At 40.6% G+C, this 144,179-nt stretch overlaps 3 protein-coding genes across 3 annotated transcripts; 2 read left to right on the forward strand and 1 right to left on the reverse strand.

Moving 5' to 3' along the window:
- Positions 1-2,318: 2,318 nt before the first annotated feature.
- Positions 2,319-6,754, forward strand: KCNK18 (potassium two pore domain channel subfamily K member 18). The gene is made up of 3 exons (XM_009087156.1): positions 2,319-2,535; positions 3,555-3,710; positions 5,949-6,754. The coding sequence occupies exons 1-3, from the start codon at positions 2,319-2,321 to the stop codon at positions 6,752-6,754; spliced, it is 1,179 nt and encodes a 392-aa protein (XP_009085404.1).
- Positions 6,755-34,728: 27,974 nt separating this feature from the next.
- On the forward strand, positions 34,729-64,357 carry SLC18A2 (solute carrier family 18 member A2). Its single transcript, XM_009087153.4, has 15 exons — positions 34,729-35,001; positions 36,748-37,099; positions 44,471-44,529; positions 46,676-46,759; positions 49,135-49,227; positions 49,626-49,715; positions 49,820-49,863; positions 49,938-49,998; positions 53,301-53,396; positions 56,289-56,367; positions 56,620-56,671; positions 57,085-57,148; positions 58,156-58,275; positions 58,831-58,964; positions 60,793-64,357. The coding sequence occupies exons 1-15, from the start codon at positions 34,881-34,883 to the stop codon at positions 60,901-60,903; spliced, it is 1,560 nt and encodes a 519-aa protein (XP_009085401.1). The 5' UTR covers positions 34,729-34,880; the 3' UTR covers positions 60,904-64,357.
- PDZD8 (PDZ domain containing 8) lies at positions 63,412-116,053 on the reverse strand. Its single transcript, XM_009087152.4, has 5 exons — positions 115,033-116,053; positions 98,790-98,912; positions 94,674-94,776; positions 69,036-69,198; positions 63,412-67,994 (listed from the first exon to the last, which is right to left on the reverse strand). Exons 1-5 carry the CDS (start codon positions 115,920-115,922, stop codon positions 65,803-65,805), a joined length of 3,471 nt encoding a protein of 1,156 aa, XP_009085400.3. The 5' UTR covers positions 115,923-116,053; the 3' UTR covers positions 63,412-65,802.
- Positions 116,054-144,179: the final 28,126 nt, after the last annotated feature.

The raw sequence follows: 144,179 nt of genomic DNA on the forward strand, positions 1-144,179 counted from the left end.
GAATAACTTGTGGTTAGTGGGATTTGCTTTTAAGCAACTAAGTTCAAATATGTAATACAGCAATAGTGGGAAATGGTTTAGATTAAGCAAATAATGTAAAAATCATTTCTGGTTTTATTTTTATTAAATTTTCTTGTTGTCACAAGCTCAGAGTCTGATGCTGCAAATGGCTGAGAAGCTCCTGGGAATAGCTAAATACTTTGCAGTACCATGTGTAGGAGGAGGCTGAGAAGATTTCAAAGCACTTTGTGGAAGATATGTTTATATCTGAGTTGCAGATGAAAAACTGTGCAGGACAAACTGTATCAGAACTACCATACTGGTCAGTGAAAACCTTTTTTATAACATCAGTGTGAATATGTTGCCTCAGACAGGGGCTCATTGCACAGCACCCTGTCTTATTTTTACAGCTGCAAACTATTTTCAGTTCAGGTGGGTTATTGAGCCCTGTGTGGTTTGAAGTCAGCACTAGTGACTGTTCTTTTAAACATCTCTCCATTCTCTTTCATGTATGGAAACACCACAACCTTTGGCAAAGACCTTTCTAGCTATGTGAGAAACAATCCTTTTTGTTTTGAAGCAGATTTCCACTTGCTCCTTTTGATGGTTTGCTCAATTCTGCTTCCAGAAGAGGAGAGAGCTGATCCCTCTCCAGAACACCTGGCAGAACTGAAGATAGTTCCTCAGTCACAATTTTTTCCCCCTGGCCAATGACTGCTCAGTCATTCTTAGTCTGAAAGCTGTCCACACCTCCAGCCATCCTCGTTGCTTTTGAAATTTTCTCAGTTTTTAGCTGTGCTGCCTGAGAGCAGGGTAGCAGAACCATGTTGACTCCTGCAGGTGTGGGCAGCCCATGCATTTGGACAGTAATAAAGAGCTTTCCAATGTTTCAGTCCCTATTGTGGCAATTCCCAGCATAAAGGACACCAGACCTATGTACATTATCTCCAAGTACGACCTCTCAGGAAGTTCTCTTGCTTTTGACTAATTATGAACATTAGCAGTTTTTAACCCTGTGTTTCAGGGTCAATGGGGGAAAAAATAAAACAGATATTGACTGCAATTAGAGGATTTATAAATTTGTTGCCAAAAAGCAAGACTGTGCCAACAAGGCAGATAACAAGAAAAATATCAAGCACACAGGCTTATTTTTGTCTTAGCCCTAAGGTCTCCTTTTTTTAATAGTGGAGACTTGCATATTGGTGAACATAAAGTATTTTCTGATAAAATTTACTGAGAGTTTGACCTAGAATAAGTCACTGTAAGAATGTAGGATTTCTGTGTGGATGTGTGGACTTGTTCCATACATACAGCTCAGTAGGTCTTGGCTGCACAAGACTGTTTCAATTTTTAATGAAAGATGCCTGGAGATGAAATATTTAACACCTCTTTTTGTGAAGTCCAACTCCCCTTACTACCACTACAAAAATTGCAAAGGGCAGTGATACTGCTTGTTGCTCCAACAAGTGTTTTAGAGCAAAGGATGTTGTTGCTCCTTTGTGTTTTAGAGCAAAGGATGAAAAGAAAGGCTTTATTTTTAAAGTTGGATATAGTTTGCAAAAATCACTAACCTAGAACTGAGTCTTGCAGTTCTGACTTACTAAGGTCAGTGGGAATTTCATAATTGAAACTTCTATTTTTAAAGGAAGATTTTATTCAAATGAGAACTAGGAGAAACCTTCTTGACTATTTTTTTTATTTTATTTTTTCTCGGGAGAAAAAGAATTTAAAATTCAAAAGACCCTCTCTACAAAGACTGTGTGGTATAGAGAGATTCTGTAAGCTCTCTGAAAGGGAAATTAATTGTTTTACCCAGGTCTGCCTAGGGGTTACAATTAGAGCCATTCCCTTCTTTTGATTAATTTTAAATTTTCTTGTTTGTTTCTGGGAGAAACCTTTAAAGAACTCCATCCCTTACAGTGCACATTTTCCCTTCTGGGAGCTGGAAGTGTTTCTGCTCTATCAATGGGAAGCTATTTTTCAGGAGAAGGAACTTTAAGCATGAGTTGGCTCCAGTGGAAGCTGATAGGAGCTGGTAGTCCATGTGCATTACAGTGCTGGCTGATCAATAATAATTCAGGGATAGAGTGGCGTGGCATCAACTGAGAAGTATTTCAGGGCTTGATCCGTGGGGATTGTAGTGCAATCTTCACTTATAAAGACATGTGATCTGAAAGCCTGAGGCAGAACAATCCTTGTTTTCACAGGAGGAGCTTTTCTTGGCTGCAAAAGCTTTTACATCCTCATCTTTATTTCTAAAAGCTGTGTCTTCTCCACAAAATTTTATATTAAAAAAAAAAAAAAGGGACAAGCCTAGGATGGCAACAACATCACAGCCTCTGCGAGGTAAAACAGCATGTAAAAAAATATTTTGGGCAGTGTTTCCTCATGCCTGCTTCATTGTGTCTCTTGTCATCTATGCTTTTCTTGGGGCTCTCATGTTTTCCCACATTGAAAGTACCCGGAAGGTCACAGTAAGTGAAGAATACAGAAAATTTCTGCAGAGGCTGATGTACCTCGCCAGAAAGTTACCAGGTATGTACTGGAATTTCAAAATGACTTAACTGCACAGGGAGCTATTCATTCTCTTGCTTTTTGAATGAGTTTTTCTGCTTTTTAAGACATTCTTCAAAATATTAGCAGCTCACCCTGCAAACAGGATTTTCCCTCTGCCTAGCTAATGACTGCTGTTTTCTTCCTTAGCTGTGATTTTTGACTGCAAGCTTCCCAGTCCTTGTGTTCCTGCCTGGACAGACTTTTCCTGAGATGCCTGTGTTCTCCCTTTTGCCCATGTTACCTTTTACCTTAAGGAACAGCTGAGATTCCTGTGGTATTTCCTTCAGTTTGCTGGGGGCTGAATCCTCTCTCTCAGAAAGTTTCTCCAGCTGCCTCTTCCCTGCTCTGAGCTTCCCTGCCAGCCCTCTGGTGATGGGATGCTCAGAGGGAGACAGGTGCAGTTCTGCACCCCAGACCCAGTGATGCTGATTGGAGGGGGTAGAGGAGAAAAGAAGGGTTAGAAATCCTCCTGAGTTTCACTCAGGTGGCTGTGCTGACCCAAGGATCAGTTTTGGGCAATTAAATAATGTAAATAATGTCCTTTCCAGCAAAGCTCAGCCACGGGGAGGAGGAAGAAGGGTTGCAGGATTCACAGCAGGGCACTGGGCAGTAATATCCAGGTGGTTCATGTTGGTTCCCTACTGTTGACCCCACATTTCTTGGTGTCTTTGGGTAAAAAGAAGACTAATCTCCTGGGAAGTCCAAAATGAAACAGGACATTCAGGCTGGAAGTTGGTTACTCAGTCATCTTGTCCTTCTTCTTTATGTTTATTTGTTCCCTGTACTTTTATTCACCAAAGCCACTGAACCCACCTGATTTTTTCAGAGGTGGGAGTGAGGGGCTTGAAAGGGGAGGGTGAGAAGGTGAATATTTTTATCTTTTAAGAGAATATGAGCAAATCCTCAGCTGCAGCATATTTCACTGGAGTAGCAGGCAGTCTGCTCCCTGAGTAGTGGTCTGCAAACACTCACTGTGCCTCCTGCTGTGACTGTGACAGATAATGGGACGCATAACATGACAGAAAATGAGAAGTTTAACCAGGAAATCCGTGACCTTTTCAACACAGCTGACCCAGTCTGGTTTATCAATCCAAGAGAAAGATGGAATTTCTTTGGGTCTCTCTTTTTTTGCTGCACAGTATTCACAACTGTGGGTAAGTACAGAGGTAAAGTAACACCCTTCAGAATAAATTCCTGTTGCTGCTTTCTCTAATGCATTTCTTCCAGATAATTAAAACCACCCTAAACAAACAAACAAACAAAAAACAAACAAACAAACAAACCCACCCTTCCAAATCCAAAGCCCAAATCCCCTTGAATTTTTCCCCTGAGTATTGCTGATGAGTCTGCAGGCAGTTCTGCAAACACAGACTGCAGAGACATAGCTGAGTTACAGAAACAAGTCACAATTTAGTAATTAGTGATGGTACACACTAATTAACTGCATCATTACATATATACTATAATATGTATTCATATATGATGTTCACAGAGCTATTGAACTAAAACCATTTTTCAGTCAAACCTTATCCTGCCCACTGTTGTGTGACCTCTTGGGTATTGTTTTCTTCTCTGGAAAAGGTAGTTCATAATGCATATAATGCATATATTGTTTTTCAACTGCTTCTCAGTTACTTATGTCTAATTCAGCTTTGGTAATCTGTGGTTCTGTAATTAACCACTGTGTTCACGTTTCTCTGTGTTAACAGCACGTGATAGTGTTTAAGTCACACCTTTGAAATCTTTCAGTCTGACTTCATATTTCAAAGGAGGACCTAGATCAAATAGAAACATCTGCTCTGATTTTGGCTCCCTCTGCATTGCTACATAGAGTTCCTCATGCTCCTTCCCAAAGCTACTTTTATCCCTTTGTTAATCTTTCTCAAATGCTGGCAAGTACAGGCACTGTCTATCCAAATTTGTCATAATCAAAGCTGGATGGGAAATATTTCCACAGCATTGTATCAAATTGCAAAGACATTTCTCCCCTGCAGTAGGATGTGCTCAAGATCCCAGCATGGGGATGCATCCTACTGTAAGAGAAAAACTGAACCTTAAAATGGGCTCATCCTACACAAGGAACAGTGTGAAAGCTGTTGTACTCACCCAGAGCCCTTGTGTGCCGTGTCACAGCTCAAACCTCACACTCTCACCTCTTGGGTGACTGCTCAAACTCAGCTTCTTGCAGCTAAAGACAGAAGTCTGCATAGTCAGACACACACTGGGGATGAGACAAAAATCCTCAGCCCTGTGAATATTTTCTGGAACAAACTCAGCAGCCAGGAACTTTTGAAAGGGGATGTTTTATCAGAAAGCTTTGACTTCAGCAAGCTGATGAAAAGGCCTATTGTGGGATATGTCTTCCCTGGGCATATTTACCCACCTCCTTTAACATGGGACTTGACAAATGTCCCCATACACACTGACCCAACTTACTTATTTCTAAACTGCCAGTACTTTTTGCCTTCATAGCACTGAGTATTAATGCACCTTCCTCAGTTTTGACCTGAATTTTGGGATCAGTAGAAAGCCTGGAATATTTGCTGCTAATAGATGGAATAGATGGCTATTTCCATTGCAGTGGGTTTGCTATTTGCAGTATAAGGCACTGATAAATTACCTTGGGATAGGATCAAATTATCTGCCTTGAATGTTCTGGGAGAATTGAGGCATCTAGCCTGCAGTTTGATGGTCTGAACTGCCATCTCTTCACTGCCTGGGGAGGCTGCCTAGTGGCTCAGCTAGGATAGATTTCTGGATAGCTAAATTTAAGATCAGGATAACTTTTAAGCCTGGAAAATGCAGAAGGTATTTTTAGTACACAGGAAACAATTTAAAAAATAATAAATAAGATCACTCTGTGCAATAATGACAATAATCTTTCCCAAGTGCTTTGAGAGTAAAGATTAGCATTGCCAGTTAGCCTGTGGGGAAGAGAGTGACCAAGATAAATGGTATTTCAGTGCCTCACAGCAAAGCAGGGACTGAGGCTGGGTTCAGACCAAAGGCTGTGGCAGCCACAAGTGAAAACATGCATGGATGAAGAAAATGAGGGAAACCATTCCTCAGCATATGAGCTGATAATCTGACAGGCTAAGTACTTGGCCTAGAAGCTCAAATAGGAAAGAGCAAGGTTTTTGAAGGGAGAGAAGGAATAGTTTATGTCTTCTGAAGGATGAAGAGAAAAATGGTTGTTAAAATTTAATACAGTTACAATAATACCAAATTTTCTCCCACTATAATGGAAAAGCACTGGTTTACAACTTGAGTTTCATATCCAGTGTTAGAGAAAGGAAATATAAATACCCAAATTGGATTTAGGGAAAAAACATATCTTCTGCTACCATTTTATGTATCACATCTCTCTCTTCCCCCTCTTGTTCTTGTTCAAGGTTATGGTAATACCTATCCTGTGACACGGAGTGGGAAGTATCTCTGTATGTTGTATGCTTTATTTGGGATCCCCCTGATGTTCTTGGTCCTGACAGACATGGGAGACATCCTTGCAACTGTCTTATCCAAGTCCTACAACGAGTTCAGGAAACTACAGTCAAAAATTCTTGCCTCTAAACTTTGTTCTGGATCCACATGTAGCAAAAGGAATGAACTGAAATGCAGGGCACAGTCTAACATAGTCATCAATGAGCCCCTGACCATTATGGAAGTGCTGAGAAGTCACTCAGGTGTGAAACAGATCAAGTACCGTAATGTGGAACTTTTTGAGATGTTAATTGCCAGGGAGAATGAAAACACACAACCAGCAAGAAATAAAAGCATGGAGAGATGGAGTTCATGTCCTGAACTAGCCAGGGAAAAGACGGTGTCCAAAGTAATCAAGAATTTTGACAAAATAGGAAAAGAGTTAGAAAAATTAGATGTGCCCATCGTGTTGATGGTGCTTGTTATCTTTGTGTACATCTCCTGTGCTGCTGCTATTCTCCCAAACTGGGAAAAAAATATGGATTTTCAGGAAGCCTTTTATTTCTGCTTTATCACTTTGACCACTATTGGATTTGGAGATACAAAGCTAGAACATCCCAAGTTTTTCTTGTTTTTTTCCCTCTACATTATAATTGGCATGGAAATTGTCTTCATTGCTTTTAAGCTGGGTCAAGACCGCTTAATTGTTCTGTATAAAAAGGTGATTTCATTTTGTGCAGAGAAAAATATTCCATCAAAGAAGATATATCCAAAATAAGAGCAGTCATTTCTCCTGCACTTGTCAGCACTGGCCACTGCAATGAGATGAAATTGTTTCTGTGCATTTCTGCCTTGGGCTGGCAGGTGCCATATTTTAATCTGATTTCCTCTGAGAAATGACTGTGAAATGGCTGAACACTTCTGAAGGCACTTGGTGAAGGCATCTCCAGGGAGTACTTTCCAAAGGGGTCCCTTCTCCTAAATAATCACAGATGCTGCCTGATGAAGAAGCTGAAGGCTCTCCCTGACAGTTCTCCCTGACATATTTTGCAAAGCTCTGACTTTCTTCAGCCTTTCTGTCCCTTATCCCACTGCAAGCAAATTCAGGAATTTTGTTTTCAGTACTTGTCCAAGCAAAGCCCAGATCTCCTGGAAGGTCCCATCCTGCCACCTTCTCTGCAGCCAGCTTGGCTGTGTCTGTCTGTCCTGAGCTGTGACACCCTGCTTGACATCAGAGAGAGCGGTGGAGGAGAGGTGTGGACCCAGCTGCTGTGTGTGGCAAACATCACACCTGGCACAGCTCAGGGAAATGTTCCATGGAAAGGAAGGACACCACATTTCCCCATCTCTGTCACCTGTCCAGAAACCAGTCAGAGAATTTCTCATCTGTTCAGGGCTGGAAGCACTCCTGCTCCATCATGGCAGGGTGTCTGTGCTCAGCCTGGAGTCAATGTGTGTCTCACAGTGCCCAGCTCCCGAGGTGCTCAGGGCAAGTTCTGGTCCCTGGTGGTGTCTGGGGAAGGCACACAGCAGTCCTGGGGTGGCTGCAGCCCTGGAGTGATGCTTCATGTTGTTGCTGTCACAGGAGCATATGCTGAACATTGACCCCAGAGATCCCCACTCCTCACCCTCATTTCCCTCTACACAGACTGTGTCATTGACATGTTTTATGAAAAAAATCTTTTCTTTAGGATTTTTCCTCTTGAGAAGCTGAGAGGTCTCAAGGACAAAATGTAAACAATGATTATTTGCTGCTGTGGAATGCAACAGGTGGATCTGTGATTGGTCTCATCTGGTTGTTTCTAATTAATGGCCAGTCACAGTCCAGCTGTCTCGGACTGTTTTAGTCAGTCTGTGCTTCTGTTATTCATTCTTTTTCTATTCTTGGCTAGTTTTCTGATGAAATTTTTTCTTCTATTCTTTTAGTGTAGTTTTAATATAATATATATCATAAAATAACAAATCAAGCCTTCTGAACATGGAGTCAACTTTCTCATCTCTTCCCTCATCCTGGCACCCCTAAGAACATCGTGACAGCTGCTGTCACAGGAGCATGTGCTGAACACCAACCCCAGAGATCCCCACTCCTCACCCCCATTTCACTCTGCACAGACTGCTCCACTTCTGGGAGCTCCCTGACCCACCTGCAGAAGGAAAAGCCCACCTGCTTCACTGGGATGTGGGCAGGATCCTCTAATTAGAGAATTGTGGAGCACATTAAGATGAAAATATCATTGTTTCTTCAAGGTTTTGCTTATATTATTAATAATTTGAATGGTCAATATTAGCTTCTCATTAAAACCAATAATTTAGAATAAAAATATATGATTCATATAAAAGAAATCACTAACTTTAATTAACCACATTTGACTTATGATGATATGCATGCCCACTAAGTGTGAACATCTCTAGATGATAAAAAATGCTTGATTATTTACAGAATGTAAAATATTCTCCATTAGCAAATTTACCAGTTGGAGCTGAGATTTTCAGAATATTTACATGCCATCTCTTGTCTGTTGCACTCCATGTTTGTGGTAATATGTATTCAATCCTTGTTAATAATTAGATGCAGTTAAGCATTGATGATATGCAAGTTGTAGAATGATTTATAGTAAATAGAAACGTGTTTTATAAAAATAAAAATAAAAACTACAGAAGCTGGAAGAAACTTCATTTAACTCTGTCATATTTGCTGTGATTTTGGCCTTATGTAGAAAGTCCCTCCATGCACATCACTCTTATTACTTAATTTTGTGTCTTCAGATTAAAATCAGTGTAGAGCTTTGGTATCATCAGAGTTCTTAGAAATCAATGGAAGGACTTGCATGGATCAGATAACTGCATTTCCTGCCCCTCAAGGTTTTCCTTGTGATATTCTAAACCTGTCAACATTTTTAATAACTGGTCTGTATGTAATTTAATTTGTTTCTTTCATATCAGTGGGATCTCATTTATGGAGAGCAGTTAATCCTGAATTTATGCCCTATATATTTTTCATTGGCATGGTACCTTAATACCTTCCCATTTACTTTATGAATTTAGGGAATTTTGGCTGGATTTACAATAGAGATTCTGCACCAAATCATTCTAGTTATGGCCAAGGGATGGCAGTAAACAGCTTTCTTTCCTACAGAACCTGTCAGTTAAGAGGGATAAAAATTGATTTTGTAGAAGGAGAGGGAACAAATCACATAACCATTGCCCTCTATAAACCAATAATGCGCCTGACTGTTGAATATTGTGCACAGCTCTGGTCCTTCACCTCCCAAAGGATATGTAAATTTGGAAAAAAAGTTAATAACCCAGGGTAAAGGATGAACAAAGATAGGGAACAACTTCCATACAGGACATGTACAGGAGCTCTCTAGTCTGGAAAGAGGTGAGAGACTGACGGAGAGATGTGTAACATTACAAGGGTTCAGAGAAGGGAAACAAGGGTGACAGAATGATTTTCAAACATCTCTCATTGTGAGAGCTGGGGCTGACAAATGAATCCCACATGTGACAGGCTTAAGAAAAGAAAGAAGAGAAAATGGTGCTTCACATATGATATAATTAAGTCATAGCTATTCCTTGTCATGGGAGGGTGTGGCAATTAAAAGTTCCCATTAGATCAATGAGAGATGGGACAAGTAGAAAGAAAAATATTAAAAACAATTAAATCCAAAGCTAACAATTCTGGCTTGATAATCACTCAGTTCTAAACTGGGAGATGAGGTGAACCCTCCCTACAGATTTTGCTGTTCTTGTTTTCTTCTTTTGCAACCTGTTATCCCTCAGAGACAGGAAGTATTCTGTCCATCCTGTTCTGGCCTGATTTCCATGCCTGTAATGCATAGAAACACATTGCTATAGAGCTAAAATGCCACTCAGCAAATCTAATGCCTGAATAGATATTTAGTTTCATATTTGAGTGCCAGGTAGACAAACCATTCCAGTCTGATTGTGCAAAACATATCACCAAAAACTGTGATTTAGGCAACACAACACAACCAGTCTGAGTAAAAGTAATGTGGTCATTTGGTTTGTGTCATGAACCTAAAGGAGGGTGCAGAGTTGGACACACATTGCATTGTCAGGTATAAAAATGTATTTATGTCTTCTGTTCAGGTGCACTGAAACAGTGATCCCTCACAAACAGGAATATCTAGGCCTGATTCTCTTACTCTCAGAGTTGGGAGCCAGTTTCCAGATGGCAGAGCAGCAGCTTTGGGCTGACAGTGACAGCAGCAGTTCACACTGCAGTTACATCCAGCAGGATCTGGATGTAAATACAGTAAATATAGTCACAGAGCTAATGAAAATGAAACAAAGTAGTGACTAATGGCTCATTTAGTGCATAAATATTTATGATTTGACTGTTCTTATAATGGACTAAATCCTGGAAGAATTTACAGTCTCTCCCCACAGAAGTTTTTTATTCAACAAAATTGACATGGAGATCAGCTTTGTTTGCTTCAAAGCAGTACAAAATATTGCTTTTCATAAATTTTCCCCATCAGGATCTGCATGAGATGGTGGATTAGATGTGAAGGGCTTCATTGAAGGACTCTTCTATCAGGAAAGACGTGACTGATGGGGAAAGAGCTGCTTGATGTGTAACCCACAGCGGATATGAGTTATTACAGCCCCAGCTGGAGAGCTTTACAGATCAAATGCACTTGATGCTGAAGGATGCTGGATCAATCACCCTTGATTGGGCCAAGATGGCAGCTGTCACGAGCACTTAGGAGCAGAGGGCAGGGTATCCCTGGTGTGGGAATCACAGGGAAACCATGGGAATGAGGGGAAGGAGTGGAAAATAATCTTTGGGCAGAAGGGTTAGAAGGAGAAAATGACAGCAGTGGCGGAGGAAAAGCTATTTTCTGTGTAGACATAAATATGGTGAAGAGATGCTTGAGACTAAAAATACAGTGGGGGCTGGTTCCTCTGGCTTGGGAAGGTTTGTGCAGCCAGCTTGGTTGGAGAGCCCTTCTTAAACCAGCACAGTGGTTGTGGGTGATGGGCTCCAGCCCAGGTCTCACCACCAGCAGCCACAGCATGGCAGAAAGTCTGTGCAAGGAATCCTCCTGAGAGATAAACCAGTGTCAGAAAGAAGATACAGGGTCTGGACTGAAAAGCCATTAATGAAACCATCAGAAACTTTCCTCTCATCCTCTGCTTTGTCATTCAAAGAATGGCATTTTGTTCACAAGCATCTTTTGCACAAGCAGTAGGTCTGAGGACTCAGGAAATTCTTAAAGGGATGTAGGACTTGTCATCTGTGTGCCAGTAGTTCAGATGTAGTCCAGATTTTAGTGGGCTCCATGTTGATAACATCTGATAACACTTTGATGGCTTTTATGCTTTTTCAACTTGTTCCAGGTGGAGATGCACCCACATCATAAAAACACTGCCATATAATGAATGCTAATTGCATGTGTGGTGGCAGACTCAGCTGAGGCCAAGGCTGGGACTCCAGCTGGGAGCAGTCCCTGAAGTCCTCTTTGCTTCCAGGTTCCCAGCATACCTTGTGATCCTAATTTCCAGACCACGGGGAGCATCAAATGGAGCATGTGTGGCTGTTGCATGCAATGTGTTTTGTGAACCCAGAGGGATGGCTCTTATCATTTAACCTGGCTCGCATAAATGAAACACTCTTTGAAAATTCATTATTCTTCTGTATAAGTAACAACAATATCTTTTTTGTTGTTGTTGTTATTACTACTACTAATCAGCTCCTCAGGCTGCATTCAGCATTTTCTGCCAGGACATGCTATATTCTAAGACCAACTTTAAGTGTTTAGCTGGGCTATATTTCCATTTCTTCCTCGCCTTATGCACCACTTATAAGTAGAAAAAATATTTTTCAAGCCATCTGACACGGCAGCCTGCATTTACACAGAGAGCCAGGGAGATGAAGCAGCTCAGGATAAATTTCAGTTGTGTCTGTTAAAGTACACAGGCACAGATAGCAGTAGAAATATGAGGAATTTTCTCCATCACTCATATAGCAAATCATAGCTACGTGAAGACAGCAGATCTCTCATATATGAAGCCAATATTTTTAGGATAGCAGTCTGAGGTCGAAGTGCAAACCTTCATGAGCAATGAAGTCCATGAATGTATTGCTTGTACGTGCCAATAACTGATTGTCTGCACGTGGTTTTCATTAGAGAGTTTTAGGAAGTGCTTGAACAAATGTTAGTTGGCTTGTGTGCTTATGGCTTTGCATGTGAATCTGAGCTTTTTTCTTCTCTTTTTTTTTTTTTCCTTTGAGTTAAAAATTCAGTCTCTGAGTAGATAAAATGTAGTTCTTTTGAGGTTAGTTCAGGCTTTTTCCAACTGATGAAGCTCTCAGTGTCTGGCTGGAGGCAGAATCCTTCCAACAATGATCTTGTGCATAAAACTTTATGTCTGTGTATTTTCAGGATGCACAAAACTCCAGAGGAAAAGGAAAGCAATGGGCAAGAAGGGAAAGGGAAACAAGAAGAAAAGAGTAGAAATTCGACAGTGAAAAATGAATTTCTATGTTAAACATCCACTGATGAGAAATCAGGGTAACGATGCTACCAACAGTGATTCATTACATTATCTGCTTCCACAAATTCCTGTGTGAACAGGAAAACGGAGAGAGAGAACACCACAAAACCAGCAGATAAAATTGCCAGTGTACTTGATGTGCTGCTGGAAGAGAGCTCCTTGATCTGCTGTGCACTGCAGACTGTCATCGTGCTCTCTGATCTGTGCCCTTTGGGGGACAGCCACCCGTTTGCTGCCTTCTGTCACACGTGGCAAAAAGACTTGAGAAGCAGTACCAGAGCTGCAGGCTGGGGGTCTCACTGTGGGTACAAGACACTCACTTTCTAATATTTTCCCCTCTTTATACTTTTCTTGTGGAAAGTAATAGGAGATGTTGCTGCCAAAGGAATACGGGAGTTTGGGGAATTCAGTTTTGTATAAAACCTTCTGCTCACCAGCTTGATAATGCAAATTATTTCAGGCTGTTTGTCTCTCACACAAGCATCCAAACTCTCAGGAGAGCTCTGACTGCCTGGATTTCACTGATGCTTAATGGATGGTGTTCCAGATACAATTGGCATCCAAAAGCAAATCTGAGTGCAGGGTGGTATTTTTGACTGAACCACAAAATGTTGATGGTAAAGAAAGGGCTTTTGGAAAGACTTTTACGTTCTCACCTTTGAATGACTCTGTGAATTGAGCCATTCATGTCAGTGAGAAGGGAAGGACCTGAAGGATAAAGCTCTTTGTGATCCTCCCATGCTGTCACTGTAACTTCTGACACAGACACATGTCAGGTCACACTGGACTGGCTTTCTCCAAGGCTCATTCCAAGCTCTTCCATATTCCCCAGGAGAACACCAAACAATTGTATGATCTACTCCAGACAAAGAAATATATGGCATTTTTAATAAAAAAATATTTCTCAAACAGTTTAAATAGCCTTGTGTCAAGATAGCTTTGTACTTCCTGAGAAGAGGAAATAAGAGCAAATGGAGGCTCATGAATTTTCCTTGGAGTTCAAGAACAGGACATAATTTGCTGCATTAAGAAGTCTGATTTTCTGAATGGGTCTATAAATAGTGAATGCTTGGACTAACATTTGACAGCCAACAGCACCTCTTTTCTGTCTTCCCTGCAAGAAATGGTTTTTACAGCAATTTTCTCTGCCAAGGAAATGAACACATTTTGTGCTCAAAGAGATTAAGGGCTGGCTTGGGTACATGTGTTTGCCTTCTAAAAAAGCCACTTATAAATGCTGTTTATGAGGGATAGGGCTGAATTTTGATCTTCTTGATATCCATGGCAAAGCTCACAGTGCTTTAGAAAAATCAGGTTTGGAAAGAAGTGACAAATAGAATATGTTTTGTCATTAACCACTTTGATCCTGGTTTTAGAAGAATCATTTCACGGCTAAAATGCTCTTGCATGGGAAGGTTTTTTCCTACCAAAAACTGCCTAAATTACTGATTATTTTTCTTTTTTTTTCTCTTGAAAGAACTAGATATTTTTCTAGGTCAGCAGCACTGACCTGAAATCAAGACATGGTTACAGGCTCTGGAAAAAAGGAAATTTCTCAATAAATCCAAGTTCTTCTTGATCAAAGCCAGACAAACATTAAGATGTGTCTTATACTTACATGAAGCAGTCCTGTGGTTATTTATTTTGCTTTTTGTGGCTATGTTTGCCATTGGCTTTGAACAGAGCTCCCTGTCTCAGAGTTCCCACCAATAGCCCAGCTTGTCCCTGGATCCTTAGGAAGAGCCTGGGTGTGACATGTTCTCTGGGACAAGGCTCACCCTGCCATGGGTCAGAGATTCACTTCTTCCTTGGAGAAGCATGGATATATTTCCTCTCTTGGCCTTGTTTTCCATTAAAAGGGAAGCAGCAGCATCAATAATAACAACACTATAAACACAGCAACTAAGGTAGTCATTAAACTCAGTCTCCAGGTGACTTTAAAATAGATTTTAGGGATGATGTTCCAATAAGCACTTTGACTTCAGCTTAATTGAAGTCCAGTGTTTTGAGAGTCAGGTATTTTATTTGTTCAATTATAGCTTTTACTGATGGGAGCGGGAAACCATGCTAGAAATTGTTCTCAGTATTTCAGTGTTTGGAAAAAGGTGTCATAAAAAAGCATTAGGGAGTGTGTTCCTGTAAAATTCTCCAGCCTGACACTTCACACAGAAGGATTTGAAGTGGCTGACTTTGGCAAATGCTGCTTTGATCTAAAATCTCACCTGCTTTTTAGTTTGAATAGCATCACCATGGGGCCCAGAGCAGCTCAGTTATAAATAAGGAGACCAAAAGATTTGGTCCCTGACTCTGATTAAACTTCCAGTTTCAGAGGGAAGCAGCTCTGTCAAAGTCAGAAAAAATAATGAAATTATAAACCCAACACGGGATTGAGGTCAGGCTCCTTGAATTCTGTTAATAATTATTATTTCTGGAGTTTATTATCTTTATAATGTCGATTCCTTGGAGCATCTTAGATAAGGGCTTTAAATCCCCATTTATCTGAGAGTTTTGAGCTGCATGCCTGCTGCAGAGTGCATCTCTGTAACTAAAGCAGCCCTTATCACTTCCTGCCTGTCCTGGCTGAGCAAGAAAGAGAAACTCCTTATGGCACGTGCACAAATATGTGTCACTGGGTGATTGAGTAGATCTGTGGAGCAGCTGCGGTGTGTTTCAGAAAAGGAGAAATTCAGTGAAATAGGAGCTGTGAATGCAGAAGCCTCCTGCAACACCATGAAATTTCATGGCTCAGGAAGTGTCTGCTCTGCCCATCTGTCCTGCTCCAGCTGTGCCACTTCACCCCACCAGTTGTGGTCCAGCTTGAGGATATTTGGCCTGGCCAATCCATCTTTGAATGCCTGATCAATGCACTGGCTTTGGGTGTTAATATTTATAAATATCTTCATAAATATCTTAAAAAATATCTTTATAAATATCTCTCTACATTAATCTCTTGGATAACTTTGAATACTGAGGAAACACGAGTCTGTCAACCTTCAGATATTAATTTATCTTTCATGATGATGGATAGCTCTTGTTCAAGGTGCTTGGAGCTGCCTGGAAAGCTGGAGAAGTGGTGTAACCCAGCACAGCAATAATTTGACAAGCACAGATTGAGGAAATCACTTTTCCCCTCTCCAGTGTGGGGAAAGCAAAATGTGATAAACTTGCAAAATTTCAAATCATCATCACATTTTATGAGCCTGGACTAGAAGGCATGTGTGTCAGAGAAGTACATGAATAGGAGTGTTTATAGTCCTATTATTTATCTTGCCCAGATTAAGTGATTTATAGTAAAAGAATCTGCACTCAGGGGTTCACTCAGATGAGCACCACTTCTTCACAGGCAAGATTTGCCTTGGGACTCAGATGAAACAGGTGCAGAAAAGAGATCAGTCAGAAGGGCAACCCCACTTGAATCCTTGTTATTATTGAGAAGAGACTGAGACACTAACAGGCCCTTACAGGAGATGTTTCAATTCAGAGACCTCCTGGGTCACTCCCTGAAATATTTGTCAAAATTATACAAGAAAGATGCTCAGCTGGAAGAGAACTTCATAGCAAGAAGGGCTTGAAACAACATTATTTAATGAAAAAGAAAGAAAATCAAAGCAAAGCAGATTATAATGTCTGAGAGAGCTGAGCAATTGTCTGATAGGTTACAGCTGTCAAACCTGGGAGGGACATGAACTCCTGGACAGCCCTGCCTTCATTTCTGCAGGTCTGTATGGCTCTCTGGAGACAGCAAAGCAAGGAGCACCCTTTCATCCATTTAGCTCTACAGAGAGGTCTCTGGGTCCCTGCAGTCTGGAGAATACACCCCTGCTCCTTCCTGCAAAATTAACACAGGGATAACCTCTCTGGACTATTTGCCTGATAAGTTTAGTTTTTAGTCCCAGAGAGCACAGTGAGTGAAGGGATGCTAAATTTGTATTTACAAGAGGAAAGCAATATGCACAAAAAAAATTGTCCACTCGAGTTCACATTCTCTTAAAGCCCCAGAACCTGTTAAAGCAAACAGGCTCCTGTTGGCTCTGCAAGCTGGAGGGAACTCTTCAGGAGGACCCTAAAAACAAACACTTTATGGCAAGTAGCAAGTGCTTAAATTCCTAGAAAGGTTTTCCAAGTCACAGTGTGCTTTTGCACAACCATGACTCAAGGGCTGTTCTGAGTGAAGAATATGATTTACAAAGAATTCTGTGCAGGTGGTTTAGCAAGTCATGTGTTTCATGGTGGATGTGTTCTACTCTCTATGTAGATTATGCTGTCTTGAGGAATGAATCATTTGTATTTGAAGAAGTCCTCAGGCATCCATTAAACATAACCTGGAGCTTCACAGCCAAGTGCATCTCTCTTCCTGGAGGCTTTCCATCCTCTGGCACCATGGATCTCCATGGTGAGAGAACAAGGTTGTTTGCTAAGCTCAGGTAAATTTCCACACAGATTGACTGACAAAAATTGAAAAACTCTCATTTTCTTCAATGGAAAACCTTTAGTGTGACTCCATCCCTGAGTAATGCAGCTCCTGTCATTCCAGTTGTGCTTCTGAAGTCTTTGCAGATGCCTTTCTTTCCATTCACTCAATAAGAGTGATGAGACACTCTCTCTGAAGCTTTGCTTTCACAGCTCTGCTTCTCTCTGGAGGAAAGCAAATCTGTCCTTAAGCAGCTGCAAAAGGAAGGATGTGTGATAATGATCCCAGTCTGACCTCACAATATCGATCCTGGCAGGGAGATTGGACAGATGCCTTCTTTTGTGTTGTTGTGGAAGAACTTTCTTCCTTATTTTATTTCTGAAGGATTCTGCTTTTCTGTGCTTTGAATTGTGGTAATGTTAAATAAAATTCATGGCGGGGGGTGTGAAATAACTGATTGAGAGAAAATTCTCATTTTATTCCTGGAGACTTAAGTGTTCTTTTTGCATTCCCTGAGTTCACTTAGAGTTACCTGAAATTGCAAACGCCTCTGTGTATTTTTATTACTCAGGCTTGCTGGGGATGTGTGCTGGGAACAGAAAATCCCTTTGGCTCGGTTCCCTGAAGCCACTAGATGGTGCAAGCAGACCTCGTTCCTGCGGGAGGAGCAGCGCCAGCAGATGGCCCGGCTGAGATGGAGTCAAATCCTCCCGTCTGCTCTTCAGCCTCCTCTGCCTCCGTAAGCAGAGAACGCCTGCGAAAATTTTGTGCAACATCAGCGACAGTGGGTCTGTTAGTTGGGGACTGAAAGCAGGAGCATAGGAATGAAGTTTAGGAAGGAAAGAATAACAAAATACACAGATCATTCAATTTGTTATTGGGTTTAAAGAAAAAAGGGGCCACAAAGATCATTTGATGTGATGCCCTACATTTATTGTCACTGACAGAACATAGATTTTAAGATTCTCTATGATCAGTTCTTATTTTAACATTCCTTTAAAAGAAAAAGTATCTAGGAAGTATTGAAAAATCTCAGATTTCTCAGTCCTGGCCATGTGAATGAGCAAACAGAGGCACAGAAGGCTTGGAGTCACACAGCAGCTCAGGGCCAGAGCCAGAACCAGCAGCTGGGTCTGCAGTGCTGCTGCTCCCCCTGCCTCTCTCCAATTCCTCTCCTGCTCCTCAGGAGGTGAAAAGAGTTTCCTGCAGTGGAAATCCCTCGTCACTGCCCAAAGCAGGGACAGAGGAGGTGACAAGGTGTCAGTCCCCAAGCCAGTCCCACCCAAACCCACATGGGAGGCAGGCAGTAAAAACTGAGACCTTTGCAATGCTTGCTCATTCAGGAAGGGTAAAAGCACTGCCCACATTGCTCTGCATGCCAGTGAGGGAAGCACTGCCTGATGGCAAGAGAAACTGATGTAGAACAGGGCATTTTATGCTCTGGTTTTTATTTTGCATCAATTTGGAAAAATGACCTAAAGGAAATGACAGCCTCCCTTGGCTTTATTTGCCCTCATCCATTGAAGTGTGGTAATAATACCTTTGAGGACTGTGGCAAAGCCTAATATGCTGTTTGCTCACCGTAGGATAAAAGATTTAATTAATACCAGAGGAGGAGCTAGATTCTAATTCTTTGTTCCCATAATTGATCTCTACAGGCCTTTCTAGCGTTAGAAAAATGAACATCTCAGACAAAAAGACTTATTTTGAAGTTTATTGTCTTTTACTGACAAAAAAATCACTGGATAAACACACAAAATTTTAAAAAGCCAAACCAAACCACCATCCATCACACTACAGTTAAAATAATGGTCAAACCAAACCCTAACACAGCCAGAACAATGCTGACTTCAGGCTGTGTTGGAAGACAGGGGAGCTCTTTAAAGTCATATCACCAAGCACAGCCCATGCACAGGTGGTGCTGTGAGATGGGTCACCACCTCAGGAACGCAGTGGGAAGGTGTTTGTCCCAATTTCAGGGTTAGGAACAGGGAAAGAAAATGGATCTGGTTGAAGGATACCCTGAATGCACAAGTTTTCTCTTCAGGCAGATCAGTTCCCCCTGCATTTCCCACCATGTCCATGGAAACAACCAGCAAGGAGGATGTTTTCACAGCCACTCTTTAAACTGGTGTCACCACAGAGCAGAGCCAGAAGCTGGACTTGGTGACCCTTGTGAGTCCTTTCCAACTGAGGATATTCTAATCTATGAATATTAAATGCCACGATGCATCCTCAATATGAAATTTAAGTCTCCATTCAAATTTCAGACTGAAAAAATGTTCCTGAGAATTCCCCTCAAGGCACACAGTGCCTTCTCTCCTGCTTTGGAGCCCTGGTTCTTTTTTGGAAGCCTCCAAACATCATTTTTGCTTCCTGAGTTATCTCTGAAGCAAACTCTGCCATTTCCATCCCACTGCAAGCAGTGATTTTTCCTCTTCTGCAGCCAGTCAATATTTGAATTGGCAGGAAGATGGGGTGTTTCAAAGGACAGATAATCCTTTATTTGTTCTCTTCCATCCTTGCTTATACTCGGCCCAGACTTCTGCTTAAATGTCTCCAGCTTCTCTTATTGTTATTTTTAGTGGAATTTAAGTTCCAGCGGTGGAGGCCACGGGACTTGAGTCATTCCAGCCTGTGGTCCTGCTGGCATGGCTGATTATAACTGCACGAGGCAGGTCTGATGCAAACACACAAAATGTCAGCTCAGCCCCATCCCAGAACAGCACAGACCTTACCACCCCTCTAAAGGCTGCCTGGATGCTGAACTTTGCCTGCCCTGAGTGCAGGAGGAAATGCAGTGCTCAGGGAAGGAGAATGGCTGCCAGCAATGGCACCAGCACATCAGGCATCGCTGGTGGAGCTCTGGGGGGAAAGGAGATGCTGAGCAGTGGTGACATGCTCCTAAGTGTCACTCCCGGGCCATGGAGGGGACTGTGTGACCTTGGGGTACCTTCCTGAGAGGAGGAGGGAGAATGGGTGCAGATCCCTTCTGCTGTCCCTGATGCTGTCCCCTGTTGCTGTCCCTGTTGCTGTCCCCTGTTGCTGTCCCCTTCTGCTGTCCCTGTTGCTGTCCCTGATGCTGTCCCCTGTTGCTGTCCCTGTTGCTGTCCCCGTTGCTGTCCCCGTTGCTGTCTCTGTTGCTGTCCCTGTTGCTGTCCCTGTTGCTGTCCCTGTTGCTGCACCTGGCGGGGGTTTCTCCGGGTTTGCTTTAGGAGGAGAGCACAGGGCCGGGGCTGAGGATGTAGAGCAGATACAGCAACCTCCGTGTCCTTCCCTGTCCTCCCTGTCCCCTCTTCCCGCTCCCCCCACCTCCTCCAGGACAATTCCCGCCTCATTTCGGTCCAAAATCAGGCCAGAAATCAGCGTAGCGTGGAGCAGCATGGATTTACAGCCAGGGCTCCTGAGAGGGACCGGGGCAGCATCAGCACTCGGGCTGCTCTGTAGAGGGGTGGAAACCGACCCAAACCCTTCTTCCCGACACAGATTTATTACCCTGGGCTTCCTCAGTGCTCTCACTCACGTTTGTGCAAGCCGTGGCTGTGACCGGGGCTGCAGCAGCCCCTGCTCTCCCGGGATGTGGTTGTTGTCAGGTAAAAGCAAGACCCACCTTTTGCTGCCTGCCCAGTAAATGTTGCTTCTCTTGTTAGAAAAGACTGGCTGGAAAGCTGTAACAAAAGGCTCAAGGGTTATATCATTGTTTTGGTGAGTATTTAGTAACATTTATCAATTAATTTTTTTGGGGAGAAACAAATTTTAAAAAGAGCAAGATCTGTTTCATAGCGTTACCTTTGAAACACCCAGCACAAAAGCAGTGTGCTTTAAAGAAGATCTTATATCCATAGGCAAGTCTTGGCAAGGCTTACAGGATCCAGAAGGGAAATGTTAACATTTAAAAGATGTCTCTGTTGCTGTTTAATAATCTTTGCTATACATTTCAGACCCTGCTCTCTGACTCTACAAGTTGTGTGTATAAAACTGACAAATAGAAACAGAAACATGTTATCTGTGCAATCAAATAGGACAAACCACGCACAAAAAGGTTTCTAATATTATCAGCCTTTCACACTGAATGGATTATTGTCTCACAAAGAAATTCAGCAGGATTACAATCTTTGATAAACAGCGAGAAGAAGTGCTCTGCTCGTGCAATACCCACAAGGAGCAGTTCCAGCTCCAGGATATTGTTCTGCTTTTGTAAACATTTCAAAGGCAGCCCTGCTGAAGGGTTGATGGAAGTGCTGTTTGTGCTTAGGTGGTCATGCTCAGCTGCAGTGTAACAAACTGCTCAGCCCAGGGTGCTGCAAGGAGCACTGATGAACCCCTGTTGGTGTTGGCTCTGATGTGGAGGAAGCCTGCAGGCCCAGCCCAGCACTGGAAGTCCTTTTTGTTATGCACTGCATAACTAAATAATGCAAAGGCAATTCCTGCCCTGAGCAACATCTAATTACTTCAAACAGCACAGGGAGGGTTGCATGCAGGAGTACCAGGGGGAAGTGGCACTGCCTAGGCTCCAGCAGGCAGCAATTTCTGTGTGCCAGGATCTTTGTACTCATGGGCTGAGGGAGGATGACAGATTTTTAAAATTCTTCTTTAGAGAATATTTTTGGTGTCAAGAACAGCAGAAGAGGGAGGACAGTGTATTTATTAAAACATAACAAGTGTGAGCATCAGCAGGGGAATATCCTGAATGGCCCACCTTCAGCCAGGCTCTGTTCTTTGTAGCAGCCTGGTTACTCTGGTATTCCTGGACACAACCACTGCACTTTCCAGCAGGTGCAGGAAATGCAATTAGTTGCTATGGATATTGATCTTGCCTTTAGAGTCTAACTTTGAAGTTGGTTTGGGTTATCTGAAAAACAAAGATGTAGCACGATGCTTTGGCTTCAGTAGGATTGCAAATTATTTCTTTTATCTTCAAATTTTCCTTTTCCTGCTTTGCTTTCTCTCTTTTATTTATTCTTGTGAAGAGACAGTCTGTGCAAATATTGTGATTTGAAAATAGAGGCAATGGAGACAGCCTGTTGAAATCTCCTTTCATGTAGATGCAGGCTCTAAGCAGAGCTAAATCAAAGGTAAGTTTTTTGCAAAGAAGTGGGAGTACCTGATTATTTTTGACAAAGAGAAATCATATGGAAAGAAAAACATAGTATTTAATTGCAAGTGAAATTCTAGAGGTGCTCCAGGTACAATTTGATTCAAACTGAGACTGCAAACAGCCCAGAATTCAGATGTCCGGTTTATTTAAAAAAAAGCTATTTAGAAATATCAAGATTTGAGTTTTGAATTTCCAGAACACTTGAAGATTACAGGAGCTCGATCCTCAGATCCTTGGTTTGCCTATGTCTTAAAGTTATGAGGGATCTGCCACTACATACTTACATGACAATCTAAGCAAAAACAGGAAAAAGGTTTTACACTTTAACAATCATTATTAAATTTAGGAAATTAAAAATATTGATTTCAGAAAATTTCTCAGTTGAAAAACTGATTTATATGTTGAAAAACTGTCCAGGAGGCGAAAAAGGTCATTAATATTTTGGTGCTTCATATTTCTTATCAGAAGTTTTCCTTATGTTGATTGTTCAGTGCAGAATTTCAAAAGCATACCTAATTTCCCCTGAAAAGGGATTTTTAATCAGAAATCAGGAAAAGTTATTGGGAAGCACATCATTACACAGAAGTTAACTCTCATCACTTCTTCACCTTCTTTACTGCAGGCAATCTAGATAGTCAAATATAATTATAATTATGGATATAATTTGCAGCTTTCAGTGGATCTATCTTACCTGGATTCCTCATGAAAAGGCACAGAAAAAGAAGGAAAAGCTGAATGAAGAAATGCTCTCCTGTTAAAATCCAGAGCCTTTTTCCCATGAGAGGGCTTTAAATAATGAATTAAGCCAGAGAAGATATTCATCTTTAGTACAAGTCAGTTTGATGCTCAGTCCATTTCCTTTTCAACCCAGAATATGTGATCAAAATGGGATTTCCGTTTTAAATCTGCATATAATTCTTGTGTGAAGCATCTGTAATGCCTGGATTCCTTCCCACTAACTTCAGTCATTTCTGAAAAGGCAAAACCAGCTTTCTTTATCTAAGAGTTTCCTTTAAAAAAATCATAGTCTGTAAACCTGGGAATGTTTATTATTCATAAAGTTATTCTTGTCCAAAACTTCTCACATGTGATGGGCATCCCTAGAAGCTAAAAATCAAGAAATTGTGGGCAAATATTCACCAGCACAGAGTCATAAAACACAGTGAAGGACCTGGAAGTTGGAGGGAAGAGGCTATGAACGTGGTTCTCCCTTAATTTAGCTGAATGAAGCAAACAAAGCTTTGGAAAATGAAAATGAAGAAATCAGATAATGAATAACAATAAAGGCTCATTAAAACTTAGACGTGCGCCCCTCAAATATAATTACCTTTAATATGATTTCATCAAATGTCACTGAAGAGCTGGAAACTCATAATGATGAAACACTTTTCACCAGTGGGGAGGTCTCATTGGGCTTTATAAATATTGACAATGACTGGCTCTTCCTGCAGGGAAAAGCTGGTGCCTGGAAATGTTTAATCTAATAGAGAGCCCAGGCAGCGTCACAGAGGGGGTGCAGGCTGGGCCCCTCCACCCAACACCTGCAGGATGGGCACCTCCACTCAAATCCCACATGTGGGATGCTAAACATTTGCCAGATCTGAAAATCTAACTGTGGAACTTCCTTCTCCTAGAATGTTTAAACTTCACAAGGATGAACTAACCTGCCCTGGATCCAAACACCAGTTGTGGTGAGCTGCTGTGTGAAGCAGAGGAGCTAGAAGGATTTCTGACTTTGGAAAAGCTGTCCCCAAATATTTCATGTGTGAATTGGCTTTGTTTACACAGGAAACAGTAGGAAAAATAGTATAAAACTCTGTAAAACTTTATAAAACTTTAAATTATATATAAACTATGTACTATTAACTATAGTATATAACTATATAACTTATAAGCTATGAATGATATAAACTTTACATAACTTTAAAAAAAAGCCAGGATTATGTTTATTATATAAATAATAGATGTTTATTATTTAATAAACACATATTATTTATATAATTATATATTATATAAACATATATTAATTATATAAACATATATTAATTATACGTTATTTATATACTATATAAATATAATATATAAATATGTGTTAATTATAGATATGTTATAAAAATATATGTATAAATTATATATAATTATAATTATGTATAAATTATGTGATAATTATGTAAATATATGTTTATTATATAAAGCCAGGATTGTATGACAAAGAAGATACTCCACATCACAGAATCCTGATTTTACAAAAGTTCTCTTTCCTTTTCAGAAAGGCAAAAATGTTTTAGAGTGAAAATTTAATGCCTTTGATGTCATGCACAGAGGAATCCCTTCCCTCCCTTTGCAGGAATGCTCTCCTGCTCATGTCCTGGTCTCTGGATAAAGATGGATGTGCTGGAGGTTTTTAAATGCAGTGTTCAGCAAATCACATTTTTGGATTTCAAGGCTTCCCTGGTCTTATCCATTGTGTTGTATTCTGCTATGTTAAAGGAAAAAAAAATCTCTTGTTGCCAAACTAAGCCTTTTTAATGCTGTCAGGGAAAGCTCTGGCTTCAGCTTAGTTTTTACAGTTCATGGCTTCTCAGTTTGAGCAAATACATCTTTGAATTCAGCACTGTCTCTGTTATTTGCAGTTAACTTTTCAACACCCAAGGGCTGAATCTCTCCCTCCCAGGACCCTGGGGGGAAGATTGGTGCTGACCAGGGCTCCCAGTGACTGAGTGGAGTCTCACCTGAGAGCTGCTCCCAGCTCTCCTCCCCAGGAGGGCCCTTGCTGATCTCTTTTCTCACCTGTGGGAAGGCTGGTGGCATTTTGCTCACACCCACACTCCTCCCTTTCCACATGCAGTCGAGGTTCCTTGCCATTGTATCTTTCAATTCCTGGTTTTTAACCATCTGACACCGGGCCAGCTTTGCTCCTCTGTTGTGTTACTTAGATAAAATGGCAGAAATGAGAAGGTCCAGGTGTAAAGAGGTATTCTGTTGAACTGCTTTCCCCTGGAAGATCCATGGGGATCCTCTAGCCCCTGTACCACTGAGGGTTCATCTAGGGCTCCTGTGGCTCTGAGAAGCTGTCACTCACACATCAGGGAAGTTTTGAGCCTTAAAAGTGGAATCTCACATGAAAATATGCAGCAAGTTCACTGACAGCCTGAACTTTCTTCGCTGCTTGGAGCCCTCTGGCTCATATTTGCTTCCTCTTTTTCTGAATGCATTTAACACAGCTTTATGCTTTTACTCATTGTGTTCTCTTGGAAAATGTCCATGAAGACACCAGGAAAAGCTCAGGCAGTACAAATGTTGGCTGAAGTTGCAATGCATACATTATATAGTGGTTTTTTTAAGTAGGATTGAAAACAAAACTGCAGAGATCAGTTTGTGAATTTATTGTATCCACACCTAGATATAAATACCTGTGTTTATACATCTGTGTGACATTACATGTCTGTGCTCATGAACCCCTGCACATACTACACAAAATTATCTATCTCATTAAAACTACACAAGGCTCACAAAAGCCTGAAAACCTGACAGAAAACAGAAGGGACCACAGCCAGTTTTGATGGCTTCTGACAATAAATAGTAACCTCTATTTTTCACTGACATAGCACAGGCCACACATCACATCTATGGGCAAACCCTGCTTGAGCCAATGGAAATATGTCCATTAACAGCACCAATTTATTCTCCTTTCATTTCAGGGTTCTACAAAGCAAAATAAAATATGAAATGAAGCAGGCTTTCTGCTGAGGGAAATGAAGTTTTTAATTTGAATGCATTGATCAGGAATGAATAATTTGCCCCATGTTTTGGGGTCATTAGTGTGGGAGATGGTGCAGTGCAGTCCAGCAGAGTCTAAGTTTAGCAGTGATATTTCTCATGGAGCATGGAGCTAATTAGTCCCTCTGAAAATTCCCCCTCAATCCCTCATGGATTTCTTTCTGGAAACCCTCAGAAAGTCAATACAGAAGTTCTTCTTGATGCTATGCATCTCTAGTTAACTCTTTATTTTTCAGTGCAGGATCAGAACAAGCGTGGCAGTCTTGAAGGCTGTTCACTGTTGTCACACTGATAAATACACACACTTTTCTGGGCTTTAGTATTGCAGCCCTTAATAAGGAAAAAAGCAGGGGGAGGTTATCCTGCTTGGATTTTCTATTGCTAAAGCCAATGCTGAAGAAGAGAGGGTGTGTAAGAACCCCAGGATTTGCACCTTCAGGCCAGGGCTGCAGGCACCACCAGCACATGAGCACTGCTGATAAATACACCATGGATTTCAGAGGATCCCCAGGGAAACCAACAGCTCTACTCACAAAAAAGCAAATGGTTGTACACCAGTTTTCTGCTGTTTCCTTCACTTTTGATTCTTCCCTTCCCCTGTTCTGCTTCTATCCTGCCCTCCTTCCCATGTCCATCATTTACTTCTGCCACCTCAAAGGCTTTTGGAGAACAACCACTACAGAGACATTTCTGCCAAGGGCAGCCAGGAGATCCAGCCCTGTTGTAAACTCAGTCCCTCACCATGGTTTCCTCAGCACTGACATGTTTCCCCTTCAGCTGAGCAGCTGCAAAAAATTACAGGCTCTGAAATCTCTGTGTATTGTTCCCTCTGTGAGTGGTAGGGATCTGCTGGGGCCAAGCTCTCTTCCATATGTGTAAACTGTTCTCCCCAGGAACACTCCTGCTAACTCTGCTCTAACCAGCCACTGCCAGATTATTTCTAGGCTTTAAAAAGATTTTCTTCAACCAAACACATTTAGGATTTTCTAATAGCAATTTAAACCTAATCTGAGAATGTCTGGAAGTGGAAAATGACTTCTACATGCTGAGGCTAGTGTTCCATTACCAGTAATTTATTGTCTTTAAGAGCATCACTGGAACATTTATTGACACAACAAAACACAGACATTTCTGGTTTATTGTAAAATCTCATTGTGCTCAGCCATTTGTGACTAAGCACAGCAGTGCAATTTATACTCCCAGGCAGGGCTTCCCATTTTTCCAAGGGGGTTTAGACTCATATGAAGATTGTATAGTCCAAGGGACAAAAAAAAAAAATCTCCTGTTGGAAACCAGTGTAAAACCACAAGCTGTATTGGTGGAAGAAAATCAATTAAGATCTTTAGAAAGGAATTTGGCTGAAGAAATTTACTGCAGCATTTCCAGTTGTGTATGCTGGTATCTAAGAGATTATGAGTGGTTTGTTGAAGAAAAGGGCTTCAGTTATTTTAGATTGTAAATAATGGTTTTGTGTGTTAAGAATTTGACAAGCTCATGTAGGATATAAATTTAGTATTTATTAATTTGAACAGATATTTCAGAGAAATATAATTTCTAATTAAAAGTTACACAATAAAGAAAAGCTTTTTTTAATACTTTAATATTTATAATTATTGCTGAGACATTTTAGATCCAATCCTGCAAAGTCACATCTTGAAGTCAGGGATTAAACATCTGGGTACCTGTCAGGTCTGTCAGAGTACTGGAGTAGGAATCTTGTTTGAATTTCACCCATTAGCAGTGGGTGAGGGAGCAGCTCCATGGATGGTTCTGGGTGTCTGAGGAGATCCTGAGTCCCACATGGCTGAGAGCTACAGCTGATGCACCCCACATTTCACTGATGTTCCACTGCATTGCTCAGAGCAGCCTCAGAACTGTATTTTGCAAGGATTCAGAACTGTTCAATGTCCATTTTTAACCTTCAGATATTTTAGAGGCTCTCGTGCATTTTTATTATTTCTTGTTAGATTTCACCAATTAACTTGACCTCTACCAAAAGCAAAGCCCATTGACTTCTTAGGTTTGTCTGGGATTGCTCCTCCTTGCAGATGTAGGTGGGTGGCAGAAACCTCTTCTGCCTTCCCCTCTTTCCTGTAAGACCAGGATATTTCATGTAAGGCCTTGTCTTGTAAAACTAATGTGATTTTCTCCAGAGCAGGCAGTTAACATTTCTCATTGACTGCACTTATATCTAACATATTGCATAAAGCTCTGAAGAGATTTCATTTATGCCAGCAATATAAATAAAGCCATACAAAAGCTTTTTGTCCCCCAGCTGATCTAGTATCTTTGCTCCTGCATTACAGTTGTTTGTTTTCTTGCAAGCTCTGAATGTTTCTTTGTGCTCTTATCCCATAATTATTTCATTAGGACCCATGAGGCTGCTGCATCAGCAGAGCACATTCAGCCCAGGTGTTGCTAAAATGATAATCCATGGGAAGCAATCACAGTATTCAGCAGCCTGCAGGTCACACCTGCTCAGGGTGGTGGGCTTGTTTTCCATCATGAATTTTCCACAGGGTTTATTCCAGGATAATATATTTAGATGTAGGTCTGTCAGGCAATTCAAGGATTTTAGAGTGGATTCACTTTTTGTGATGCACTTAAATGTTAATTAAGTATGGCAACTTTTTGAAGCCCCTTTCACTGACGATTGTGTATTTGAGGGACTCTACTGTGACACCATAATTCTTTAAAATGGCAGATGAATCTTGTTTTATTTTATACACACTTTACTTGCCCTTTAAAAAGAGAAAGTTACAGCTTGGTTTAACGTTCTTAAAGCCAACTGCATAAAAAATGTGTTCAAGAACAAGGAATGTTGTTCTCCACAAGAATTCCCAGGGTGTGTGGGTTTTGCAGCATTACCTGAATAACTGATCTTAGGCACACATCCCTTTATGTACATGTGTCTGTACCCAAACTCATCTGCATTCTTATTGCTAAACATTTTTCCTTATAAAAGGAGTTCACAGTTTGTGCCTGGAGGGGTTTTTGTTTTCTTGCAGAGCCACCTAGAAGACACCAGTTTCAAAAGACATGTAAGCAGTCAATATAAACACAATTCACATGCAATGACTGAATTCCTCTGAGCTCCAGGGATAAGAAGGACTTTTTTGTCAGAGGCTCTTTAGTTTCAGACAGATTTCTGAAGAAAATAATTAGATTTGTAAAACGGAGACCAGCATCTCTCCCCATTGATCACAGAGCTAAGAGTGGCCTCAGGGCTGTGTTCACTCCAAGGGGAAACGCAGCTTGGAAAGGAAAGCTACAACAAAGTGTTATTTAGCCCAGTTATTTTCCAGCTTTTAATGTGCTTGGCAGAGCCTCTTTTTCTTGTCAGATGAAACATGTCAGAGGCAGATCTCTCCATCACTAACCTGTGGTCAGTAATACCAGAGTACTCAGACAAAGCCTGCCATGGAAGTGCTAGAAAGAGCTTTCCTGGCCACCTTGCAGGGTGATGGTTCTCCTGGACAGCTCATGAGGACAGAAACATCAAATCCTCTGCCCCATCCAGCTCTTGGCTATGTCTGCTCTCGGGAATGAAAAATATTCTGAGTGCAAGAAGCCAGCAGAGAAATGCTGATATTTTGAGATGTGGGATGGAGGGGCACTGCCTCTCCTTCCTCTCCTGTCTCCTGGTTCTTGAGGTTAAATTCTCAAGCATTCCAAAAGATGAGGAGATACCTGAAATACCAGGAAACCATTGACACTGATGGAGCATTCGTGGTGTTTATTCTGTCATTACTTTAGCTACCATGTATATATGCAGACAAATATCTGCCCATCTATACCTAAACACCCTTTTCATGCTGTAACTCATTTAAGGGTCCCAGGTGATGTTTTCTTCAGGGGTTTAGACAGGGAGCAGGGTTAAGTGGTGTTTTTCTACTCAAGCAGCTCCCCAAGTACAGAATTGTCAAATGCTTTTTTTCTAATGTGCATAGCAAAATACTTTAAAAAATAAACTTTAAAACCAGTTTACCATAGAATAAAATTTCCTAAATTTGAAATGCAATGAAAATTTCAGACCTTCATAGAAACCCTCACAATATTGTATTTTTTTGATTTGTTTTCAGTGTGAATTGGACAAAGCAAACCTGAAGGATCACCATCTCAGACTGCTACTACTATTTTGGGTCAAGACTGTGTGTGAACAATATTTTAGAATAAGTGCCCTAACTTGAAAAGCTTTACTTTTGAAGAGGTTAAATTATTTAGTGCACATGGATGTGCCATTATATATAAGTCCAGGATTTTGTCCATGACACATATTATACATTTATACATAGATGGTCTTCCAAAAGCATCACAGCAAAGAATCACCTATTTATGGTCATATTTTCATCTACTCCTCCACCACAGCTTTCCCACATCTGTAAAAACCTTCTGCACAGTTTCTTGGTGGATGGGGAAGTGTCTGCCCTGTATTCTGACATTAAAATTAATGTTGTTTCTATTTAAAGGGGAACAAGTGATATTTTATTCCTTTTCAGCAGAGACACAGGAGCTGTTCAATCTCTCTTCTTCTCCCACACCCCCTTTCTCCACCCTGAGCCTTTCCAGCTTTAAAAATTACCCCCTCAGAGCATGTCAGACCTGGTTATCACACACACAGCTGTTCAGCCAAACATAAATGTTTAGCATTATTGGTGAACTGGTCCATGATTCTCTTAAAAGCAAAATTTCTGCTTTTTCTTTTCCTCTCTCCTCTGAACATTCCATGCCTTTGTGAGTAGTTGAATATATAGAAATACACATTCCCTTCTGTATATGTAGAAATCCATATTCACACAGACACTTTCTGTAGGTTATAATTTCTGCAGATTAAAACACAGTGCACACCCTCTGTGCCTGGAGAAGAGGAGATGCATTATTCAGTGGAACTAACTACCACCCAGTCTCACTGCAGAGTAATTAGCAGCAGGACTGTTGGGCACAGAGGGGGAAAAAAAGTCTGGAAAGGGCTGCAAAGGATGAAAAAGCTGGCTAAGTGTATTCCTTGCTATTAGTAAAACATAAGCTGCCAGGTATGGCTTCCAACTTAAATGGTAAGAATTATTTATAGCAGGAATTTTTCCCCAGCAGCAATAGCTGCAAATGATTAATTCATACAGAAAGCTAAGTTAATTATGAAGGATTGCAAATTAAAACTCCAAGCACTAAAAATAAATGTAAATCTTAAAAAGAGACAGCTTTAAAAGGGATTACTTTTCCCAAAGAAGCCAGCAAGGTAATGCACTTTTCAGACTGGATTGTGAGAACCAGGAGGGTTTTGTTGTAAATTTCAACATTTAAGGAACCTGTAGGCAAATGAGCAAAATTCCACTTCTCCCTGGTGGTTGCAATGGAATCATAGAATGCTTTTGGTTGGAAAGGGTCTTAAAGATCATCTCATTCCACTTGACCAGATTGCTCCAAGCCCCAAGCAACCTGGCCTTGAACACTCCCAGGGATGGGAAGTATTTGTGAGTTCTGAAAAGTTTTTTTTTTCTAAATAAATAAATCCTTTTGGAACTAATTTCAGAGCTTATTGATTTTAAAATTATCTTATTAGACGTTTATTTCATATTAATTTCTTATTAAAATTAATATGGTGATCACATTATTAAATATGGGTCTAATAAGCATGTGTATAGGTAAAGAAGTCAAAGCAAATAAAATGTAGCTGACCAGCATTTTTCAAAGCATGAAAGCATTTTTGAGCATTTTTGCACCACTATTCTGTTGAAAGCTAAAATAACAACTGGAAGAAACAACTCCCTGGCTTTTCTTCTCTCTTTTTTGGACCAATCTTAATTAAAAATTACAGAACAGTAAAACCTTATAATCATCAACAGCTGATTTGGCTGTGGCTATTCCTTTTCTGCTTGTTCTTCAGTAGATAGAGAGATGGCTGATTAAAGACCAATGGGTGTTAGTGAAGGAATAACTTTTTGCCTGAATGCAGTTCACACCTGCAGAGCAGCAAACCTGGCAGGCTCTGCCCTGCTCCCTGCCTGGCTAACCACAATTCCATCAGCTGGATGGGGAAAGCAAAAGTATCCAGGTACCAGCAGGCATCTTCACAAGCAAATGGGTGTTTTGGAGTGCTCCTCTGTCTACCCATGCTGGCACAGGCAGGATTCTGCATTTATGGTTCAGCATATTTTATCAAACAATCAGTTAGCTGAAGGCAAGAGAAACCAGGACAAAGGGAGTGAGATAAAGCTCCAGCAAAGTGAGCAGATGTTGCCAGTGTGTTGGAGCACCCCAGCAAGAGAGGGATGGGGAGGAGAAAAATGCCACAAGAAATAGCTGAGAGAGGAGGCAGGAGGAAGGGAAGGTTCCCCCTGTCAAGATGGATACCAAGAGATAGAAACAGATTGCTTCTACAGTCCTGTCCTTCTTTAGGAATGGTTAGAAAAACGTCTCATTTCTCTCCACATCTGCTTTTTGACAGGTGACAAAGCAACAGCATTGCAGTTGATTCACTGTCCTGTGAACTGTTGGGAATAAAAAATACCCTGGCCCCCATTTTCCTGGTAGAATATTGCTATTGACATTCCAGTGATGTGCATTCCATATTAATGCTGCTTCTGCTGCTGACCAGAGCTGGTGCTGCCCTCCTCCTACTGCTATCCATGCAAGCTGTCAACTAAATAATGTCATTTTTTGACCTAGTGCCTTCAGTATCTGACACTCCAAAGATGAAACATTTCTCCTCACTTCAGCCAGTCAATTGTACTTTTCTATTTCCACCAAATACAAAAGTCCTGTTTAGGAAACTCAACTTCAAATGTGAATGTGTCCAGCTCCTGAAGCTGCTGGTTTAAAAAGTTTAACAACCCCAAACCAATTATAAGCCATCATTCAAGAATCAATAAGCTATTAATAGCTTTGGGTGATACTTGTCATGTGTTGGCATAATAGGTTCTTTATAGAAATAATATGTGGTGGGCATTTTAAATAAAATCAAAGCTACCTGCATGCAAACAAAAGAGTGCTGATACTCTCCCACTTTTCACTCATTGAAAAATCTGTGTTTAGCAAATAACCCACTGTCCTGAAAATTTATTCCCATTTCCAAGAAGTGTTAAACTTCATCCAGAGATGGGTTAAGACCCAAGAGAGCAATTCAGACCATAAACATTTATCTCCTATTATAACTGACATTGGCAAAATTCCAGTGTAAATGTCTTTTGTTCTCAGTCTGGGTGTTCAGAGCACAAGAAGGCTGCTGCCACAGAGGCACCAGCAGAAGTTTCAGCACTTTCCTAAGAAACCTGCATCAGCAGTGAAATCACAACACATGGGAGATGGAAACCACTAAATAGATTAAAATGCACTGCAGGCAATGTAGCTGCAGAAATAAAGGACCTGCGTAGTGGTGATGTCATTATCTTCAGCAGGACATCTGGATCTGGGGCTACTGAGCTCCTGAAGGGATTTCTCTCTTGGGTTTTCCAAAAGTGAAGCTCTGTGGAGCAAAGAACAGTTCACAAAGCTCAGTATTTGGTGACAAAAAGAAAGTAGTGTGCTATGTGACACGAAATATGAGAGTTTTACAGAAGTGGAAACCTTTGTTAGAATGTGTTTCTTGGCCAGTTCACCGTGGTTAACCTCTTTTTTAATATAAATTGAGAGGAAATTGATAAGGCTGAGTCAAATAGTTGGAATGCTGTGAAAAGAAGACAAAAAAAATTGAGAGAAGACCTCATTGTGGTCTTTAATAATTTCATGAGGGGAAGCTGAAGGGCAAATACTGATCTTTTCCCTCTCATCATCCATCACAGGACTCAAGGAAAGGCATGAAGCTGAGTTAGGGGAGGGCTAGGTTGGGTATTAAGAGGAAGTTTTTGACCAGTGGTTGGGTATGGGAATAAATCACACAGGACTCCATTTTCTTCATGGTGGGAAAAGGCCATTCTTTATTCACATGTTCCTTTTTATACAGTTTTGCATACTTTGTGTGGGCCTCCAATTGGTTAGTAGCTTTCTTGCTAAATACCTTTGTTGGTTAGTAACAGGTTGTTATTCTGCATTGATTGGTCACTCAAACCCTCTGTGTCTACTTGTAGGGACAGTTGCTTGTGAAAGAAAATTTTCATTTTTCTATCTAACTGTGTAAAACACTTTATACAGGTGCAAGTTGTTTTTTTTTTCTCCAGGAATAGCTTGTTAGTTAACAAATTGCTCACAACAGGATTGCTTTCACATGGGAACCTGCAAAATGCTGGCTTTGACAAGGCCAGCCACTGCTTCCAGGAGAGCAGCCTTGATTTTATGAAGCCTTTCTTTATGATTTCTCTACCTTGCTGTAACATTTGGGCACTGAGGCTCCCCAGGACAGTGGGCACAGCACCGAGGCTGCCTGAGCTAGGAAATGTTTGGGCAATGCTCTTGGGCACAAGGTGGGATTCTTGGGATGTCCTGCACAGAGCTGGGAGCTGGACTCCATAATCCTGGTGGATTATATTCTGTGAGATTCCCAATTTTAGGCAGCTGTTCCTTGTGGCTCGCCAAAGGCAGCACTGATGCGCTGTGGTGTCTGAGCAGCGATTTCGCAGGGCACACAGAAGTTCTGGCACATTCTGCTGGCATGCAGAGGTTCCCTGGGCACACAGAGGCTCTGGCACATCCCCCTGGGCACACACAGGTTCCCTGGGCACACAGAGGCTCTGGCACACCCCGCTGGGCACACAGAGGTTCTGGCACATCCCGCTGGGCACACAGAGGTTCTGGCGCGGCCCCGCAGACCCGGCCCGGCTGTCCCGGAGCATCCCTGCCTGCGGTGGGGGGATATAGAGAGGAGGGCAGAGGAGCGGACTCGCCCCCGTGCCCCACTCCGGGACCAGCGCTCCCCGGGCTCCCACGGGGACCAGAGGAGCCGCCCCTCTCCTCCTCCTCCTCCTCCTCCTCCTCCTCCTCCTCCTGCTGCTGCCGCTCCTCCTCTCCTGCTCCCGCCGAGCAGCGGCCGGGGTCGCGCCGGGAGCGCAGCGCGGAGCGGGGCTGCAGGAGCGCTGCTGCCGCCCGGGTCCCTCCCGTGTCCCTCCCGTGTCCCTCCGGTCCCCGCCGGTCCCCGTGTGTCCGCAGCCGGGCCGGAGCATGGCTTGGGGCGAGCTCGGGCTGCTCCGCTGGCTGCGGGAGAGCCGCCAGTCCCGCAAACTCATCCTGCTCATCGTCTTCATCGCGCTGCTGCTGGACAACATGCTGCTCACCGTGGTCGGTAGGTGAAATGGGCTTGGGCTTCTTTGCCTCCCCCGGCTTCTGCCAGCAATCATCTCCGGCAGCAGATGTGCTCCCTGAATGCCTGATTAATGCTCTCAAACCCAATGTTTTCAAACACTGATTAATTTTGTTTTTAACCGTGAATTATATTGCAGGCATTGCAAAAGCGCCGGCGTGGACATCAAAGTCTCGCTTTATTTCCATGCTAATTGCAAGATAAGGAATGATATAAAAAGGTCTTAATAACTCCTTTTTTTCTCTTTTTATTTTCTCTTTTTTTCTTTTTCCTGCTAAACGCCACTAATACTTTGTAGAATGACAGATAACAGTATTTTTAGCTCATCATCGTTTTTTCTCCTGTGGTCATGCAACTGAAACAGCAGGCTAGATAACACTGGAGATGCCTGTTTCCTTTTGATAGTTCTGTTTCCCCCACATTGGTCTTAAAATGATAGGTTAATAAGAAAACTATCTAAGTCACTTTTAAGAAAAGCACTTCCATGAGTTAGTTTAATAAAATAATAAAAGTTTCGATCAAAGTCCAAGATCCAACTTTTAAGGGCTTTAGTGGCACAGTGTCAAGACTCAGAAATCTGCTCAAATAAAACAATTGAATATTTTTTACTGGTAGACTTAGAACTCCTCATATTCAAATGTTTCTGTGAATTGAAAGAAAATGGTCCAGAGAAACCAGTGGCTCATGGATGTGCACACAAACACACTTGGTTCTCCTGGAAGTGACTTGGTCTGTGCAGGATTCAGCTCTCAGGTGATGCTTCAGACTCAGCTTCTGAATCTGACTCCTGAATTTCTTGAAAGGGTTTCAGCTTAAAAGTTGATGCCACAAGGTAGACCTTTGTTAAAAAAATTATCTATTTTTAGCAGTTGATTTTGGAATTTTTTTACATTAATATTCTTCCTTATAACATTAGTAATTGTTTGTTTAGTAATATGTATGCTAGAGGCCCTAGAAATTATTATAGTTTGCAGATTTGGTAGGCTGGGCTTTTTCAGGATGAAATGCAAGATGGGAAAGGGTGATTCTGTCACTTGTATTAAAATGAATGAACCTGACATCTATTTTTACAAACTCTGAAATCCTGATGTCTGAGATGCATATTAATGCAATTAAATTGCAGCCAATATCCTAAAACATGTAAACATTGTTCCTTTTGGATGATCTTTTCAATGTAAATTTTAAAATAATGAGACATGCAAATATCAACATATTATTTCTGATTCTTGATATAGGTCTGTTACTTTTTTCCTTCTTATTCCTGGTACCTATCAAGATTTTGGTGGTTTATTTTAGAAATGTTTTATATTGTATCTTTTATATTTTGGTTTAATAATCATTCCAATGCTCTTCTCATTATTCATAATTTTGCAGCCTAATAAAAGGACTTGTGAAGCCACGTGCACCAAAGAGGCTTCAGACATGGGGTTTGACACTTGTGATATTTTGCTTAGTGATGTATGTATAGAAAACCTTATGGGAATCTTATGAAAACTGGCAAAAAACCCCCAACTGTCAGTGTAAATGAACTTTTTGTTGTAAACTGCACTTCTGAGTTACGGGTGTGTTTTTTCCCATGAGCAAATTTCTCTTTCAGTTCTGTGTTTCTGAACATGCCCTGTAGGAAAGCCTTGTATTTCCTGATCAATGGCACAGCAAGCAGCTTGGTGATTCCACTTCCAGATGACCTGACAGTAAGATGCCAATGTATTCTATTTGTTTTTCCAGTGCCAATAATTCCCAGTTACCTTTACAGCATCGAACACCAGAAAAATGCCACAGAAATCCAGACTGCCAAACCCAACCTCCCCTCAGCCACCATGGACAATTTTCAGAGCATCTTCTCCTACTACGACAATTCCACCATGGTCACTGGAAATGAATCTGCCAAGACACAGCCTGCAGAGCTGCCTCAGAGCCAGACAGAGCCAATGGTTGTCAGAGTGACTCCCTCTCCCTCTGACTGCCCCAAGGATGACAAGGAGCTGCTGAATGAGAACGTCAGGGTCGGCCTCTTGTTTGCTTCCAAGGCAACAGTGCAGCTGATGACCAACCCCTTCATAGGGCCCCTGACAAACAGGTATGGCATTGCTGCTGCTCCATCCCTGAGGGTCCCACACTGCTGCTTTAGCCCACATTAATGTTTCAAACAGATTATTCTTAATTCTCTTTTGGCACTGGATTGCTGCCTTCTTGCTTGTTCTGCAGGAATATTTTAGTGAATTACCTTTGGTGAACCCTTCTAAATGCTTACACCCTTTCCAAAGTAGCTGCACATCAACCATTAGCATCACACACTTTTCCTCCAGCTCCTGAGACTTTGGGTTTTTATAGAAACCTTTGCTGAGATGGTGTTGAAATATCTCCCATATAGCTACAGGAGGCCAGAAGACCCTGCAATGTAGTATTCACAAAGATTGTGAATTGTCAATACTCCTGTGACACCCACACCAGGCAAACAAGATATTGAAACTGTAGATCCCTTCCCTGCCCTCACTGAGATGAGCAGCTCTTGCTGTGTGGTGGTTTGGAGATGTCTGAGGAGAAAATCAGTGGGAAATTTGTGTGGACTTAGGGAAAAGTGCACAAATGTCCAACTTTGCTGGTGCCCTGTTCATCACCAGGCTCAGTGGGTCCCACATTCCCATCAGTACCTGACTCTGCCCAGCCTCCTAATTGCTCCCTCCATATTCTTCCAAATATATGATGTCTTGAACCAAATATGTTTAAAGGGAACTTAACAGAAAATTTATTTGGGCCAGGATCAAGCTATAAAGACCAATATCAATGACCTAAAGCCCCCCTCCAAATCCAGGTACTGATGTTAACATGAAGATTAAAAAGTATATAATTTAAATTTTGGATGTTAATAATAAATTTGATTTCATTGTTAGCATTTTGTGTAACCACTCCCCACAGAAGCAGCTTCAGTCCTCCCAGACAGACTGTGAGATCAATCCCTGTAGGAAATAACAGAATAAATAAACTCAAACTGTATTTAGTCAGGTCACTGATCTGCATATTTCATATGTAAGCTATTTTCATAGAGAATTATTCCTTTGAGAAAATAACATGCAGCAGAAATTTGTACTTGTGGAACACTTTTGTTTAAGCAGTCAATGTCCATCACAGGTGACAATGTTTAAAACAACCTACACACTCCAATGACAGGTACTTCAGGTTTTGAAGCCAAAACTACCTTGCCTTGGTTTTATGGTATGTATATTGATATAGTTTATATATATATATACTCTATATATTTATAGAGTATATATATATATACACACTATATGTATTTGTAGTGTATATCTATATACTATTAAACCTAATAGATAGATAGATAGATAGATAGATAGATAGATAGATAGATAGATAGATAGATAGATAGTCTGAGTGTTTCCTTTCAATCTAATAAAAAGTATCCAGCTGAGGGCTAAGCAGCATTTGGACTCACAGAGTTATGTATTCAAAACCTGTGTTTGATCTGTGGAACTGATCTAAACACAAAAGCTTTAAATGAGAGAGGAGGCAGTTTCATTTCTCTCTCATTTCCCCTTATCACCAATACATATCACCTACACAGATTAGGTACACCACCACAAAATTACTTGTGCACAAATATTGCTGCATGTTGAGAAGGATTTTTTTTACCTGCATTGTTTAATGAGGATGCCACAGCTCCTCTGCAGGTAAAGTAACAAAACATCAAATTATGTTTTTATAATAGTGTTTCTAGGTTTTCCTAACTATCTAAATGGTTGCCCTATTGATAGTTGCTCTTTTTGTGTCAGCACCACCCTTTCCAGAGCCTGCCAACACAGGAGAAAGGTGTGTGATCACACCTGTGCCCTTGAGCCAGCTCCTGGGACATGTGTGATGCATCCCAGGTTTGGCCATGAGGCAGGAGATGTTCCTGGAGCATCCCCCTTTCCTCTTAGGGACAGGGTTGGCAGCACACCAGAGTGAGCTTTAGTGCTGGGAGCTGAGGTTTCCTCCTGGAAACATCCCCCAGGTTTTTGCCTGGGGCAGGGTGTGTGACTGCAGGCACAGGGGCAGGTTTGCTCACATGAGTGGGAGAAGGAAAAACAAGGAACATTTCATCCCATGTGACAAACTCTTCCTTCATACAGCTGAAGTGAGTGCCTTAATGGCAGAGTGGCCCTAAATTAAATTTAGGATTCACTGGTTTTCTTTGATGCATTATTTGTATCTTGGTACTAGTATCTGCCTTTCTTCTGAGAAATGTTCAATGGGAAATATCAGTTAACACATTTATTAACTAACTAACTAACTAACTAACTAACTAACTAACTAACTATCTGTTAACACATTTATCAACTAACTGTAGAAATTATTGGATACCTTCCCCCTCTTAAGCTGACAATTTCTAGTAACAGTGTATATGATCAGCTAGAATGTGTGAGTGTGTAAATCAAACAGAAAGTATCTGGGTTATCAATAGAAAGACTCTTCCTTACCACTGATAAGCTGTTTGGTTACTGTTAAGCTTTTTGCCTTTATTACTTCTACAGAATTCCAGCAAAATATCAAAGCTTAAGGAGAAATGGTTGCTTGTTTCAAGATCAGTGTGCACAGTTGGTTAAGATGCCCACTAAGTTTCTTTTTCAAATGAGTAGCACACTGTGTACAGTGATTTTTATTTTTCAGTTAAATCCAGCTGTTCAAGGGTGGTTTAGAGTTTTAGTCAAGGGCTGATTTTCACCAGGTACTGGCTTTGAGTTTGTACAGCCAGAAACAGAATGTTCTACTCAGATGAGTCTGTGCAAATAATCACTGTTTTTAGGTTTTCTGAAAGTTTTGGAAGCCTGTTTGCCTTTCTTTTATAATCACTGAAAGTGTAAATTTTCAAAAACAAATTTCAGAATTGGTTTCATTCAAGGAGTATGCTCTGCAAATAACATTTCTTATTCAAAGCCCAGCTCTTTTCATGGAACACCGGACACACCTGGCTCAGAGAACAGGTTTGCAGTTCCTGAAACAATACAAGTTCCCTCTGCCCTAACAAAGTCCTGGCAGAGCAAACACTGCTGATGGCTTTGCCATAGGAAGTGAACAGTTCACTTCCCACCCTGGCACAGTTTCAGGGCAGAGCTGATAAGATTTTGTGGGTCAGAAGCATGTTATGTTTTTCCTGGTGGTGAATTTTGTAAGGAACTATCCACAAAGCCCAGCATGTGACACAGGGCTCTGTGTGAGAAGGATGCACTGGCAGGGGGAGAATGAAGGCTCTGCCTGAGGCTGTCCTGTGAAAAGAGTGGGCAAAAGGCTGCCCTTTGTAAGCACCTGCCTTATCCCACTGCCCTGGCACAGGTGCCCAGAGAAGCTGTGGTGTCCCATCCCTGGAGTGCCCAAGGCCAGGTTGGATGGGGCTCTGAGCCCCCTGGTCCAGTGGAAGGTGTCCCTGGCCATGGCAGGGGGTTGGAAGGAGATGGGGTCCAAGCTCCTCTCCAGCCCAAACCATTCTGTGGTTCTCTGATTGCCTTCACTGCTTTTATCAATCTCTCACCAAGCTCTGTGAGCCCAGCTGTGCCAGCCCCTCAACCACCAGAGCCAGCCCACGCCTCTGCCATGTGTCCCCTCCTTTTTTTCATTAGTCTGAAAAAATTTTGTAGTTTTAACCTTGTCCTGATTCCTATCAACCTCAAAACCCATTAAAAATTATTAGCTGTTTTCATCATCACCATGATTTTGACACCATCCTGGCTCCTTAGCATGAGAGAGAGAGTAGCTAGGACCACAATGTGTTCATGCCCAAGACACACACAGAGAAGGAGGCAGAGGAATAAATAACATTTATAACTACATATTTACAGTTCAGCTCCTGTGTGAGCTTTCCTTTCAGGTTGTGGCAGGAGGTTGAAGTGACCTGCTCTGTCTGTTCAGGTCACTCTGTCCCTCTGCCTTCCCTGTGCTCCAGCACAGGGACCACACACCCTGTCCCTGCTGACCCTGCATGTTCTTTTTGAGCTCCACACATATTCAGGGGTTCATTGGTTCAGAACCTCAAGGAACATATTCTTGCCATAAATCCTCCCCAGTCTTCACTGGCAGTGAAGAAGAGAGCCAGGACAGAGCTAACAAGGGGTGCTGACGTGGAGCTGTGTAACAGCCAGGTTGGAATCAGTGGATTTGCAGCACTGTAATTGGTAATTAGGCTCTAATAATTCACAGCTGCTCACCTGGTCAATGTCACCTTTATTGTGCTGTTGCACAGGACCAACAGTCTGTTGTCTTAGTCTGGAGCAATCTTGTTAATGGGCATAAATAATTTCCTGAGAGCCCCACAATCTGGAGCCACAGAGACTGGAATGGAGTTCATCTGGGTATCATTCTCCAGCAGTGGCAGCCTTTCCTTTCCCTCCTTCAACTAGAGACTCAGACTTTTCCAGAGATCAGAAATACTTGTAATAAGCACTTTTACCTGCAAGTAGCCTTGGTGAGACATGCTGGACTCTGCTTCAGGATTGCTTGGAGGGTTTTGGAAGGAGTGCCCAAGAAAATTATATGTTTAGCCATAGTAACAAGAAAAGATAAGAGAGAAGACAGGCTGTCATATTCTTTGGTGCTGCACACATGCAGAGGAACAAAATGCAGAGCTAATTGTGATGGAGGGTGCTGTGTCATGGCTGAGGACAAACTGCAAATTCACTTTTCACCTGGCAAGAACATGAATGGCCCAGCACCAAGGGGCAGAATCACTGAATTGGCTGCTGCAGGTGGTGCCTCTCGTTTTTATGATTATTTATACTGCACTTGCTCAGCAAAACCTCCCAGTCTGTGCTCTCAACACCTGTAGAACAGACCAGGGAATCAGCTGCAGGTTAGACATTTGTGGCAACACGGCTGCCACCGAATTAGTGCTGCTGTTTCAGGGTTTGCTAAGAGGCAGGGTGTGTTGAGATTGCCCAGGGAAGGACAATCTGCATATCTAAGGAAATGTCAGCTGGATGTGGGCAGGACTGTCCCCTGAGAAAGCCCAAGCATGGTTTCTAGGGGTTCAGCAATTCCATGCAGGGGCAGCACTCCAGATTTGTGCATCTCCACATTTTGGGGCATGCTCTGGGCAGTATTATCCTTCCAGAGCATTACAAGGACTTGTTTAGCTCCCACCCTCTGCTGTGTGTCACTTTCCACCTTGCTGTGGCCCTGTTTGTCCAAGGAGAAGGAAGAATAACATCTGCAACTGCAAAAATAAAGAACAATGCTTGAACAGGATTACACTGAGCATTAGAAGTGGCTTCCAAAATGCTTGTTTTCTTCCTGCCTTCAACCACCAGAAAGTTCCCAGGTGTAGGAAGCCCATTGGAAGGGCTGAAATCTCCTTTATTTAGTATGATAGCACTGCTCTGTGTTTAATTTGTGAATGTTGGTGGAAGATCTCACAGCTCCTGTCTCTGATGTAATGATGTGAAGGTGGGAGCCAGCTTGGATGGCATTTCTCTTCATGCAATAACTGAATATTATTTCAATGTACTTGTAGCAGAAGCAAGCTGCTATCTCCCAGGCCCTGTGTCAGGTCTATGAATTGTTTGATTCCTGTTCTGAAATCAGAATTCTCCCTCACAGTGCCCATCCTAGACACACCTGGGATGGCCTTGACAGACCCAGCCCTACTTAACTTTGCAGTGGGAAAAGGCATGAGGACATCCACTTTCTGCTTTCACACCCCAGAAAAAGCTGATAATGCCCACCAGCAGCATCCATACCTGCAGGGCTTATTTATTTTTGTCTGTACTCCTGTCAGTGCTTTCTTTAATGGAAAAACTCAAAATCAGAGCAATTGTGATCAAACTCTCTGTGCCCTGTTCTACCTGGGCCCACTGGGAAGTGCTCACTTAGCTCTGAGGCAGGTAAGAATTTGTCAAGAGGTAATTTTTTATTTCCTCATGTACGTAGAAACACCAGTGGAGACCAGCATCCCATTGTGTAATGCCTGTTACACACACAGCAAGGGAAAGGCTGGCTTAGAAAAAAAATCATTCACTTTAAATAAAGCAGACAAAAAAAAAAGTGTTGCTCTTTTATATATCAGGTGTGAAGGTGCTGGGAGATTAAAGTTATTATCCTAAGGCCACAGGGGAAGTTTGGGATTTAATTTGCTTTGGAGACACCAGCTCAGGTGAGTAGCACATGAGTGACCAGTCTCTGCTGGATATTTACAATACCCACTTACAGATTCCAGCTAGGAGAATCTATGCACTGTTTTTATCATATTTTAATGCAGTGGTGATTTAAGGCAAAATACCACATGAAAGCTCAATTTATTTCATTCACAAGAATGAGGCAAACAATGAGCACTGAGCTCTGCTCTCTAGGGAGTTTTCCATCATCAAAGGTCCTTGACTGTATAAAAATATTGATACAAAAACAAAGCTCAGAACAATTATTTTGCTTTGTTTATGTCATGACTACTGTTATTAAAAGGGCCATTATTAACCCTTCAATTATTTGATTGACCTGTTTTAGCCAATGATGCCCATTTAAATGTGCAATACTGTCAAATCATTGGAAACTGAAATCCTTTGAAAGTATTCCTGAATTTGGCCATTAAATAATGTCCTGGCAAATACATTTGAGGTGCACAATCCTACAAAAAGATGAAGCTGTGAACAAAGTGTGTTGGATGGAATGTGCACACTGTCTTCAGAGCTGCCTAGGTTTGGACTCTGGGGTAGATTTTTATTGGTGTGAAAAATAATACGTTGTGATTTTATTTTTTTTTTGTTTTTTGTGGATGAATGTTCAGTTTTATCTGCTCAAAAAATGTAATTGCTTCCCAGCCAGGAAATTCTTTATTTCCTGGAAACTTGAAAATGCTTGGAGCAACCAGGCATTTCTACAGGCTGTTTAGAGTCCTAATGAAGAAAGGGGCTGATGAGAAAGCTTTGATCAGCTCCATTTCTACTCCTAAACCCATGGAAAGCAAAAGTATTATTCTCAGGCTCTTTGGGACTCTTCCAGTGCTCCTGAGGCAAAACTCCCAGAAAAGCTGATGACAAATTTTTCCAGTAAAAAAGCCATTGGCTTGACTATGTCTCATTATAATCATTGTCTGATGAGGATGGAAACAGATGAGCACTGAAACACGACTGGGGTATTTCAAAATTCAGCACACTCAGGGAAATCTTCCCTTGGCATATCTTTGGCAACCTCATGGAGCCCCAGAGGGGTTTTATTGGGAACAGTTAAGGCAGAATGAGAACAGGGCAATCAGGGCAATCATGAGAAGGATTTTTTCCAGGGATTTCAGATACAAAGTCTGCTGTGTCAGAAGAAAAGAAGTTTGTGATGTGGAAATATATGGAAATGTGGTCCACAAAAAATAGTTCAAAGCCTGCCAAGGAGCTACAGGTTGGGTTTGTGTGGTGTGTGAACTCGTGTAAGACTAACTCAAAACCTCAGAAATGTGAATATTCGTTTTGTTTTCCAGAATAGGCTACCAGATCCCACTGTTTGCTGGCTTCTGCATCATGTTTGTTTCAACAATCAGTAAGTGTCACATCTTACTTGGTCTGGCCCAGGCACAGCTTTTAAATAAATGGCCCATCATAGTTATCACTAGGAATTCTTCTTGTTCATGTCTGAGGATTAATTCCCAAGGAAAATTTGAGGGAGTCAGCTCAGCCTTGGTGGTGGTGCTGATGAGGTTGAACAAGGGAACTTGATCTGAGGAGTCACAGCCCTTCATCCCAGCCCAGCAGGTCTCTTCCTTAGCTGAGCCTTCCAGGTATTTCTGATCTGGAGCAGTACTCAGAGAGTTTTAAAGAGCCATGGGAGAGCTGTCCTGCAAGGCCCTGGACAAGCAGATACCAGGGGTTTTATCAGAAAGATTGTGAGGCTGCAGTGGCTCATGAGTAGGGTATGAGTCAACAGGATCACAGTGTTGCTAAACATCTCTGTGGGATGTGCAAACAGGAGCACAGCCTGCCAGTCAGCTGAGATAATTTCCCTGCTCTAATGGCATTGATAAGGCTTCAGCTGCTGTTTCATGTTTGGCTTTGGCCTGACATTTAGAGCTGTGGCCAGACAGAAAGAGTACAGAGAACACCAAGGTTCATTAGAAGCCTGTGAGGATCAGTGAAAGAACTGGTTTTGCCTCAGAAGGCAGATGTGAGATGTATTAGAGCCTGTGCAAAAAAAAGGAAGGGGACAAACAGTTTTCCACTGTTTGTCTGTATTTTTCTTATGTTGCCTGTACATAAAAGAAAGAATAATGAGAGGTTTCCCAGAGGAGATGTGGATGGAAGTGCTCAAGGCCAGGTTGGACAGGGCTTGGAGCAGCCTGGTCTAGAGGGAAGTGTCCCTGCCCATGGCAGGGGATTGAGCCAGGTGATATTTGAGGTCTCTTCCAACCCCAAACATTCTGTGATTCTATGATCTCCAAACTGCATCCTCAAGGGGACTGAAGTGCTAGAGATGACCTGGTCTTAGGGCCACTGACAACTCTGTGTTTCAGGAGCATGTTAGGTAAATTCTGGCTGGGATGTAGATAAGAGTAGGGAGCCTAACTCATGGCAAAGGAGAGAACTGATGATCTCCTGAAGTCCTTTTTTCCTCTATTTTTATGTGTCCACATGGAAGGGATTTTTGAAAAATGTGGTGAAAAGCCCCAAAAGGCTTTTCACAACCACAGAGCAGGTGGGAGGAGGGCACGTGGATCCCATGTTTAGCTGGTGCATGACACCTTCCTGCAGCTATAACCTGCCCAGCAAAATTCCTCAGGTGGCCAAGGGATGAGAGCTGAAAAAAAAGCTTTATAAACTCACTGTAGATTTAATGACACTGCCAACATGGGCTCTACAAGCAGAGATGGGGTTGGGTTCCTGAGAAATCTTGTTTTCAGCGTTGTGGGTGGGGAACGTTGACAGAATACCTGGAAACAGTTAATTCTTTTCACAGTTCTGTTTCTTCATCCTAACCTGCTTATCTACCAGAGCAATTCTTCCAGGCTGAGTGCAGCATCCAGGGGCTCTGTCCCAAAGGGCAGGGAGTGGCTGAGAGTGAACCCTGGGGTTAAATCTCATGGGAAAAGAAAGTGGCCCATCCTCTGGTGCAGTTTCTCTGACAGTGGCAGGAGAGGGAGCTTGCTGAAAGGTTTGAACTGGGGGATCTGGCTTCCCTGCACCTTCAGCCAGCTGTGCTCCACACATCTGGCCCAGGGCTGGCAGCACCAGGGGAAAACCTCTCTGCACCCACTCATTACTGGGGGAAGCAGTGGTGAGTGTGTGTTCCAGCCTGCCTTCCCTGAGAGCCTGGAGCTCCAGACTGGGCAGCCTTAAATGAAGCAGCGTGGAGAGGTGAGGCTGGAAAGAAAAGTTTATCACTCCTCTTGTGTGCAGCTGAACCAGAGCAGAGGTAATCAAATCCTGAGTAATTAGTTAAAACTGCCAGGGCTCTTGCATTCTCTGTTACCTGGAGGCTTGGACACCTGAGAGCAATTCAACACTGACACATCTAAATGCAATAAGAGAAAATAATGCAGTTAGCATTGAAAGTGGCACAAGTCACTGTAAACACTTGACTGAATTGTAGGAAGTTTTTGTGATAGTTTCAAGAAATCTAACTTTTTAACCTAGTTATAGTTAACCTAATTTTAAAAATTACCTCTGCTTTTTATTTCCTTTTTTTCCTGCAGTGTTTGCCTTCTCTGGAAGCTATGCACTACTATTTATTGCCAGGTCCCTTCAAGGAGTGGGCTCCTCATGTTCTTCTGTGGCAGGTAAGAGATGATAGAGGAAAATGCAGATCACTTTCAGTCTGTTTTTAAATTGAATTTTGTCAGCAGGTTCAATAATCAGTACAAAAATATTCAATTGAATCAATTTCTTTTTTTTTTCCCTGTCTCTTTCATATGGAGTAGCTCAAAAGCAAATGTCTTTTAAGACTTCCTTGGTATTTGGGTTGCAGTAAGGTAGAGCACAAAATGAGCTGCACTCTCCCTGGGATTTCTGCACCTGTGTCTTCAACATTTGAAATTCATTTTTAGCCATTTTAAAGGTCACTGGGAACTTATGTTGGTACTTATTACAGTTAGAACAGCAGCTCTGTCTGTTATGGAAATTTCTGGTATAAAATGTTGTTTTCAAGGGTTTACCATGCTGGCTGCCAATTTAGGTACCACATTTCCAAAAAAGGTGTCTCATTTTTAAATGAGTAAATATGAGTATGAGTTTTCAGCCCAAATTATTTGAGCACTCTTGAGGCTGAGGCTGGAGAAAATACCTTTTGTTCATGCTGAATATTCCAGTCTTGGAACGATTTCATGCAATGGCAGGAACTGGCATCAGCTAGGGCTGCAAGTCAAGGTTTCCCAAGGGAAGATATGCCAGAATCAAAATTATTGTTCAGCTGTAATTCAGTCCCTGTGCAAGGGGGCACCTTGAGCTATGGGCTCCTAGGTGAGCACAAGACCTTTTTTTTTTCCTCAGCCACTGAACACAAAAGAGCAGAAAAGGTCAAGGGATCATCTAGTCCACCCTTTCCTAAAGGCAGGATCAACTTAATACCTGTCATTCCTCATGCACTTGACAGGCAGAAGCCTCCAGAACTGCCCTCAGCATCCAGCTCAGTGCTTAAGTACCTTTATGGTCAGGAAGGTTTTGTTCCTGATGTCTCATCTAAAGGCTCCTCACTGCCATGTGCATTTATTTCTGCTTGCCATCCTGCAGAGAACACAGAGATCAGTTTCCTTTCTTTATCTTCCTGGCTCTCTTTTGTACTGCAAGACTGTTATCACCTCTCACATCAGTTTTATCCTCTCTGGTTTTACATTGGGAGTCCTGCAGTTGTCCCTCACAGATGTTATTCTGAGCCCTTGCTCTCCCTCTGAGCATTGCCCTTCTCTGCATGGTCTCCAAGCAGCCCCAGATTTCTCCCTGTGCTGCACCAGACCCAGACCCAGCTCTGGGGAGAAGCTCTGGCTCCTTACAGGGCCACCAGCAGTGAGGGTCTCCCAGCAAAGGAAGTTTTGTGAGCCACTGCTGGCAGGCATTTACTGCCCTGCATTTGTGTGTGCAATCATTCCTATCTCTGTGTAGAACTTTGTGTTATTGTCTTTGCATTTCCCCCTCCCTCTTTTCCTCCAGAATATTTGCCCAAATCCCACATTCATTGTGAATTCTAACGCAGCTCTCCAGCTGTTCATGCAAACAATTTGATGTCATCCACTCTTTTCAATAAACATGGCAATCCACTCAGGACCTCTGCTCTTTTGATGATGGATGGTATTTACTGAATGATCAACCATGCAATGTTTTGTTTTCCTTCTCTGTGTAGCTGCAGAACTTATTTACTGAGTCCTATGTAAATCTTGATTTGAGAACAGAATTATTAATTTCTATAAGGACTCTCCTGCAGCATTTACGTCTGCAGTGTCTGAGTGCTCCACAAAAAGACAAGCAAATTAGGCTCCATGATTCCTTTTGTGAAATGAAAGCTCATCATCAAGTGCAGAAATAAGGCATGTGAAGATAAAGGTCAAAAGGATCCTTTAAGTTTTTGATGCTGAGCTTGAAATACTCATTTACAAAGCAATCAGCTCTGCATAATACCTCATGCCCAGAGCACTGTCCACAATGGGAGCTAAGTGGTCAGCAGACCTTTGTGCACTCTGAGGATAAATAAATGATGGTGAATACTTGTCAAAAGCTTTGATTCTGCTCGTGGGAAAGCATCATCAAAAAGCTCTGTGACAAAGAGATGAATAAAGAATCCAACAAATAAGGGCATCACTAAATTACCTGACTAATACTGCACAATGGAACATGGTCCTGGGGAACATAAGTGCTGCCAGAACCATTTTTGCTTGGAAGTTGATTCTATGGGGAGGGAGTGTGTGTGTGTATATATATATATATATATATATATATATATATACACACAAAAAAACCGAACAAACCCAAACACTGTTAATTTCTGTATAATGTTTAGTAGGTGTGGCAAATGCTGACCATAAATTGTAGCCCACAGATGCCTAAGTTTGTGCTGTGCTTTTTTCTTACGTCTCTTCACTCATTTATTTATTTATTTATTTATTTATTTTTATTTCTTTATTTTCCTATGTCTCTTTATTTATTTATTTATTTTTAATTGTAGGGATGGGATTGCTTGCCACTGTTTACACGGATGATGAAGAGAGAGGCAACGCCATGGGAATTGCTCTTGGAGGCCTGGCTATGGGAGTATTAGGTCAGTGAGCTGGAGGCTCTGCTGGCAGAAGAAACCATTCCCCAGCCATCCAAAGCTTGTTCTTGGGATCTTTGGAAGCAGCAGAAGGGTCTCACTGGGTGTTGTGGCATTGTGCACTCTCCAGACTGGATTCATGGTGCATGTGAAGTAACAGCTTCTCCCACAGCAGGCATTCCCTGTGTGGATTCACATGTCAAGCAGTAATCTCTGAGATGTTTGGGTTTTGTTTGCATTGCCCAGTGGTTTTGGGGAATGCAGAGTATGGTTATTGCCATGATCAGTGATCTTTGTGGGGATTTTCAGACTGGATTTTTGGTGTGCCCATAGCAGGATGCCCCAAAGCTCACAGGGGTTTTGCTCAGAGTTTTCACAAGTGTGTCCTTTCCTTTCCTTGGCAGTGGGCCCCCCTTTTGGGAGTGTCATGTATGAGTTTGTGGGGAAGAGCTCTCCTTTCCTGGTGCTGGCAGCCCTGGCTCTGTTTGATGGAGGTCAGTAGGTACCCGAGTCAGTGCCCTGAGGCACATCCCTTTCCTGTTCCTGCCATCCATCCCCTTTCCTAGAGGAGAGTCACAGCATGGATTTCTCTTCACAGCTGTTCAGTTACTTGTCCTGCAGCCCTCCAGAACACAGGCAGAAGTGAGTATTAAGGTAAAACACTGCAGGAATAGGTGTCACTTTGCCTTTCCTAATCCCAAGCTTTTGTTTTGCAGAGTCAGAAGGGGACTCCTTTACTGACACTTCTGAAGGACCCATACATCATCATTGCAGCAGGTACCAGGCCTTTTCTTCCTTCTTTAAACCAGCCATTGATGTCATTCCTGGCCTCTTGGCACACCTTGGGCTGAGCTGCTTTAACAGCATTGTCATTTGCTGGTTTACTTCATGCAAAGATCTAAGAATGTGCTGGTCATACAGGATGAATGTACCAGCAGAAGCAGGATAGGCAGGAAATTTGAAATAAATGTCTCTTTCCAGCTGAGAGGCCACTAATGACTTGCAGGTGCCTGCTGGGGCAATGAGATGTGGCCAGGAAAGTTCCTGTGAGGCAAGTGACTTGGGCCAAGCCTTCAGAGTGAGGGATTGCAGGGAATAACACTGAACTTTGTTTCTGTTTGAAGAGGGAGTAAGTTTGGTCTCGAGTGTGAATTGTTGTATTTCAGAAAAGGTCTGAGTGGAATGGTGAATGGTGTTTGGTATTATATGTATCTTTTTTTTCTGATGAGCCTTTCTGTCTCAAGAGAAGTTTGCCTTTTTGCATTGCACACTGTTGAATGTTTATTCTGAAGTCTGTAATTAAGCCTGGCCCTTTCTAATGTTAACAAAACACCTGGAAACAGATAATTATTTTCACAGTTCTGTTTCTTCATCCTAACTTGCTTGTCTAACAGAGCAATTCTTCCAGGAATTTCAGAAAACTTCCAGGAAGTTTTCTGTTTCTTGCTGATTTTAGGGAATTATCATAACCTTAATTCTGTGACTTGGTCAAGCTGTGACTTAAGTTGTCCAAACCCTTTTGCTTGAGGAATTCTTGGAGCATGAAAAAGAATAATAAATATACTGAATAAAGGTATTTGAGGGTAAAGTGTAGCAAAGACAGTACTTGTGATAAGAGATCAGATTTGTCATTCAGCTGTTTCAGTGACTTCTCCTACAGCAGTTAAAGTATATAAAATATGAGAAATCCCCATGGATTATCAGTGGGATTAAGGGGAGCACCTGGTGTCTCTTCTCCTTGCTTTATTTCCCTTGCAGACCACATTTGGTTTTGTCAGAGCTGAATGCCAAACGCCCTGGTTTGTGTCAGAGGTGTCTGTGCCATCAGTACTCTGACTAGGCAGAAGAAATGTCCCTGACCTGTTTTTTCCCTGCTGGTGGGAGCTCAGGGAGTGCAGTCAGTGTCATTCCTGAAGCCAAACCTCACTGACAGGGATTACAGGAAAATCACTGCCACTGCCTGACACAGCTGCATGGACAGACAAGTTGGTTTAAATGATCAGACCCAAAAACCAGAGCTGAGACAGACATCACCATGAGCACACAGGTCCTTGGGAAGGTGTGGGACAGCTTTTCACTGGGTGCCTGCTCTTCCACAGGAAAATGCCACTGATGTCTGTGGCACTCTGCCAGAAGCTGGGGGGAGATTCTTGGCTGTGGAGATGGGATTCAGCTGGAAGGCTGCAATTTCCCACCTTCTGGCCAACACAGGACATTTAATCTCATTCAAGGAGGAAAAGATGTAGGATTCATGCCCTTGACACATGGCACTTTAAAGTAAGGTCAGCTGCAGGCAAGACTGAGGAAAAAAATAATTTATTTGCTTTTGGGGAAGCTTTGCTGAGGTAGCAGGCTCTTGGACTTTGCCCTGAGACTGCAGACTGCAGCTCAGGCTCTCACTTTTCTCTTGGGGCACATTCTCCAGGTCTGAAGCACCTTTATCACCACATCCCTGAGTGCTTTGGCAAGCTCTGGTGGTGCTTCCTGGCCTAAGGTGCCACAACCATTTGCAAGCACACCTGTTTCTCCTTCCTTTGTGAGTGTTCTTCAGAATAGAATAGACTGAATAGAGTAGAATATTTAATGAAATAGAATATTTAATTAAATAGCAAATCCTTTGTTATTTAAGCTGTCTCAGTTAGAATGGTCCTGCTTCCTCTGGCTGCACTTGGTGCAGCCTGAAATGCTTTTTTCAGCATCAAGGAAGCTGTTTGAGCCTGGCTGGTTTTGGCTTGGGAGAGCCCTGGGGAGTTTAACTGGGGCTCCTCACAGACCCGCTCTGGGAGCTTGCACCCAAGTGGAAAGGTTGGCTTTTGTCTTTAGGGCAAAGCAGTGCTGAGCTGTTGCTCCTTGCCTGGGGAAGGGAGAGAGCTTGCTAGCCAGCAAGTTCATTTTAGGAATTGTGGATGAACAGCCTAACATATTCTGACAGCTTTGAGCAAAGAATGACATCAGTGCTCATTCGGTTTTGAACCTTGTGATGAGGAACTCCCTCCGAGAGAAATAATATTTCTCTGACCTCTGAAAAATATAGATTTTTTTTTTTAAGGTAAAATTTGTATAGTAAATGACTGGAAGAGTCTAGAATATTTTCCTGAGATTCAGAGATTGTAAATATTAGGAAGAAAGAGAGCACAAGTCTGAGGTTGTCACTTCCAGCAGTGATTCCCAAAAGCCATTTTAAAGGGATTAGCAGAGGGGACATATCCTGTTGCCCTGCATTAAGCCTTGAGTGCCTGAGGGTCTTTTGAGTAAGTGTGAAAGGCATCTTGAATCGAAAGAAATACCAAATACCTTGGGGTTTCTTATTCCCTGCCCTGGAGCTGAAGCGCAGCACTGAGGAGAGATGAGCAGGACCCAAACCCACTGGAGCCTGGCTCTGCAGGCACTGGTGCAGGGCAGAGCTGGGCTGGCAGGCCAGACTGAATCAGCACTTCCACCCCTTGCTGTCCTTTATGCCTGGGTTATTGAAGGTCCAGGGATTCAGAAGAGATCTGTGAGCAGTTGAAATTCATAGGGCTGGGCAAGCTCAAAGCCAAAGCCAGGCTTGCTGCCTGTAGGATCTCCAGAGAAAATCCCCAGTTGTGGGGAGCAGACATCCCTGGGCTTGCTCCTTGGTATTTCCAGGATCAAGACATCCACATGCTGTCATGTGAGGTAGGCATGAGCTCTCAGGTGACAGAGGCACAGGGTCAGGGCCTGAGCCAGTTACACAGCAGGGCTCTGGTATTGCCCCAGGAGAGCAGGTAAAGACCAAGTGATTGTAGTTTTAGCTAATCATTTGTACAACAGACCTCGTGAACTTTCCAAATGTCATCAAGCTCACTGCAAACTTTCACATTATGAAACAGCTTAACCTTTATTGTAGAATTTCTAGGAGAATAGAAACATATAAAAAGTTAGCCTTCAGTGATTATACACTGTGTTCTATTTAATGTTAATCACCATCTGACACATGACAAATAGGGCTCTAAAAAGTGCAATATTTTGTGTGAAAGCATCCATTCTTTGCATGGTGTTTTGATTACAGTTAAAAAAATAATTACTACTATTTTTCCCCCTCCCCTTCTTTCTTTAAGGCTCAATCTGCTTTGCAAACATGGCTATTGCTATGCTTGAACCAGCTTTACCCATCTGGATGATGGAGACCATGTGCTCAAAAAAATGGCAGCTTGGTAAAGTACAGTGCATTGTTTGCATCTCTACATTTTGTCTATTGAATGTCTGAGTTCTGGTCCTGTTAAAGATTATTTGCTTCAGGGGGGTAATTTAATTTTTTTTTTACAATTTGCAAAATGTCAGTGTTAAACCTGCACTATCACAAACACTGGTATGTAAGAAAAAAATTGCACAGAGGGGTGATGTTATTGCAGTAGAGGCTCTTGTAATGGGCTACACTCAACTACTGAACCATTTGAACTATTTTTCAAGGAAAATCAGTTGCAGGCAGCCTCAGGACTGGGGTTGGTCCAGCTCCATTGGGAATCCCAGCACTGCTCTGGCAGTGGATGTTGGCCAGGGCAGCTGCAAGGTGCCTGTTGAGCTACAGAGCCTTGCAGAGCAAAACCATTTGTTTTTATCCTGTAGGGGATCCCTCCTGAGTGCCCAGCTGAGTGCCCCAAGCAGGCAGCACAGAGATGTGCAGCAGGTGCTCTGTGCTTGCTGCAAAGCAGGTTTGGGGCAGCACAGCCTCCTCCCACACTGCTCCTGCTGACATGTGGGGGAAAGATGGACTGCTGCTGAGAACGTGGACATGAGGAGCACTTTCCCTTGGAATTTACACAGCTGGCTTCTTTAGTGGTTACTTAATCATCCCTTTCAACAGAAAGCAGAGGGGAGCCCCACCTTGGACCTGGTTTGGAGTTTTAGCAGGGACAAAGCCTTGGGAAACCAAGTCCCTGGGCAAACATGGAGCATGCCCCTTGTATCATTTGCACTCCAGTGGATTGGGGCAGCTGCTTTCTCTTTGAGGTGGGCAAGAGCAGGAGACCAACACCAGAGAGTGGATTAAATTCTAGTGAGTGACAAACTGTGTGAGAGGTTGATGTGACTCTTTCTAAGTGGGGGATGCCCAGCCTTCATCCATCTCTGATTAATTTAATGATGTGGTCATGAGGGTATTTTTTAATATCAGTGTGTAGCTTGACAGAAAAAGAAAAATCCTTCATGAAAACGATGTTCAGCTGATATCCCTGCTCTGTGTTAATGTACATATTACACCCTCTAGAAAGCACAAATCTTAGTTCTAATTAATCCATTTGAGATCTAGAGTGGCCACAGATCCAGTCCTTAATGTGCTGCTGAACCTGGCAATTACTTCTAGCCTGTAATAGAGCAGAATGAACATGCAAACTTAGGTATTTTGAACTCAAAAAGGAAAAATAAGTATTGCCTATCTACCCCCTTTACCAGTTTCATATTACTGGTGCAATAGAAATGAGATTTACAAATCTCTTCATTGAACAGAGGTTACCAGAAGGAAAAGATCCTTTTAAAAGATCCATTTAAAAGATCCATTTTAAATTAAGACTAATTTAACCCCTTAATGATACAAGTAATTGACTCCATTTCACTTGGTCTGATTTGACAGCATTAATTAAAATTTTTAAGCCTCTTAAATGGTAAATTGAACTGCAGGGTTTTAAGCAAATTATTGCCTTATGCAATTGGAAGCCAGCTGTTTGGAGCATGATCTGGAGAAGGTATAAAGAACATTGATTTCACCAATGACTATTACTGTTATTTCTATATTGCATAAGATTACATTAGAAAATTATGGTTCTGCCTCAGTATACCACAGCTTACAGCCCAGCCTGTGCAAGTCTTATTTAACAAGTCTTTGCAGTGTAATTTCTCTTTTACAGCTGTCAAGGTCTGCTCTGTGTGACCATTTGGTATAACCAGATAGCTCCAAGCAGGACTGAAGTAGCTGTGGTTACACAGGCTGAAATTAAATATTTCCCCAGCACCACCACTGTAACCCACAAGGTTTTTAATCACAGGATATTGCTGTGCTAAAAATGACCTCTTGATTTTTCTCTTATGCATATATCAGAGAGATGGGAAGGAAGATGGATAGGCAGGAAATGAGAAAAGCTCTGTTGCCCTGGTGAAAGATGAGGAGCACACCCACGTGAGGCAGGGGTTGGATTGTGTACCCTGACACCATGGCTGCTCTCTGAATCCCTGGCTGGGTCCTGCCCTGGGACTTCTGTGTAAGGAGAGGATGAATCCTCCAGCACAGACTGTAATAACTGGATTTTAAACCAGAGATGTCACCAGACAACAGCATCTGCTCTAGATACAGCCACTGCTGTGGCAAGCTCAGGGATAGAAAAGCATTGCTGGTGCCAAAAATGTGTTTTTCCAAGTGGAGGTGGGCAATGAGAGAGACAGAATTTATTCAGATGTCTTCATCTTCAAGCAATTACATTTTTCTTTTAATTTTATTTTATTTAAACCAATATGTGTTTTAAAAATAAAAATACATTGGCTAAATAATTTTAATACTATTTTTAAAGGTTTTTTATCCTCACATTATTGATACATGCTTCAGTCTGTGCCTTACCAAGGGCCACATCACAGCACTACAGACATGCCTGTAAGAGGAAGCGTGGTGGCATTCCCAGGCTCAGAGGGGGACTGTCACTTGCAGAGCCTCAGCAGCCCTGCTGGCCCCTCCATGCACCCTGAGCACCCTGGGCTGGCTGCATGTGCTGAGCATCTGCTCCTCAAGCCCTGAACTGCAGCAGAGCTGCTCTCCCTGACCTATCCCAAAGCTTATTGCAGTCAGATAGAAACTTTCTGCTCTTTGTTGTTCTGTCCCCTCTCCCAGAGCAGTTCTTGTATCAAATGCTGAAAAACTCTTTTCAAAGGCATTAGGTTGGTGCTGCATTTCACAGATGATGTCCTTAGATTTCAGGGAAGGCTGCAACAAACCGGATATTTGATTCTTTGGGCTCTATGAGATGTGTCCAGATCAAAATTGCAGTGTCTGGCATTTATTAGTTTCTTCTAACACTTCCTTGAAATCCTTGCTGATAAAACATCTCATTCATATTTTTCAGGCGTCGCTTTTCTTCCAGCCAGCATCTCTTATCTCATTGGGACGAATCTTTTTGGGATACTTGCACACAAAATTGGAAGGTATGCTTAATTTAAAAATACTGATCACCTTCCAGTCTCTTCATGTACCATTTCCAGTGTTTCTCAGGGCAGTTTATTGATAGTGGAAATTATTAAAGTTTGTTCTATAGGAGCAAAATTGCTTTTTTTTTTTTTGAACACATTGCTACTTTTGCTGTTTAACTCAGTGCTTCAGACATGGCTTTGAAACATTCAGGATCAGCTCTAACATCTCATTATCACCATCTCTGAGTGATGTTTCTTCTTTGCTAGGTGGCTTTGTGCTTTGCTCGGGATGCTAATCGTGGGAATAAGTATTTTATGTGTAAGTAGACAATCCCACATCTTTTAAATCATCTGAATGGTTGTGTGCTCCTCTTCAAATCTGTGCTTTTCCCATGGGAGTTCTATGACATGTTATTAAACAATGTGTGGTTAATAGGTTCCAGATCAGATTTCTGAGTGCTTTCCTATTTCAGTGCTTCAGTTATTTTTAGAAATGATGACTCTGAGAGGAGCATGCTCCTCTGTTGATCTGTCACTCAGCAGTTTATAATAGCAAGTGTGTCAGTGGTTTAATGGCACAGTTGTGTGAAATGACAGCTCAGAACAAGGATCAGACTCTCAGATCTCTACAAAGTGGGCCAAAACCACTTGGAGAATTATCTCAGAAAAATAAACTAACCTCGTTAGCATGTGCAGAGTGATGTAATTAACTGTCTGAAATCTCCTTTGTAGGTACCTTTTGCTAAAAACATTTATGGGCTCATAGCACCAACTTTTGGAGTTGGATTTGCCATAGGTAAGAACATTTGCAATGAATTCTTACAGTCTGTTGTTTCTGTAAACATGATTTGATATGAAATCACACAGAAAATCAGGTTTGTTGCCATTCTGGTCTAACAGTGGAGCAGCCTGAGCTGGGGCCCAAGCTGGCAGGCAGAGCAAGGGGGAATTCAGGGACAGTGCTTAGGGAGTTTGGACCAGGCTGCTTTAGACCAGCTGGACCCCCAGGCCTGTCCAGAATTGCTCCATCAACCTAAAGAGACCTTTCAGCCTGCCCATGAATGTAAATGTTGGTTTTAGAAATGCAGCTGTGCACTGCCCCAAACCCACAGCCTTTCCTGCAGAGGAGAAGGATTTATATAGTCATTGCCACTGGAAATAAAAGGCTTAAATTGTTTGGGAATTCCCAGGCTCACACACATGCACTCCTCAAGTGACCTGTGTGATTTTCCTTGCACTGGGCTCTGCAGTGGGGACCCTGCCTTGCTTTTCAGTGCTTGGGGCTCAGCAAATCTCCTGGGGCATCTCCACACAAGGAAAGGAGCTACAGGAACAAATTCAGACCCCAAGTGTCTCAGCAGCTTTGTGAGCTGTCTGTGCTGCTTCTTGCCAGAAATGAGGGTGTCTATCAAGACACATGATAAAAACACTGTAATTCATTTAGGTTGGCTGGGGGCTAATGCTGTCTTTTGGGCCTTCAGTCAGGGTAAGTTCACACCAGATAACTTTCCCCTAATTACTTGGCAGGGAATGTGAGGTGGGAGCTTTGCTCAGACACTTGGTGGGAAGTGTGGAGACACCCTAAACCCACATCTCTCCTGTCCTCTGGCAGGTGCCATGGTGTACATGCCCACACATGACCCCAGACACAGCAAACACCACAAAAAGCAAAGCTAACACAGACTATTTTTACACAAATCTTGCTTTTAGCTGCTTCTGCACCCCTTCTTAGCACACAATTCACCAAAAAGGGTTCAAAGAGGGGGAAGAAAAGGCAGCATTTTCCTGGGATGTGTTTTGCAGGGATGGTGGACTCCTCCATGATGCCAATCATGGGCTACCTGGTGGACCTGCGCCACGTCTCAGTCTATGGCAGTGTGTATGCCATAGCTGACGTTGCCTTTTGCATGGGCTTTGCCATAGGTAAGTCCAGCCTCCCCCTGCCTGGAAAGCTCAGTTAAGAGAAGGGGAGTCTGCTCCAGTGCCAGCTGTGAATCCCAGTGGTGCTTGCACATTTTATGAGGAGAGGTTCTTATCTTCTGCAAGAAATCAGAGTGGGTGGGGATTGTGTTTGGCATCTGTTCCCTTCCCCTGCAGCAGTTTGTGCTCCTTTGTGAGCCTGAAGGGGTCTGAAGGCACTGGACACAGATGGGAAATGCTGAGGAAAGAGGTCTTGGAACATTAAAGCTTCCACCACAGCTGTGCTCCAAGGGTCTGAGGGGGGAATCACTCCCCACTGACCCCCTGCCTCCTTGAGAGCACGACACAGATGCCCTCAGGAACATCTCTAATCTTCCCAAGGAATGTGGGCTATGGAGCCAGGGAAGTTTTATGATGTAATTACAAACATGTCTTTACATTCCTCAAATCTGTTTGTAAGATGGGGGGGTTTGTATACAAAATTACTTGTATACAAAATATACTGCTGCAAATTTGGTGTCAGAGCAATCTCCAGGAAAGGGTTTTTATCTGTACAAGGTCCCTCTGCTGGTGGTGCCATTGCCAAGGCCATTGGATTTCCATGGCTTATGACAATTATAGGAATTGTGGACATCATCTTTGCTCCCCTATGCTTTTTCCTTCGAAGTCCACCTGCCAAAGAGGAGAAAATGGTAAGTGTAACTTGGTTTCTGTTTGATTTTCTTTTTTCTTTTTTTGTTTTTTTTCAGTGAAACAAATGACAACTTACATTTGCATCTTTGCCTCTAACTTCCTCAAAATGGGACCAGCACAGTGTCCCCACATTTCACCCCCAGGCATTAACTTTGGAATGAACTCCCCCTTCCTTCTATGGCCAAGATGTCTAAAGGCAAACCTGTTGTTAATTAGATGTTACAAAGTCACAAATTTGATTTTTATGAAACAGGGTCCTGCAGACATTCCTCTGCACCAGAATATGCTGTGGTGGAGTCAGTATAGAATTCCTTTCTCTTTTCCTTGAGGAGCCAGAACTCTATTGGCCAATTAACCAAATTATTCCTTGGTGTGCCTCAACCTGTTTTTTTCCCACTGGGAAAAAATATAGAAAAAAATATACCACAGTATATTTTGAATCATCTTTTTTCCTCTTTCTCCTTCCTTCATACAGTTCACCTGTCCCTACAAACTAGTGGTTTCTCTTGTCCATTATGTACCACAGGGCTTCTCTCTCTCTCTCTCTCTTTTTTTTTTTTTTTGTAATATAAATTTGCCAAAGCCTTAATGATCTGGAGCACTCAGTGCTCCCCAGCCACTGCAGGGTGTGTCAGAACAGTGTCACCAGATGGAGGTTTAGCCCACTCAGCACCCCATCCTTGCTCTTCCTGAAAAAGGCTGATCTGGTCCCAAAATGTAGTTGCTGTGGTTTATTTGGGTGAAAAGTAACTAATTTTGCATGGCCATGGTCTTATTCTGCAGTGGCACCTCTCTGCAAGGTAAGGACAGCACCTGATGCTGGTGTTGCTCACTTTGTATTGGCAGAAGGTGGAAAATTGAATCTAGCTGCAATAATGGTGTGTGTGAGGCCAGAGACCTTCTGTTTGGCTCCTATTTGGACTGCAGAATCCCAGTTAATCCCTTGTCATGACCTTTGCTGAATGCACTGGTTTTGTTTGTTTTGGTTTTTGTACATTAAATAAGGCTGAGGAACAGAAAAAAAAAAAATCAGCTGCTGTTTCCTGGCAGTATAAAATTTATCAGGTACTTCTATGGTCCCTGATTGTTTCATTTGTAACATCACAACCCTGGAGGGACAGGATCTCTCCCCAAGGCAGAGATCTTAATGTACCTTTAAATGCAAAATAGCTCTGGTTTCCAAAGGGGCTCATGGCTGTAAAATGATGTACCAATTCTTTCAGGTTGGAGGACAGTCAGAAGAAGGGTCCCAAAATTGTGGTCTTTGCATAATTATTAACCCCCAAAATTAATTACACTCAGCAGAAAGAACACTACATAGCTGCTCCAAAACTCCTTGAGAAATTTCAGCACAGAAAATTTATCTGACCCTTGCCATGATTACCACTTTTAGCTTGCTGTGGGTGTCAGAGCAGTGTTGGGACCCCACTCCTGGCATCATCCTCTGTTTTGTTGTTCTGGATCTCCCTGGAAAGAGGAGAAAAAAAGCAGTAAAAGAGAATTGGCTTGAAGCAGTAGGACTGCTCTTGGCCATTCATCCACGTTTTAATAGAAGGAAACTGATTCTGGGAGGGGTAAACTACTGTCTCTGCAGGGCAGGTAGATGTATTTCAATAACAGCTGGGCTGAAATACTGGAAATAGAAATTTTAGCACCAAGATCCCCCCTCACACAGACCTGTGGACTCAAGTTACCCTAATTACAATCAGTTTGGGCTCTGCCTCAAGGGAGGAGAGGTGAATCCCTGAGTGGTGCATGCAGCCCCAGCCCCAGCCCCAGCCTCAGCTGGATGCTAAGCAGAAATACTCACACTGTGTTTTCTTCCAGGCAATACTCATGGATCACAACTGTCCTGTGAAAACAAAAATGTACACCCAGAACAACATCCAATCCTACCCCATAGGTGAAGAAGAGGAGGAATATGAAAGTGATGAATAACAGAAAAGCCATATAACATATTTAGGTGTACAAAATGCTGTGGTTCATGTGAAACATCTCATCCAGAAATAGGTTTTAGCTGTACTGTACATTTAATAGTGAAATGGTCAGAAAAACCAAAGGTATATTATTTATTGCCAGTGACTATAAAGCAGACTGCAAACCGCCTTATGGGGGGAAAGAGCTTTTATAGACCATTTGTATAGTGTTACTCTTTGTGTATTTAATTTTATTGAATATTACACTCTATTTTTTATTAAATGTGTAGTATAAATCTGTATAAAATGTGAATTTTAACGATTTGGTTTTTAAGTCACCTCATTGACAATATTTCATATTTTATTTGAAGTCATAGGTTACTGTCAAACTTGAGTCTTTCTTATTTAAGTGGAAATTTTAAAAAGCAACCCTCAAAGAAAACCCATCCAATTTGCATCCTTTTAAGTGACACCCTTGTAAGTGCATTGAGAGGAGCTGGAATTCAGACTGTGGACAGCCCTATCACTTTTTTCATCAAATTCAGGTCCTAATAATGTATACAAAAAACTAAATAAGAGGCACAACTTCTCTGCCACTTTAAATACTGACTTCTCCCTGAACCCCCAGCGTTGAGGAAAATGTTAAAGAGATGAGTGTATTGCTATTATTGATCTCTAACAAAGTTTTAATGAAGCAGTTGTGCAATGTGAGTCCCCCCCAACACTCACCACCAGGTAAACAAGTGGGTGTGAACATGCACTGTTCCTGTCCCTGCTAAGGGACAGGAATGTAACAGCATGAGGATACTTTTTGTATTTCTATCTTTTGGATCTTTTAACATATTTCAACTTTATTTTAGTTTCTTTATCTTCAGTGAGTGGTTAAGAACAGCTGCAGTATTACTGTATTTAGTCTTAGCATGTACTGAAAGTGAGCTGCTAACTGGAGCAGTTCAAACAACTCTTTTACATGCATTTATGTATACATCTAAAAATTCAATGCACAGTTATTTTTTTAAATGAGTTCAAATACATTCTTTGCTTAAAAAAATGGAAGAAACAGACAGTTTTTTGCCAGTCTCTCACAACATTTGGGGACACAGCCCAATACAGCTGAACTATTACACTAGGCAGTCCCTGCCTGCCCTTAGAAAAAACAAGACTTGGAAAGAAAGCATTTTAAAAACAATCCCAATGTCCTTCTCAGCCATGGTGTGTCATTTCATTTGTAAAATGAAAATCTTTATGTGCCTTCTCTCATGTAATTGCAGATGTTTTATGTACTACAGCATAGATAATATGTTTACATATAGTTTTGTAAAGCGTATATACTATGGTCAAAAAATATGAAAAAATATAGTGGATGAAACTTCAAGTATTGCTCTGTCAAAAATTATGCATTCAGAACGCATCAAAATAAAGTCATCTGACAGAAGTTCATGATCTATTGTAATAAAGTGAAAAAAGGAATTAAGAAAGAACAACCCCCTCATGCTTTGCCTTATGCAGTGTGCTTTAGCAGTGGGGGAAAGCTGGCAGGAAAGGATTTCTCAGAGCTCCTTCAGAAACCAAGGTTCTGTCATATGATGAATTCTTCACCAACACCAAGTAAGTAATAATTGTGCAGATCAGTGGCTTTTTACATTAGGCTCAGATTTTATTGTCGTTTGCACACTGAAACTTTGTTCTAAGAGATGTTATTCTACTTAACTTCACTGAAGTCTTTTTGTCAACATCAAATTGTTGATCTGATCAAATTTGAGACTGAAATACCAACACAAGAATTCTGAATTATTACAGGACATGTTCATCCTTTTTCCAGCTGATCAACCAGTGTATTTCTTGAATTCACTAATACATGATTCAAACATAGCAACTCACATTTTTTTTTAAAAGCACAAAATGCTTTCTTCGTGCCTTTGTTTTGAATTTTTTGAGCACATCAAAACTAAGGAGGAGTTTGCATTAATCTGAAACGTGAGTATGAGAACCAAGGAGAGAGAAATGGATCACATTCCTTTTCTACAGCTGGTGCCAGTTTCTGCTGGGCCTGAGGGAGCAGCATCTTCCCAGGATTTGCTGAGCAGATCAATGCAGTGCAGTGGCTCCCGTTCTCTTGCTTCTCTCCTGCTCCACCAGAAGAGGAAGATTAATTAAAATCCACAAGACACTCATGTTTGTAACCTTTCTGTGCCACCTTTCTCCCCACTCCCAAATAAAAACTTAGCAGTTTAGGATTTTTTGAGTAATGAGTAACCAAACCTTTTTTGGCGACAGTCAGGAAGAAATTTTACTCAGAAAATACACAAAAATCCCCCTATTGCTCCCACTATTTATTCCTCCTCTGCAGCTTTTAACTTCTACAGATGCTTTATTTCAAATTTCTCACCCCAAATAATTCAGTTATCAGTAGTTTTATATAATGCAAAATGTCCTTCTCCCCTGAAGATCCTTCCTTTAAGTGGTGGCTTTAGATGATAAGCTACTGCAATAGAAGTGTTTTAAAAAACATGGACACAATGCAAGAAAGTTGATAATTTAGCAAAACTATTTTATTAAAGCTTATTTTCATGATAAAATAATAGCCATCAAAATCATATTAGGCAGGTCTTCTGCAAATGTGTGTAGCTGCCACCTATTCAGATATCATTAAGTCAAGATATTCTTGTTTTCTGTGGTATTCTTTATTTTCAGCTATTTACAGTCAAGCATGAAGCAAAGATTACATCAGGAATGTAATATTACAATTTCCCCCTGGAGATCCACTGCTTATTGTAAATAACGCCAGAGAGGAAGTCATGTTTTCCTTCTTATCCCTAAAATACAACTATTTTGCCCTTTTTCCATTCAGTATATTTAAAAATATTGCACTACATTTAATTTACCTCTTACAATCATCATCATTAGCAACACTTACGTGAGGAAAACGATACCCAGCTTTTCTTACCCACTGTGTTACAGGAGTCAATTTAAAACCATGAATGTGTATTTTGAAATCAGTATTTGCATTGTTTTCACAGCTCCTTCATGTGCACCAGGGCTTAAATGAAGCACTTGGATATATTTGAAAACCTCTGTAGTAGTCTGTAAGAGCAAACACTGATGGCATTGAATGCAGATCACCACCAATGGTAAGCTGCTGAGAAAATGGACTGGGGAAGTCTTAATATGCATCTCAAGCAAGTACAGGTTAAATAACTTTGAGACAAGAAGGGAAGCTCATTTTGTGCGATTATTTGCTGCAGCTTAATTTCAGAAGTGTGTCACATGCCTGTTTTAGCATGGATAGTTTCCCATACATCAACTAAGTAGTATCAACTGCCCAGAACTCACTAAAAAGTGCAAGTAGTTGCATGACTGGCAGTAACCATTTTGCTTAGAAGCACAAGCACACTGTCCCATGATAAAACCACTGCTTCTTAATTTTGCCCATCACAAACTAAACCAAGAAGCAAATTTAAAAGAGAGGAACATTACAGATGACCTCAAAAACTAAAGGAGTTATTTTTACCATCTCAAACTCCACTCCCACAAAGGCTTTTTTTCTACTACCAGCAATACCAGTGATAATGATACGAGTACCTAGCACAGTACCTAACATAAAGATGATATTTTATACAAAATTTCTATACACAGAAGATGAAACAATGTCTACAGGAAATAAATAAGAATGATGGCCTTAGCCAGGTGATGCTAAGATCCACAGTTTACACATAGAACAAGACCAGACAGTTCTTTTCAAAAGCAGCTGGCTGAATTTCTTTCTCATCTCTACTGAACTCACAAATTGACTCAAATAAAACATGTTATATACACTATAAGACATTTTGCTGACAAAGGTGATCCTTCTGCTCAGACTCTCTTCTGTCTGAGAAGCTGAATGCAACTTACCATGCTATGATTACTCAAAAGTGTTGAGAGAACATTAGTTACTTTGTATTTTGCACCTTAAGCTTTCCAAAATGATAGTCTGCAGCAAAATATTAATTTCTTTATATTACTTACACCATGATTACATGCTTTTACACAGAAGGCAATGAAACCTCCAACTCCTGTGAAGAACAACTTTCCTTTATCAGGCTATCAGATAATACAACATCACAAACATATGATTTCGGAAGGCAACGAGCCTCTTACCTTGAAAATATTCCCAATTAAATTATTATGAGATACCAGTTTATACTTTGACATCTAACAATAGTCCCAAGTTCGAAGGAGGATTTCTTTTAGCATAGCATTACTATATTTCGTGTTAAATACAAACTACAAAAAAGTTCTGGTATTTAACAAAAACATGGAAAACAAATGATATGCAATGGTAACTTCAGTAAGTATTAATAACATACAAAATGAAAGATCTTTTGTTTGCTTTCATGATATGTTTGGCAAAAAAATATACAACTACCTAGAAGACATACAATAAAACTGTGATCAACACTTAAAGCCTGGCCCCTTGGTGACTTCTGAGTCAGTCATCAGCTTAGGCATGCAACAAGCTTATAATATTTTCATCATACAATGGATACTAAACATTTTGAAAACCCTGCCTGTTTCCCATTGAATATACTAGCTAAAAAAAAAAAAAACACCCAACAAAAAAATACAGAGAGGGGAAGTGGGGTCAAGTAATGCATTAAGGAAACCACACACATTGATGTGAAATGGTAAGGTTTCATAATTAGAAAAAATAAAAATAAGTTATTAAAAATAAATTTCCAATATAAACCCCAAAGTGTAGTTTTAACCAGCTACTTTAACAAAATGATGGTGCTGTAGCTGGAGAAGAACCACTATTAGCAATTAACTGTGGAGAAGCAGGACACGCACATTATACCAGTGTTTTAATTTAATTTGTGTGTGTTTGGATTTAAGTGCAAAGATTTCTTTTAGTCCATTCCTTCAAAGACTAAATATGTAAATTTCAGTCTACTGATTGAGGTGGATCAAGAGGTTCTTCTGATATGATGTTCAATGTCGGAGCCTCTGTCAGACTGCCATCTTCGCTATCCACTTCTTCTGCTATACTGGGTTCCTCAAAATCTTTAGTCACTTTTTTGGATTGCTTCTCTAAGAACATGTTCTCCAGGGACTCTAGATCCTCAATGCCTGCCCTGTAGTGGATCATCAGCAGCGTGAGGGCCTGCAGTCTCTCACCTGACTTAGCCAGTGCAGCAGAAATCAGGGCTTTTTTCCTCACGTCGGTCGTCTCTTTTTCTTCTTTAACCAGCGAATTATTGTTTTCCAGCTCTTGGTCTATTTCATTCTGCAGCTTATCCAACATAAACTCCAACTTCTGAAAGCGCTCCTCCGTGGGTAAACTTCTGTAGAGGTCACGCCCGATCTCCTTCACGGCGATGAAGACGCTGTCGTCCAGGCCGCCCTCCTTGCGCACCAGCTTGATGCCGGCGCTGGCGCGCTTGGAGGGGCTGCTGGGCCCGCTGAGCTCGGTGTCGCTGCTCTCGTTGTCAGACGTGTTCGGGGTGTGCTTGGGCGAAGGCTCGGCCATGTCCGGGCCCTGCTCGGCCAGCCGGGCTTTGGGCACCTGCCGGAGGTTCAGCAGCCGGGTGCTCGTGTTGATGATGTGCCTGGTCAGACCTGTAGTTCTGTTGGCGGACTTGGCCTCCGAATCAACCCGAGAGGATGCGGCCGCTGGAGCCTCCTGGCCCTCGGCTCTGCTGCTGCCCCCAGTTCGATCGAGCCGCCTTTCAGCTCCCACACAAAAGGGCATCTCAGTTAAACATTTTTCTAGACATTTTTTATGGCAAACGTAGGCACAGAACATGCACTGCGAAGCTGCTTTAGTCCATACTTTCTTTTTGCAGTAATCACACCAAGTTGGATTCTGAAACTGAGTATCTTGAAAGTTATGCTTGTTCTCTGTGAGAACTTGTCCGGAGAAAGGATCCTCTTTCTGAAGGGCACGAGCTTCTTCTTCTAAGTGATTCTCTCTCTCTTTCTCCAGAAATGCACTTGAATCATCAATTTCACCTTCTTTTAAATATTTGAATTGTAAAGTTATGTCACCGTAACAAAATTTTTCATTGAAACCTTTATGGGTTGTCAAACTCCGCAATGCTGTTCTGGTGACTGCTGCTTTAGGTGTAGGAGCACGCAGCTGAAATTTTCTAACAAATTCCATCGAGGACGTAGCTAGACAATCTAAAGCAATTTCTTCAAGTTTTATGCTTGCATATCCTAAGCAGATAAAACCACCTGCTTTGAAAGGGTCTCTGCACCACAGTGCAACATTAAGGTACTTGTGGTATTTTTCTACTTCAAATAGACAGGAGGATGTTCTCGTCATCGGCCATCGGCCCTGACGGATCTTGTAAGGAATTTCTGGTGACTCCCACGTTCGATGATCATCATTATCTTTGCAGCTACGTGCATTTTCTGTAAGTCCATCTTTTAATGCATCTTGCTTTGGTGCTGTTACTACTTTTGATACTGCTGGGTCTTCTATGTGATCACTAATTTTAATTAGCTTCTCTGTAGGTTTTTCTCCATTATTTGCAGGGGGAGGTGGCCTCTCTGGTTTATCAGAACATACATTTCCAGTTTCTAACACAGTTTGGTTATCACTAGTAGACAAAGCAGGCTTAATTTGTGGCCTAGGTGGCACAGGAGGCTTAGTACTAGATCCTTGTGACTGTTTACCCGACAGCTGTGGTGCATCTGGAACCTCAAGAGTTTTAGGTGTTGCCACTTTAGCTCCATCTTTTTGTTGTGTTTTTGATGCTGCCTGGTAATTTCCTAAATGCAGTTTTCGATTCAGGATGGGTGATATAGTTCCAAGAGGTTTAGCAGCAGCAAGAATTACTACTGACCGTTTGGGACTCTGAGATGTTGGCAGATCTTCTTTTTGGTCAGGTGCATCACAAGCTAAGTCTTCAAACTCTGAATCAAAATCCCTGCTATCAGTATCAGCTGCCAAACTACTCTGGTCATCTTCTGCCTGTGCCAAGAAAGCTGCGTCCTCCAATTGTCCAAATCCATCCTGCAGTGCTGAGCCATGCTGATTATGCCCAACAGGCCTTTCATAAAAGACTAAAACTCTCTCCCCAGCTTGTCTAATAAGCTTCAACACTTGGACAGTTGATGTGATTTTAACACCTATTAAAAAAAAAAGACAAACATTATTAAGTTCTAATTATGGTAATAATCTAAGTGACCAAAAATAGTCAACAAACACATTGTTGCTCAGTAACAAAGGAAGTCAATTATGGCAGAAGAGCTTAATTGAAATGTAACAGATGGATTCTCTCCATTTTATTCATATAAATGTGGAGCTGGAAAAAATAATTACATAAACACTCCAGTTTGCTGCTCATAATAATACTGTAATCTTACATAGTAATGTTGATTTGATATGGCAACAGTTTTAACCTTGCTCTTACTGTAAGTTTGGACTTTTCAGCAGTAGACATTTAACAAAGGATTCAAAAAAGATGAGTATCTTTAAACACAGTTATAATTATAACAGAAGCAGGCTAAAATGAAAATACTTCCAATATGTAAGTGAAATATGGGCATAATGCTACATTATCATTGTGGCTGGAGTGAGCTGAACCATCTTCCTGAGCAGAATTTTCAGAGCCATTTGATGTATCTCCAAATTACATGCAAGTTTAAATATCTTAATGAGCACACAGTCCAAATACAGTCATGCAGGGGATCACATAAAAATGACTCTTCCTTTGTTCTAAAGCAATTATCAGCTATCTATTCAAAGGAACTGAAAACCCTTTTAAATTACTGGAGTATTGCAACTGGGACTTATTTAGGCAGTACCTTAGCAAAAGAACTCATTGTAGATTTTAAGCTCTGGCCTGTAAAACCTCTGTAAAAGGTTAAACTTCCTGCTAGCTCAGTCACATTAATGTTTTGGCTCTGTTTTTTATTGTTTTGTTTTGTTGTTTGTTTGTTCTGGTTTTAATGTTGTTGCCAAATGTTTATTCATGCTTCTTTTGCCTTTTACCTAAGAAGGAGTAAATAAATATGCAAGGAAATAAATCAAGCAAACAAAGACCTCAAGTGACCATAAATACATTAATGTTAGCTTTTGAGTGCCAAGCACAACTGTAACAATTAAGAAAGGGAGACTGGCTGAACTGCATACACGACCCTCATTGTGAAAGCTGACATATCACTCACTGCCAATTGCCAGCAGTCTGTCTCCTCTCTGCAGATCAGCAGCTGCAGCAGGTGAGTTTGGAGTCACAGTTTCGATGACAACGTGCCCTGCGTCCTCCTCCTTGGACTGCACAAGGCGCAGCGTGAGCCCGACGCTTTGCAGATTCCCTTTCACAAGTTCTGCCTTCAGAGAAAGAAGTGAAAAGTATCTCAGTAAAGCTGACTGCAAGGATTCATGGCTACTAACAATAATTTAAATAAAAATAAAATAAAATTATACCGTTTTATTAAAAACATTATTATTTAAAAATTGCATTAGGACATCCATTGACTTCACCTAACTGATTAACTGTCTGCCAACTAATTTTACACCGTTGGAGATATTCACAGAAAGTCCCAGTCCTAAATAAATACTACTATTAAACACAACCTCATTACCCATTGTATTAGAAGCACTGCACCATCAGTCTAGGTATCACTTTGAATGTAGCCCATTTGTGTTATAAAACCTAACACTATAAGCAGCTTTCCAGTAGTCTGTGCAAAAGGGTGTTTGGAGTGACAAAACTCTTATGTTCTTATAGATTGCTTAAGTATATTTAGAACAAATCTCAATTAACAATAGCCTAAAAAGTTTCTTCAAAGGGGCAAACCCTTTTCTCACACTTATCTTGCAAAATAAATACAATTTAAATTTTAACTCAAATAACCTCAAATACCTTTTGAAAAACAAACAACCGAAAAAAAAGGACAACTGAGGTGCAATCCCTGTAGCTGATTTTCATATGACAGACCTAGGTAGTTATCAATTATTTACAGACCTCGGTGTCTGAGATCTTTGGCAACCTTTTTCCTAATAAAAGCAGCCCTTAATGAATTTAACAATATCATTTTTTCCCATAAAGTACATTCCTTTTAGACTATTTCAAATGACTGTCTACAATCATTCCATCAACAGATATTCTGTTTGAAAGGAGAACTCATATGTTTCAGCTTCAAGGAATGAAATTTAATTTCGTTTTTTGATTCCCAAGAAGAGAGAGGCCGACAGTGTAGAAACCTCCACAGGAAATTTTATATTTGGTTTCAATTTATTGAGTTCAGGTAGACAGCCTTTTCCTCCAGCCTTCTGCATTTACTTTGTTGCTATTCAATTGTGGATGTTTGAACTGTCTGGAGCTGAGCCTCCTCTTTGGAGGATGCGCTTCTTTACTCAGTCCATGGCTCTCTCCTTTGCTGCATGGCTGTCACTCCTTTCCCATAATCTTAACAGCACTGCATCTTGGTTCTTTTTTAATTGTAGTTCAGTTCTATACAGAAATAAATATGCTGTGCTGCTCAGCAGTTTGCTGAGTTTGAAGAAGCAGACTTGTATTAACTTTCAAAGCTTTGTCACTATTTTCTGGATTTCCCACAGGCACCTACTCTTTCTTCTCAAACTCCTATTGTTAATACCCAGTAATGTATGTAAGAATAACAAGACCAACATAAGCTTAATTGCAGTTCCAAGACTTAAAGGTTATTCCAGAATGAAACAAGTAAATAGTTGCCGACAGAAACAACCTTGATGGAGTTTTCAGGTTGATTTTTGTTCATTTGTTTGTTTAAATGCCATCCTCATTTACACCAAAACTACTGCTACATAATTAAATTTCAAAAAATTTAAACAATAGACTACTAAGTGTTAAGAAATAAAGAAGTATTAGAAATGTCTGTGGAAGAAGACAAACTATTTTTTTTTATAAAGAATTGCTCTTCTGCTTTAGCCCTTTATTTAAATGCAATATAGCTTTAAGCTAGCAATTCACAAATGTTGCAATGTGCTGTATGGAAACAACATGAACAATTACTGCAATTTCAAACAACACTAATTGAATATTTTAACTGTCAAAAACACAAATGACATGAATTTGCTTTGGCAGCACGCAAAGCTGCAACAAAAACAACATCCAAAGATCACAATAATATAACTGCACATTCTTATCAAACAATGAGGAAACCATTATTTCTGAGCTTTGCTCGGAGTCCAAGTACTCAAATCTCAGTTTTCCTATGATGGGTCCTTTGTAAGTCTTGCTCTAAGTGATTAAGCTCAAAAAAATACTTCCAAATCATTGTGTTTGAATAGAAGAGGAACTATCATAATGAAGATCAGGAAGTAAACTCGCATTTAAGGAATGCTGACAAACATGAAAATTACAAAGGGCTGAAAAACAAATTATAACCACTTTTCCCCCTAATTTCTGTTAGTGCACTGAAGTAGAAAGCTGTTTAGTGAGAGAATTCCAGGAAAGAAATGGATGCTTAGAACAGTGAAAGGAAAAAAAAAAAAAAAACAACAAAAACCTCAAGATGGTTTTCCTTTTAACACCCTGTTATTCTGGCCATTTAATTATACTCCTTAGGAAGTCATTTATTTTGACTGTATATAGTTTATTCTGAAATCTGACATTAGTTCTGTAGCTCAAAGCCCAGAACTGGAGCTCTTTAGCACGACAGGATGTTTGAGAGCCAAAGCCTATTCAGGGTGGACATCCTGTTAGCTTTGCATGGCAGCAGAAGAGACATTGCTGTGAGTTTGCTCTCAACACGAGACAACTCTTGTCCCCTCAGTCTCTGAGCAGAGCAGAAAAACATCCACCTACTGAAGGGAAGGTGGCCACCACAACCCTGTGACAGGAGTTACCTCAGGCAAACCTGCTCCTTCCTTTTACAGTTGCTATTTTCTCATCTATTCAAAAAATGGCCCATAGTGGTAAGATTTCTCCAGAAAGTCACAAGTCTTGTCTCAAAGAGAATGTCAGGAGGAAGAGCTGGTGTTGCAACATCTAACTTTTTTTAAAAAGGCAGGAATTACCTCTAACCACTGTTGGTACTTGCAAATATGGCAAAGTGCATGATGAGCAGATACAGAGAAAGGGCATAATTAGACAGTAAAAAGGAAAAAAAAAGTTACCAAAAGCTCTTTTTTAAAGTGCTTGTCAGTACAGACTCTGATGCTCTTGAGTTTCCTTTGAATCCAAGCACTCCTTTGAGCAGAACTACACAAGTGGATGACTTAACAGTGAAAATATTCTGTAGTGCAAAGACTAGAAACTCCTGAGGTGATCCCCAGCATTTCACCCTTCCCTCCTCCTCCAGGGAGAGACCACATGAAAGAAATGAGGGACAGCTGGGACCCAAGATATGTAGGTATCTCTGAACATTTGGCTCCCATGCAGGGACACAGCCTGCAGATTACAACATGTATGACTCACTGATGGCAAGGAGACTTGCCATATTCCAGCAGTATCTGATGGAAAGCTGTTTTTGGAAGGAAAATGCCTTTGAACATAACAAGCAAAGTTCATCTCAACTTTTTATTAACTTTGGCACAGTCACAAGCTTTCTCATGAAGTAAAGTGGTTTTATTTATCAACCCAAACCAGATGAATGGTTTCCTTGATTATTCTTTCTGGCACCTGCAAGAAACACCACACTATCTCAGGCTAAGATGAATGCAGGTGAAGACCATTTGGAGCTCTCAAACATCCCCCAACCCAACAAGTTCACTCACAAACCCAAACATCTTTTTATACCCAGCACAGCTACTTAATGCCTTTCTGTCTCCCCCTCAAATTAAGACTTGATAATAAATGTGAAGAGCCAAAGACCTATTGGAACACTGAACACGAGGAGGATGAAAATCAGCTAAATGACACAGAGGTTGGAAGAAAAACACTAATAATGAAAGGACATTCATTATCAAGAAACCTTGCTGCAAGGGAGAAAAACTAACAACTGCACCCAGGAGAAAGGGAAATTTTAAACAATTAGCTACATCATATTAAAGCAAGTTTCTTTTCATTTTTTCTAATTAATAGCTCTGTTTTACTAGTTCCTGCAAATCTTAGTAGTTATTTAAATAAGGAGCAAGACAAAGCAGATATTAGTACTTCATTGTCAATGACAGGCATACTTTCAATGTATTTTATATTGAAATAGTTAAATAGTTAGAGATAAACTGTATCACAGAGCTTAGAAAATGTATCTTAAAAAAAAAAAAAAGGCAAGCAATCCCCAGACTATCTATTAAATAATTGTTGAGATTAACACGCAACAAAAGAGGAATGACCATCCTGGAGGAAAAAAAAAAGGTAGTAATTTCCTTAGTGTTTTATTACTTAAAAACTCTCCCAAACCCAACAATAAAACAAGAAAACACAAGATGTCCATTAACTTTAGAATTAATAGAACATTTTGATGTGGAGCTGTGAACACTTGGCTTTTACAGCACAAAGTCCACAAGCATCAATTCCACAGCACAATCTCAATGCCACTTTCAGTTCAATACTGGATCTGTGCTCTGGAAACACAATGCAGGAGAAAATCATCTTGTGTCTCACAGCCTTTCCTTGCCTCAGCCATGCTGTTCTGTAAGCCCAGCAGTCAAATGTCAGTGAAAAGAAATTTTTTCAAACCTTTTCAAAGATACCAGAACTGAACTCCACAGCTCCACAGTGATTAATCAGGAGTTTAAAGCTTGCTAGTATCATTTAAATGGCCAAATATTTACATGAGTGTCAAAACATGATGCAGTTTTAATCTTCAAATGCTTCATGAAATTATCGGTCTGAAATAATTTATAAATACAATGGGATGATAAATAAGCATCCCTTTTACAGGCAACAGGCAAATGTGATGCCCTCTCATTTACTATTTATTCCAGAACTATATATGAAGTTAGATTTTTATTTGATTGAGAGGTAAGAATGCCACCAGTAATACTGCAGTCTCATAAGTAGAATCTAAGTTATCATTAGATACAGCACTTCCATTCAGAATTTCTAAGTCAAGACATAATAATGTCCATTAATAAATACAGAGATTACAACATCTAGCAAAGTGTGTATGACAATTTATTACCAGCAGTGCAATATCATTCAGCAAAACTTTAAAAATTATTAGGTGTATACAAAAATAGAAAATTACAAAATTAAGCCATAGCAGGATAATTGGAGCAGAAGACTTTTGCTTTTAAACTAAACTGCTTATTTTCAGGAACTAAAAAGGAAATAGTTGGTTTTGACAGTTTAATTTTACACTGTAAAATAATTTCTAATAGTCCAAATTTGCTTAACTATTTGTAAGCATTAACATCATAAATCTTTACTAGAATTTAGTAAGCATGTCACATTCTTTTGAATAATTGCTAAAAAATCTTGATCACCCAATCACAAATAAGAAATCTTTTTTTACTGACTTTGCATCAACTAGAAGAATACAGTTTTTCCAAATTGTTCATATTCCGCCTCAGGGGTATGTAACACATGCTATATAGCAGAAACTGAACCCATGTCAGTGCTGTACTATGGATAAAAATATTTCTTTTTGGCCAAACCATCGGCATTGTTAAAGGCAGTATCTTAGATATTCTTGCAAGGTATAGTCTAATGCCTTTTGAGGAAAAAAGTGAGAAAGTCTGAATATGTCTGTAAAGTATTACATTCTCCCAGACAACCCTGCAAGCCGAGAGGAGAGGAAGGAATATTTCATGTCAAAACCCCCCAAAACATTGAAGTCCAAAACTGAGAAATAGTTTCTTCTCTTCAGAAGACTCAGTTCTTCGTATTATTGAAAAAACATTTTTGGCAAACATCCTTAAAACATTGACTTTAGTATTATTGCTTTTTTCAAGCCTATTCTGAATACAGTTATTATGTATGACCTGCACAGCAAAGAGGCTGTGAGATTATTTACAGGGGAGAGGAGGCACTGAAAGAAAACGCATATCGCCAAACTCATGATTTGCTCCTTAGAAACACTGCACACAAAGGAAATAAAATAATTTTCTTGTGGGAGCTTCTAAATCTATGGTTTAGAAAAGGAGTAGATGTTTTTCTTCTCCTTGTGTCACAGCCCTGAAGCCTAAAAAGAGAGCTGGTGGCAGTGTAGCACAAGTCTTTTCCAGCCCTCCTGTCCACGGGGCACGGTAACCCCAGACGTGCTCTGCTGAAAACCTGGACTAAGGAATCCATGATGACAGAAACGCTTTCATTTCCCAGGCACTGAGAAAACTCCCAATTACAGAAAGACAAATGTTTTCTGAACATTCAAGAGCTACCCCTGTTCTTGGGATGCTTAAATAGCTCACTAGTCAATAAAGTAAGCCCTAATTATCATTTCTACACTGTACTCACTGTTATGTCTTACACGTGTACAGGTGCAATGATGCACACGTGGGGATGTGCCTCCATCTCCAGATATAACCTGGGTATTTCCTTTAGTGGGTTCAGAAATGTTGAAACACACTGACAGAAGGTTTAATAAAATAAAAAGCTGTAGTAATATTTATAGAATAACTACACTAGACAGTACAACAAACAGTGAAAAGGAAGGAAATAATCTCTGCAAACAAATTAAATCTATATTTAGATTTAATAATAAAGTTCTTTCCCTCCCCACTAGAAAGAGGCATTAATTACAAATCATTAGAAAAAGACTGATGGTAATATAATGTAAAAGATAATACATTGGTTACTTAAGACATCAATATACACTACAGCTAGAAGCAATATGCCATTCTTGAAACCAAAATATACTAGAAAATGTATTTACAAACTTGGAAATTAATTTAATGATTTGTGAAATTATTTTTTTTTCAAATAATTAAGACTGCTTGAATAAAAATGTGCTTCAATTTTTTCCATAACTGAATCTAAATCCTAACTCTAAACTTGCCAATGTTCCACAATTTGTATCTAGACTTCTATAACAATAACTAACATACTCTTCCTTGCTATGTGATCCTTCCTCCATGCCAAAGATATATACATCTTTAGTATCATTCAAGTGGAAATTTAAATGTATTTTTCTACCATTCCCAGGTTTACATTGATTCAGGTAATTTTAGTAAACAATTTGATTTGTTCCCTCAATTTTTTAAATATTTTGACAAAATATATTAGACAAATATGTTGAATGAATATGTATTTCTTCTAGTTATACAAAATGGTAGGTGAAAGGGGGGGTGAAATAACTAAATTTATTAGTACACTTGAACATTTAAATATATATGTGTGTGTGTGAATAGAACTTCCAAAAAGAAATCAAAAGGAAAGTATCAGCTGCTTATAAAAAAATTCCTGTTGAACAGCAATCCTAATAATTGTTTTTGCACAATTCCTTTTACAGTCATATCTGAGCAACTGCTATAAAGATATTCTTATGCTCATTTTGCCTGAAAGAAGTAATTTGATAATGTTAAAAACTTAACATGCAAAACCAAAATTAGTTTGAAAAAGCTACTAAAATGGACTTTTACCATAAGGAGATATCACCAATAAAAATAAAATTTCAACCACATTTTCATAATTTCTCTTTCTGTTCTGTGCCACTTATTTGATAGCTAAACCATTCCTTACTTGTACCCAACATTCACTGGAGTGTTTGTAGTGGGTTTCCAGATCAGGCTGATAAAATTTTAGACATATTCAAATTTTAGACATTTTTAATGAATTGGTTTTTTACTTAACCTGGTGTTCTGCTTTCCTCCACAGCTGCTCTGACTGTGTGCTGAAACCTCGTGGGTCAGGAGGGGTTTTCTGTACTCACAGCTGTCCTGAGCAGACTTCCACTTGCTTAACTCTCTAAAAAAGTTAACTTTTCACACTGCTCACCTTTGTCTCCAAACCCTCTGAACAACACGCTCTATCCTGAAAACAATTTTCATCAGTGAAACAAAGGAATCAGCCAACACTCAAAATCATCTTGAGATTAATTATTCACAAACATTTTTTCTAGTACAAATATCATAAAATTTCTAGTGCAATATCAGAAAATAAGTTCTTCAGCTTCTTTCCTTTGATTCAACACTGCCCATTTTGCAATTTCTGCATTTTTGACATATATTTACATTCCATACCCTATCAGCTAGAGAAGCTCTATAGGACTGGTTACACCTTGGTGTCTCCTTGAGTGTCACTGAATGAATAGTCACCAACTGATTAATGGAATATTAGGAAAACCAGGTTTTTGATGACGATAAAACAGTGAAAAAAGGGAAGTGGGATGTTCTACCTTTTGCTGTTACTCTTTGCAGCCTTTTGAACTGTGGTCTGTGCACGGGGAGACACAACGATCTCAGTCAAACACTGCATTTTTCCTGTTTGGTTTGTTTTACTTTTAGGAAGAAGTGCACTCATGGACAAAGGCCTTGATATTTTCTTACTAGTCATCCTAAATAGCAAACCAGTGGGACTAATTTTCTGTTCTGCAAGATAACTTGTAAAACCCCAAAAATAGAAGTTTTAAAAATATGACGATAATTTCATTTTGAAATGAGTGATATATTGGGCCAAGATCATATTTAAAATAGCAATTCATTAACACCACAATATGGCAAATGTTATGCACATGTCTAACTTCACCATCATAAACTACTTGTCTGAAAAGAAATGTGAGAATTCATCGTAGGAAAATGAAACATCTGCATGTCTGCCTGATGAGCACTGAAAACTTTGGACATCAGCAAAATCCAGAACAGGCTTGTTACTGAACAGAATGAGGAGCTGTATCTTATTTTCCCAAATACTTGTGACACATTGCAGGTACTCTTTGGCTAAGCTACTCCCAAAAAATTGCACTTTCCAATTGCATGGAGAAGCAGGTTACACAACATGTAAAAAGCAAACTGTTTAGCAATTATCATGAATTGCTGGGACATTCTTACAGCAATTACAGGACTTGAAGGGAGGAGATAAAGACAAGGCAGCAGAAAACCTGCATTTAACTTTGAAGTGTCAAAAGCAGGTAAAATAAAGGCCTTCAGTTTTAGGTGGAGCTCTTTGCAGAGCAATTTAGCACAAACACCAACATAGCTTCTCTTTAAGTGCTCTTACTCACTGACATCCTTTTAGTCTTTATTAAATTCAACTTTGATGATTTCCTTCGGCTCTGAAGAAATGACAAAGATCAATTTTTTTTCCTCTAATGTTATACAGCCATATAAGCCTTTGATAGGAAAAAGGCTTCCTCCAACACTGGTTAAGCATTACTTGGTCATCACATAAATATTTTGTGCAAAACTCAGGTAGTCTAATAAGAAATATTGAATAATGTTACTAAGTTCATGAATAATACCATGCGTGACATCAAACCAATAAAAACATTACCAATCACTGCATTGCAAATTACAGACAAAGGAGATTGATAAGAATCTATGAGATGGAACCAAAAAACCTGAAAACATTCAAGTGTATGCATTAAAAGTAAACCCACTAAAACAGTAATTATTTATATATATCTTGGAAGTATCTAATCAATGGTGATATGACAGCTACTATTAATCTTCCTGCAATAAACTCAAAATATTGGACTATCAGGTGAAGTTCTTTATAATGGAACTAAGAGAACCCATGAAGAGTTTTCTCCACACAGAGAAACTGCTTGGCAATTTTCACTATCAGACCCAACACATTAAATACCTGAATACTGACATGGATATTGCCATCAAAACTAAAAATATTAAATGTTATTATCCACTGTGATTACAATTATATGCATTACAGATGCTAGTCTCTATGGAAATAAGATGCACAATATAATTTATATGCACTAAAAAGTAGTAACTCTTTGAGTTCAATAATGGGCTTAAAAGTCACATTTTAAAAGCTTAGAAGTTACTTTTCTGACAGAAAAGCTACACTCTCCCAAACAAAGCATTAAGACTGCAGGTAATAGAAATTACACTTTTATCAATAACACAGCCAAAGCAACAGGGACCTCACAGGCACCTAGAAGCTCCATAATCATACAGTTTGAAATATCATAGAACTTAAAAAGAATAGTTTGTTTTTTCAGCACTGCAGAAACACTATTTTCTTGGCAACTGGTACATTTCTCATCAGCATTAATGGCTAGATGGCTATTAAAGCAAAGCACAAGCCTGAATAACATCCTGTGTGACCCAAAGAGTGTTCAGACTCCCACATTCCCACTGAACGAGCTAAGCCCAAAGGAACTAAAGCAGATGTAGTAAAATGATTCGTGATCTTAACAGCTCTTCAGAGATTAAATAGAAGACCCATCTGTATCAAAATGAAGTTCCTGCTGCATACGAGCCCCAGCCCCACCCCTTGCCCAGAAAATCCAGACCAACACTTTTCTGAAATTCTATGTTACCATGGCCAGAAGAAATGAGGATTTATATTTAACTTATTCCGAATAATTGCTGCAAGAAGGCCAAGGTTTTGTATATAATATTTTTTTCTGTACCTAGAAAGGCAGCCAAACCACACTGAGTTGTTTTCAATTAAATTCTGGACAAAACACTGCAGTATAAACACACAAATATACAACCAGTAAAGGTTTCCATGACCATACATCTATTTCTGGTTATTTTGTTGAACACATCACATCAAATCAATTTATTTATGGTTATAGGGCACAAGTCACTGGCAGGCAGTGAAACAGCAGCTCAATGTCACATCTAATTAGCAGCACCAAGACAACAGCACACCTAGAAACCAGATTTTCATTCTGTTACTGACGACCACCACTTATAAAAATTGCCACAATTATTAAACTGAAAATATCTTTACATCAACTCAAATACTGACAATTCACTTTGCAAAAAAATCAATACCCAGCTCTATCTCCTCTGCACTTGAAAAATAGTCCAGATTATTTTTTAATACACATAGAGATCAGTTCCCAATAGACTGAAAGAATGCTTTAGAACAGAATGTTAGCTGTAAATTGGAATGCACGTACCAGCCAGCTTTGCAACCGAGCTTCTAAAAACGCTTCACGAAAATCCAAACATCTGAACTTTTCGTAGAAGGGAGCTTTGTCTGCAGTGCTATCTCCACACAACCAACGTGACCATAAGTGCCTAATAAAAAGTAGGATTTCCTTTCCCTATAGTCAGCTATCTGAATGACAAGAAAACAATTTGTGTAACTACATCTTCTCCAGAAACCAATTTTAGACCTCTCTAACACTAAAGTACGTAAAAGAGCTAAAAAGAAATATTCTTCCAGAAGCAGCTTATTAAGAGTAAACCCAAAAAAAGTTACAAGAGAAGCAGAACACTACCCAGAGTGGAAGTAAAAGTTCATTCCTTTTGACCTTTTTTTTTTCAGTATCTTCTGGCTCAGGGAAGTAATAGATACCATCTCCCTTTTGAAAGGTAAGTGAAAGAATGAATAGGAAATTATGTCAAGCTTAAAAACTTCTTTTACTTCAGCACTCACTATAACTTCATACATTCTAGTTTTATGCTCTATTATTTTTAAATTAGCAACATATTCTATTGATAGTTGGTGAAATATATATGAAAAATACCCACATGATTTCATAAAGCAACATCTTTCTACTTCCTTTTTTCCCGTTCTCTCTTCTGTCACCAGAAACCCAGCTTGCTTGGGACTGTGACCAATTACCTCTTCCACAGAATTCAGAACTGACTCATTAAATTGAAAACTGAACAAAGGATTAGTCAATATCGTACAAGGCTTGAGAAACAAATCTAACTTTTTTTTAAAGTCATACTGCAGAAGGTAGGAATAATTCAGCTTACTTAATAACTTCAATGACCCTTCTTATAAAAGAAAATTGCATCCAAGAAGTTGATGAAAACTTGTGAAGTAATTTGAATACTTGGTTCAGACCACAGCACTACACTTTTTTGATCATCACAGTAAGGACATTGGTGAAACAGCCCAAAAAAGGCATCGTTCATGAATGGCACATTCAACATTAAGTATTCAAAAGTCTGAGGTTTCTCTTTTCAAGCAGTACTTGTAAAAATATTTCATTTAAAACCTACAGGCTAAAGAAATTAGGACTCCATAGTAAAAAAACGATGTGCAATGTGATGAATTATGAAATACCTCACAGTAAAAAGAAGAGTAAATCCTACAAAATTCCCAATAGCAAAGCTTCAGGATACAAAATTACAGATTTAATCATCAGCTTGCTCCCAATGTTATACAGCCACTTTCCTCCCACTAGAGTTCAATATTTTTTATAACCTCTACGACATACTAAAAAAAACCTACCAGAAATATGATATTCAGTCAGGGTTTAAGGGGAAAAAAATAAAGGGGTAAAAAGACTGTGTAATATAGAGGTGAGAAGGGAAAGGAGATTGGAGATGGAAAAAAAAAACAAAACAGATCTGGACTGGGAAATAAGTTGCAGTTTGTAAATCCCTGGCTGTACTCTGACGGCAATACACTTCTAATTTTCCCATTCCCATGACCTCTAAGTAATAAAACCTAATTAATTCACATTAACTATAAGAAACCAATGGATTTAACTTAAAATTGATAATTTTCAATTATTTGCGTAGAGTTACATTTCAGTAGAGACATCCATGCATATATTACAATGTATTAAGAAAGGAATTGCCTTTTTCACATGAAAAAGGGAAAAAAAGACAACTTGGGAGACAAGAAAGCAAAACTATCAATGCTTTATTTTTTTACTTAGGAGTAAAAAATTGATTTTCTTTCTACCAAAAGAAAATCATAATGAATAAACGTGTGTATTCATCATGAACAGCTTGCCCTTCTTCATGAATTCCTGAAGTCCAAAAATCCAGCCTGTGGCTTACATACTTTCATACCATTTGATAAAGAACATTGCAAAGTAATTAAGCCTCAGGTAAATCTGTCCTGTTAAGTCAGCCAAACATCAAAATTAACTGTAATTTAGATGCTTTCAGCAGAAACATCATTGATTTTTTTGCCATTTTCATACAAGGACACATTTCTAAGTTGAAAATGTATTTTGCATAGAAAGCAGTCAAAGGTTAAAAATGGCATGCAAGAATCATAATTTGAATATAATGATAACATCAACTAGTGAGCTGTTAATAATTATTAAAATTATTGAATTAATAATTATTGAAAGAGCTATGGTTTTATTACACAGAAAGTGAAGTGCTTGCTACCATGGGGAATATCTGGTTTTTTTGCAGGCCCTCCTCCATAGCAGCTGCCAGAGCTGTGGTCACAGGGGCAGACCCAGCCCTGATGGGGACAAGTGGCAATAGAAGCAACATCACCCACGCCCACAGGTGAGTGGAGAGGGACAGGCTGGTCCCACAGCAGCACCCTGGATGCCCATGGCAGCAGGACCCTCCTGCTCTGCTGGGGAGGTGTCCCTGAGCAGGGGGACCTGAGAGCCAACTCACCCCACAGAAAGCCTGAGCTTTTCACCTGGGCTTGCTGCAGCTCTCTGCAAAGCACTCACCAGGTTTCATAACACAACATCTCTTTATTTCTCTTTCCCTCTTCTTTCCTCCACCACCACAAACCCAGCTTGTGTGGGACTGTGGCCAATCACCTTCCCCAAAGAATTCACAACACACTAATTTAATTGAAAATTGAACAAAGAATTTGTCAACACCATACAATGCATGAGAAATAAATACAACTTAAAAAAACTCATACAAGTAGCAAAGCTCAGAGGACACAGAGCCAACAACACGAACGAGGACTAGAGCCAAGCTAGGCCACCTTCTTGGTTTAAGTCTCTGCCGGGGTAAACAACTTTTTTCCAACAGAAATTCAAACTCTATTTTGCAAATAACTGTGCTTTCTTAAAAAACCCCAAAACATTCTACAGGTATACAGACACTCAGAAATATCAAAAAAGGAGACATAGCTAAATTAATACAAAGATGAGACTCTTCCAATGAGCGATGAGACATTTTGAAATGGATATCAAAGTTATGCCTGCAGATTTCAGTGACACTTACTCAGTTGACATATCAACCTTAGGGCAGTGTGGCTAAAATATGATTTTTTTGAAATTCTTAAATAACAAAAAATTGCACTACTAACAAAGAACCAATTTAAAAACAGTCTATATACTAGATAAGACCCCTTGCCAACATTCACATTACAGAGTATCCAAGACAAATGGGAACAATACTCAAAAAATGGAACTAAAGATATGCTGGGGAAGAGGTGAAATGATAGAAACTCAAAAAAAAGCTTGTCTGCAACTACAGTGCACATTTTGCATATCAGCCACACTCTCTCTCTTACAGAAGGCATTGCTTTAAAGTATTTCTGACCAACTGATAGTTACTGGCTGCCTGCTCATTCAGCACACCCAACTGCTATTCCTTCCTTAATAAATGCTATGTAGCAATGCATGATACCTATAGATTCATAAAAAGATGACTGGACACTTCAAGCTCATGACTTATTTGCAAAATTTTAACTTTTCAATAACGACAATTAACCTCTGCTCTCCTATTCTGGGTTTATGCTGCTGCCTCAAGAGAAATTCAACTTTAAAAAAAAATCAATCTGTTCTACTGATAGTAGAAATTTATACTCCTGTAGATTGCATTTGTCAATACAGAACACTTGAAACTTACCTAGTAATCTGCAGAACTGCTAGACACCAATCATCAGGAAAGCACATTGCAAGAAAAAAAGAATCTAGCTTTCATAAGGAAGAAGAATCTCAGAAACTGGTTGGTAAAGTTACTTCCCAGTAAAATACAAAAATAAAAAATAAGAAAGAGTGCCAAGGTTCAATGTCAAAGACTTATTTCTGATATGGACAGAAGAGAAGAAAGAGAAAGAAATTTGCTTGTACCTCTCCCGCTCTACCACTGCTTTGCTGAAAAGGAGTCCCAGGACAAAACCTGACAAGACCCACACAGAACCTTTCCCTGCACTGTTCTTCCTGCAGCCACAGCAACATTCCTCGAGTCTTTTCTATTGCAGATTTGAAATACCTACCTCAGCATTTGAAGCGTTATACACCAGGTTAAGGATTTGGCAAAATCAAAAAAGAACTCTTTGCTCCACTAAATTATTTCTGAATGTACAGAGAAGTGTGTATTGTGTCCAGGACACATTTCCAGTGTCTTTATAAGTTACTACTTCCATCTGTTAAAACAAATTCAGAAACAAAACTAATCTCTGCAGAAGTAAATTTTTTCTTCTTAGTGAGAATCAGGTTCTTAATTTTCTGGTAAATCTATTTTATTTTCATTACAATTACTAGATATGAGGGAATATTGCTTTAATGACCTGTCATAAAATCTGTTCCTCCTAGCAGCTATTTTTAAAGCTCAGGAATTAATTACAACTCTTGGTTACCTCAATCATATGCAACCAAGACTTTTGGTTCCACATCCACTTCTACACATCAGCTGGCAAGAATCTGAATGCCTCTGCTCACAACAGCAGCCAAGAGTTTGCTCTGAGTTATTAAAAACATTTTTAGAATACTCCCTATTTCAGATTCTCTTCCAATAGCGAAAACTTCAACAACTCCAGTGGAAATAAAAATGTTTATCAAGATTGGCAAAAAAAATTGTTCAAAAAAAAAACAGAATTCTTTTCTCAAATATTGTTTTGCAAGGAGTAAAAATCCATCATAGATGTTCCCATGTTTTGGCAAAACACCCACTGTAAACTAAATGAAGACATTTAACATTACTTTCTCTCTCCAGCAGGTCTGTACCTCAGATGTAATCTTGATGCAATTTAATTAAGAGTTTTTAGGCTAAAACCGCCTCCAGCCTGGACTGTCTGCTATGCGAAGAAAGTTTATTTCATCTGAAGCCATCCCTACACATATATTCTTAGGCTAGTCTGAAGACTAAATTAGTGTTTTTGTGAATTAGTTTTATTTAACTAGGTGAAATGAGATAGCTCTGCTGCCCTGCCCTCCCTGTGTCACAGCATAGTCTGTCATGTACTATTTACCAAAAGTGAAAATACAATTTGAAGAAAAAAGACTTTTTTATCAATGAGCCCTGCCTGGCTGTGCTCAGGAAGAGGGTCTGAGCCAGCTTGACACTGACCTTGCTGGAGCTGAGACCAGATTACTTCCAGAGATCCTTTCCATTCTAAATTACTGACTCCACTCAAACCTTGTCCAGATACCATTTTAATCTTCTTTTGGACTATATATAATTAGAAAGAAATGCTTGGAATCAAGCCAATTTTTCTGCTGAATGTTTCTGACCATACAACCCCATATCTCCTGGGAGTTTCAAACCTGTAAATAACATACATTAATCAGGCACTTTAAAGATTCCATACTAGCTAAATATTCACAGCTACTCTACTCCCATGAGCTGGCTTGGCTGGTAGTGTCATTTTTGTCCTACTTCCTCTGCTCTCTGTGCAGCAGAACTGGTGCCCTGCACACGGTCTCCTGCACCAAGCTGGCAGTCACTGTTTGCTCTTCCTCACTGCTGTGCACAGGCACAGCCTCTTAGCTCAGGCCAGCCGTGTGCTCTTGAGGCAGAGCTCCCCATGGTCCCCACCTCCTGGGCTTGGATTTGCATCAGGAAGTGCTCCTGCTCCTGGAACATACCGAGTGCATTCCCTGCAGAAGAAGCTGTGGCAGCAGTGCTGCTGCTAATGCTGATGCTGATGTGAGTGTTCCAGGAGCAGAGCCCAGCAAGGCCTCCAGGCCTCAGCCCCAAGGCTGTACCAGCTCAAACAGGGCAGCCAAAGCACCCCACTGTCCACTTTGCTTGCAAAATGCACATCTGGTTTCCCAACTTTCTTTCATTTATTTATATGTACATGTCCATAGAGAGAACTTGATCTACAGTCTACACACAAGTCTTGAATCCAGAAATAGACTAATTGTCATTTTGGTGTGTTTCATAGTCCCCAAGAACAGATTGTACAGCTCAAACAGAATTGGACTCCACATTTCACAGAAATACCATGTGACTGAACAGCAGTTTGTGACTTAAGCAAGTTACTTGATGTACACTTAACTAGTCCAATGAAATCCTACTGTAAATGTGCATCTGATTTAAAGCAGTGGAAATCACTGCTTTGAAAGGGGGAGATTTACAGTTGAGATGAGCCATATGTTTGTTTGCATAGTTCTGGACACTGTAATCCTATGTTCCCTTCACATGTAGCTCACATTGTTATGTAAAGTGATTGCTTTTAGTTTACAAGCTGCTGTACAGACTATTTCTGATATTTTCCCACAGATGTGTGATTTAACTACTGTGGAACATAGAAACAGATTTCTGCAATTCCTCTCTAAATATCAACTTTGTTATTTCTTGACTCTGCTGATGAACTTCAGGTGAGTCAAGCCCAGTTTCTCAAGGGTCACTTACTGTATTTGCAAGTATCTACATTTTTTTTTAATGCATGGTCAACTTGTTATCCATCAGAGTTCCATATATATTCAACTGAAGTAGAGCAACTGATATTTTTCATTATACATATATATAAGTGCATGTACTTATATGCACAACTTATACTTCAAAAGTGCATATGCATATTTATAATAGATATGCTTTTAGATGGCCTTTATAATTAAAAAAAACAACACACAAAACACATAAAAATATTTCTGCATATCTGCCTCAGGTTTCTAAGGAATTAGGCTTCTTTTCTTTCCTTCAGCCAAGGAAAATCTAAAGCTTCAATTATTATCAAATGGATGTGAGGGTGCACAGACATGATATTTGTTCCAAACGAAGCATCTAAAAATGGAAAGAGATGACAGAAGTATAGATCTGAACATACTGACTTTTGGTTAAAGTATCTGTGAAGACACTCATAGTTCCTAAATTCTATTTATCTCACCCAAACTCTGACAGAGACAGCCTTTTACCAGATTGCATTAAGGGAAATGCTCCATTTTCTAATTATTATTTACTCCTGATCACTTCTGATCTGCAGGTGGCCTTTGCAGAGCATCACTCTGCTCACTCTAACCTTAATACACCAGGTGACCTTTTAGTCATTTTATTTGTATGACGGGAATTGGCAATTCCAGGTTTGATCCCCAAGGCTTCTCCAGGACAACTGCTGCACTGCCCACTCACATTATTCTCTTATTGCTCTCTGCCATCATTACAGAGCTCTGGGAGAACATGCACTGCACTCCTCTGGGAAAAATTTTTGCTTATAAATTTTTTTTAAGTTATGGAAACCATTTTTAAGATGCTTGGTCACCAATAAGAATCACTTATCTTGCACTGATAATTATCTTAATATTCACTTTTGCCTACAAAGTGAGATTCCACTCCTGCTATTCTACAGACAGAACAACCACAGTAACTGCTAATGCAGTAATCATTGAAAATTATAACAATATAAATATACCACTGTTCTCATTCACTCTGTGTGGCCTTCAAGTGTTGAGCTCCACCAAACCTAGAAGGTTTGTAACACTGAGACAAGCACCTAATTTCTGGTTTAGCTTGTGACTGAACAGGAGAAAGAAAGAAAAAAGATAAACAGTTGATTTGAGATAATGTTTGGTTAAATTATTACATTCTAGGAAGGCAAGATGTGACACATGTAACAACACTGCATTACCTTGAGTTCAAGAATCTGAACTACTTCGAGCATTTGACTTCATAAAAATAATTACAATACATTAGACTGTCCTCAGAATAAGGAATTCCTCCCACAAAATTAAAGGCTTTCTTTGCAGTCACTCAGTACATTTTAAGCCTCTATTTTGACACTTGAGCCATAAAATTTAAAATGACTAGACATCAACTATTTGTGGTGTATAGAAATTCATTTCTACCCCATTGAAGGACATCAGATACCTACATTAAAGAATGGTAGGTTTATTAGTTAAACAATGAATATAAATAATTATAGTTAATAATTAAGGATATTTTTTAAAATCTCCATTCTAAATTTCTTCCTGGTATGCAACCTGATGATGCTTTTGTTTAAGCTAACATAATTGTTAATTCAGCCAGTGTAAACAAAAAAATAACAACCAGAACCAAGCAGCTGAGATTTCTTGTATGGTCTTCCCAGTAGATATGAATGCACTCCAAGTCTATAAACAGGTGAGACGTTTATACTTGGAAGCAAGGACAATATCAGATTCCTGAAGGGCAGAAGGTAAACATCAGCTGTTCTGTGACAACTACAAGCACTTGCCTATCCTTTGACAATCTGCAGAAACTCCAATGTAATTTTCTCTTAACTGCAAGATGAACTTCCAGAAGATTAACTGCTTGTGGCAGTAACACTCAGACAGGTTCTTACTGAGCAACCTGCAGTCAGAAAAGAACAGCTCTGCAACTCTGTCATGTCAAACCTGCACACATCTCACACAGATGTTGGGTGGGAGAGAACTGGTTTTAGGATAGTTTGTGAGCACCAAGTGCCAATACCTTGCTATTTCTTAACAACATTTTTACTCACAGCCATGGGCCCCTTTTCTACAAGTTTTTACCCACTCCCAGGCTTTCTCACAGGAAAACATTTCTGTTCAGTAATTACACATTCAAGCACAGACTCCCCTTCTTCATTATTTTGGGAGACACAACTGTTCACCAACGGAAGGAAAATAGCTGCCCAACCTGATGAGGTCTTGATTTGGTAGGGAAACATTGCAACATCACTAAAATCCATGCACATGAGTAAATTAGCTCCAATCCAGTTACTACCTCCTTAGTAAGAACAGATCCCAGCCTCTTAATCTGAAAAAAACCCTACATTAGGAAAAGGCTAACTATTAAAAAGTTATCAGAGAAAATATATTTTAAAAGTAAACTAGGGGGCTGAAGAGGAAAACAAACTACAAACCAGTGAGAATAGAACCAGCTTATTTTTTCCAAAGGTGGCTGTAGATATCTGTGTTTAAGTAAGTCACTCCCCTTTCACTTAAGTCATGTGAGGCAGCCTCCAAGCTGCCAGCTCATCTGGCCATGCAACTTTGCAATAGGATGTAACAAAATAATTGAAAAAGCGATTCCAGAAATACTGAATTACCCAGGAACCACTTTGTGTACTCTGGCCAATAAAACATTGTTATCTCTCTTACAATACGCCATACTGTTTATGCAAACAAAGTTAGCTTTCATGCATCAGCCATCTATTTATTTAGCAAGATCAGCTATCACTGTAAATCAATTTCTTTGCGAATGAGAAAGACAGCTGCTGTAAAACCTACTTAAAACTCTTTGCTGCATTCAGTATTTGGACCTGTTACAGAACAGGCAACAAGAATAAGGGGAAAAAAAAGGTCACCAGTACTGCATCTGGTGACACTCTGAAATAGTCTTCACTTTTACAAGCATTTCTAAGGAAAAGGTATAATTTACTGTAAATAGCTACATATCTTTAAATATGTACCTGTACATTAAAAAAGTAAGACAAGAAAAGCTTACAACTGACAGTCAAACTGGGTACTATCAAGGATGATACATAAAATAGTCAACTGAAAGGTAACTCATAGAATCTCTACTACAGGTTGGCTATTCCATGACTAAAAACACAGCAAAAATTAGTTTATTTTCAGATCAGGTCTGTAAAAAAGTACTTAAAGAAAAGAACTAACCCTTACTAAGCCTGAAGTTTCATGTAGCTTTTGTCCTGAAACAGTCATACAGAAAAGTCTTACTAAGGACAATTCACCCAACATAACCAACTAAAAGGCTGGAGCCTCTTTCATGACTGATGAATCAGGAGGTCACTGCCACGTTTTCAGAGGTCAACACCTTGCAAAACATCAGCTTGGAAAACCTCAGCTGGATAGACAGCATCACCAAAGGCATCTGCAACACAACTTGACTACAAAATCTAATGGAGCTTTCAACTGGAATAAGGTGGCTTCAAATCAAACTTTTTTCACTACACAAGACAAGTAGCTGGTTGCAGAACTCCTAAATCCAAGGAGCATCAATCAGCCTTACTGGCAACTCTTAGAGTAAGAGCTGGGGATGGGGAAGTGCAAGAACGCAGAGAGCACTAAGCACTGTTCAGCACAGCTTCTTCTCACTCAAGTGATTTTATCCATTAATCTTTCCATCTACTCTTTTCAATTTGAGATCAGCGAGTCAGATTTGTTGCAAGCAGTCAATGTCTGCAGCACTCCAGGGAAAATCACAATGTCAAATTTGGACATAGGGAGAAAAAGGTGCAGAGAAGGGAAGCCCCAGCCTTGGATGCACATGCTGCATTTAGGACTGTCTGCTGCCAAATGCCAGAGTGGAGCAATCTCTACTTTCTGCCTGGCCCAGCAAGGGTGCTCATGGCCAGGATGCAGCACAGGCCAGCTTCTGATGAGCAGGTAAGAAGTTCCAGGTCAGGCTGTGACTGAAATAATGAAATTGGGCTCTAAAGAGCTATCTGAATATACACTGAAATAAACCCCTCTGTCAGTGGGGTTTTGATGAGTTTTTTTTAATGTTCACATTCAACAGTTTCTAAGTAACAAAAAACTGCAGTGCATTTTCACAGAAGGTTGTTCATTAAATCACAGTAAAATTTTCTGAAGCCCCAAGTCAAAAAGCTTAAATGTTTAGGATGAGACTGAAAAAACCTGATGGCCTTCAAGTTTATTTGAAAGACAGATTACACAATATTATGTAAGGCTCAAATCTCAGAACTATTCCCCATTGTATTTACAAATATTACCAAGTTTTACAAGATCATGAATTTTCATAAAAAGTGACATTTTCAAAAAGCTTTTCTTGCTTTAATCCTCCTTCTTTCTTTTGATAGGATTAAATGCTGAAATGGCAGGCTGTTAAATAAGCACAGTGAAATGCCAACTGTGAGGCATTTAACTCCATGTATTCACAAATTAACATTTCACAGTTGCTTTAAATTTTGACATTATAGTTTAGTACCTTCAGGCAACTCATTTCAGAAGGTGCTGGATTTGATTTACATTATTTTTCATTTTAGATTCATATGTTATGGTACTGGAATACCTTGAAGTTTCCCTTAATCCCTGATAAAGGAAATTTACTTTTATGAAAAGCTGAGAAATATTGCTCTTTTTTTCTATATTGCAAGGTTGAAAGATGGTGTTTTGGTCCTTCCCCTTGAGTTACTCCAGTGCTGATCACAATGTTCAAATGAACTGGAGAAAACATTAAGCAGTATTCATAAAAAAGCACTGGGATGCTAATCTTAATTCTTTAATTCCTTCTATTATTAGATTACTGCAGGAGATATTTGTGTGATTCTGAGACAATCCTATGTGCCACCATACGTGGCATTTTAGATAGAAATTTTTACTTTGCAGAATATGAAATCCAGTTTCAGTATTGCTAAAGTTAATATTTATAGAAGGGATTTGAAAACATCATAATGAAAAACCCTACCAACAATAAAAAAGCCCCAATACTTACTGCCTGTAAGAAATAAGAAATTGTGGAGAAATATGAACCCATGGCTATTCTTGCAGTACCACATCAGATAACATAGTTGACACCAGAGTGTAAAGGTGTTCCCTCCAATTTTTCTGGGGTTATGTAACTTATTTCATGATCAATAATGGTTCTCTTGTGCTCCTGAATTTATATAAAAAACGACTTTAAGAGAAAATTTGGAACAGATATATTTTTGGTATGCAGTGAGAACCTCTCCACATCACTTTGGACTGTTAAAACCAATAAAAAGCACAAACCATGTACAGTATACATAGGTATAAGATTATCAGAAGATACCAATCTCTTTGCAATAGTTTCTACAATTTCTAGAAAACTACTTAATCTTTATCAGAAAAAAATCAGTATGTAGATAAAAGAAACATGACTACCAAGATTTGCAATGCAGTTCATAAGAATCAAGATTCTCACTTCAATACAACTGCACTTTTGAGTTATTCTTCTCTACAGAGGAGGATCCAGAGAAAAGCACCAGCATCTACAGAGTAGTCAATGTACAGGGTACTTACAAAGCTACCTCAGGTCTCTGCCGCTCATACTTCAAGTTCGTCTCCATGTCCATCCTTCTGCCAGTTGTACAGAAAGCAGATTGTATTTTAATTTTATAAATAAATAAATTTTGATTTTTGCTGAAAAATGTTGTTCTTTCACAAAACTGCACAGGAAGAGCTGGTACTGGTAAAGATTCTCACCAAGGGTAGAGAGAGCCCAAGGTTTACTCTGAACAGATGTGCTCCAAGGGAAAATAGAACAATTCTCTTTGTTTGTAGAAATTAACCTGGCACTGCTGACTTCCAGTCCAGTGGACACACCCACCCACATTTATGACACAGCCTCCACTTCATATCTACAAGCATGTATCTCATGATTTAGAGATATCCCATTATTTAACCATAGAACACCTGTCTGCCAATCCAATGCTGCTAATGCTAATTACTGCATCCTAGCCATACATCACTTTTACATGGCAATGCACTGATTAATCTTAATTCCAGCATCATGTACTACTAATTAAGATATTTAAGGATGTGTAAATGTTTTACATGGGAATGTGCCAAATCACTACCTGAAGTCTTACTCGTGTTTCAGATTTGACAAACATAAGCCTGAGACACCTTTGTATTGTAACAGACACTTCAATAATGCTCCAGATATATTCAATAACACAGCATCTCTTTTCAAAATCAATTGTGACATCTACTAACGTTCCATAAATTCTGGGATCAGATTAAAGTCTTGCCAAAATTCATTACAAAGTATTAAACCTGTCTAATCTTTTATCACTACTACTAACACAATAAAAAGAATGAAAATGTCAGGAAGTATAGAAAGTTATGAGAATTTTCCTCAGGAACATTGTAGAGCATAGTCTGAATCAGGGGATGTATTGTCATGCCTTTGTGAGGCTTTTATAAATTAGACCCTGTTAAACCAGAATGTACCTTTAACTTTTCTGCTATTTCTCTTTTGTAGTTTCTGAAATTGTCAATTAGTCTAACTTCATCTCGAGTAAGTATTGCACATGTGAGCTTTGCCAGAAGGATTTAATATTAAAAAGCTATTAAGTATTACCATCAGCTGCCTCATGGTTAATATTGCATTAGGGCTAATAATCATAACTAAGGATAGAAGTAAACTTTTTTTTTGGTAAAATAACACAATTTTTTCATTATAACTTTCTATTTAACTACTCACACAGTTAATATTCTTGAAAAGAACTAAGTTCCAGTGCTAAATGTGTAAGCAACACTTCCTATTTTGTTGAGGACCTTGGAAAATACTCTTACCACACAATGAGATGTCCTAACATTATGTAACTTAGCTTGCAAATTTAACTGGATTTCCTAAGAAAAGAGATTTCCATGATTTTGCTACATCTGTGGAATAAAAAGCAGTTCTGCAAGTTGCTAATTTTCAGTTTCCATATTGTACCATACTAAGATTTCAAAAGCAGGACCTTTAAACCAGGCCACCATTCCAGGGGCCTCAAGTTCAACGTGGTTGGGCACAGTGAATTCTCCAGTGCCAGCTGAGCTCGGGCTGCAGCAACCCAAACTAAGGAGTCTCTGCTCTGGCAGTGCTTGAACCCACTGAATGAAGGACTGCACCACAGATGCACAAAAAAACCTCTGTACATTGAGGGCCAACTTTCCAAAAACTTAGGACATTTTTAAAAACTGCCATTTCATTTAAAAACCTGCCATTTCACTTTAGATACTGACACTGAGGATGAGTTTTTGAGAGCCTCCCCGTGAGTACTTTTCCATAGTTTTAAAACGGTCCATTCACCGTCACTCCTTTACTCCTGCTGCCATCTGCTGTCACAAACACATCAGTGCCACAGTGTCTGCAGAGCGTTTTTCCTTTCCTCTGTGTAAAAGAATGTGTTGTAACACTGCTGCTCAACCTCTAAAAAAAAGTCACATGCTCATTTGTCTAGAGGAGTGTACTGGTAAATCAATGCATTGCCACCTTCACTGTCAGAGCATCAACCCTGCAGATCCTGTGCATGTTTTCATACACAGCTATTGCTCAAAAAGGGGCTATTTGTCCCTTTTTGGCAAAACATAACATACATAAGCTGAAAACAAGTATAACAGCATTTGTTACAAGGATTTTAGACCCAATGCAAAGTGGAATTTAATGGTGGAAAACTGAATGAGATGTTGAAATTCTGGATCCTTGCTGCTCCAGTGGAAAACGATGCTGGTCTCCAAACACAACTCCAGTCAGATGCAACAAAGGCAAAGGCTTAAATTAGTGGCACTCAGCAGAGAGAAAATTCAGGGCAGGGATTTTTGTTCCACTGATTTCCTTACATGAAACCAACTGTTAACATGAAGCTTTTAAAAGCTTTGGGGGTTTTTCTTCAATAAGCACATTAAGTAATGCTTAGCACAAGCCCAATTCAATTTGATTACTAACACAATATCCCTCTAATGTAAAACTGAAAGGCTGTTTCATACATCACACCTCTTCTTTGAATAAAAAAGGTCATTCTCACTCTCACAAAAAAAAACCAAAAAACAAAAAAAAACAAAAAAAAACCAAAAAAACAACAAAAAAACCAAAAAGAGGCAAGCAATCTGCAGGCTGTATGCTGCTAAACTCCTGTTATCAAGTGCAATAATTAGTAAAACATTACCTTACAGTACTGGCCAGGCAAAGACAGGTAAATCTTACTCACTGCTTTCTAAACACTGCCCCACCCAAATATAACAAGACTATAAAATGTATGTTTTCCACTCCTTGTTTTAATGCAGCTGGACAGCTGGCAGTATATTCAAACCAGGTACAGTTTCAGTTGTGAGAACTGAACATGATGTTATCTATACACGGTAATTTGCCAGTGGACTAAAAAGTAAATAACTGGTCTGCTATGTTTTGGGTCTGTTTTTTTCTGTTATGTCACCCGTGTCATTGCCTAAAGACACACTTTCTAGACAATGTATCAAGTGCATAAGACAAAGTGCAATATGCAAAGATGACACCCCCTTTTTTTTTACCGTTTTAATAGAACTTCTTGATTTTTCTTCCCAAACATTACTGCTCAGCTCCATTGTGCAATGAACATTTGTTTCTCTTTCATAGGATCCAAACACCAGTAACCTGAAATAGAAAAGCCTGTGGTAAGAACTGTGATACCATTGCATATAACCCAGATATCACAATAAATTCCCTGTTCTTCATCTATTCACTATTATTAGCAATGTGTATACCTAGAAGTCCAGAGAGAACAGATTGCAAAGGCACAGCCTTACACTAAAGGAAAGACACTGCCACCCTCTAGTGGAAGAACTCCAAAAATAAAACTTAACAGAATTTTTTAGCTAAGGGTCTTTTTTTTGAATTGACTTTTTTTCCTAAAGTGTTGTTCTCTTTTTTTTTTTTTTTTGGGGGGGGGGGGGGGGCGGGGAGGGATTGGTTGGTTTGTTTTTAAATGAAGTTCAATTGACATTTTCCCATAAAGGCCTTTTGTTTTATTTTAGGAAATGCAACAATAGTTACCAGTCTTCCACTTTAATCCTAAACATCACAATGTGAAGCTCTTGTTGGTTTAAGAGAGTGTTACTGTAGATTAAAGTCAGTTTACTATTGCTTATATTTGTATTTCACTAAACTGGGATCCTCTTATCTATGATTTTTGTAACATTTATAACAAAGAGTAGTTTTTCATGCATGATTCCCTCTTCCTGAGGGCTACAAAACTCTACAGACAGATATTAGTAATAGAGGAGATAAAAAAGCCCAGACTATAAACTTTAGGCTATAGAACAGTAATCAAGTTGTTCACAGCTTATCTCACAGTAGCTGGAAGCAGATAAATATTTTGGAATAAAAACTTCAAACAAACCTTACTCATTCAAAAGAGCAGTCAGATTTTAATTCCCCACTAAACTTTCTATACACACTTCACAAGAACAGTTTCTAAGCTTTCATCCCAAGTATCTTATTTGTGATTGTGATGTGTTATACAACTCTTTAGATGACGCAGATACAAGCTGTCAGAAAAACATGTCCATATTCTCTGTTTATCTTGACATTATTCAATAATATTTCTAGGTTAAATATTTATAATCAAAAAGTCTCATCTTTCAGATGTGGAGATTTGTAGTAAACATCCTTTGAAAATTAAGTAAAGCTATTGAAGACAACTTTCACCAATAATCAGAGCTGGTAAAATTAAGACAACCCCAGGATAAACACCACTCTGACTGTGACAGCTCTCAAGCTTGCTTCTGCTCATGTAGATACACTCATAGGGAATTCTTCAGGGGCACTTATGGCCCCTCTAAAATATCAGCACAGGAGCTATTTTGCTGTACTGGATAGAAAAAACAAGCACATGAGATAGCTCAAAACGGGAATAGAATAATTTTTAGCCAGAACTGCAACATAAGCCACATGCAAAACCAAGAGCCATACTGAGATTTCACCTTACAGCAGGTTAACAGCACCTTCTAATCTGGTGTAAGGTGAACAAACATCAAGAGGCAGCCAAACTACACGTTTAAATTTTAAAGAGCACTTCATGCTGGAAGTTTGGAGCTCGATTTCCAATTTCAGAAAGACAAAGGTAAAATTCTAACTTCTGCTACACTAAGAAAATCTTTGCTTGCACAGTATCTCCATTAATATGCAAAGAAAGGTGCTGCACCCTGTAAGACAGCTGCACATAAAGACTGAAATTATTACATTTGAATAATATTAAAGAGATATCTAATATTAAAGAGATTGAAAAGTGCCCACTTTATGGCACAGTTTTGGAAGTGTATTCTTGCCTAATAAAATCAGAGTTTATTACCTTTGTTACTTTTTTCAATGTGTTTCCTGATTAAAAAAGAAACAAAGCCAAAATTTAACAGAATGTTGCTTTGTTTTTCCCTTTTTCTTAAAAGTTTTAAGATAACAACAGATAACATTTTTGCAACAATTCAGTTTTTTGAGGGCATTGCACTTTTTGAGAACTTGGGTTTTTTGCACAGGTCAGATAGACTTGCCAGATATATTCCTTATTATTTCTTTACACCAAAGTTCCTATCCTTTCATTAATTTATGAGTAAATTTAATTTTTCTTTCAACAGCATGGCAGCAGAAAATTGCCATGGTCAAGCCTGCAATTAGAAAAGAAGTGTGAAAAGTGCAAGAGAATAATTTAATTAAACAAGCCATTTATAATACAGAAAAAGTTTGCTAAACATTTTACCATTATAGTTTCATTACTGATCTCCAGACTTAAATGGGAGAAGAGCAGAACTCTGTTACCTGACTAGATGGAAGAATTCTACTTCCAAATTCTGTAGAGAAGTCAGAGATCATCTACTGTACTGAGAAAATATAAAACCTTCTGGGGCACTGAGCAAAACTGAAAACCACATAGAAATTAAAGTGATCCTTCATTCTGAAATGAGAATGAGAGGATGAAAAATGTTTAGGTTCCTATGGCAGATCCAAATGCAAAAGCCCTGGATGTCAGCACACAGTGCTGCACTGGGAATTGGCCCAGCCAACCTTCACACCACTCACAGAGGGCTGATGAAAAAGGGAAATCTGCTCACTGTTACTTTTGTGTATATAGCGTATGTTTCTTCTCTCACATCCAAAATTCTCTGTTTCTCTTTCTACCTCATCAATATCTTCAGATGCAAATTTACTCCCTGAGGGACTCTAAGACAGCAGTTGTAGCTGTTAGTTCAAAAAAAGAATGGACAACTGGAAGATCTGAGGAATTACTGTGGGTCCAACAGTCAGACATCTTGGCTGAGAAGTGTCTGTTGAGACAATTTCCAAGTGTGTTCTGAAAAATTCCAAGCTGCATAAAACACTTGGATTATGTCAGACCTGACAGATCAGCAACTCCATCCTCTCCCAGCCATCTGATAAGCATCTGTGACAGCTGAAAACACTGAGGGTTCAGAATGATGTCAGACTGAGCAATCTGAGTCTCAGTGCAAAAAACTCAAGAGTTGATGCTGCACAGTGTTTCAGATTCAGGAAAGACAACATTTAAAGATTACTTCCCAATCCAAGAACAACTGTACACAGTGCAAGGTGGTCATTCTGGCCCTCATGATAAAAACAACATCACTGGGCTGAAATTGAAGAATTGCTTTAATGAGAGATCAGGGTTCTCTTACTCAGTACAGTCAAAGGGGAAATGCTCCTGGTGGCCAAGGAATGCAGACAGTTATTTAGTATCCTTGGATCACTCACAGAAAACACCACACAGACAGGGAGACAGGTAAGCAGGAATTTTATCACCAAAAAAAAAAAAAAAAAAAAAAAAAAAACCACTGGTGCCACCACAGAACACTTAGAAGCAGAAGAATATCTTCAGGAAATCCTGACCATTGATAAACTACATTAGTACAGCAAATACAGCTCAAGTGTAGTACAGTGCTACAGAAAAAAAGTGAAAAGAGGAGTTGATATGGGAATACAAGCAATGAAAAGAACAGTTAAAAAAAGAGTCTTTCTGCAGAGCAGTTTAGTTCATAAAGAGTAGAACTGCACATGATTAGATCAAAGCCTCAGCACTGCTTGGATAAGATCTAACATAAACCAAGAGGCCTGACAAAAAAATCCCAACAAACCAAGAGCCCACACACCTTTTCTCCAGCTTTGAAGAGAATATTGTCTTCAATGAATGGAGGAAATAGATTTTATTTCTTTCCATTATTTACTCAAGACCAAGACAGTAAATAATGCCTTATAAAAGTGATTTGGATTTGTCTAAGTAAGACTGAGTGAAACAATTATTTCCCTTTGGTTACATAATACAGTAATATAATTACAACACTCATATTGTCCTGGAAAGAGACCCATAATTTGCTATGGAAGAAAAGCAAACCAAGCAAACACAGATTAGCTTGTAACCAGGCAAAATTCAGAAAGGCAAAGGCTTGCCCCCACACAAGCCCAAAGTGCCTCAAGAAAGTAACTGCAACTTTCATTTGTTAATTTTTACTTCAAGCAAAGCACATTTTGTGGTTAGAGTGCAATCATAACACCAAAGCTGCCAGTTTGCAAATGAGAAATGCCCTACAACTATAATTACTACAAACTGAGGAAACACAGGTCCTTGCTTAGTCAAGGATGAGCAAAAGTGCACAAAAATATACCTTGTACATTCAATTAATGTGACCTTCAGTCGACCTTCTGTCAACAGAAAATCCTGTATACAGAGGTCTCGATCTTCATATTCATCAGCTGGCATTAATTGACATGGGAAAAATGGCTTGAACCTGAAAAATAAAGAAGAAATTCTCTTAATTCACATTACACAACATGAACACACAAAAATATAAAAAAAGGTAGCAGGACAATAATGAATCTTTAACACTCTTTAAAAAGAGAAATACTGCCATTCCTATGTATTCACGGGTCAAAAGGAATGAGTAGGAGCTGCTAAAGCTTTCTGAATGCAGCAGACTGGGCAATACCAACAAAAATTGCTTCATAGGCATAGACTGAGTTACATTTACTAGCACAGATAATTTATAGGAAGTGAAAAGCTGATAAAAATCACATGGCATTTTTATGATTGCAAACATGATTTAACACAGGAGTCCTAGTGCAGTAAATATCTTACCAGGTCTTTAAGTTAATCTGCATAAACATCACAGCACAGAAAGATGAAAATGTGCCATGATCCTAAAGCTTAAACTTTACGTGACAGTACTGTTGGTACAACCTAATGAACAGTTCACTTAAGTCACACAGATTGATTCTTCTCTCAATTTGTAAAAAACTTTAAGTGGCTCTTCTTAGCCAGTCTTCTTCCATAAAAATAAAGATACAGGTATTCTAAACATTTGCCCTTGAGCTTTATTTCCCTCACTGCAGCATGTGATTCACAGGAAAAGCAGCTCATGTTCAAGATAACTGTGCAAAACACCAGCTATCTCACCACATAATTCTCTCTCTTTGATTAGAAAATGCTGAGTTATAAATACCAATTTGGTTTTTGAGTGATGGTGCTCTGGTGTCGGACACAGCCCTGATCTGAGGGGGGAAGGAGGGGGAGAGGCTGCACAGCTGCAGCCCCATCACATGGCTGACACACACAGGCAACCCCAACAGCAAGGGCCACAACCCTGCACAAAGAATGATATCACAGCATCTGTGCTAAAGTTTTTAAAGAAAACCAAAAACCTCTTAAAGGGTTTTTCTTCTTTCTGTCTTTATTTATTGCTCTCATTTCCCAGCACTGCCTTGTGCCTTGGTTTCCATCCTCTGTCACTGATGCAGCCTCCCAGCAATTATTTGTCTGGAGACTCACAAATAGCAGGAAAGGAGCAGCAGAGCCTGCAGGATGGCTCTGCCATTTCATGAGAAAGAACTCTTTCATAAGCACTGTTTGCTCAACTATCAGAGGCATCTGCTTGTCACATTCGGAGATCACAATATGTTCAGGAAACAGTCACATGGAGCTGAACTGAAGAGTTTCAGAAACTCAAATAAATAATTAAGCATCCTTTAACTGTCAGCACACACTTTGGGAGGGAGCTCCATGCTCTGATTCCAGACACTTAGGTTCTGTACGAGCAACAGCCTCATACAGAGCCATGAGAAAGTAATTTCTTTTGTTCTCTTTGTGAATAAACACAACTCAACACTCCAGCTATTTTCCTGAAATCCAATTCAACTTCTAACTTTAATTTGGTTCCAAGTTTCTCCCTCATTAACTCCTTCATAAAAAAAAAAAAATGAAATATGTCCCATAAAAATACTCACTTTTAAATACTTTTTTTAAAAAGTCTTGTGCATAAAAAATATGAGGCTATTAAATCACTCTGGCCACGTTTAGGTTTATGAGTATACCACAAACAACTAACTCAAAATTTGCCTTGTTCAAGTACTGACTGATCTGGTACTTTATCATCATCTTCCTTGATAGCTCTTGAATTACTAAAGTAATAGCAAACATCATAATGGTAGGGAAAAAACCACCAAGATGACCCCACTGTTTCAATTCTGCAAAACTTCATCCCAGTTCAGGGCCTGGTCACCTCCCCACCCAGACTCACTCCACGTTTCTCACTTTAAGCACAAGCAAGGGTACCCTGTTCCTGTTAGGAATGATTTTATCCCCTCTAAATACAGATTTAGCTAAGATTTTGTTAGGCAGAAAAGGATGAGTTAGACAAGCACACTGGAAAATAACAATAAGTTCTGAGTGAATAGGTACTTATAGGCTTGGTTTATTTAAGCACTAATAAACTGCTTTTCAGTTAGTACCAGCAACTGCCAATATTCCTTCTCTCAAATCTATCATAAAGATACTTTTCCATGGGAGCATCAAACTAACTAACGACAACCATTCTGAGCTTCAGTGGCTAACTGAAACAAGATTTGTGGCAGGCAAAAAGAGGATTCAGTAGGTTACCATTAGCTCTCCCAACTTCTGCAAATACCACACCTAAAAGTGTTGGTATTTCGAAGGTCTTTCGCTGATGTACGCACACATCCTGCAGGACACCTACAAGAACACAAACTTGGACAATCCTATTTTATATGCTAAAAATAAGAACAGAAAAGCAAAATAACAGACTGAAACATTCCAGTAAGGATGCAGACGTATCCACCTATACATTCAAACTAGAAACATCATCCTCAAGTGACTTCAGAACCAAGCGTTATTAGTGCAATACACTGTAAGCCTTTGCTGCAGCACAGAATAATAAAACAATCCCCAGAAAAAGCTATTTCCCTTGCTAGATTAAGACAATTCTTACTGTATATTTGATTTCTATTTTCAAAATCCTTTTTTAAAAATGTATACAACACTGAATTAAAGAGGAATTAATACTAAAATCCCAATACAGTTATATACATGAATATATAAAACACTTAGCAGTGCATGAGGGACTTGGTGCAGCACTACTTAAATTTTCTACAAATACAGGATTAAAAGGCATCTCAACATCATGTTTAATTTTCAACAAGCACTTATGTTCACATTCTTATCACAACTAATTTGCAAAATCATTAGCAAAAAAAAGAAACACATCACCTATTTCCATCAGCACTAGCAACGTACAAAGAGCTAAATATCTCATATTAAATGCATTTTTAATGTTTTAGTGCTGCTCTGGAGCCTTCCAAATTTATATCATAGCACTTATCTATTTAATTTACAGAGTTTGTGCTTCTCCAAAATTAAACATTGTACAAATTACTATTTCCTGTAGATTTCAATTACATACTAGGGAATTGAACTGTTGTTAGAATATTTAAGTAGAAGACAATACTATTTATTTGGAAAGACTTTCCCACTGGGAGCTGGTGAAATAATACAGACCCAGACGGGGACTGCTGGTAACAGGGTGGGACCATTCCCTTGTGTTGTATAACCACAGAGAGGAAATCCATGCTCCCAACAGGTCAGGCATCACAGGCTCTCCCATCTTTTTCCCCATGGTAGGAAAAGCCTGTGAACTTCCCCACCTTTTAAAAGCAGGGCACACCTTCTTACAGAGCCATTAGCCTTCTCCTTCTGTTTGGCAGGACTGCAGCAGGCCAGCAATGGATGCTCCCTCTGCAGAAAGTCTTTGAGTGTTTTATATGAAATGCTTATCATGCCTATTCAACTTCTTTTTAAATTACCAGAGTCCTTCCACAAACTCATCTTACTTGTCCAAAGGTCTGAAATTCAGATAGCAGTCTTAAGAAAAAGCAAGCTAAAACTTAGCATTAATATGAAGAGGAATATCCATCAATCATGTGACATTTAAGCAAATGAAAAAATCCCAACCCTACAAAAACAACAGTTAAAAGAAGATGTGGTGCAGCAAGTGTTTCTTAACAAATATTACAAGATACAAACAGCAAAAATTCCTCCTTCACATGAGGAATTAGATGATTATAGTGAAAGTAATTAAGATAAAATGACTGAATTATTTATATAGGATTAAAGGTAGACACTAAAATAGCACAATACTAAGCTCTTCCATACACAAAGCACAGCAAAAATGTTTCCAGCCACTGCAGGCAGTGTCTCCTTGACTTGAAGCACTTCTACACTCCCTTCATGCCAGACTTCAGAGTCACTTCAGTGGCTCATTCGTTCTCCAGTGACTCATTCCCTCTCACCACCACCTCCCTCAAAGCCTAGATCAAAAGTGTATCCAGAAAAACCCCGAGCACAGGAAGCTTCTTCCCTTCTCTTCGAGTGCTTTCAGCCCTGGAATGGGAGAATTCTCCCTTCCAGCTGGCAGTTCTGGGAGGCAGAACTCCTCTACTTGGACCAAGTCTGGATTTGGTGATTTCATTTTAAAGATGTCTGACCTACATTCCCTTTAATTTAAATTCACTATTCTGTGATGATTGTTTTGTGGTACTTTAGCCAATTTTTAACAGAAAAGAGGACAGAAGTCTTTTATACCTTAGTTTCATTATCTTAATCCCCAAATTAACTGCTTACCTCAGTACCTACTTAATGATATTTTTACTTGCATGAGAAAATCTATTGAGAACTAAAAAAAATTTATTTATCCAGTATGATAACCATATGCTTCTGTGTCTGCTCACTGCTTCAGTTAAGAATATCCAGAATTACAGTAAAAAAAAAAAAAAACAACAACAATTGTTCAGAGCTAAACAGAGCCAGAAACAAAATTCAAAAGCTGTCAGTATTCCATCTCCTACTTGGCGAAGTAGAAAGTCTTATGGTTTCATTTCTAAGGGCAGAAGGAGGTGGGATTTTGTAGAGCTTTTGCTAAGAAGTGAGACTATTTTTCTAAAATAAGTTATTGGAAAAGTTTTAAATTATTCTCTGGTTCTATAAAGGAAGTTTGGTATCTAAAACAGTGTTTAAAAGTACTGAATATCAGTTTAAGACCACATTAAACACTTGAATTATATGAATCCCAGCACTACTCTATTGACAGAAAGATAAATTTTCAGGTTTGGGAATTTTGAAGTTACATTAACTGAACATTTGAATTTTAATAAAGAGCAAAAAAAGATTTTAAACCTCAGAAGAATCAATCAACCAAAACTGCAAGCATCTTCAGCATAAAGCAACTTTGCACTGCAAGTCTTGATTTTCATCTAGAACTTGAAGCAAAATTCTATCACAATCTAAAGACAGAATGTGTTTAGAAGATTTCAATTTTGCAAGTGCTACTGTATGTGAAGATTCTTTTATCTAAAATACTGTTGAAAGAATAACTGCTGGATTTATTTTCAGTTTGGGGACTAATCAAAAGGTTGAACTAATTATGCAACAGAACTGAGTCATTTTTAGATTGTTTTTCACCTGAGTCACAGAAATACAAGTCAGGTACTAGTAAAGCATGTAAACTTCAAAGGGGGATTGAGAGCAGATATTTTAAGATATAAAGAAGTCTTCTATTCTGACAGTGCATGTAATTGAAGATTAAGTTTTACTTCTACAAAAATTCTAAAATATCACAATCCACTCCTAAAAAGACATGATCACCTTATTAATATATTTAAAGAGCTTATCAACTAACATTTACACTTGCCAGGTATTACAATGTAAACAGCTTACATCATTCTTCACACTGAAGCTATAAAAATGAGGTTTATCCTTATTTTGAACAAAAAAATAGTAGCAGTAATGGTTTCTCTATAGATTTTGTTATAGATTTTACAGAAGCAATTCTCCAGCTTCCAATAATTTCTCAAGGAATAATGCTGCTGCTGAACTTTATCAGTATTTACACTCAGGGACTAGAATAATTCAAATTAAAGTAGATTTCTGAAAAAATAAGACCTATTTCAGCTTTACTCACAGCCATGAAAATCTGGCTTAGAAGCAGCCTGAAAAAACTACTGCAATAAGATGGTGTTTATTTTCTAGGAAGTTTTATGGTAAACTGCAAATCAGGTCTAGTAATCCACCCACTGTCTTACAGGATATTCTGCCACACACATGTAGGAGGTTCATATACACAAGGTCTCAATATATGAACAGTCCCCTTTTTTTTTTAAACCAAGATCTCAAAAGAAAAAAAAAAAAGGATGTTACTAGTCTTTTTTTTTTTCTTCAAAGAAGTTTCACACATTTCCAGATTCTTAAAATAGTCTTCTTTCTTCTCAGTAATTCTGAGGTATATCTGGAATCATACATTTGAGACAAGACATTTCTCAAACTTCAATTTGTTCTTTACTTCCACAAGAACAAATAAAAGAATAAATGAAAACAGTCTAGTAGTTTCTTTTAAAAAGATCATAGATTTTTTTCTTGCTTATATGATAGAAATTGCAAATAAAACATGGACAGTCTTAATGATATGGTTTTACTGCCTGCATTGGAATAGTCACAGGTAAAAAACCTAACCAAAAATTATTTCTAATCACCACAAACCAGATCAACTTGGTCATGTGCATATTCTTTTGTATTTCAGGAACACTTCCCAAATTCTAAATTCCAAAAATACTGAAGCAGCTTTGTTAACTCAATGTAGTCAATGTCTGTTTGATCCCAAAGTTTCCAGGTTCTGTTGATTTAAATTAAGGAATGAAAATCCTGCTGTAGCTCCAACAGGATGAAGACAAATTTTCCCTAACCAAAAAGCAGAAATTGTTGTGGCTTTGCTCCAAATGGGACAGAAAATACAGAATATGCTTATGTTCATGTGGAGCTGAAAGAGAAGTATGTGTGGTTTAGCAACCAGCTTTTAGGCATTCAAGGAAAATAGCAGCAGGAAAAAAATAACAAAAAATAAAAAGCACACACACAAAAGCAAATAAAACCCAGGCCACCCCAAAACTCTACCTTCAGCCAGCTGGATTCGAGGTTGGTCCCAGTGACTGAGGCAAACATCTGCTTTTGCTCACTTCAGCAGAATGTTCTCCCATAAGGATGTCTGAAGTCAACAAACATCACCTGTCTGCAATCCTGCTTAGAGCAAAAAGATGCTGATGTTCTGTGAGAAGTCTAAGCTCTGAACATGATTCACTCATTGAGCTGAAGAGTTTTAATCCTCTGCTCTAAACCCTAGCCTATACCCATGTGAAATAAAGTGACATCTCCTAGGCTGCTTAGACAGAAAACAACTGTCTCACTGCTGAAAGCAGTCCCTGACAGCTGCAAACCAGAACTGAAAAAGTATTTGTATCTGCTGTAAATTCTAGGCAGGAGAGCTTCCCAAGGTTTATCCTCACTCCTCCAGTAAGTTTCAAAAATACTCAAACTGCAGAAGATTCTCCTCAATCTACATTTATCAATTCACTTCTGACAAGACAGAAGATGCTCCAATTCACAGCCTGAGAGCTCAGGCTTAGCAGCAGCATTTTCAAAGCTGATATGACTGCCAGCTCACCCTAAAGCAGGTTTGCAGAGAGCTCAAGGACTGCAGTGGTGGGGAGGGCACAAATGGAGCCAGGGACACACCATGGCCATGCACTTGCCAGCTGTCCCCCAAGCAAAGATGACACTGCAGGAGAGTCACAGCATTTTATTAATAGACCCACACTGTAAACAGGATTAAGTAACACAGAAGCTCAGTCTGGACATGACCTGTGGCACCATGATGACAATCAAACACAGGAAGGGTTTGTCAGGTTAATTAACAGGGAGGACTCCTGCACTTTCCAAATCCTGCATCACTCATGGCACATTACACTTAAGACTTGTGATTACATTTGGTAGAAGCAGCTGCTCAAATTAGGAATTTGGATACTTTCTCTAATTTGCCCTTCATTCAGAGGAACAGAGGAAGAAAAAAAAACATCTAAATTTTTGCAGAATTGTTTTAGAACAATACCACTGCCTAACACTGCTGTTCCCACCCTACCTCCCTTTCTAATTCACTGGGCTCTTTGCTTGGAAACACTAGGCTTGTTTTGTTTCTTCTAACATATTGCATGAACTTTTGTTAGCAAGTATATGGTTATTCTTTAAAAAACCACCAAACCACCAAAAACCACACAACTGGTGAAGTTTCTGTAGTCATTTCCCCTGGTTAATTACTTAGGAACTATTCACCAAGACAGATCATTCAGAGGTGATCCAAACACCACCAGGAAGCCTGGTGCCCTGCCACCACCAAACTGGGATCTTGCACTTCTACTCTTCCTATTTGAGCTCAGGCAAACAGGAATAATGGTTTAATAATAATTTAAACCATTTACTACAAAAGTGACATTCATTATAAAGCCCATTTTAATTTTTACTACTCAACGGGTTTCCTTTAAGATAATACACATAAAACTTGTGACACGATATTTTTCACAGGTTTAAGTATAATTTAAAGCATTTTACATATGTGGTAGTAGTTACTACCAGTATTACTTTCTTCATTTCACTGGTAAACACCCCAGTCTTGTACTTACATGCCTTTACAAAAGTATATTGTAATATTTGTACACATTTCCTTCTGAGTGAGCACGTTTCATAGCACTTTTGCCATTGACACTGATGCAGGAAAATATCCTGCTTAGCATTAGGTCTCAGTAAAGAAAGTCAGGAACAAAGTATGTGAGTGTTATAATTTCCATTAGATATCATCAGATAATTTCTAGAAGACAGAAAGAAAGAAATAATGATTTTGAATTTACATCTCAAAGTGTCACTGTAAGTTTTTCAGCGAGAGCAACAAAAAACTGCCAAAAAATTAATTCCCAAGTGATTATCCTAATTTAATTTTATGCTTGTCATATCTGGCAATTAATTACTGCTTTTGAGTGTGTGTAACAGTCTGATTAATTATCAGTGGCTGATCACTGTAATACACTCTATTTCAGACAGAGCTTTATGGCATCTGGGAAGCCTTCAAAAATGTGTGAACTGTACTGGTGTAGTACAATTCCTCATGAAGGAGCTTTAATGGAGGAGACACTGCTGCTCACATTCTGCTGAGCTCCAGCAGCACTGAACAGCAGAATTAAGATGTTATAAAGGTAAGGAAAAAAAAAAATAAAATCAAACCAAGCAGCTCTCCAGAGCCCAGCTAAGGATTGAACATACTTTCTGTGGGTTTTTTACCTCACAAAATCTAATGTTTTCCCCCCCCCTTTCTTTTATTTTCTGCTACACCCAGCATCTCCTGGCAGTTGGCAGAGCTGTGTTTGGCCACAGAGAGGTCTAAAACACTGCCAGCCTCCAGCTGGATCCTACAGGAAACAGTCCTGACAGGATTTAACTCAGCAGGGCTCCACATGGGTAGGGTGTGCTTAGGGAATCAGATGTACCCAAATGGCTTTGGGCACGTGTAGGAATCTTCATCATCACATTGGATCACTGCTTGTTTTCTGGATGAAAGGATGGTTTGAGACCATCACACAGTTTTCTGCAGTTCCACAATTCAGGGATTTTAACAGACTGGGGTAACACAAATTATCTATTATGTGAGTTGCTAATTTCTCCCCATACTTCGTTTAGAAAATAAAGCTTATTAAGTGTTACATTTAAAGTCTTTTACTGTACTCTAAAGAAAAAATAATATCAAGAATACCCAAATGTTGCAACAGTTTTAAATCAAACAAGTGTGAACATGAACTGCAAACACAGGAGCATACTGGGTGACTTTAGGCCATCTCTGCAGCAATGCAGAATAAGCAGTTTCCCACAGAAAGCCAGAACATGAAAGGATGAGTACCAACAGTGAATGCAGCAGCTTGAGGCTGAGCTTCACCAGCACTGCACTGCTCTACCCCACTAAAACCCACTGTCCTTACCCAGACTGCTTTTAAGAGTTTTCTGATCAAGTGCCATTTGCCAATAAAAGATTAACTGTTTCGTGCATTAATAGGTTTGACAAAAAAGCCTCCTACATTTTTACATCCTATGAACTACAGATCTCAGTTAAATTCTATCTTTTTCCTTGAATTGAGCTCCTTCAGAAAAACCCAGTGTTCAGTTCCATGTGACAAGTGGGGAACACTAATCATACTGTCACAGAGTCTAAAAATCATAATACAGCCTGTAGAAGGGGGCTCAGAACAGCCCAATTCCAGAGCCTGAACACACCTCCCTGCTCCAGCAGACAGGCTCAGAACCTGTCCACATATTTCTTAGAATCCACACATTTCTCAGGTGCCTACAGTTCGGTAAAATGATTGATTCTGATATGATCTATATCTTGAAATAAGCTACCCTTAAAAAAATAAACACTACTACTGCTTATTTGATATTTATTTAAATGCATTGAAAGCAACACAGATCAGGACAACTGAATTAAAAGATCCATATTTGTGTTCACTGAGCAGCATGGTCAGTTCAAGGGCAGAGTCCAGATGAACAGAAATGTGGTCTCGATGCTGGTGCATGCAAAACAGCATCAAATATTAAATAAATCTCAGCAGATTCTCAGAGTCTTTATTCACTACCCACATGAAAGCTCAGTGCAGGACTAAGATCAAGTAACTTCTAACACAAACTAGTGAAGGATTAAATGTGGTAGTTTTCTTCACATTATTATTGTAGTGTTTTATATACTGCAAAAGAAAGTAAAGAAGAAAAGCTGAAGGAGGTCCTATTTTCATGTCAGACCAATTATGCCTGTTGGATTTCCATCTGCAGCAAAGGCAGATGCTAATGACCAAAACATATTCCTTTATCCTGTACCTTCATCCCTCACTCTCTCCAACTGAGATTTTCTCTCTGCCCCATACCTCTGGTCTCCCAATTTTTTCACTAATCCATCTCAAGTCAGTGATGTGTTAGTTCCTCAACCTTGCAGGTAAGAATAGGAAATATAAGATTTGTTGACTAACCATAGAAAAAGGCTCACTCTTAAGCTGAAAAGAATGCCACCTGTATGCTGGGAAATGTCTGGTATGTAGCTGGTCACTCATTACTTCTGACTTTACTATGAACAAGTTTCAAACTGGCATTCTTTCAGAATTCAATCTTTCCAGTATGAAAACTCATGAAGTGCTGGAGCACTTAGAACCAATGGATTTGAACTTGCTAGCTATGTAAGATTAACATGGAAAAAAAAATTAAATTATTTGCTATTCTGAGGTTTGGTTGTGTTCATTGTGTCTCAGGTTGCCTACAGACCCATTTATCCAATTCCTCTAAGACAAACTGTTTCTGCACTATTAGGATAATCTTCCAAGCATGGAACTAGTGACTACAGACAGATCTACTTAGTGAAATTATCTCCACTTTGCCATGACCAGAACAGTCTGTGCTGGCATCATTCAGGGCAGTATCTCTGAGACAGTCTGAAAATCACAGTGCTACTTTAACATCAACTTTTACAGAGCAGAAAAGGACTCAGATCCTGCAGGGTTTTTATTGCTTTTGTACAGTAGATAATATTTGTACCTAAAACAGGTGTGGCATAAAAAACCCCAGTAAACAGAACCGACAAACAAACCACCCTTCTTTCCTATCAGCAGCAGTAGGAAAGAGAATGCAAACAGGAGTGTCTTACAGATTTAACTAGTGAGAGATTCCTATCAGCTACTGCAGAAATCCACTCAAAAAGGAAAACCCTCCATTTGCAGCAGCTACAGAGAAAGGTCTCTGAAGCAAAGACATGATCACACTCCCAAAATCTGATTATTTCTGGTACTCCTGCTTCATCATATAAATAATACATGCTTTTTTTTAAAATTTCATACTTTTTCCAATACCTCAATTTTCCCATCATGAAGTAATTTCTATTGTAAAACACACTTCAAATCAATAGCTATTTACATTACTTCTAGGCTTAAGTTTTGCCAAAAATAAGAAATTAACTACTATATAACTCTCAAATTGCATTCTATAATGGTAAATAAAAATAGGCTTGTCTGATTGTTCTTCCCAGAGAAATTCAATATAGCCTCAGCTTCCAAATAAAGCATAAAACCATTTAACATTACTAAATATATTGCAAATTATCAATTCTAAGGACAATTCATGTTGAAAGTGGCCAGAGGAGGTAATCTAAACACCCAGTACAGAAATGGTAGGAGCAATGCTTTGAGAATACTTACAAAGTAAAGAGTTATTCCCCTCTGTGGTAGCATGCATTAAAATACAGCAAACAGATTTTCTCAAAGCAGACTAGTATCAATTCATAATAATTGGGTTTTTTAATGTAACAAACTATGAAACAAAGTGTTTCTAAAATATACAGAACTGACCCGCTGCTTAACCAACACCTGGTCTGCTTAGAATCTGAATGGATGAACTTGTGAGATGTTTAATTTAAGAAAAAAAAAAAAAAAAAAAAAAAGCACCTGTCAGGTTTTTTTACATCATTGCTTAAGAAACACCAGGAAGTTAAATTCTGGCAGAAGAAGCACTTTACATATACACAACAGGCTTTGTATCTTCATTATGGCAAAGTGTATTTTTATTGCCTAGAAGGAACCCAAAACCCAAACCTCTCCAAAATCTAAAAGCAAGATCAAGAGCTGTGCAAAAGAGCAAAAATACACCCAAGTATTAAGAACAGGCTGGACACAGCATAATCAGTGTACTGATAAGCCTGAGGTGAGAGAGGGCACAGCAAGGCTGTCACCATAAGCAACTTAATAAAAAGTTAATGAGCAAGGTAGAGCTCATTAGAGAACACAGATGAACCCATGACTACTGCAACAGCACCATCAAGCAAGGAGACAGACACCTGAAATAGTCCTTACTCTGTGCCTCTAAAGCCTATTAACCACTTTAATAGCCACTGTTAAAAGGACATGATAAAGTTAAAACCAACATGAACAGTGTCTATAGCATTAAAGAACTGCTTGAGTGCATACAATGAAAAACCAAAGGCTGGACTCAGGTTACAAGATAAACTCCACTTTGTGCTGATAGCATTCACTGCCCTGGTCCATTAAAAGAAACCTACATGGAAACAACATTGTATTAGGTTTTTCCCACATCTGAACAAGACACTGCTCTGCCATACCAAAATGTTTGCAGAAAAGCTGTTCACATTTCTATTATAAAGCAGGAAATACACTAATATTAAATACAAACATTAAACTATTGGTATTATCAATAGAATTGCACAAATCCTTTATCAATGATGGGGAAAAAAAAAAACCAAAAAACAACAAAACATCCAGCCTACATTCACTGGATTTTTACCAACAGCCAGGCACTTCCTCAAATTCCACTACACAAAATAGCAATTCCCATTCAATAGCAGAGAAGCTACAAAACAGGGTGTTTTGCCAGATACAAACACATTTATTAAAGAGACAGAGAAAAGTGATTACATGCTATTAGAGTAAAACACAAATTACTACTTATTAGTTTAGACATAAAGTACAAACCTTCTTTTTCAATTAGTAGACAATTGCTTTTATGGAGAAAAATGTGTATAAAATGCTAGACAAACTTTAAATGCACTAACTAGGCTTCATTGCCTCTCCCTATAGACTCTTAGGAGTGAAGCAGGAATGCAAGATGCCTTTTCCTGCTTTCAAGGTACAGTTATGCAGATCACACAAAGCCTATAAAAATGGATGATACCAAATATGATCTTACTCTTCATGGCTGTGCTGCATAAATTTTGTACCTAACTGGAAATAATACTAAGTACTTGTGTAGTTATTTGGCTGAAGCAACAGACAGTGCACATATGAATATACATTTTTTAAATACAGTATTTTGTAACAAAACAACAGAGAGAGGAGGCCAGAATCTGCAACACAAACTTAGTTATAACATGTTCAAAATCAACAACTGGCAAAAGTTCTCTTTCTATGCCATTCACCTCTCAGTAATAACCTAGAAGTTGCCTAATGAAAAAGACAAGGAAAATGTCATATTTTTATATACTAATTAACATATTGAAACAAGATAAAACTCTTTTGTGGGTTTCAATGTGGAAGAGTAGTAAAGTGCCCCTTTTGACCAGATGAAGAGAGAATTCCTCACACTCCAAGTACTTTTGTTCACAAAGTTGTAATCACTGTAACTCCAAGTTTTATTTACAAAGTTACTTGAGCAAGAGTAGGGGGACATCTAAAAGGTTTTGAACTACACATGGAAGCAAATACTATGTACTTAAGGACATATAGGCAATAGGGAAAAAACTGGGAGAGAATAATCACATTTCATGTAGATGAGAAACTTTTAAGCTTTAGGTAAGGTAAGACTTTATTAAGCAGCTCCTGACTTTCTCCTAGATATTCTTTGCTAAGAAATATATTAGCATACCATAATCCCAAATCCAATGTAATCTTACAATTTAAAGCCCCACTTTTGCATCTTATCAGCAAGGGACTTGATTTTCCAAGCCAGCTTTCAGTAACACCTGAACTCTCAGCTCTGCCACCACCTAAGAGTGTAGCTACTGCTCAGCTGCTACCAAGTTTCAGGATTCACCTGCCTAAACTCAGCTTCGACACACTGGGGAAGAATTTGTAGTTTTAGTCTGAGTTCCACAAAACCTTGGGCCCCTGTGGACAGCTCGAGGTTCCCAGCTGAAGCTGTAAATGCCATGGTATGGACAGCTGGGACACCAATGAGCCAACCTTCTTTCCTTAGACAAGTCCATTAATGTGCATTGAGCTCTGTGTCCTGCCTTAGTGTCCCTTTCACAACACGGGGGTTGGAATGATACCTTCAGTACATGCATAAAATCTTAAGGTCAAAAGCACCACAGCAGGGTTGGACACTTTCACTGAGCACAGTAGGCTAACAGCCCACTATCTAGTGGGAAAATCAGGTATGATACTGCTTTTTCCTCTGAAGCATTCATAGATTCCCAACTCCTTTAACCACAGAGAACATTTTAAGTTAACTGTTAATTCTTCTTAGTTTTCAAATTATTTGTGCTTCATATATCATTCTAAGTGTCAGTTACCGTCTATCATCACACTTCTCATTTCTGTTTCAGGCTCTGCACTCTGCTTCTTTCTTTATTTGACCTTTCAGTCCCTCATCACACATGCCTCATTCACTTTTTATGGTGGCAGAAAGTTTGAGAAACACGTCTAAAACTGACTGTCTCCAACTAAATGATGAGAACACCTCACTGTCCATGTGCTTATCTCAGAGGCAAAGTGAAGATGTCTGTCTTCATCTGCTGGAGGGGAGGAGCACATCATCCATCACAGGTTGCACAGGAACCCTAAAAACTTGTCTAGGAGTGCAAAGTTCATTTTTTCTGTCTAGGACTGCTGAGAGTGATGACTCTGCACCACGACTCTGCTATCCCAACCTCTCCTTCAGGCTCCTCTCCACTTCACAGCTTCACTCTTTCCAAAACAGTAACAGAAGGGAAGCAAACCTACTGTGACAGCTTCCCTGCTGGCCAGGGATTGCTCTCTTCTGGAGAGCAGATCAGTACCTCAAAACTTGAAATAACCACTACATTACTCAAAAAGACTACTTACTGCCCTGTCAGGGTTATCTAAATCTTGGTCATTTTAAAAATCCACTTTCATGAGAGCACTTATAAATTCAATTGCAGGGGAACCAGCTGAAAAGTCATCAAAAACTACACCACTACAAAGCTAATTCCACTTCAAAATTCAAACAGGCATTTTCAGTTACTCATCTCTCATGAATTTCAGGGGAAAAGGCTTATTGCAGAAGAATGTTGTAAACAAACCTAAAATCCTTACCTAACACATAACAAAAGCTAAAAAGAACAAACAAAAGAGAAAGGAAATGTGGTACCCTAAGAGTGGTACGACACAACAGAAACACAGTACCTGAGCAGTGGTAAGACATTCTCTATCAATATCAGCAGAAACAAAGTGAATATGTCTCTTGCCACTTCTGCTACAGAAGTATCACTGCACATTTCATTATATTTACTACATAATGCAGTCTGTGCTGCAGTGCATGCATTTGTAAAAGAAAACATTCTATAATACAAAAAAAAAAAAAAACAAACCAAAAAAACAAAACAAAAAACCCCAGAAAGTCCTTCAAAATTTTAGTTACCACAGCAGTGGTGATAGTTCACTTATCAACTTTCAGACTTCCCCCAAAATTGCTGAGGGAATTAAGCAGACCAGAAAAGAAGCAGACTGCCTATATCATGGGATCTCAAAAATATTCCTTAGACAGTGAACTGCCCTTTCTTATATTAAGTAACAACCACGTTACCTCTAGAGGTGAGCAGCAGCCACAAGTCTTGCCCTGGTGGCTCACCAGCGGCAGGAGCTTGGGAGGACACCCCAAACGCACACACTCTTCACAGAGCCATCCTCCTACCTCTTCAAAGAGGGACATAGTGGTCCTATAGACACACACCTGACAAGATCCCCTAACTTTTCATATGTATTAATTCTGCCACTTAGTTACACCCAGATGGAACAACCTCACTGTGCAAGGCTCCTTCACCTGTTATAAATGGAAAACCATCCTTCCTTTCAGGAAAGCTCCTGCCAGCAGACGAGTAATGTACCATGCTAAACACCCATTAAGAGCAAAACAGCAATTCTGCTGCACACCACCCAAAGTAACGCTGAGGACGCAGGCCAACTCACCTGATTTTATAATTGGGTAAGGTGTGCTTGCGCTTAATTACTTTCTTGAACTGGTTCACTATGATGGAAGTGAGCTGAGGCATGGGCCTCCCTTCAAACTGAGACTTCACCTCAAAGAGTATCACGGGGTCGTCCATAAAAGAGAAGGACCAGTGAGTGAAGGGCAGGCGCGTGAAGACCAGCTTCAGCCTCCCCATCACCCGGGAGATCTTCACGAACAGGTAGGCCGACTTGCCGAACACCAGGTCGGCATCGATGGCCAGGTGGAAGCCACCATTGTATTCCAGGTCTACCTCAAAGCCCAGCTCCTCGGGACAACCCTCCTCATTGCAGGCCACCGGCCGGATGAGCTTCACGGACTTGAAGACAGGCAGGACATCGCCGAGAGAGACCTCCCTGAGGCTGAGCCCCTCCAGCACCTTCCCTGTCATCTTGGCCTGGAGCAGCTCCTCGAACTCCACCTTGATCTTCTTGATGACCCAGTCCCTGACCAGGGCAGTGTCCCTGAGCTCCCTGAAGAGGAATAGGAAGATGGCATTGAGGAAGTGGCACGTCTCCTCGCGGGAGGAGGGGGCTGGAGGGGGCTCCGGCTGCTGCGGCGGCTGCGGCTGCTTGGGGCCGGGATCGGGGCCCGGGGTGGCGGCGGGCGCGGAGGCCGGGGCCGGGCTGGGGGCTGGCTCTGCGGACGCCGGGCCGCCGGCCGGCTCCGCGCTCTGCAGGTATTCCCTGAGGCCGTGCTCGGGCGCCACGCGGGCATAGACGATACCGCCGTAGGCTCTGTCGGCCGCGGGGGGTTCCGGCTTCCTCCTGCAGACGAGCAGGAGCTGGAACAGGAGCGTGAGGAAGCAGCCGGCCAGCGCCGAGAGCAGGATCACGTACAGCAGAGGCATCCTCGGGCCTCCGCGCTGCCCCGGGCGCGCCGCTCTCACCGCGCCGCCGCCATCGCGGGGGTCGCGCCCGCGCCCCACCGGTGTTTAACGGCCGCGGCCGCCAGGGGCCGCCTCATCCGGGTCCCCCCCGCCGCCGGCCGCGGGGCGGGGCGGGGCGGCGGCGGCAGCCAACCATCGGCACCGGCCTCGCCCTCCTCGCGCTCCGATTGGTGAGCCGGCGGGTTACGTCATGGCGCCAGGCGCCGCCGCGGCGTCACGGTGCGGCGGGCGCGTGCGCGCGGGGGGAGCTGCGTGGGCGGGGCGGGAGCGCGCGGAGGGGTCACCCGCGGCCGTGAGGGGCGGCTCGCGCTCCCGAGTGCTGGCCCGGGGCGCGCTCCCCAAGCTCGCTCCCGAGACCCGTTCTCAGGGCGCCCTCCTCAAGCTCGCTCCCGAGACCCGTTCTCAGGGCGAGCTCCTCGTACCCGCTCCCGGCGCACCGTCCCGAGACCCTGTGCCAAGGCGCGCTCTCGAGACCCCCCCCCCCGGTGTGCGCTCCCCTGATTTGCTCAGCGGGCGCAGTCCCGACACTCGCTCCGGGCGCGCTCCCGAGGCGGCCGTGCCCGTTGTGGCCGTGCCCGGAGTGGCCGTGCCCGGTGTGGACGTGCCCTGTGTGGCGGTGCGGGCAGGGGAGGCGGGCTGGGCACTGCCGGCGGACGCGCCGCCCGTGGGAAGGTGACCGGTGTCGGTGGCACTTGGTCGCCTGAGGAGCACCGAGGGCGGTGACAGAAAAAGGACATTGAGCATCTTCAAAAATCGGCGGGTGGGTGGGGATTGTTTCGGCGAAATTGCTCTGGAGAGGCGCGATGACATAAAGTCTGTTTTCGTGGGCGTTGTGTGACTTCCTAGAAACCTCCTTGTTTCCTGCTGATGAGAGATGCTTTTAGCACAAACCAAAAAAACCCTGCCTAGATGACATTTTATCCAGCTCTGCTGTTATTGGTGATGATATATAAATCTGTTTCCGTCCCCTCCAGCTATCTACTTGTGCTTAAAAGTCCTCATTGAGTAGATGAGGTAAAAAAATCACTACCAAACCTATGGAGAAAAGGAGCATGAAGAAAAGAAAGCTGAGAGCTTTGCATGATACTTCGGTCTCTGATGTGTGTGAGGCCGCTGCTGTCCTGTGGGTAGGACAACCAAGGACAGAGGTTTCTTTTAGGACAAACTGGCTTCGATGAGATCACGGAGGAGAGCAGAGGAGGGATCTCACTGCCCAGGCTGCTCAGAACCCTTGCAGGGAGGTGACAGATGTGGGCTGTGCAGGAGGCACAGCCAGGGACAGCCCATCAAACTGGGGGCATTGGACATTGCAGGGAGGATGGACATTACAGCGCTGCTTTAAAATCCGTGAGCGAGGAGAGAAAGAAGAAATGTGACATGAGGCAGGGCTACAGCATGCAGGGAAAACATGTGACTCTTCAGAAAGAGTCATTTTGAACATTTTGAGAGGTTAACTCGGAAGAGCCATTAAAATTTGGCTTACAGAATTGTCATGGGAAATACCCATATTTTTACTGGAAAATATAAACATATACCCAAAAGAAACTCCTGGTGTTCTAGTCCAGCAAACTCGTTTAAAGGCCAAATCAAAGCTGTCTATACTGCTAGACAATGTACTATGTCAGCTGTACACTGTTTTTACAGGTGCTTTCCTTTGTCAGGGCTAGTCTTTTCTTTTCAGGCTTGGAATAGAAGTTTTATGATTTCTGAAAGGCAGCAAAAATTGAGACAAAAGTTACTTTAATGATTAAGCTTGTTTTTTACACTGTTTTACACTAAATACCTAGCTAAAAGTCCTTTGATTATGTTATACTTAAATAGAATAAAAGAAAACTCATGCTCACATTGTTGGTTGCTCTTTTCCCCAACCTCCAGAACTGCTTAAAAATGCAAACGAGAGGAGAAAAAAAAGTGAAATTTTATTACCAAGAAGATAAAAGATCTCTTCCCCCATCCCCCTTCGTAAAGTGTGTGGGGTGGGAGGATTGAAAAGCTCTTAATGATGTAGTGCTGCGGTTTGAAACTAGAGATTCAGAGTATGAATTTTTTATAGGTCTTGTGACTGAAAGTTGAAATGCCTGGGTGTTTAACAGAGCACTTCTTTAGAAATACCAGAGAGGTCATTAGTCCAACATTTGAGCTGCTCTGTTACGGCCTTCACCATGGCTAACACAGCAAAACGTGGTAATAATGGAGAGGTTTGGGATTTGCAACTAAATGGCTTTTCAGATAAGGACTGATCTATTCAAAAAGGCAAGAGCAGCCTTGCTTTTGGGTCAGGAGGAACAGCAGGAAGATAAAAAAAAGTCATGTTGCAGATGTCTCAATTGAGTATTTTCTTCTGTTAGATGAGCAGAATAGGGAATTTGGCACATTCTGTGCACCTGATGGCAGCTTAAGAGCCTCTGAAATGTTCAGCTCAGTAATGGCTTTTCTCCTTCCCCGGGAACATTTTCAACAGGAGCTGTGTTATCTTAAAAGCCACGTTCTGAAGCAAGAGTCGGGTGTATTTTAGCGTTTTCATTGAGAATGGGAGAATGGAGGGAAATAGTAAATGTGTTAACGTGAATACAAAACGATTGTGCAAAAATGTTATATAACATTGGATTGAAATAAAAGAAAAAGATATTTAAATTTGTCAGGTAGAGGAGAAAATGAAGATTCATTTTAATACTGTCTAAAAAGGACACATATTTTAAGAACAGATTTTACTTTGGCTTCCATTTGGAAGGTCTTATTTGCATTTTCTTAGTCTAGATAAATAGAAAGGTTTATGTAGTCTCACCAATTTCAGCCGGCTTACACAGAGCTTTGTAAAATTGTGTAGAATGTACTCAATTGTTTACTCTTTGAATAGCTGGAAATTATTAAATGGGGCTCAAGACGTGCAAAATAAAAAGGCCTATATTTATACTGATATTTTTAAAAAGTACTAGGAAATAATTTATTAAAAGGGATATTTTACCTGTATTTAAACAAGGAAAATACTCTTTTCATTTGTAAATCAATTTAGTACATGATGGCAGCAAATCACTAAGTGTAGAGCTTCAAAATTAATTTCAACACTTTGTGGGAGATTTCAACAATGATAGTGCACAAAGATTGCAAAATATGTAGAGTTCCATAATTGATAATACAGAACAAGTAGCATAAATTCACAGAAGGGATATGTTTGAGGCAATTGTCCTGTTCTAAGCAAGGAGTGGTGGTGCCTTGGGAACATTTATCTCAATTCCTCTCACTCCTGCCTGATCCAAGGATCACTGGGCTTTTAGGAGCGTTTTCTGTAACCCCAGGCAGCAGGAGCAGGCAAAGCTGCACACTTTAAAGTTCATGTTGTGGAACCAAGGAAAGAAACATCCACATCACATCTTGAAAAGGCAATTACAGATGGGTGGGTTTTATTTTTTTCAGAACTGCAAAGTAGTCCAAATAGATTGTTTTTCAAAGCAGGATGTTTTGTAATGAGTGGTTTTAGTAATTTTCTTCATCACTGCACTGGAATTGTTGCCTTCTTTTGTAATATCTGTTGGCAATTGATTTCATTCTTTCCTAGGCCTCCTATTGTTTTTGTATTACATCTCTTAGAGACCAAAATTAGATTATCATTCTCATGGTGCTGCATGAAACAGGATTTAGAAAGTGATTAGGTAAATTCATGAAGAAAAAACAATCCATTGAAGGCTATTAAACAGAAAGATTGCTGGAAGTTACACTGTGATAGACAGCTGGTGGGTGTCTTTTCCTTTTGACTGTCCTCAGGCATCTACAAATTCAGAGAGGATATGCTGCACAGAGAGAAGTTGGTCTGCTCCAGTGCTGAAGATATATTAAAATCCAAAAAAAAAAGAAGGAAACACAGTGATCAGTACTGTTTCCAGTTCTGGTTCTGAACTCTGCCAAGAACATTACCTTAATATCAGGCAATTCTGCATTTTATTGGTATAAACCTCTTTAAAAACACTGGAACTTCAGGTGAGATTTCCTTTGATGCCATCTAAATTCCTACTTTTGTTTAAATTCTGCCTTTGAAGGGGCAGGTTGCGCTGTGAGTCTGCTCCCAGAGCTGGCAGAAAGAACTCACCCTGTTTCTAGCTGGGCCCTGGGGAGATTTGTTCAAATTTGTCTCATGCCCTCTGTGAGCCCATTCCTTGTCCAGAGGTGAATCCATTGCTTGGGGCTCCGTATTAATTTCCAAATCTCTCAAGTACATTTCACTATTATAACCTAAATTCCTCCCCTCAGAATTTTGTGGGAAAAAAATCCAGTTTGGATGACTCAATCATATTTAGGCTGTGTTGGTGCTGCAGAGAACCACCAGGATTTTGTCAGCCAGAAAAAATCATTGGCTCTCTTGTGTTAATGCATCCATTTATCCTACTAAAAATATGACACGTGCATCCCCCAACTTCCAGTTATTTTAAGGATGACAACTGAGAATTTTGGAAGGTTTTATTCCTATCCTTGAAATGTCTCACTGGAAGACTTATTTTTTTCAAGATGGAAGTGCATATTAGATATTGCTTTTTCGGGGATCCTCCCTGAGATACCCAACTCTCGGTGTTCAAAGATAATAAGAAATGACAGAATTTACTTTGAAATTGTGAATTTTGCATGCAGCAGGAGGAAAAAAACAAAACAGCTCCATTGGCTGAGTAAAGATGAGGATACCCCAAATTGACGCTTCTGAAAAAGAAGAGGTTTTAAACTCTGTGTCCAAATTTTCAGGTCTGGTATAGTCTCTCTCACAGCAAGGATGCTGTCATTTCTCAATCTTACCTGAAACAAGTATAACACTTGAGTTGTTTGGTAACAGTGGCTTAGAGCCCAACCACTTTGGATCAGAACATGTTAAAACAAAAAAACATAATGAGGGTTTGCATCCAAGATTTAGTTTGGCCCAAATACAAACCCAGTATTTTCACTGAAGCTCATCTTTAATTATCTTTTAAAGTATGTTCTGCTTGTTTAATCAAGAGCTTAACATTTTGGATGTAAAGATGCTTTGGATACTTACTTCAAGAGGCTCATCATACTCAAGCTTAAAGTATCTTGGTTCTTAATTAGGGATTCTGTTACTATCTTACACAGACTCTGTTTTTTATTATATCAGGAAGGAAGATACTCCACTTAGGAACTGTAGCTCTCAGATAACTTTTCCAAGATTAAAAAAAAAATTAAACCAGGTATTTTAATTGTAAATATAACAAAATCAGGTTTTTAGTATTACCAGTATGCAGGGCAAACTGAAGATTTCCTTTATTCCCTGTCTGCTGTTACATTTTAAGTCCAGAAACTGTTACTTAATTCACAGATGCGGGTGAGACTTGTCACATGTATTTCACTTTTTCCTGCATTTACTTTGCTGACTTGCGGTATTCATGTAAATGCCAGCTTGCTTAAGCTCTGCAAAGTGATATGTTTGGGACAGTGATTATCACATTTATCATTTAGTGTTCACTCTGGTACCTTTTCCTTACATGCTCTGAAGCACATTCACATCCCTGCTCAGAATTGCAGGCACCCTCCCCAAGGCCCTCTTGCAAGCTCCCAAACTATCTTTTTTAGAGTGGAGATTGTTTTAGCTACTTCCCCTAATCCATTTCAAGTATAATTACACTATGGTCAATATGTTTTTGATGTTCCATAACTCACATTATTTTTTTTAATGCTTGGCTCATTTCCTGGATTAGTCCAAAGCAGCCTCTGGCTGATGAAGAGGCTTCAGGAAACTGCATTAAAAAGCAATTTTGGTTTGCACAGGGATTCACTGGCTAAAGGGTTAATATACACTGCAGGGATGAATGTGGGGTTTGAGATGAGGATCCCTGGGAGGCTTTGTGCCTCACTTGCCCTTCATTAAAAGTGTAATTCCCTGCATCAGTCCACAGGTAGTTGGTCATGTCTGGCAGCCACCGGTCACGGAGCATCTGCTGTCTCTTGTTAGCCTCCAGATAAGCTTGGCCAAATCAGGCCATGGCAAGGAGCTTCTTCCCTCCCTCCTTCCCTCCCTGCTGCTGGAGGTGATCACCCCTGCAGAAAGGTCAGAGCTACACACGTGGCTGGGCTGCAGTCCTGTGCCTCAGAGAGGGACTCTTCATCAGCCTGGATGTTCAACCCTTCATCAGCCTCTATATCTGACCCTTTATCCCTTCATCAGCCTCTGTGAGAGACCCTTTATCAGCCTCTGTATCTGACCCTTTATCCCTTTATCAGCCTCTGTGTCCTGCAGCAGGGAGGGCAAAGGGCTGCACTGGGGGCAGTGAGAAAGAGCCACCTGGCACTGCCACAATCCCAGCCCAAGTTCATGTCCTGGGGAGAGTGATTAATTGTGCAAAGGCTCGTTAATCCCATTCCAGCAGCTCCAGCCCTGGGATCGGTGACAAGCTGTGGCAGCTCCTGGATTCCTGTAGCTGCTCACAGCCCCATGGATCCTGATACTGGCTCAGCTGGAAAGAGAAACGAAGCAGGAGAACAGGAGATCTGGTGGAACCTGCTCCAGCTCTTCAAGCTGGAGGGAGCATCTCAGAAATTTTAGCTCGTATTGAAGTTTTCTCAGAAAAGGAAGATTCAGGGATTTCTCCATTCTTCACTTAGTGTCTCTGATTGCTGCTGAGTTTCATATGAGGTCTCGAGCCATTAAAACAAAAACAAAAACAAACAAACAAACAAACAAAAAAACAAAAACAAAAACAAAAAAAAAAGGAAATTACTGATCAGCTCCTGTGCTTCATGGGGAAGGTGTGTTTGGTGTAAGTGCAGTGGGCAGGCATGACTGAATCCTGTTCCCCTGGCATTCCTGGGACTTCTGAGGTACCTTCACAGATGTACATAAAGCTGTCCCTCTCAGCATCTGTAAACATGTTTGTGGAGCTGAAGCAGTGAAGAGATCCTTCCATCTCCCCTCCTGTTTGGTCAGGCCTTCCTCCCCTCAACCCAGCAGTTTGAACTAAAATGAATATAACTTGCCCAGAGTACTCAAAAGTAGACAAGGCATTTTGATGTAAATAAATCTGGGGGGGGCAATACCTTTTGTACTGGTGAGAAGCTCAGGAAAGGTAAATGGAAACATTTATTTACATATTCTTGTTTCTGTTTCATCCTACTAACAAGTTTTTACAACAGTCTTCCCCTGCCTGTATTGATGCTTCTATATTCAGAAAATGAAAATATGCATGTTGGCTCCCAAGGCTCATCTATACACACATAGTTTCATTCCCTTCACAACATATTTCTGCACAAACTCAAGTAGATTTTCTCAGAAGCTGTCCCAAAGGCCATGTTTAATGACAAATTAGGATCATTTCAACCATGTCTGAACTATATTTCTAATATATGTACATATGTTTGTATTTTAATACATATACATATCAATTTGGGCTACATATTTGTAATAACATGAGTTACTTTGTTTAACTATGTAAGACAAATAGCTATATTTTTGAAATCTTTGTAAATACCATTAATAACACATTTCAGCTGAGAAAGCATAACATTACAATTCCTGCCATTTAGACTTATTTAATAGTCTTGTTTCATACTACTCTGTCTGTGCTGCTACTGTTCAGAGCAAGACAAACAGTGGCCAAATTTAAATTCACCCAGAAACACAAACTCACACTTCACACTCAGGAAGTGATACATTTGAGAGAACTGGAGCAATTTGTAAAGTCACAAACATTTTGCAAGTTGGAAAACTGTATTATCTCTCTAGTAACAGTGAAATCTGGCCTTATCCTTTGACACAGAGCCTAGGCCATTTGTTTCTAACACTTTTTTTAACACTTTTTTTTTTTTTTTTGTGCATAAGACATTGCAGAGGAATGGGCTAAGTGAACTGCCTACACAAAGGAAGTAGCAGCAATAAGTAAGAAAAAGAGTAAGGAAAATCAGCAGAGGGAGGTTGCTCTAAAATTTGGATCATCAGTAAAAATAGATGGAAATCTTGGACAAAAATGCAATTTCAAACAAGGATCTTCATGTTCACTTCCAAACTTCTGACAAGGCAAAAATCCCTCTTAACTGAAGAACAATTTCCCCATTTCTTTTGGACAAACTGTACTCTTGTAGCATCATTAGGCCAGAAGACAAAGCTCATAAGTGTGTGTACAGTTTTGGATCTGTTTGATTTCCACTCTCTTCTCCTGGGCACTCAGTGATGCTGAGGATGCTGAATCAAGTGAGAAGGTGGATTCCAGTCTGCAGGCTCAAACAAGTGAGGAACCTGTTTGTTGTCCTCAGCCTCACAGTAGATTGGCATTTCCTCCCACTACCAGCCTACAACTTTTCAGTTATTTCACTAATTTAAGAAGCATGTCTCTAAAACCACAGCTGCCTGAAATGCAGCCTATAGACTTCTATTTGAATTTACTTATTGAGCTCTACATCTAACAAATGGAAAAAACTGAAGCAAATATTTTCAAGATGAAACTTAAAACTTCTCTAAAATAAGCCTTAAAGAAGATTGGGTTCCTGAATAATTTCTGCTAAAATTTGTCATCCCTGCAAGGTTATTTAATCCAAATCAACATTAAAATTAAAAAAAAAAAAACTAGGAAGATGAAAACTGTCATCTAAAAAGTGAAACTGAAGTTCTGTGAGGGCTGTATTTCCAAATAATGTTATTTTTATTGGAATGAGTAAAGCTTAGAATATGGTAATAAAAACTTGGAGGCTTTTTGCCAAGATTTTGACTTAACTGCTTTTGATCAGCAACACTTTCTCAAATCTTTTGGAAAGAGTAGCCCAGGTAACTAAATGAGTACCAGCAATGCATTTTCTGCCATTGCTACTGACCTGATCAGCTCAGCTTAAAGACAAATAAAATCTTTAATGCAGGTTTTATTTGAATGCCATGTGTTGAAACTACTCAGATTTTACTGAGTGAGCTCCAAATGCATGCACTGCCAGCCATGTGAATGATAACCCTTATTTTTATAATAGGATTGCTGCATTTATCATCCCAATTACAATGATCCTGAGCACTGATCCTAAGCCCTTCTGCTTTAAAAAATGTAAAATGTATTAAACAAGAGATATCTGCAAAGGCAAGGAACTGTTAATGGAGTGCTGAAACTGTACATCTACAGATTTTAAGGGTTGAAAAACTGAGTACAGCTCCTCTCAAGTGCTGTTTAGTTCCACAGCCTGTGTACTCCCACCACCTCCTACAAGTGGGAGTATTGTCAGTTTCTAGTAGTCTGAGAGAGCAATGTTACCTTTGAGGAATATAATCAATGCACATCACGTACAATGGCTACAATAAAGGTCTCCGTAGCAACATCAAGAACAGATATTTTTAAATGCTCTTAGTCTTATGTTCATGTTTTTTTTTTTAAATACAGCTATTAACTGCTTCCACTGCAGATGTTGCTGTGAACTAATCATCCAACAAAACTCCTTTGCTGAGGCTTGAAAGGATCCCTGCCTTGTTTTTCTGCAGATCACCACAGGCTTGCTTTCCCCTGCAATCAGTTAATTTCCACTAAATATTGCATCATTATTTATCAACAGGCAGCTGGTCTGAAAAATCAACCTGTCAGAGCTTTCTCTCCTCTGAGAGGAGTCACAAGAGCTGTGGGAATAGAAAGAATTAAATTTGAGCAGGTTATGGCAGACAGTCCACCAGAGTGGTAAAAAAAAAGAGTTTGGGGAGGCTCATCATGCCTGGGAGTGGGGCTGAGGGAAGCAGAGGTAGAAGGAAGGGTGGTGAGGAGGAGGAGCAGGAAGGTGAGGAGAAGGAGGAAGAGGATGAGGAGGAAGCTGGAAAGCTCAAAGCCCTGTGAGCTGTGTCAGGTGCTGCAGTGGGGGAGCTGCTGTGGGAGCAGAGCTTGATTAAGAGAGGAAGAACAACAGAAACAGTTGGGTTTATCTCAGGGGTCCCAAATGGCTGTTTCTGGAGGAGGAGCAGGAAGAATGCTAATATTTTTCTGAGAAATGAAGCAGTGTGTGAGTTTTTCTTGCATTTTCTTGCTCCTTTGGTCTAATGTCCCCAGAGCTTCACCTCCTACTGATTCCAGCATAAAGACTGAGTTAATAAAGACAAGCATGGATTTCCAGACCTCCTTGTACCTAGCATTTTTCTTTGTTATCTCAGAGTAATCCGACTGTTTTCCCCTGATTCCTCAACCCTACAGTTCGAGATGGGAATGTAGATTTCAGGCAGGTAAAACAGGTAGAAAAAGGCTGAGCTCAGCCCTGTGCTAAGAGTGGTACTAGGGCTTCATTTCTGAAAAAAAACCAGGAAGATCTTCCTTTCCACTGTAGCTTCCTAAGAGACAACCAGCAAGGACCAATAACAGCAATAATTTATACACTGCAGTGATACAGGAGTGATAGAGACATGTACTGCAAGCCTCAGACTTCATTAATTATATATAAATACACATACTGGGTAAAAAAACAACCCTCCTAAGTTTGTTAATAGACTTTTGAGAGGCTAATCTTTGCTTCATCAGCTTAAATGCTTAAAACATAGTCTGGCAATACTGCTTGTACCATGCAGAAATGATCTGCTTTGGAGGGAGCACAAACCAGGGAGCAGGAGAGTGTAGTCATCCATTATCCACTCTGTTATGTACATCTCTGTCCATCTGGTCCATCTCTGGAGCAGCTTGGGCACAAAGGATGTCAAGGGCAGGGGAAGGGAATCATAGGTAAACATGTAAAAATTGTGTGTTGAGAAGGATGGCAGGAAAAAAAATGAGTGGGGATTTAACAGCAGGCCTTGTCAAGAACAGGGTGTGCAGAAGGGGAGGTAAAAGGATTGAATTCTGTCCCATTCTAAATCTTTTCAAGGGACACCAGAGGTCTTTACCAGGGATTCACAGATACGCATTTGTGCAGCAGAATTGCCTGGGCTGGGCAGAGCTGGTTTATTTGAGTGTTCCTGTCTCCTATTTTAGGACTGGAGCACAGATTTCTTCATCTAATTGAGCTCTGTTCCTAATGGCAATTATCTGGGAAGTTCTTCTTCAGGAGAGATTCTCCCTCCACTGATGCTGTTTTGCTGGGAAAGCCCGGGGGGAGTTTTGTTGATGGCAATTTGGCTGAGCTGCCCATATCTCTAGGAAAAGAGCAGCCATCAGCAGCTCTGTGAGTGCTTAATGCAGTCAGTACAACTCCTGGCTTGGAAGTAGCTGAAGATTTAGGACCAACTGCAAGGTCTGTTCAGGATCTGTGCCAAGGAGCAGCTGGACAGGCTGCTGGCTGAAGCCTGTTACACCACCATGGTTCATAAGCGAGGTAATTGTCTGTGTTTCATTTTACACAGGAGATTTGTGGCATCAGTACTTCCTCCACACCAGTTGCTCAGCATATCTGATGCTGTAACATGAGCTCACTGCTTTCTTGCTGTCAGAAGGGCACCATCAAGGACATTTTCAAAGTGTATGCCAAGTTATTTGTGAAACCTTCTCAGAACAATAAAAATATTGCTTTTGCACAAGGCCAAGTTTTTATTCGATTCCTACAGTTACCCTCATCAGCATGATCTTCCCACAGTAACTTTCTTTTTCATGTCTTCTCTTCATTTGCATTTATTGAGGGAAACTTTTCACTTGACACAAGATAGGTGACATTAAGAGCAAGCACAGGTTCAAATTTAGGTGAAGAGGAGGTCGCACAGATTCAATGAAGATTTAATAGCAATTTATTGCTGTCCTTCTCACACCATTGATTTCCCCTTTTGCTTTCTACACTTTTTACATTTAGTAGAGTTAGCAGTAACAATCTGTAATTTTTTTTACATTTTGTATTTTATTTTGTTTTTGGGTTTTTCTTGACCTACAGAAATAGGTTTTAGTTACAATTCATCAGCACAGTCCTGTCTTCCCTCCTTGCTCACAATTCTGGCTCAATATTTTCTTTCTGGGTTATTCTGTGCCTGGGCTCAATATGCCCAGCTTCAAGGTGATTTTGCTTTGAATCTGCCCCATCCCAACATTTAAGGAGGATATTTTAATGACTTGGATAGCAGACCTGGAGAGAACAGCCCTGTGAGACAGCAATGACAGGATTCCTGCTGGAATTCTCACCACAGACATCAGCCAAGTTGCTTCATTATCTTCAGAAGGTATTTAGTCACCTGAAGCTCAGGGCTTCAAGCCCTGAAGTCACATGTGTAAGGTCAGGACAAATGTGCTCACTAAAATTACAGGCTGGTTAGGTGAGTTGGACATGTAGACACATCTGGGGCAGCTGGAATAAATATCCCTCACCATTATCTACACTGGTGAATTAATTGAGCTCTTGTTGGAGGCCAGGGCTACAGGGAACTGCTTTAGGTGCCATGGGAGGAACAAGGGGCACTGAGGGTGCTGTGGTTGCTCTCACTACATTTTCTCTCTCTGTGGTTTGGTGACTCATCTTTCACACATCCTCATTTTGCCATCTACCAACAACACAAAGTGTCCTTTTCTAACACAGAAGCATTTAGGAGAGCTGGGTTTGGGTAAATGGTATAAGAATGGTTCTTGGTAGCTGTGAAGAGTTCTGGTTCACAGCTTTTCTGAGGAGTGCATGTCTTGGTGCAAACACACCTCTTTTCCACAGCCCATTGCTTTCATAAGAGCCAGCTGCTCATAGGTTGAGCAATAGCCCTGGTCTACTCAGTGCTTCTCTATTCATGATGGATGATGAGAATTTGCAATGTCTGATCCTCTTCATCTGAAAATTTCATGCTCAATAAATCACATGCATTTCTTTTTCCTTATTTTCATCTGGGAAGGAAACTTCCAGTGCCTTTTCTGAGTTTGCCTTGGTTCATTGTGCTTCAGCTACACTTGTTCCCTGATATAGCTCATCCAAGGAAACCTGCATGGGTCTGGCAAACAGTGTGTGTGATCCTGTGTGCTGTGATGAAGAAGCAGGTGGAGAACTTGAAAAACAAGTTATTTGGAAATGCAATTAAGATGCCAAGGAGTAACTTGCAAGATTTTGCTGAACATATAGACCCAAACAGGCTATTGCTAAATAGGTGCTGTAGACTAGCACAGCTGTGTGGAAGGAAAAGCAAATAGAGAATGATTATAATTAAATTAAGTAGATTTTCATGTGGGAAAGAAAGGAAAGGATCCTCTGTCTTATATTACAGATACTAGAGGTTTGTGATTTTCTTTTTAAAATTTTTGGGGATTTTTTGTTAATTTGGTTGGATTTTTTTTTTCACTAAATGTGAAAATATAATATTTCAATTAATTAAATGCCTCAGGAGTTAAATACATAGAGACTCATAGCTGCACCCCTCAGATTTCCTGTGGCATTAAAAGACTGACCAGCACAATAAAAATATATTATCCTTTGAACACTTCCTCCTGAAGATACTCTTGGCTTGAAGAGTTAAAATATGGTCCAAAGCTTCATCCTCATAGGTCTTCTAGGACGTGGGGCTCTGAAACTTAGTTCTTTTTGAATAGCAAAAGATTCAGAACCAGGCTATGCTCTCTCCAAAACAGCTCAGCATCTGCAGAGCAGTGTGTAAAACAGAACAGCAAAGAGTTTGGCCATCAGATCTTGCCAAGGTTTGTCTAGTCAGGCTTCCTGTAATGTGATACTAAATCCAGCAGCAGAGGAATCCTGGAAAAGCTAAATGCAGAGCCTTCCTCAGCAGGCAATAATATGCCATTATATCTTGTCAGTTCTACTTATTGATATTAAGAGAAGAGCTTTGCAGTTGTGTAGACATACTCAAGCAATCATTACGATGAAGAAGATTTTCAGCTTCTTCCATTTTTGCCCCCAGACTGAGCTCCCATTGAGGCAGAATCAGCAGCACAAAGAGGCCTGAACTCACTCATAAAAATATGCAGCATTGATGGCTCTTTTTTTTTTTTTTTTTTTTTTTTTTGTGTGTGTCTGGTTAATGATAAAACCGCTGCCTTCACCAGGGAGCACAACCCCCATTTCTTAACAAATTTTGAAGACCATGAGTACATTTCTCACCATGCAGTTGTGGTACCTCAGCTATAGATAATCCACAATCTAGTAGAGAGGTCCAAAGAAAACAGCTGAGAGAAAATAAAAGACAGCCAGCAAACATCACAATCATGTGCTTCCAGATCCTGAGAAAGGTCCCCTTAAAACCAGCCTTGAATCCACTCATTGAATCCACTCCCTGTGGGGGATCCACTGTTTTTGTGGTGCCACCTCCACCACAGAAGGGATTGACTTCCTGGCTGTATCAATACTGAGACTTCTCTGGACAGATGCACAATATTTTTGGGCATAATTTAATAAAGATTTTGGTATATTTTTGGGCATAATATAATAAGGATTTTGGTATGATTGCTTGAGTCTTATGTCTTCACTGGGAGCTGGGCTGGTCCCTCTCCATGGGATGCAGGACAGCCTTAGGGTCATGCAGTATCTGCTCCATCAGGTGTATCCTCATACATTGTTTGCATTTCCACAGTGTAAAGTGAGAGACCATTCCAGCTCAGAGATGAAGAAATCCTGTAGGGAAAAAAAAAACCTAGAACAGGCCTTGTTAATGGACTTGGGCAATGCCATAACACTTTTCATTCTGGGGAGGCAGGAGAAGGAGTGGGATGGGATGAGGGAAGTAGTTAGGAAATAAAACTCTGTTAAGAAATAAAACTCTGTTTTCCTCCAACAAAACTTATTTTTCAGGAAGCCCAAGGAACTCCACATTTATTTCTTGCTACAAGAATTAAAAAAAAAAAAAAAAAAAGAATGGAGACACAGCCAGCAGTTGCTGTCTGTGCAAATGGAGCTGCTCCCTCTTCCACACCTAGTAAGGATTAAATCTTTATGCTCACTATCCCCAGCAGCAGGAAGCTGTCATGAACCCCTCACTGTGGTAGTGCTGGTGATCTCAAGTCTTGGAGAGAGACCAGGGCACCCCAGCAGACCCACACCACGCTCCAAGACAGGGCAGCACTGCATGACCAGTCCACAGCTGGTTTTCCTTTCAGCCTGCAGCCACCCACCACACATATTCCCTCTTCTGCACGTGGGTTGTCTAAGGGCCTTATGCCTGCCAGGGATTTTTGGAAATAATAATAATAGTGACAAAATATACTCCAACCACCCCTTTTAAGGTTTCATTTCTTACTGAAGTGCCAAACCGCCACATCTCAAACTTCTGAGAAAGCAAATCTTACTGTTTGCTCTGAATTCAGCCAAGTTTAATCCTATTACATTCTGGTCACTCCTGCTAGACTTACACTGCCTCACAGAGACTCTGCTGGAGACCAATACTGTCACCTACTCACTTCTTCCTTTTTTACCACCACTCTGCTCTGTCACCCACCTGGCACCAATGACATAAAGCTTTCCATTTTTGACTCCTGCCTTGCACCCTGATATTTTTCTTGGATGTGATTCTGATATCTGGTAATCTGCTCACTCTCTCCTAGCTTAGAGGATGTTTCACATCCCATGACAGGGGGGTTACTCAGGGAGTAGCTCAGATCTCTGTGGATTCAGGCACTGCTTACTTTCCCCATCTGTTTCCTTAGCAGGAATCAAACCTCAATAATGATGGACTTGTTCTGTTCAGAAGGTTAAGCAGAGGTGCTAATTATACTGCTGAAGTAATAGTAAATTCCTTGGATTTGGTTTGGAAAGTCATCCCAAAATTTTCTTGAGGGATCAGAATTTAAAGTTACTATGAATGATTGCAAATACAAGATGAGTATAAATAGTTGGGTGTGAATAATAAGAACTTGCTGCCATCTGGGCCCTATTTGGAGCCTTAGCATCTTTTAAGCTTTGGTAGACAAACATTACAAGAAATGGAAGCAGGAGAGAAATAAGAGTGAAACAAAAAGTGACATGGCAGAAATGTCAGTCATCATCATGATGTCCTTAAATGACCAACCTGAACAGACAAGCAGGGTGTTTTATCAGGCTGCTATCTCAAATAAAACACCAGCAAGATCTGAAATGGCTTATGTGTCTCTGCTTTTTAGTTTCAGTACATGTGTTTGGAGACTCAGCTGTCATTCCTTGCAGTATTCTAAATGTAAGCAATGAATAGTGAGCAGGGTTTTACTGCAGCCCTTTCCACAACTGTGAATTAAAGGTTTGGATCTCTGTGCAAAACTTGTTGCTCAAGTGCCTGAATATAAAACCCTGGCTCAAGTACAAATCAAGTACACCAGAGCCATAAACCAGGCAAGAGCGTTACCAAAGCCCAGGGCTCAAAAATGAGTGAGCTCTTGCAGTGTAATGAGTTACTGACTGAGCATCAGTGGAGCCAGATGTTCTTGGCCTGTCTCATATTTGAGGAAAAATGTGTTCATTTAAATGTCAGCAGAAGAAGATTTAAGATAATACATTTTTGCTGAGTGTTTGTGAGAGTCTAGAAGAATGCATGTGGTGGAACCCCCAGCCTCGAGGAACACACAGTAACTCTCCAGCCAACAGTAACTTGATTATCTCCACCAACCCTGAACTGAACCACAGCAGTGGCTTCAGATTTGAACTAAGAGGCACTGGGCTGCCAGAGAAGGTGTAAATTTACCATCTTAAATTGCAAGTCTGGTCAAGTGAGGAACAGTGTTTTACTGAGGATTTCCTTTCTGGAGTCACAGCACCAGCACTTCACTAAAGAAAAGCCTATTGTCTCTGAGGGAGAGTTGAGCATTTCCTAGTGCACAGCTGGTTAAAAACAGTCTGTGTCTGGCTCACACTGGGCTGGTCAGTATTTTCCTAACACACCATGAAAGAGAATCAAGGTGTTCTCAAGTTCCCCAACTCATCCAAGCCATCTGAAGCACTCCTTGGTGGCCTGGTTCATGTCCCCCATGAGGAGTCACTCTGCAGCCCTGGCTCAGCAAGGAGTGAAGCAGAGTGGCTACAATCCTAGACAGTCCCTGTGTCTGCTTCTTCAAGGCCAGGGAGCCACTTGGATGCTTGAAATATTCCCTTTGCTGTATTTAACACATTGTGGGTTGGAACATGATAACATGGTAAGGATACTCATGATGTAGGATTGCCAAGTTGGACTTGGACTATCTGGATCTAGTGGCCCTCTAAACCTTGGGAAATAGGGCTGAGAAGGTTTCAATAGGGGTCTGCACTGTATTTCATACACATTTCTTTTTAAAAAAGCATTGATAGCAGATCCTTCACTCATCATACAGAAACCACGACATCTGAATGACTCTGCCAAGTGCAGAAAGCCCCTTTGTTTAGACAGCATTGCCAGAAAAAGCCTAAGAAGCCAAGGAGATGAATAGAAACCATCTGAGAGCCAAAAAGCTCTTGGAAAAAACTGATTTAACAAGCTGACAACGTGCACAGACACCCCAAGTTCATCCATACTTTACTTTTAACTCCAAAATACCATATTGAGTGAATTAAGAATACTGAAGGCTGATATCTATGGAGGGAATGTTGTATGGGTCAGAGCAGAAGAGTGGCTCCTAGTACAAGAACTGGGTGGATACACATGTGTGTGTATATAAATATATATATAAATATATATATATATATATATTCTTCATTCCCTGGATAGTGGCACTTATAAAATCTACAAACTTTTTTTTTTTTTTTTTTTGCGTGCCCAACACTTTTAGGAGACATTTAAATAGTGGCAAATCCTTCCCAAGCTGTTACATCCCAAAATTGCTGTCTGTCTCAGTTTGTGGCCACTGGATGTCACTACTGATCCATTTCAGAGGACCAGCAGATTTTTATGAGTGCAGAACAAATACCCTCCTAATTTGGAGAAAATGAAACATTATTTTACGTCTTGTTATTGTTTATAAGAACTTGACAGACCATTTTCCTAAGTCAGCACAGCACACCTGTTTCTTTATCTGTAACTGTGAAGGAGCACAGGCACAGGCTCTTTCCTTGCATTGACAGAAAACTTCTTCTAGTCAGGGAGGAGATCTTGGGATCCAGGGGAAAACACTGCAGATTTGGAGTGATGGTGCCACGTCAAGGCTGCTTGGAGCAGAAGCAGCTCCATTCAGCCTGGGCTCATGAGCTGGGGGATGCCAGGAGCCTGGCAGGGGAGGGTGCTGGGACCCTGCCCCACACTTTCCTGGAGCTGGTGCTAAATGCCAACTCAGCACCAGCCTCATTCCCTGCCTCCTCTGTGGGAACAGGACAGATCTGTTTATTTTCCTGGAGATAAAAGACTGACCCCAAGTATTATAAATTTTAATAAACAGTAGTGACCATGCACCTGCCAGATCATTAAAGATGAGTTCTACACAGATCCACCCCAGTGTGTTGGACACTTGCATGGACATCAAGTGAGAGGTGGGTCTGCCTCTGAAGCCCTGCAGTAAAGGAGGTAGCAGAGATCAGAGGACAAAAATATTTTGTGCTGTGATATCTTTGCTCTTCTCTTCTGGCATCCCCACAGACCAGAGGAGAGGCAATCTCAGAGGAGCAGATGAAATGGGGCTCTGGGGAGGGAAGAGAGGAGATGACATCAAGATTTGGATGAGAAGAAAGAGTTTTATGGCAATGCAAGGCAAGTTAAGGAGATTCTGGAACAATCACACCAAAGACAATGAAACAAGGAATCATCTTTGCTTCCCTGAGACCTCTGGGCAGAGCACATACATTTAACCACTCAATGCAGTGCTCTGGGGGGGTCTGGCACAACCACTGGAGTGCTCTTCTAAACATTCTGTGAGTCCACCCTGCACTGCCTGAGTCCCACCTCATGCCAAGGTTGCTCAGAACTTCCCAGGAAAATGTCTTATTTGCCATTCAGTATAGCCTCACAAAATCTTCATCATTCAAGCTGAAAACTCCTGTTGGATTTTTCTGCCTCAAGCTGAAACACAAGTGAATTAAACTATTAATCTATTTCTAAGAAAGAAAATTAAAAGAACATTCATATACTCAGTAGAGACTTCTAGAGATTAATAATTGGACTCTTCCAGGATTTATCCCCTTCAGACACTCAAGGATCCCCAAGCCACTCAAAAACTGGGTGACAGCCTGGGAGGAGAAAGGAGATCAGGACCAGGCAGCTAAAGGGATGGAGGGTAAATTAAGTTGGTGTAGGCAACCCAAAATTATTGCCTTTGAGCTCCTCCTTACCACCTGGAAGTGTTCTGAATGCTTTATGGAGTACCTTCCCCTTGTGACCCACTTTGTGATGTTTGGGTGTTGTTTGGGGTGATTCAGGTAATTGCAAAAGCACAGATTTTGGAGCTGCAGGGTTCCTGAGCCCATCACAAGCTCTTGAGAGCAGAGCGTGGCCTTACAGCCTCAGCATCCAAGCCACGAGCTTGGTCCAGTGTGAATTACATCAGCTTGCTGAGTTCCTGCAGTGACATAACCAGATAAAGATAGTGGTGGCCAACACCCAGTTATCTCATGGAGCTGTGGCTCCAGGGCTCTCCCCATCACCAGCCCACTGACCTCACTGGAAACCTGAGGAACTCTTCAGATTTATGCTGGGAGGCTCAGTTTGATTTAATCAGTCTGGCATTTTGCCAGCATAAAAAATTCCTCTCTGAGATTTTCCAGCCTGTTGTAGCGAGAGGAAAGGATAAGCCAAGGAGGTCTTCAGGAGCTAAAGGATAAGCCAAGGAGGTCTTCAGGAGCTCCCTCTTTTTCCTCCTGTTTCCTTATGTGAAGATCCATATTACTGGGGAAATAACACCATGTGCAGGGTTGTATTAATGTCGTGGGGAAGGAAAGAAATACATGTAACAGCACTGAGGGGGGCACAGAGCATGTACTTCACCTGACTGGCTGACTTTGTTCAGGAAAAGAAGAAGCAGGACCATGCCCATGGGATCCACCCTTCTCATCTGCTAGTGGAAAAGCTGCTTTATTTAAGTCAGGCTATCCAGTGAAGTATGCTCACTCTACCAGTGTGACTGGGAATTTGGCTGGAGGGAGGAGGAAAAGCAAAAATCCCACATTTAAAAAACACAGTCAGAATGGCTTTTTGGACAAATTTACTCCATCCTTTCTGACCTTTCTTTGTGGAGAGCCAAGCAGGCAGCAAAGCTCAGCCAGGGCATCTCAGTCCCAATGTACTGCAATGCCTGTAGGGCATTTAAAGCTTTTTAATACATAAGTAAACAAAGTGAATGGATGTTTGGAATCAAAGGTAGGGCCTCCACACCATGCCAGCACATCTTTCAAATCTACTGCTCTACCACTGGTTTTAGTACAATTACTTGCAGAGTAAGAATCTGCTCAGCCTGAGGGAGAGAACCTGATCCCTTCTTCTCAGCTGAAAATGTAAACCTTGGGACAAGGATCATTTCCATTTTGCAGAGGCTCAGTTTGGCTCTCTCTTCGACCATTCTGTAAAGCAGCATATTACAGGAAAGCTATTTATTAGTCCAAACCAGAATACTGGTTTGAATATCAACTTTAATTAATCTTTTAGAATCATGGAATTATAGAATGTCTTAGGTTGGAAGTACCTTTAAGATCCCTGTGTCAAGCCATTAACTCATCACTGCCAAAGTCACCACAAAACCCTGTCCCTAAGCACCACATCTACTGGACTTGGAAATATCTCCAAGGTTGGTGACTCCACCATTTCCCTGGGCAGCCTGTGCCAGTGTTTCCCCACCAGCTCATCTCTGAACACATGGGAACAAGATGCTCCTCAGCCTTGAAGGTTTCCTTCCTGAAGAATGCCCAGCCTTCCTGATCTCCTTTGCCCTTCTGCTCTTCTTCCGAGGGACCCCACAAATCAGTCTCCTAAAGAGGACAAAGTTTTCCCTCCAGATGACCAGCACAGCAGTTCTGTGGATCCTTCTCCTCACTTCTCTGAGAATGAAAATCTCTATCAATCCATGATCCCTGTGCCCCAGGCAGCCTCCAACCATCACATCCCCCCCAGTCCTTCTCTGTTCACTAACAGAGGTTCAGTGGGTGCCTTTTCTGGCTGGCTCCCTCACCAGCTGTGTCAGGAAGTTCTCCCCTGCACACTCCTGCCCCCTTTTCCAGGGAGAAGTCCTAATTCCTGCCTGACAATTCTCAGGTGCTTCCATGGATTCTAACATTTCAGTAACCCTCATGTCTGCTGCTGCACAAATCTCCATCCCTTCTTTCACTGAGGAGCAGACCAAAGGACCTCACTAGCACCTTCCCCCTCAAATTCTGGCCCCAGGCTTCTCTCTGGCAAGCTGGATTTATCCCTTCCCCCTTCCAATGCTTTAAGATTTTTTCTAGTTTTAAGCTGTCTCAATGAGCCCTGCTAATTCCTGTGCAAGGATCCTTTCCCATTTTGACACAGGTGTACCCCATCTGTTGCCATCCAGCTCGGTGTCATGTAAACTGACCCATGATCAAAAACCCCAAAATTCTGTCGATTACATCAGGCTTGGAGCCAGCTATTGATCTGCTGGCTCTTCCTGTTTCTTCCCTCATCATTCTCTGCAACTGGGAAGATGGAGGAGAGCACTGCCTGTGCTCCTGATCCCTTAACTTCTTGTCCCAAGCCCCTGAAACCTCTCTCTATTGTGCTTGAAATTCTCGTTGCAAATTTGTCACCTCCTACCTGAAAAACCACTAATGGACAGAAATCCAACACTCATACCAGGGCAGAAAGCTTTCTCTTCACATCTTTAATCTGGGCTCTAGGAGGGCAGCAGACTTCCCTAAGAAACCAGTCTGTTTGGCATAGTAGGCCTTCTGAGCCCTTCAGGAGGGAGCCTCCTCTGACACTGACCCATTTTCATCAGCTTCATTTCACATCTCACTATATATATAGGTTAGAAAACTTGAATTTTCCCAACAAGAGAGCAAAGAGGGAAGGAGCTGGCCAGAGCTTTGTGAGACACGTTGGCAGGATCCTTCCTTCCCCACTCCAGGCTCCCTGAATGCCTTAGCCCCAGGCTTCTCCTTCCTTTCCTGGAAGTGTTGCTTTGTCCTGTAGAAACTCAAATGCATATGATAATATGTAAGGAGTTCTTACTAGCTCTTTTTATGAGCACTGTGGAAGATGTCAGATGATTATCTGAGGCCTCCCATCGCTTCAGGGGGACACATGGAGGCTGGCAAGAAAGGGAAATCCTATGGCCAAAAGCTCTTGGAGAGAGCAGTTTCTCCTCCCACTTGCAGAGACCATGCTTAAATATTTGTGGTATCATAAATATGCTCTTTAGTGTGTGCACTAATAGATCTCTGGAACACAGATGGGTTTGGACTCTTGGGCTTGTGAAAAGCAAGGTAAGAAGTGTCCAGTGTGTGTGTGAGGGGGTGTTGGGGGGGTGTCTGCTGGGCTCAGGGTCATTCTGTTTGACCCCATCCTGGTACTAAAGCAACCTGCCACCATTCCAGCTGTGGGATTTTGAAAATAACAGGTTTTTATCACTAACCTGGATGACTATAGCATAAACATTACATATAGGGAAGAAAAGTTACTCCCGTGGGGAGAAAACGTGGCCAAACAGACCTCTAGTGCCCTATAGGTTATATAGCCACTCATGCATGCATGAAATGAATTTAAGAACATATAAAATGATTATATAAACATAGCTGATAATATTCTGCTTATTCCCCATACAGTGATTTTATGCTAAATGGTGCCACTTACCTAACCTGGTGCTAAAGCCTCAATCTGAAGTCTTAGTTCCCTTCTTCAGCCACATTAAAACCCCTCCTTTGGGAACTTCTCTTTAGCTCCTTGCCCTTGCTTTCCCATGCTGTTCGCTCATGGCTTCAGAGAAGTCTCTTCAGTCTCAGAAGCTGAGGTCCTTCCTAAGAAAAGCAGAGTTAAAGGAATGCTGAAGGCTTTACCTGGAGAGGTTTGGTGTAACAAGACAGCAATCCCTCAGGGGAAGAGGGGTTGAGGTTGATTTTAATGATTTCCTTCATGTCAAGGAAAGTTAAATAGATTTCTGTGTCCTGAACATGAGACCAGTAAGAAGTGATTTCTCTTTAAGTAGGTGTTAGGGGGTGGGAAAGAGTGTTGTAATAACAACCTGTCTCATAAGCCAGGGAAGTGAGATGTTGAATCTGTACCCAAACAAAGAGTGAACTTGAGTCAGGAGCACACTTTGCATTTGTAGGGCAGCTTTCACTGGAGGATTTCAGCCTGTTCCAGAGTGTTTTACCTACCTGGAGAGCAGGGGTGAACACGTGAACCTACTCCAAGTGCAGCTTTCTTTGGTGATGTCATGGAGCCAAACAGTCAAGGAACACAGAGCCTGGGACTGTTTCAGTATGAGTAAGAGGAAAGAATTTGGCCCCTTATGCTTAACTTTCACATCTCTGTTCCCTTGTAAATTACGCTTTCATTCAACTTTATAGATAGGTAACTGATGTACAGAGATCCCAGGGAGTTTTTCTAAAGTCACAAATTGAGGAAAGTAATGAAAAAGGACACAAAAGTTTTGGCTTTGTGCTCTAACCCCAAGAAAAACTTAATTTGGCACTAGCAGCTGCTTGATCTTTAGGGCTTCTGCATGAACAGGGAGTAGTTTGGTTAATGAAATAATATCCCAGGCACATATGAAGAGCAATTACTTGCTCTCATATAAACTCTCATGTATTCATCTAGAAAAAATGCTCATGACTCAGTCATCTGGGATGGTTCAGGCTACTCACCCTCCAGCATGAGGCGTAGGCATTGCAGTGCTGAGGTTAAAAAGGAAGACACGTGACCCCAATTACTCACAAGGAGAAGAATTATGATCTCAGATACAGTGGTATAAATCCAAAGTCATTCCCCCCCGAAGTAATTGGCATCACACTGTATTTTCTCTAACATACAGGAAATCAGAATGCAGCCTGTGATCCCAGTTTGTCTGCAGAGCTTTGTTCAGGGAGAGGCTTTGCTCTCCTGTGATGGATGTTAAGTGATGGAGAAAAATAAGGCTGGAAAGTGCACAAGAAACAAAAATGTGCCAAGCTTCCCTGTAGCAAGAGCAACAGATTACTACTTAGTTTTAACAGTGTGCTTAATAATGATTTCAATTTCACTTTTTAAATCAGTTTTTCTCCATTTTTAATAAACAATAAAAGTGAACTGATATACAGAAAGACTGTCTAGTGATCTGTTTCTCAATTCCCTTTTTTTTTCCTCTGGATATCACAAAAACTGAAGAAGGAAGGTGTTGACTGTCAGGAAAGGTGAAGAAAATTACAAACTTACAAATTTACAGATGGAATTTGACAACAAACACAGATCTAGTATTAGGGACATTGCAAGTTCAGAGAAAAGATTAATTATTGTAATGACCACAGTGAACTGTTCCTGTGGGACATGGGAAATTGTATGAAACTATTTCCATCAGTGCAGAACAAAGGACTCAAGGCTTGAAGAGTGGGGACTGGGTTCATCACAGCAGGGAATCACATAGAAAAATATTCTAAATAGACCCTCCATTTATCATTTCTGAGATTTTGATAATTGTAATATTCTCAGCTTTATGGTTTCAGTAATTTGTCACTGACAGATGAGAACTTTACCCCTTGGGACTACAGAAAACCTGGCAAGAAATGAACAGGGAAAGGATTCAGTTTGAAACATTATAGGCACCTAGCAAGTTTCCAGCCCATCAGGCAACCCAGAGTTTTTACAAATACGTGTGCTTTTAACATTTTTTAAAGACCACAGAAGCAGTTCAAACATAAGTAAAATTATATTATTGCAAATTGTCTCAGCAGGGTACAGGAGTTATTCCTTAAAAACTCTGGATGTGCCACCACAGAGCATCCTGCCTGCCCTGCAGCTGGCATGGGCAGGAGCACAGCATGCAATTCCAGTGCATGCCCCAGTACTTTATGGGCACTTACTGAAATTTCTGGCTGGTCACCCGGTTCAGATTCCTTCCTGAAAAGTCTTGGCACACACTTCTTGTTGATACAATTTCTAAGCATGCAGAGGACATGCCTGTGCACCAGTAAAGCTACAGATCTTGTGGACTTAGGAAAGCTGATACCTGAATTACATGCATGAATGCAAAGCCTGTGTATTTACACATGCATGGAAGGTAGATGTATTTTACATTTGTGTAATGGAGTGGAGCCCAAGGTCCAGGGGTGTCATTAGGAGACACTTGAGTAAAGGTGGTGAGGAAACTGTTTGCACTGGCACAGCTGAAATACTGGAGCCTTCTGCTTCTTTGCACTGTAACAACTTGAAATGTTTTTGTGGCAGTTCCAAGAATAGTAAAACCTTTCCCAGCATCAAGTACAGTCAGGGTGATGGTTTGCAGTCATTTGCTGTGTGTAATTAACAGCTCTCCATCTCTGCCTCAGTCAAAACTCCTGCTGTGGATCTCTGGTAACCCTGGCAGAGCAGTGGCCCCACACAGCACCCAGCCCAGTGCAGCTGAGTGGGGCCAGCTGCTCTGTGATGCTTCGTAGCCACACCTGTGTCCTGGTGTGGGCTGGGCACCCTGCTTGTGCAAAAGCACCGAGCAAAAAATGAAGTCTTTTAGATCGTATCCTTTATTACTAATGTAATGAGTGGTTTTGGAGCAGTTTTATACCATTTCAGTTCAGGAGGGATTTTTTTACTAAAATAGTACCTCAGCCCATCCCTGCACGTCTGCAGTGTGTGCAGTGTGATCAGCAGAGAAGGTGCTGTGCACCAGAACAGCAACACCCACCTCCCACAACAAGCTCATGAAGAGGCAGTTCTGCTTTTCTCATGGAGAGACACTCACAAGAGCTGCCCCTCAAAGTTCTGCTCTTCCTCTGGCCTGGGACCCCAATGGGAAGTGAGCATCCAGGTCTCTGATCCAGGGAAAAGAAGCTGGACACATGGCACATTTGTGAGATGAAGGATAAAGTGAGGGGGAAACATCTGAAGGACCTGAGAAATTCAAAGGTATCCTGTCAACACCAAGAGTGTGCTGAGAGCTGTGTTTTGGCAGCTGGGGAAAGGTCACACAATGTAGGACAAGTGTTCACAAACACAAGAGGTTCTGGTCCTTGAGAAGCTTTAAAGTAAAGGATTCTAGCCAGTGCTGCATGAGAAGAGATCATTGTCTCCAGAAGTGACACACCTCCCTTACTTTTTGTTTTTGTTCCATCATAGACACAGTCCCTTACAGGCTCTGATGGAGCACAGGGCTGTTTTCCAGCAGCACCATCCCAGACCCCAGCCAGGACCAAGTCTGCAAGGCTCTGGGAAAGCTAAACCTCTAAAATTGCACAAATATCACTCTGCAGCCCTATTTTCAAAAGTGTTGATACTGATCTAGCTCCTCTCATCTGAAAGGTAGCTAAAACACTTCAGTGAGGGTTGTAGGCCTTCAGCAGAGCACTTTGAACTGCATTTTCCTCATTCTTGGTGAATAGAGAACTCTTTAATGGTATATTTATTTAGTGTGCCAGAGCCAACAGGTGTAGGTAATTTGGAACTGCCAAGGACAAATCACCACATGCAATGTTAAGACAGTTACTCCAGGGAGGAGAGAGGGAGGGAGGAAGTGCTGTATATGAGCATAACTATCTCCTCACACATCCTCCTCTCTTCTTTGCATAATATCCCAGTCTTGTGGGCCCCTGCCAGCAAAATAAAACAATGATCCCAGCCCTGTGGGCCTGTCATTATTGATTTATAAAATACTTACAGCTAGTTGTGTTAAATGTGTCCTTCCATTGCAAGGAGGAGTTACTGGGCATACAGTGGTGTAAGACTGCAGAGTTATTATCATGCTTTAGGAGTTACATTTAAAGGCATCTTCAAAATGCCTTTTTATTTTTAGGCATTTTGACCACTCCACGGAAACCCATCTGGAAATGAACGTAGCTGGCCTAATGTATGTAATGAATCTAATGTGCTGCTCTTCCACATTAAGGATAAATCTAATAGGATGATTGAGTGGGGCCAAACTTCTCCAGGAAATTCCTTTATAATACATGATTGAATTATTGTTTTTCTATTAGGGCAGCCAAAACATTCAGTGTTCTTGACAATGCAGGATGTGTGCCGTAACTTTTTTTGCCACTAAGCTAGGCATACTGTATCTGGACATATGCCCAGCTTTTTTTGAGTATTTCCAGTTGAGTGATTTATTTATTTTCCAAAGAAAGGCTACATAAGTTATACAGAACTCAGTAGGCTTCTTTTCGGGTCAGACGACAGAACTTGGGGCCTGGCTGCCAAATGGACAAAATCTCAGGAATCCGGAGGTGTTTCCAGCAAAGCTGAGATTTTCCTAATGGATACCTAAAAGTTGTGCTTGTGGAACTGCTAAACCTTTTCTCCATAGAAATTGTGTTCCTAACTCCCTTTGCAAATCTCCACTTCAAGTCTGCATTCGAGGCCCTAATTCTGCTGATTTTCCAAAATGTTGGACTTCCAGCTGCAACCGTGTAATCGAAGAGAAGCTGAATGTGGCACGTGGGAAAATTTGATTATTTATTTATAAGCCTAAATATGATTCTAGAAGCAATGTCTTTTAAAACTTAGGATCATATTCAATGATCTTAAAGGTATTTTCCAGCCAAAATAATTCTATGGTTCTATAATTTGAATGTGGATTGTTTGGTCTTTATTTTTTTCTGGAAAGACATTGTGTATTTGAGACACCCGCTTGCACTCCCAGGGGTCACAGCCAGAGAATGTGTGTCATCATTAGTGCACATGATGAGAATGTGCTGTGACTCCAGGACATCCTGAAACCCCCAACAGAAGTGTATGGCTGTATACAAAAGGAGAAAGGGAGAAGAACTCTATATTTTTTTTCAAACTACAGCTTGGGGAAAGGTGGTGTTTATTAGTGTAGCCTCCTAACCTTGTCTGAAAGATCTCATTGCTCATTTCCTGTAGCAACAGACCTTCTTCCTTTCAGTCTTCTTAATAGGGGAGGGCAATTATTTTTCTTCTGTGAATAAAATACTTGACACCATCCCCCACCCCTTCCCAAGTAGTCTTAGGTCAAATCAGTCATATAGTTGCAGCTGGAAACTATTTTTGGCCTAGGTTTACAGCTCTGTAGAGGATATCCAGATACTCTACCAAATATTTAAGGCACTCAGCCAGGGTGTGGGAGATGGCAGGTTCAAATCTCTCTGGAGAAGTGGATTTGAATCCACCCCCCTGGAGGTAACTATCATCAACATCTTGCTGTGTAGGAATGATGAGTGAATGATTCAAGCAACCCGAGGTTTGACCAGCTACTTGTCTCACTTGAGGCTTTCCTCAGTTCTTGGGCTGCAGGGAAGGTGGGATGGGGAACAAAACTGAGCAGGGACCTCGGTTTTACCTCACAGGCTAAACCAAACCACTTTTACATCCAACCATCATCTTTCTCAGTCATGCAGAGGTGAGGCTGGGCTCACTCTCACTCCTAC

The sequence above is a fragment of the Serinus canaria genome, chromosome 6 (assembly GCF_022539315.1).
Source record: "Serinus canaria isolate serCan28SL12 chromosome 6, serCan2020, whole genome shotgun sequence".
Classification (NCBI taxonomy): Eukaryota; Metazoa; Chordata; class Aves; order Passeriformes; family Fringillidae; genus Serinus; species Serinus canaria.

Bases quoted from the DNA above. Each gene is read 5' to 3' on its own strand.
- KCNK18 (XM_009087156.1), top strand. From the start codon at position 2,319: ATGGCAACAACATCACAGCCTCTGCGAGGTAAAACAGCATGTAAAAAA. The intron at 2,536-3,554 runs GTATGTACTGGA...TGACTGTGACAG, and splicing joins CCTCGCCAGAAAGTTACCAG to ATAATGGGACGCATAACATG. The intron at 3,711-5,948 runs GTAAGTACAGAG...TTCTTGTTCAAG, and splicing joins CACAGTATTCACAACTGTGG to GTTATGGTAATACCTATCCT.
- SLC18A2 (XM_009087153.4), top strand. From the start codon at position 34,881: ATGGCTTGGGGCGAGCTCGGGCTGCTCCGCTGGCTGCGGGAGAGCCGC. The intron at 37,100-44,470 runs GTATGGCATTGC...TTTGTTTTCCAG, and splicing joins ATAGGGCCCCTGACAAACAG to AATAGGCTACCAGATCCCAC. The intron at 49,716-49,819 runs GTCAGTAGGTAC...TTCTCTTCACAG, and splicing joins CCTGGCTCTGTTTGATGGAG to CTGTTCAGTTACTTGTCCTG.
- PDZD8 (XM_009087152.4), bottom strand. From the start codon at position 115,922: ATGCCTCTGCTGTACGTGATCCTGCTCTCGGCGCTGGCCGGCTGCTTC. The intron at 98,913-115,032 runs GTGAGTTGGCCT...TTTATTTTTCAG, and splicing joins TTACCCAATTATAAAATCAG to GTTCAAGCCATTTTTCCCAT. The intron at 67,995-69,035 runs GTGAGTGATATG...TTTTTTTAATAG, and splicing joins CAGACTGCTGGCAATTGGCA to GTGTTAAAATCACATCAACT.